This window comes from Ambystoma mexicanum, chromosome 9, assembly GCF_040938575.1.
Source record: "Ambystoma mexicanum isolate Mex_15411 chromosome 9, UKY_AmexF1_1, whole genome shotgun sequence".
In the NCBI taxonomy this organism is placed as follows: Eukaryota; Metazoa; Chordata; class Amphibia; order Caudata; family Ambystomatidae; genus Ambystoma; species Ambystoma mexicanum.
The window spans coordinates 1,156,896,381-1,157,040,559 of record NC_090931.1 but is presented as its reverse complement, the minus strand read 5'-3'; positions in this window follow the sequence as shown (position 1 = coordinate 1,157,040,559).

The window sequence follows — 144,179 nt, the reverse complement described above, 5'->3', positions numbered from 1 at the left end:
CATATTCATTCACTCGTTTTGACAATCATTTTTCCCATTGTGCAACTATTATTTTTTAACTTAAAGCATAGTTCTTCTTTTAACCACCCTACAGCTGTTAGAGCTATGCTGCAATTTATTTAACCAGCCAGGGATAGATGGAGGTGGCACACTAGCACAAACATGCAAATAATGATAATTTATAATGTACACACCACGGACGCAAGTATCCCTTATCTTGCTCTTTGCTCTTTCACTTACGGGCCATGCTTTTCTCTTCACGGAAAAGTGAAATGATAGTAAGTTATTAATATAGCTCCTTAATCCAAAGCGTTTTACAGAGCACATATCTACATACAATATCACCCAACCAAAATTGGTACTCATTTATCGACCTGGGAAGGATGAAAGGCTGAGTTGGCCTTGCCGGGATTCAAACCCGTGACCTGCAGATCATCCTCAGATCGCAGCAGCAAGCGTTCAACCCACTGAGCTATATTACCAGCTGAACTACATGATGTACTGAACTGTTTAGAGGGTGAAAGGGTTTGCCTTTGTCATTTTTATGTACTGTACAAGGAACCTGCCAGGACAATTTATTTTACTCTCTCCCTGGGGTATGGCAGTGGCCATGGGGTCTCCACGTACTACCCACTTTATGAACGAGAGGGTGGGAGATCCCAATGGTCTTGGGCAAGGGGACTTGTCTAGACATGAAACTTTACACTTGCAGAACAGCCCTTTAGTTTTACAATCTAACATCATCCAGGACATATGGGTGCTGCCTATTGCTGTCTCTTGTGCTTTCTGAAAGACTGAGAATAGTGCCCTTAGGGTTTAAGGCTAATAGAAGTTGTGCACCTTACTCAGCTCCTAGTATCCGTAAAACAATGACTACAAGACTGTGCGTCTTGAAAGTACAGTTGTAAAACACTGGGCGATGTGGTTTAGGCTGACATTACTTTCCATTCTGTTACGTGCTGAGTCCCATCAAGGTTGGTGAAAATAAAGCTATAATCATTTTATTTTTTTGCGTAAGATGATGTTTTGTATACTTGTCTGTTTGCTTTACATTACAATTTGTAAACTTCTAAATCAACTTTAGTAAATCGAGTATTATTTTAGCACCTTCAAACCATACATTGACACATTTACATTGGTGGCGATGAGACGATGCATGGCCAAGTGTCCAAAGGGCCGACTGGGATCTGATTTATCTTTCAGTGTGTGTGATGCCGGACTAATAATTACATTTCACAGTACCGTTTATTGCACAATTTGGATGCCAGTCTATGTTTTCCTGTCAGGGGACAGTGAGGCAGGGCATGGGATATGGGTTTGTGTTGTGGAGACACTGAGGAAGATGCCAGGTGTTGGGTTGCTGTTGTGGGGAGGGTGGAGGCAGGATGACTGGTGTGAGTTTTGTGTTTGTGGAGGGGGAGAGGCATACTGTGAAGTATGCACTTTTTGCTAGCTGGGCTCCACCCATGCAATCCTTAGCTCTGCCACTTCAGGTATATGCATATGATTCTGGGAATTTGGAGAGTACTACATTGTACATTGTACATTGCAGAATGGACCTGCAAAATATTCAGTTGAGTCGTGGCACAGAAAATTTAGGTATGAGACGGGAATAATGTGCTACTTGTAACAAAGGTCTCTTGAGAAAAAATGGTAAATAATGGAAGGAGGGACTGTTGGGGAAGGAGAAGGCAGGAGAAGGACACAGAATGAGGGCACAGAAGCAAACTTCCCAGAAAATTGTGGTTAAGTCTGCCAGTAGCCTGGCTGGGGTTAAAACGACAACTCACTTAGCTTCGATCCCCCACCCAGTGTATGCTGAATCAATTAGGAACCCTTGTAGCAGGATCATTGCCCATAGTAATTGTCTAAGTAAAGAAGCTGTTGCCAACCTTAGGTGCCTAATCAAATACAACAAAGGGAGCATGACCAGAGCATCGTAGACACCTAAACTGGTATCTGTGAGTAGGAGTTCACCCATCACATAGGTTCATTACAGAGGACGTATCCGCATGGTCTTGCTGTAATTGTAAAAGTCCTGGTGGAAATGCAAGCACGTTTTATTCAGGCTTCCTGCATCGCAGGAGGACATAGAATGTGACCAATGAAACCCTGCTTACAGCAAAGGAACACAACATGCAAAATACATGTTTAAATAGTTGTTGAATTCAGTGGTAGAAGCGTAACAAAGACGTTGTGGGAATATGACACTGAAGGAGGATGTGGTAGGCTTGAGTGTAGTGCAACACATTAATCAAAGGACTGTGGCTAGTGCAGGTTGAGAGCCAAGTGGTAGAACTAGAACAGGAGGAACCCTATATTGTTGGCTTTTCTCTCAGCTGAACATTTATATATCCCGTTTTGAAGCCAATAACCTCTTCTTGCGTACCTTCCATCTGCTGGAACTCACACCAAACACCTATCTGAAGACATGCTACTTCAATGGGGGCCAGAAACTGGAAATTGTGTCCTATCATGAACAGAGTTTGGTTATTTATTCCCAAGACTGGGTCCCAAGATGAGAATGTATCTTATCTGATCTGACAGAGTCCTAAGAAAGAATGGTCTGTGGTCCTTCATAGACTAAGCATACGTTTCTGTCATATGCCATGAGATGCTTGCTTAAGGTAAGTAAGAACAGCCCCATGGATGCTTTTGAAGATGATGCCGAAAATGTTAAACTGTCTCTATGCTTTTAGAAGGCACAGCATGGACAAGCTGCTCTCAGGAACCTGATCACTTTTCCTATGATCAGAAACAAATCAGGTTTGAGCTACCTGGAGTGTAATAAATACATTTCATTCAGTTTCCCCCTAGAGGGCATTACAATAGTCCTAGCGACTAATACCAAAGGATCCTATTACATGTGCACACTTTCCAGATGCATAAAGGGAAAAATCCCATATCGCCATCTGATATTTAAAAAACCATCCTGAAAGAACTGCTGGACCTTCTACCAACTATGACATAACATATGAGCTTTTGAGACGAGATAAATCCACCTTTTCATGAGAATCAAGGAAGATGGGTTGTGTATTGATCGTCCTTCTTTGTGCTAGTGGGCCACCTCCATCTATCCCTGGCTGGTTAAATACATTGCAGCACAGGGCTAACAGCTGTAGGGTGGTTAAAAGAAGGACTATGCTTTAAGTTAAAAAATACAGTTACACAAGGGGAAACATGCTTGTGAAAATGAGTGAATGAATATGTTAACAGTGAAAAATAAAACTAGTGGAACTCCCTTCCCAATAGCTCCCTGATACGTCAACTTCTGTGTTGAAATATTGCAACATGTTGCTCGACATGCACACTCATTGTAATGTAGTCTCCATTGCCTACCATAAATACTATTTTCTAACTCATGTAAAAGTGTTAATTTTGCTATCATTTTGAGTATGGTGATAATAGCGAAAAACAAGTAGTAATTGACATCTCTCTTATTTTTACAATAGTACACAATTAGGAGTTGGGTTCACGTGGAAGAAATACAGTATTGGTTGAGTAGAAAGTACTACATGAAAAGAATAACCCATACTTACCCCATTGCGTAATTTCTTTTTACCCATGTAATTTACTAAGAGTATTAGAGCCCTTCCTCAAGGGCTACATGGGAAAATATTTGATAGCCCTGGACCAAAAGCCTTTTGTCAATCTTTCAGTCAATTAAATGACCATATTTCTCAAGCATACGCTTACAATGCTTAATTACATTCCAGGTTATTCAGGGTAGTGTATGGGAGGAAAGGTCTACAAGACCCCCTCCCCTCCATTCTAACCCACATACAGGGTATGATTCTTCCACCAGCCGCCCATGCTCCTGAGGCCAGGGATGCGGGGTGGCTGTGGGACGACCCATATGGATGCGTACCTCTGCCAGAAGGCTGATCCCAGACCCCAATTTGTACCACAGACTCCATTTTGTACATGGTATCACAGGCCTCATGGGGAAAGGCTGCCTGCAGAGCCGCCGCTCTCGCCTTGAGATCACACACAGCGAGCTAGCCACCTCCCTCTCCCCTCTGCGTCCCTGCAGTAGGCCTGTTCCCATTGGAGACTAGGCGCGAACAATCTACAAGACAAACACTGTATCTTTCACCTTCTGCAGTTCATCACTGACCTGTGAATGATCGGGCAAAGGTTTGGGTTTGAGGAAATCAATTCATCTCCACAAACATGTCCCGTCCCCTCGCAGACCCCACATTTATGACATACGCTGTGGATAAACATCCAACCATGCTCTCCTTTCGAAGTAACAGATACATACCCCACGCCTGTGAGCCACTCTGTGTCACCCACACTGCTAATCCCTCTGTAAAGGTTATAAATCCCCTCCTGTAGATGTGTATTAAGGGTCTTATTCTATGAAATGAAACAAGAAGATCTTTATCTATTTTACTACGCATAAATCCATTGGTTATATGTCTAGGCCTCATACTGTTAGGCGAATCTTATTCTTTGCCAAACACTCACATTAACGTATGATATATTAATTTACTTGTACGATATGATGCAAGGTACACGATCCAGATGCTCACTGGTTTTCCAATATATGTATGTTCACAAACATGTTCAACTAGCATACGGTTCTAAATGTGTATAATGCAAAATGGTAAAGCTAATGATTTGTATGTAACCCCACAAAGTGGACAGGCAGCAGGCCACAGGGCCTTCTCTCCCCTCTCCTGCAGCACTGCACACTCAGCACCTACCATCCTCCCCCTCATCCTGGGCTGATGGCTAAAGGCCCTTGTTCTCACTGATGTTTATGATGCTACAAATGTAACCTGTCACCCTTCCGCTGAGCCTGCACCAAGTATCCACCCTCCCCTCAGCCCGATGACTCATGATGCCACTGTGAACTTGCTGCGCACCCCCAGACTCTAGTTAAAGAAATATGGGCAACAAAGCCCTCACCTCAATGCCTTTTGAAGTAACATTGCAGGCCCCCTCAGCCGTGTACCACCCCAGCTCACCCCAGAACCATGTCCCCTGTGTGGCAACATATTTCTCTCATGATAACAAACAATAAATAATTGTTTTAGGAGATGTAAAGGAATGGTTGAGGAGTGTGACAACATAATCTCATGAATAAGTTTGCCACCTGGACCCATGTAGTCTCACTTTTATTGTTCAGGTCAAACGGTTGGTAATATATCTCTCATGTGTTAAACTAGATAGATGACAGTCAACTGATGTATGGCCAAAAGGGCAAATGCTAAGTAGGGTAAATTGTAACAGCCTGGGCATCATCTGACCCTGCGCTCCACCCCGAAGAGCCCAGCTGATCCGTGCACCCCGCACTGGCACCATGTGGACTTCCACCAACCCTGGAGCAGCGTCCTTAAACATTGTATAGTGTCTAGTCTATGCCACCCAATCCCCAACGATGTATGTGCCCCTATAGCTTACCTCAGTGATGACGTTAGTGTGTAATAAATATGAATGTCTTTCTATTGCACCTACTGCATCAGCAGCCCCTACTCCAGTCTATTGTGTCCCACAAGGCTCCTGTGTGTCCCCAACACTCTACAATGTCTTCACCAAGCCCCTATTCGACATACTTGACTACCTGGGCGTTAAGTATACAAATTACGCGGAAGACACCCAGGTACTCATACCCATCTCTGGTGATTATGCTGTAGACAGCAAAAAATTGAATGACATATATAGCACTATACAAATATGGATGGCCAAGCATGGTTTATGTCTAAACGATGACAAGACTGAACTTCCCCAGCTTGGCTCCAGACAAAAACTGAACAAATTAGGACCAGCCTTCAAAGCATTCAACATTGACGGCAACATCATACAAATAACCAATGATGTGAAAACACTTGGTATCTACCTTGATGCTACACTGTCCATGACAAGACAAACAAATGCCCTGGCATCCACAACATCATATACATGTAAGCTTATCACAGCATGTCATCCCTACTTATCCTCCAACAATTGCATTACCATAGCAAGAGCTCTAGTACTATCAAAGCTAGACTACTGTAACACAATCTACTTAGGAACATCACAACTCAACATTAATAAAATGCAAGTCATGCCAAACAATGCTGTAAGATCAGCTTGCAACATCCCGAGGAAACAGTGCATCACATCAGCTAGACAGAACCTGAAATGGCTTAACGTCAAACAAAGGATAGACCTCAAAGCACTTTCCATAACACACAATTGCCTCCATAACAGGCACCTCTATACCTCTGTGAGACCATAACACGACACACTTCAACACAACCTAGTAGATCTGCACAGACCCATAGGGCCTCATTATGGCTTTGGCGGTAGCCATGCCGCTATTGGCGGCATGGCTGCCTCCAAAACCGGGTCTGGGTTCCCTGAATGGGGATTTACTGGGCCATTCATAGTTAGGAGGGCCCGGTAATTCCTCCCTCAGGGAACCCGGGCCCAGACCTTCCCCATTCCCATTCAAGCCCCCATAGGGCTCAATGGGAATGGGTGCAGGGAGCTAGCAACGGGCCGATTACGACCAGCCCGTTGTTAGCTACCTGGTCCCCTCGCGGTTTTACCAGGCATTCTTACCGGGTCCCGCCAGGGGACCTCGTAATCAGGCAGAATGGTAGTAATGGGTCCGCATACATTAGCAGACCCCGTTAACCCATTCCGCCTGACTTGTAATGAGGCCCCTAGTGTCACTATACCAAGATTTAACCAACAACGAGCAGGCAGGGTCAGCTTCCCTGTCTTGGCTGCAAAAAATGGAACACACTTCCTGTCGCCATAAGGGCTGAACCCTCCTTCACTGTGTTTCGTAACAAAGTCAAAACTTGTCTCTTAAAGCAGGATCACAACCTGCACATATCAAATTAAAATAGTTACCACTACCACTGTACTTATTCATGTAACTGGCCACTACCTGTATTAACGTAAGATGATTCTTTCCTTATTGTCACGTAATGCATACTTGTTTATTAGTTATGCTAGGACTACTCAATTTGTTCTACTGTTCTCCAGTTATAATCATTTGTTAAATTGTACAACCTTATTATATGTAAAGAACAGTGCTCAGTTGCCTCTGGGTCTTGACACACTGTACAAATAAAGAAATAAAAATACAAATACAAATATTGTCTGGCAGAGCGCTCTCGGAGTTTGCAGAGTTCTTTGCTTGCCCTATTTAGTTTTGGATAAACTTTACTTTTTATCTTCACCTGCACTTGGTCCTGGTCTCATTCCCTCCTAGGGTGTGTCCATTATTGTGTCTCATTGGGGAGTTATTACTGCATTGTTGGGGGACACTCACTTTCAGTAGCATTCCAGGTTTAGTACCATTATGGGTCATATGTATTATATTTGAGTTGAATTATTTATTAACAATCCGGTTTAGTGAGAAATTAGATCTTCAGCTCATATATATGGCCTTTAGTGATGCTGACAGATTTTAGGTTTCATATACATATATAACCTTACACACTGATGGAGGGGTTCTTATCGCAGGACAATTTACCTCATTGCATAAGTTGGGGAACCGTCATTATCCCAAGCGATAATTGCTCCTCCCAAGGTCTAAAAGGCACATTCTGGTAGTAGCAATACATGTTTTGAGAGTGTTTGTGGTGATGAAATTAAGAGTGAATAAAGTAAACAGGCAAACTGAGTTGGTACATTAAATGTGTTTGTTTTTGTAGTATTTAAATAACAGGGTTGTCTTTATAAGTTAGCATTTTAATGAGAACTCGGTTGAACTGTGAAAGGTTTAACATGAGAATGCATTAGGTGTCATGAAAAAGTGAACAGTTTATAAGAAAGTGAAAGAATTTTCCAGTGTTTTACCTTTCCCTTTCATGTGTTAAATAGCATGTTGCATCAAAAAATAGGTCTTGCATAAAGAAAGTCTATTGATGAGAAACACAATCTTGATTGGAAATTATATTGTTTCCCTGTCGTGTATGAAGAGAGAATGTTCAGAATGCAGACAATACCAGTAGTAATTAACTGCACTCTAAACATTCTGATTGGCTCAGTGGAGGTCAATAACGATTTCCATGTGCTAATATGGCCAACATGATGAGGAAACCAGACTGTACCAGGTAGGCCCGACCAAAGCAATGGCTTTTAACTCGTTCCCTGAGATGTTATCATGCGGTACAGCCCATGTTCCTTGTCATTATGTCCATTAGCACCCATGTAGTTTCCTACTCGCGTGCAAATGATGTTTCATTTTATTTATTTTTTTAAAGATACTGTCTGTTGAAAATGTACTTGAGTACCATGACTCTGTGCTGCACCACACTGAAAGGTAAGCTTCTTTGAAAAATAAAATTAAAGACACTGCACGCCCGCTTAGGAAACTAACTGGGTGCTAAGAGGATAGAGATGGGTGGGGAAGGATAAGTGGGTAAAGGAAGGGACTGCTGGCCCGCAGCACTCGAGGCACTACTGGAGAATCCAGCCCATGTTCTGAGCATCCTGATTGGCCAGCACCCCCTTCTAGGGTGCTAATGTGGATTAGTACATGCTAGTGCATGCTTTGGCAAGTTAATAGAAGACATCATTTTCCCCACTTTGATTACTTGGAATTATCACACTCTTTTAGATCTTTATTTATTACCTTTCAATCGGATAACCTAAGGAAGCTGAGGAATCCACATTTGGAAATAGTGAGCCAATCGTGTTCTAACTCTATTGAGCCTGCCTTTCTATATTGTCAGACATTGGATGTTGAATCAGTAGAGGTTTTTGCTGGGCCCAATCATTGGTCTGAACAATTTGTTGCTTTGTTACTGCTTCTTGTAGCATTATGTCCTTAAATCTGGAGCTTTATTCCCATCCGCAACATAAGAGGCAAAATGGGGTTTTTCTTTCCAGCTCAACCACAAAGGCTGCCTGATTCAACTGCACTGTTAGCGGATATCAGAAACTAAAGAAATGCTAAGCCTCTGCATATTAATAACAATGTGGCTTCCTGTCTATCAGTTAGATACCATTTTGGGGAAGGCCTTGCGTCATGGAACTATCAGTCAGAGAAAGGCTTGGCTCAAAACGACAAGGTCAACCATCCACACCTGTTCACACTGCCTGGTGATGGTAGAAGGGGAAGATCAGTGAGAAAATTGTCAACATCGGAGACCCACTGCTGCCAGTCAGAATGGAGGGGTAATGAGAGTTTAATTTACAACTGGAAGTATAAGAATGAGAGGGAGGCAACAGCTGTCTCTTAAAAAATGAAAAATCCAAGAGAGAGGAAAATAGACAGCTGGCAAACTATTTTTTCCAAAACATATTTTGTGTTCAATATAAAAAATAAAAAAAAAACAGAAAGTGTTTAATTTTACGCAATGTTGTTACTTTGCATTTAAATATTTTAAACTAGGAGGACATGTTCTGCAATCACTACCAAGGAGCATGCTAAATATAGTTTTGAGGTGATGAAGATACTTTTTGCCCAAAATATCATAGACTCCTTTACCTTTTACTTTTTAAAAAAAAGCCAGGCCCTTCTCTTACCTTCCATGCTGCTGTGAAAGTTTGAATTGTGTTCCTTATAAATGGTTAGAATTGAAAATAGAAGAATTTGCAATGCATCTGATTTTCTGTTTTAAACATTAGTGTGTATTACAGAAACGTTTGGAGCTATGTCTACAAAATATACAAGCACAGCAGCTGAAGAAATATCTATAGCACAAGTCCCTGGCACAGCAGGAGCCCCCACTGTTTAAAGGCCCCCAGAGCACTCACTGTCGAGGGCAGGCTATATCATATGAAAGTACTAACTCAGGTCCCTCAAGTGATTCTACTTGTCTTACGCATAATCACACTATACTAATGGTACTCAAACACCAACATGTATATGGAAGCGTAGGGCTAATCTTGCCCCGACCTGTAAGAACACTTGTTAAAATATGCCATAACACAATAAACCCAGTGGCGTACTGTATACATGACTCATATTTTGCATAACGTCCACGGTTAGGGTAAGAAATGTGACAAACGAAAATCAAGCCCAATGTGCATTGTGTGCTCAAAATAGTCAAATGCTTACATCATTAGCACAGACATGTTTGTTAAATACAACAACCTATGCAAAGCAGTCTGGGACTGTTGGTCCATTTAACCTTGGGAGGATAGCTCAGGAGCAACGTGCTTGCCTTAGCAGCAAGATGAGACGGAGCAACACAGGTTCGATCCCTGGGTCCACGCTTAGGAACCTCTGGGTATTAAGCGCGTTATAAATAACCTATCATCTCATAACCCCATACCTTTGGAAATGCAATTCAAATAGTCAGACTTATTGAAAACAAGACCAGATGAGATCCTGCTGAGTGACTCAAAATACTTGTTTGCAGTGTACTATTATAATTTTTGTATTATTATTATAATATTATTATTATATTTATTGGGCATGAACCTAGCTTTGGGAAACAATGGAGTGCTTTATAACTCATAGGTGGAAGTAGACGATGAGGGAAGGAGATTACAAAAGATATTGGAGCAGGAAGCTAACAGTCGAAGAGGGGGAGAGTTGACAAATTGGCACCAAGAGATCTACTTGTAACCAGGGGACATGTAGACCACCCAGCCTCATGCTACGTGCAGAGTGGAGGGTGTATGGACCTAGGTAATAGGGAGAAGCCATTTCTTGAAAAAAAGGGTCTTGAGCTCAATCCTGAAATGTAAAAGTGACAGGGTTCATCTGTTGTGGACTGTGAGGAGGTTCCAGAGTCTGAGGGCATAGACAGAGAAGGCCTGTCTACTGGTTACTTCCTTTCTGCAGCAATGCAATTCAAGTCTGCATATGTCCTTGCATCTTGCTTCTGATTTATTGTGAGTGGCGTTTGTTCGTGGGGTTGTGTGTGGGTGTGCACAATGCATCTATGTGTTTAGTGACTGGGGCTGCATCATGAAAGCCATTAATATTGACAATTGTAAGAGATTTAGGTGGTGCACATTTTCAGGTGGTGTAAATTTCAAATATGCCATGAATCACTGCTTATACTCTAGAATAAGAGATATGATAGTGTGTATGTGAGACACTGATGTGAAACAACATTGAGAATTCATACAACCCAAGGGAGGGGTAACTTGGGATTTACCCTGTCAGGGCAGTGCATTGTAGGTAGTGTAGGGTCTAATATCTAATTTCTAAAAATTAACTTACTAACTCCAAACTCGTAACATGTAACCCATTAATATAGTTTGTGTTTAGAATGGGACAGCTGATACCATAGCACTTAGTACAAATCATTGGTGCAAACTGGGGGTGGGGGCTGTAAATTGGCTGAACGCACAGTCTCTGCAATGCTGTTTAGAAAATAAATGAAGGAATAAAAACGGCTTTTGCGATGGAGACTTGTGAGTTAGAGAACGTGGAATTTACAAAATCATGTTGCTCAAAGCAGACCCATTGTCCGAGCAACTAGCGCAGGAAGCCAAAATAAAAATGGAACATTGTGTTCCCAGGCCCTTTGAACCAAAACTCTGCTCAAAGAAGATTGTGGAAAAGATAGGGACTTCTGGAAGTTTCCAGGAGGCTTAGCAATCCAGTAGGAGGTGTCTAATTGATGTATGCAATCACAGCCTGGGGCAGGGAAAACATTCTGAGGCATTGCTGCTTCTTTGCTGAGAGCTGCAGTGCCGATAGGTGCCAGAGAGTGGAGGGGTGAGAGGGAGGCTGCCTGTGAGAGGGAATGCTGCTGTGATTCTCTGGGAGTGAAAGAAAGAAGCTGCCAAAGTGAGAATAGCAACTTCCATGCAAGCTAACTTCCTTTAGTGGATGAGATGAGCATTACCTTTTGGTAAAGGTAATAATGTGCATAGCAATTTATTAGAAAGACTCCAGGCCTTGGGAAATGATAGAAGTGAAATAAACAGATAAAACAAACTTAGATACCTATTTTGATGTGCTTTCTTCCCTGTCAAAGAGGCCACTTTCACATGCAAACTGGAAGCTTACAACCCATCCAAAATAGCTGCTACTTTTCAAGGTTACAGATAGCAGTTTATTTCCAGTCAAACAGTAAAGTGCAAGTAAAGTTTGCAACGGAGGAAAGGACTTTATCACGGGGAGGGAATTGGCTATCAAGTGTTCTTGCATCCCTATTTCGGTCTGAAAAATAGAGAATGCTTTGGCCCTCATTACAACTCAGGCGTTAAGGGTTAACGCCACCGTTAACCCTTAACGCCTGATTCCCACCTTAACGCCTGCTTTTTGCAGGCGTTAAGTTCCATGGTGCTAAGGCACCTTGGTGCTAATTACGGCACCGTAATTTACGGTGCCGTAATTAGCGCCTTCCCCACTCCCATTATGCCCTATGGGGCAAAAATGGGAATGGGGAAGGGAAAATGGGAAATGGGGATTTACCGCCCCACTCACCTTGTAATGGGGCGGTAAATCCGCCATCCACCATGGTGTAAACGTAGTTTACACCATGGTGGTAAAGTTGGTGCACTTAGCACCTCAGTTGTAATGAGGGCCTTTCACTCCAGTGAAAAATGTTAGATCCCAATTTCCGTTTTCATTCTTGTATCATAGAATATGTCATGCCGAGTTCATTACATTGCACATGCTTTATTTTTTCATGAACTAAGCTGGGAATTGCAATTGAGCATAAAATACACACACAAATTAGCTCAGTGCTGGTCTGTTTTTTCTTGTCTGCTCTACTTATTCTTGGTAATGCATAGACGGATGCAAAGCTAAGAGATATTTAATACCACATGCAGTAAAAGTAAGGTGCACCACAACAATAGGCCTGGCGGTTAACTGAGTCAACTCACAGTAAGCAAATTCCCCATGTTATAAATACATGCTTGTGCAGGTGATCTGGTAAGTCAACTGTGGGCAATTACCTAGCAATCCAATATAACTATGGTAGAGAAATGTGCATATAGTGCAGCACTAGGTCCTGCTTTTTTTTGGCTAAGGATCCCAGTATAAGAATAACACCAGCTAGCCCTGTGCTTTTGGCAAGTAAGGAATCCTCACAAAAATATCCAACATAATGTTGGCCCTTAGTGTTTGTGCAACAACATTCAGTTTGCTATATTGAGAATGTTGAAGTAGATTGTGAAATCATTTTTAGTGGCCATACACACATAGATTGTGTTTGCAACTTCATAACATTTAATTACAGTGACATAATGGCATATATTGTGGCCTAAAAATCAAAGTGATTTACACTAGAAATGCTGTCATTTATTTTGGACTCTGCTTCATGAAATGATTTATATCATAGGTGCAGCTGCATAAAGATGGCTTAGAATGGCAATAATGACATATATTGTGAACTCGGACATCTTGAAAATGTTGTCAATGCTCCTGTGTACTGTTAATGACATGGCATCTTCTAGATTTTTTTATGCATTATCTGAGAGAACCAATTGTACATTCTAGGAATTTTAGCCATTTTCTTTTAAAATAAAATTTCATCCGGATAACGCAACAGAAAGAACCACGATCGCCACCTGGGAGAACACTCCAATCATTAGCGAAAGACCAAAGGAACTCCCAAGGAGCGAGTCTCACAAAGAAAAACCCAACCACAACGCTCAATAGCAATCCAAGAGAACGCAAAGCATAAACCAGAAACCAAAAATGGAGACATACACAAAGAAAACAACACTAAATTTAGGATCTTGTAACACACGTGGGTTCACCCACCTGACCGCACCGAGCAACGTGAACTTATCCTCATTTGATATCTTGTGTTTACAAGAAACGCTGCTGATCCACCCACCCTTACTAGATGGGTACGACACCAGAGCGACCCCAGCAATCAAAGGCGACAAGGGGCGCCCAGTGTCAGGTCTATTAACCGCAGTAAAAGCTGGCTCAGGGATCTCTATCCTAAAGGTGCTAGTCACTGAACTCTTTTTTTCTTGTCCTCCTAACAAGTTGGTCACAGCCTTCCACTTCTACCCAGGAACAAAACACAAACATCCTGATAATTATCAACTGCTACTGGAACCCTGACCAAATCTCCAACTCTGACTTCATCAAGAAAGCAACCTCAATAATTGATGCGGCTCAAATAAAATTTGATGTACCAGAATTCATCATTTGTGGTGACCTGAATGCGATCTGTGAACGGCGTAACTGGACTACCAATCAGACTGTCAAGAAGGATCGCCGAGAAACAAGAGGTACCCTTTGGTCATCAACAATGTCACCGGGAGACATTGTGTCTGTAGAATTGATTCACCCAAGAACAAGACCATCGTTCCCAAATTGGCAAAGAAGTGATCAAGCAGCCAATATAGACCACGTCTTCATCTCGAGTGACCTAGGGAAAAAGATTCTATCTCACGAAATCATCCAACCCAAAACAGCGATCATAACCTAACAACTATATCTTTTGCGAACGGAACTGAGAGTCGACCTCAACAAATTAAACTAGCAGTTGAATTGAACAACAGAGGGAATAGACTTAGATTAAAACCTCAGGAATTAACTCCCTATGGAATTATTACATCAATGCAACGAAAAGTGACCAAGGACCAAATATGGTTTTACAAGTTGATTTCCAACCACTCTTGGAAAAATTTATGATACAAAAACCGGGCTTAAAACCAGGTCACAAACCTCCAAAACACAGTTACGATGCAGCTCTTTTGGAGAAAAGAAGAGCTCTCCGACAGATCACAAGAATTGCATCAAAAAAGAACTCATCACGTCTGAAAGAACAAGCAAGAGTTGCCAAACAAGCACATAAATACTGGATAAGATACCATAGAAGACTCTTGCAGCAAAACGACGCAAAACAGATGCTAAAGGCACTAACTAATAATAACTCAAGAGACTTCTGGCAACTCATTAAACAAAGTGAGAACACTCCGCTCGACATCCTACAAAATCCAGTCTCAGTAGAAACATGGAAACAACATTTTCTGACTCTGTTCATAGGCCAAGAAAACATCATGCTGTGTCTTCCAAAGATACCTGAAGCAACCTGGGACTTCGAACAATTCCTAGAAGACATTGAGCTTAAAATTAAAAGGTTAAACCCCTCGAGGTCCCCTGGACCTGATGGGCTAACCAACGCAATGCTAAAGGAACACCCCCAGGAATTGGCTCACTTTATCAAAGATGTTTTGGACACGATCTGCAAAACTTGCAAACTTCCGCAATCCTGGAAGACAGTAACCATTCTGCCAATTTACAAACGGGGCCGAAGAGACAACCCCAAAAACTACCGACCTATTGCACTACTCAATGTCATAGGAAAAATCTTTGGTACTTTCCTACTGGCAAAATTCAACAAATGGACAACTACGCATGGCTGGTATGATTCGTTTCAAACAGGGTTCATCAAGAACATTGGCACATCGGCAAATATCGCATTGCTGAACATCCTCAAGGCCCAAAGCCATCAGTCAGGGACAAGGATCTACATTGCTTTCGTTGACCTTGTGCAGGCATTTGATAGAGTAGACTGCAACCGTCTGTGGAAAAAGTTAAGAGATCGAAATTGCCCAGATGGAATACTATAACCACTGATCCAACTACATTCAAACACCTCAGTAACTGTGCGCCTAAACAGAGAGGGTCTGCGGAGTCACCCAATCCCAACTTCGAGGGGAGTTAAACAGGGCTGTCCTTTGGCCCCTGCAATTTACAATTTCTTTATTGCTGACATCAAAGATCACTAACCTCTACTGCAAACATTCCCACCAACAATCGGGAATTCCAGGATTAATAGACTACTTTACGCAGATGACCTGGTTATGATTGATCAGGCACCTATTGTTCTACAAAGGCAACTTGACAGTTTACGATGCTACCTACATCAAAATGCTCTAGAACTGAACGAAGACAAAACCAAAATCATTTGTCTACAGAGAGCTAAAAAGAAGTTGAACTGTCCGAATTGGTACATAAATGGGAAAAAAAATTGAAGAAGTGGACTCTATCAAATACCTGGGTGTTCAGTTTAACAACAGCACAGTAGAAGCCCATGCTCAAGAGCTATTGACATCTAAAGCCAAGATCCTAGCAGCTCAAGGACTTCTGATGGACACCAAGTTTGGTCGGATCTCTATGGTTGCCATACAGAACTTTTACAGAAACAAGGTTATTCCCATCCTAACCTACGGTGCAGAAGGCACGTTTCACATGCAGACCAAACTAGGGCCTTCTTTAGAAGAATTATTTTGGAGAAAAATACTAAACCTTTCAAACGCTGCCAGCACCATAAGGATCAGAAATGAGCATGGCCTATCGTCCCTAGCCTCGATCGTGGAACGGAACGCTTTGAGTCTTTATAGGAAAACAACCCCGTCATTCAGTGCACCAATTTTCAAGATCCTCTACGATGAAATTCAAAGTAGCAAAAATGAGGTATTGAATACTTGGGTGCTAAACAGAAAGGCAACTCTGACAGAGATTGGCAGCTCCGAGGAAGAACTAGTAGCAAACCCTTTGAGAGTAAAAAGAAAACTCCTTGAGTTGGACTGCATCCGAACATCTGAAGAGGCCTTCAAAAGTACCATGGCAAAAGATCTACCTCTGATTGAACTAAAACTGAACCAACGTAGAGGGTACTTGAAGAGATTTCCGGACAGATCCTTTCGAGACACCTTCCTTCGAATGAGACTGAACTTGCTCAAAACAAACGAAGTAAATTGCATTCGAGGAACATCAAACTCAGGAGTTTGCCAATTCTGCCCACAGACCGATGAAATTGAGTCGATCAAACATCTTCTACTAACGTGCCCAAAATGGAACACTGTAAGAATTAAATACTTGGCACCTTTAGCAATTAACTTTCCAACTATGAGCAGAGATTCCTTCTGGAAGATCCTTATCTGTGGAGAAAAGACAAAAACTGTGATCGCAGTAGTTTCCATGATGAAATTAATCATTCAAGCGTTGGAGCAGGAAACGTGATTGACCTAGACAGAAACTTGAAAATAAATCAATCGGATGGAGGAGTAACTCCACAATCACACAATTTCCTAATACTACTATGGTTCAGCATCATCCAAATGGAATGGCCATAATGAATTTCAAAAGACACTGATGCTTCTTTTTTGTAAAAATTGATTGATTCAATTAAATCAAATAAAAAAAATAAAATAAAAATGAAATAAAAATGCTGTAAAATGCCCTATTTCAACAGATAATTAAAAAACAAAAAGTCTCGAGAGAAACACTTGATTTCACATACATTAATTAGGGCTCTCTTGCTATGTTTGCTCGCTTGTGATAATTTGTGGAAGATGTTAACACCCCTTGACAAAAGATATTCTCCTGCTGTCACTTACCTTGGATCATTTTCAATGCCAGTGGCCCCTCCGGAGCCACCCGACCCCTAGGCACCTAAAGCTGCCTTCGCTACTGCCATATGAATAATAGTTTTGCTGGTCGCACTGATGTGTGTGGCTAGAACATTTGAGTGTCAGGGGCCAGGTGCTCCACCTTGGTTGCTATGGTGGATATAAGATGTAAGATTTTATTCAACTAGAGCAGTATGCATCATGATCATCATAATCATTAGGCATGAGTGGTGGCCCAGGCTGGCCCTAGAGCTTTTAGTTATGAATATGGCTCTTTGAGGAGCTTAGGAGTCACCTCAGCAAGGCTTGCAGAGGGCCCCTCTCATTTTGTGTTACACAGCTGGCACAAGTGTGCAAAGAAACATTTAGTGTACTGGGTTTTGGAGTACTCTGGACGTGTGTGCTACTATTTCATTATGTGCATTTCTGTTCTGCAAACGGAATAACCCAACACATGCACCACAGCACATGTATGTGCAAAATGTGGAAGCAGTGATGTAAGACATTGCATCATGCTTTCCCAGGTTATGGAAACATTTCTTGCAAGAAAATTCATGCATTTAACAAAAAACAAAAAAAAAACAAACACATAAATGCAATTAATAGTATAACATTTTGCTTTCTGAATAGGAATATTTTCCCAAATCGTCCTGGCTGTAAATTCGACTTCTGTTGACATTGTATTCAGATGTCAATGTTCTCCATAGATGAATCGAGTATGAGGACCAACAAGACGTCTTCTTTTTTTTTTTTAAACCCCCACAAACATCCCTTAATAATTGTGGGTAAGAGTAATCCGTTCTGATGGATTCATTATACAGACCAATGCAAAGACAACAGTTTGAGGAAAGTATCTGTACTAGGTAAGGGACCACACCTTGGGAAATGCGCACTTCGACAACCTGTGACCCGCCTTGCTTGGATAGCTTCTCTTTCTTTCTTTTAATACATATGTCTGATTATGAATAATGTGACATAACAGGCCAAATAGGGGAATACTATGATGCATAGGAGGCCACTACAGTACATTATCAACCTTGCAAAAGCAATAACAATGGGAAAAACACTATTTCAATGCATTGTTCATCGGGATTAACGAGTATGAGCAGACACATATTGTCCCGATGCAAATATGCATTAACATTTGTTTTTTACACTATGCCAACTTTTACAAGAATGCTCATTGCACTTGCCTTCTTTCAATGCATTTTACCACGAGGGCAATTATTGCTCTGGTACTAGCACTAGTGTGCAGTTTGGCATGGTGCAAAAATGCATTCTAACATTGTTGCTTTTTTTTATTTTGTATAACTAGGGTCATGTTGCCCCATATCTAATGTCACTTGCTCCAATGCAAAGTATCTGCAATAAGGCCAGTAGCGTGAGGCCAAATCGGACCAGAAAAGGGCGCGCTTACAGTGGCGTTCTGCGTGCTTTCAGGCCCGGATGAAACGCTGTTGACGATGATCGCCAGCCAGCGAACTGTCTGAAATCTGCTCGCCTCATTCCGAGACCATTCACGCCATACCAAGAAGAGCTTTCAGCTACAGGATTATGAAGTGAACAAGATCGATGCGATCATGAGAGGTAATGCAGCTTTTTATGAACTTTTAATATTAGCCCTGAGGGCTAAGAGAAGCAACATCCCACTGTGCATAGCAATGGGAGAAGGCGCAGTTCGACAAAGGAGATTAATTATGACAGCAGTGTTAGGAAACGTGCAGGTTAGAACGAGCTCGCTTGGAGGAATTGAATCTACTTTTCAAGCCCTTGCTAGATTTCTATGGAGTAATGTTAGAGAATCACAGCAGAGCAGATCCTTGCAGTTTATTGTCCTTTTAAACCAAAGTATGCGTGCTGTCATTTAATAAGTGACGCCTTTTATTTCAGAGAAACAAGGAGGACAGATGCCCCCAATCGCTGTGAGGATGGTTTATACTGCAGAAAGAGATACACGCTGCAGAGCACAACATTTGCGACAGAATTTTCTGATTTAGGAAAAAGGATTTAACTGATATTCAAAACGAGTAAAACAATTTGCCTTGGTAGTTCCTGAACCTTTGGCTACACATTGCAATTACTGGATCGATTGGAATGGTTCTCATGACCGACTTAATAGACCAAAAGTTATTACAAATTAGGCCTGGTAGTTACTGAGGGCAAAAGTCCTAAACAGCACTTCTGGTCAGAGGTCGCTGGCTTTTAGGCATTTGCAACTTTGGATATTCTGACCCTTTGAATGACCTGTCCTTCTTTAAGGCCTGATCAGGGATGTGAATCCTGTTTGTTAACCCGAGGGAGCTAAGCCACTCATTTTCTGTTCAGGTGACGGTCTCTTCGTTTGGCTGATTGTGTGGGCTGCAGTGTGTTACACCCCACTTAGACTGCTGGGAAACCCTGTGTGACTGTAATGGTCCCACCTATGCCAGAGTTAAGGCTGCAGAGTTAGAGCCACGTATGCACAGGTGGTTGAATGGCAAAGGGAATCCAATCTCAATCCGCATTATACCTGGAGCGAAAGCCTGGAAAGATGTCTAGGATAGTTTACGGTGGTGGTACTCCATGATTGGACTGTGGCCAAGTGTGTGAATGGATGTAATGGATTGCAATTTGGAGATGAGTTGATACTGTGATCATGAGATTTCTATTGATCCCAACGGCCTGCACCCACAACTTCCACCGTGCTGCTGCTCACAACTCGATTGTCAGTTTTAAAGATCCCACTCACCAGTGCTTTTGTTCAGCAACTAGTACGGTGAATGGGCTTAAAGCTCTCAAAGCTTTGCATCGATTCTTTCATCCTCCTCATCCAGGTACTTAGGTGGTTATGGTAATTGAAATCCGTAGATGTTGTTTGAAGTATGATGTTTGGGGCATTTCATTTAATGATTTCACATGTTAAAATCAGTTCTTCTTGAAGGAAAATTAGAACAAAAAAAAGGTGTTATTGGAAATATTATATTTTGAGTCATTGGGCCTCATTACGAGTCCGCCGTGCTGGAATCCAGTGATTCCGTGATGACGGTGACTCTGCTTCTGCGACCGAAAGGTTTCGGAAAGAAGGGCCGATTACGGCACGTGGGTAGCGCGCAATACACCGAGGCGGAAACGGAGTAACCACCATCATGTAAACACACACACACAGACTTTACGCCACATAAAATGGTGCAAAACCCGTGTCCGCCCCCGCCGACATGGAAACACAGGAAGCGGAAATACCATGACCGTGGGAAAAAAAAAGGAAACAGAGAGGCGGCCATTATATAAAGCACAATCCACTGGCATCCTCAGACACCACAGGTCAGATCACCTCCCTGAGACTGACAAATCATCTAACACCATCATGGCATCCAGGATCCCAGCACGCAGACAGCAAAAGCAGCGCTTCATTGAGGCTGAGCTCACAGTTCTGGTGGAGCACATTGTTGAGCATGCGGAAATGCTTTTTAGTGCAAACTAGCAGCGCGCTACTCAGCAATGCCACAAGGAGGTGTGGGCGGAGGCAGCACGCAAGTGCACAGCGGTCGGTGTGAACACACGCTCTGTGAAGGATTACCATAAAAGGTGGGATGATCTCAGACTCCGGGTGCGTAACCTCATCACTGCACACCGCCAACATAGCACTGGCACTGGTGGAGGCCCTACATCCCCTCTCAAGTTGCAATCATGGGAGGAGCGCTGCAGCAGTGTCATGCACCTCGAAGGCATCCACGGCATAGGAGACGAAGAGGCAGGAGTGAGCCCACCTGCAGATGCTGATAAGTGCACAGCCATAAGTGTGAACGGGAGTGACCCAATGGACCCACTCACAATGCCCCCCCCAAACAGGGCAGGTGTGACCCAATGGACCCACTCACAATGCCCCCCAAACAGGGCAGGAGTGACCCAATGGACCCACTCACAATGCCCCCCCAAACAGGGCAGGAGTGACCCAATGGACCCACTGACTGGCCAGATGACAAGTACCACATCCCCAAAGCATGACCCCTGGAAATGCACACAGTGCGTGCCTGACTGGAAGCAGAGACACATTAGGGGGTTAGTTGTTTGGGGCCTGGTTGGGGGTGGGTACATTTGGGTGGTGGGTGGGCATGGGTGTACAGCTTCCCTACCCAATGCACTTTCTTTCCCGGTTTATTGATAATACAACACCTTTGAAAACTACCATAATGTGTGGACATCTATCATTTCATTTGCAGACAAAATACATTTATTCACCGGCATCGTCATATCCATGCTTTGCTGTCAAGGTGCAGTCTCTCAAAAGTAAATGGGAATGAGTGTATCCTGTGCTTGTTGTCCATCTTGCGCACCCCCGGGAGGGTGTGGAGCCACCCCATCTCCATCCCCATCTTCGTCCTCTGCGTCTGTGGGCAGCGGAATGTTCTTGCGCAAGCACAGATTGTGCAGCATGGCACACACAAGCACAATTTTACTCGTCTTCACTGGGTTGTAGAGCAGTGATCCTCCAGATCTGCTCAAGCAGCGTAACCTGGCCTTCAGTAGGCCAAATGTCCTCTCAATCTTGCCACGTGTGCGGACGTGTGCCCTGTTGTACGCCTCCTCATGCCTGTTCCTTGGCCTCCGTACAGTCGTCATCAGCCATGGCGTGAGTGCATATCCACCATCACCTACATGGGATGGAAATGTGTGGGACATGTCAGTGTTTGTGGTATCATCTCTTGATCTGATGCAGTGCAATCTTGAGTCATCATTCATTCATCCATATGGGCCAAGCAGTGGTCAGACGGGTGGGTGATTGCCATTCATGGGTAATTGTCGTAGATGGTGGCATTTGGACATTGCCCAATTACTTGAGGTGCATATGTAGTTGACCTTGTAGACAATAGTGGTTGGTAAGTATGGCACTGTGCAATGACATGCAGACATGGAGGAGTCAATCTATGGGCTGTGATGATTTGGCTGTTGCAGAATGTCTCATGTGCAGCCGTTCTGTGCATTGGGGAGGGCAGTGGTGCTAAGTGTGTGTGGCTGTATTGAGTGGATCAACTTGTATGGCTTTGTGGTAGCATTGGTTGTATGTCTCTTTTGGCAGGGTGTGTACTGTGTCAACCTGTCATGTGTAGCTTTGTGATGTGCGGGTTATGCTGACCGTGCATTACATGGGCCAGGGGGTGATGCACGTGCAGTTGTAGCAGCCCACTCACACAAGTCATTGGCCTGGGCACACAACACACGCCAACAGGGCCTGTACATTGGCAGTTGTACTCACCCAATAGCCATGTGCTTTGTCCAGTGTAGCGTTCCATGTAGCGTGGCAATGTGGAATTCCGCAGGACCATTGAGTCATGTGTTGACCCTGGAAAACGTGCACAGCAATGTGTAATCACCAGTCCGGCATCACATACCATCTGCACATTCAGTGAGTGGTACTGTTTCCTATTGCGGTACACCATCTCCATTGCACGTGGTACTATCAGCTCTATGTGGGTGCAGTCTACTGCACCTATGCAATTTGGCATGGCTGCAATGGCATGGAAGGCCAACTTGGTGGCAATGACCTCTGCAAGTGTACGGGGTAGAGCGAAGTGTTCCGACACATGGCGCAGCAGGGCATCCAGTACCTGTCCCAATATTTTTGAGAAACAGGGTTATGAGAGCCTGTGCAACTCACCAACTGTGTGCTGATAAGTTCCGGTGCCTAGAAAATGCAGTACTGACACCACCTTCAGGAGGGGGTGATTGCGGTCAAAATGGCAATGTGGATGCGTATGTCATCCTCAATCATGGCAGTGATGTACATGATTGTTGGACGGTCCAGCCGGTATAATGTGTGGATCTGTCCTGGGGTCAGGTTCCAGGGTGAGGCCCTGATGCGGGGTCGTGCCAGCTGCACAATTGGGTTTGGCATGGGTACAGGGATTGCTAACTGCTGCCTGCACCTCCTCCACCTCCACCTCATCCTCCTCTGCACCTTTACTGCCACTATGTGCACTGCTGCCTGTAGGTTCAATAGTCCCAGTCCCAATGCTGCTGCAGCTGCTGCCTGCATAGTTGTGTTTGGAGTTGGCCTGGGTGTGGGTGTGGCCCTTTTATGGCCTCCCAGTGACCTGCTGGGTCCAGCTGGGCTCATTTGGGGCACCTGTGGCCTGATTCAGCTCACCTGGTACTGTTTAACGTTATGTTCGCGGTGGCACCAATACCGCCTCAGTGACCACGGTTTTTCCACCATTTTTATGGCAGAGTTTCCATGTCTGTGGTACTCGTGATGCCCATGGTGTTTGTGTTGCCGGTAACTGGGGTGTTTCGCCGTCGACGCATTTTACGGATCCCTTAACTCCGCGGTGGCGGTTTGTGGTGGTGGTTCTTCCGGGATCATTGGTTGTGATTACACGGTCACGGAAACGGTGCCGGTATGGTTTTACCGGTGGCGTTAAGTCCGGGTCGGCGGACTCGTAATGAGGCCCACTGTTAGAACTTTTACTTCTTAGAAAAGAAAAGGGATATTGGTCTGGATAATGTTGGGAATAAGATGGTTTATGTTTCCAAAAAGGTGGAGCCAATGTATGGCATTGGGCTATTAGGCTTTTAGGCATCAAGGGGTCATCTACATGGGCAAAAGGGGAAACCATGTCTCATCCGATGAATTTATGACATCTCCGTAGTAGTTGTCTCCTCCCATGTGAGCCACCCTCATGTAGATGCCCCCAGGGTCAGGATCAGGTAGTGGCAGCCATCCTCTGGTCACATGGGAGGAGGTCACCGCCGGATAATCCATGATGTCTCAATTGGATTAATCACAGGAAGTATTCGAACCAGACTTGAGCAACTCCTCTCTATTTGGGCTCATGTCTCCTGAGAGAGATGTAAATGTTCAGGCTGTGTCCCACTACTGCGAGGCAGTAGAGACATAAAAGTTGAGTTAAGGGAGCACAATGAGTATCTGCCATATGCAGGAGGGACATGAGTCTGAGCCCTCACTTCTGAGAAAAGGGATAGATGTAAATATCCAGGCTGTAAGATTTTAGGTTGTTACCCTCCTTCCCCATTGCAAGTCATAAAAGACCTAAAAAGGGACTGTATGCTCTCACCCTACTGAGACAGGAGGGATGTAAACATTCATGTTGTGCACCCACCCCTCAGGAAAGGTGAGATATTATAACAGTGTGTGTGGCCCCACTCACGTGCCACAGAGAAATAAATATGTAAGTTGTTCCCACACGCCTGGAAAACAGAAAGGACAGAAACAGTGTGTGCTATGAGGGGTCAGAAATGTGACGAGGACAACTAAATACTGCCTCGCTACCCCCATGTTCAAACTCCAGAATTCTGGTGGGAGTAGTTTCCCCACTATTGTCAGCAAACTCTAGAACTCACTGCCTCTCCCACTCGGAGGCCAAGAATCCTTCTGGATTTTCTGCAGACTTCTCAAAACGCATTTCTTCACTCTCAGCCTGAGTAACTAACACACACAAACACCTCACAACACGCACATTAAAAAAATGCAACACGGTAAATATTGTAAATATTGTATATACTATGTCCTCCCAACAATATTAATACCATGCGTTGTGTCTGTCTTGTATATTCTTTCAGTGCAACATCTGTAACTGTAACTTTTCTGTTCTTAAGAAAGCGCCCAGATGCCTTTGGGTTCAGCGCGCTATATAAGCATCTAAATAAATAAATGTTTATAACAAATAGCTATTTTATTAAATAATAAGGACGTGAGAAATGCCTTGCTTTCCCTAACCTAAAGAGGATTTTCCTGCCTGTCAAACTAAGACTAAAGGAAAACACTCTAATAAAAGGAATCTTTCTCTAACATGTATACATACAACAAACTCACACAGCTAATGTATGGCAAATCGTGTTCAATCAAATTAGAGTTATATTTTCCAAATCAAAGTTTAACATAGGAAAGTTCATTTTAGTAGTCAAGCTCTGCTCTGAACCCAGCACAACGTTCTTCTTGCTCCAAAGGTCTTTCACTTGGCAGTTGAATTGTCTTATGATTGAACACAATTCATCACTCATCAAAATGATTGTCCAATGTTTCCACAAAACCAAAAGACTGTGTCTTCATAAGTTTAGTCAATATTTCAATACAACTTCTGTTCTTTGAAATACAAATGCCTCCACAATTCATCTTCCTCAACAACAATGCTTTTTCAGAATGGTTTTACCACGGTTCATCATAACACAGTAGCATTGCCACTTTCTTTCCACCACAATGCACTTCTTCAATGTATTCTTCCTGTTCCACCAACCTACCAAGACTATCACTAATAATCCCTTTCTTGGTATACACACCTGTCAGGACAAAATCTCCTAACACTACTACAAGTACTCTATGGTGAGGCTTGCTTCAATCTTTAGAAATGTCTTTGACTTGCAACAACATCAAAATTCATAGATTCTACTGTGAGAATATAATACCCATTGGTGCTGTTTGTTCCACTGATTATTTTGCCACATATAATGCAGGTTAAATTCCACTCTCCCTTGATACTCTCTACAAGGAAGGCTTCTCTCCTGCCACTTCTGATGTCCTACTTTGCTGGCAATGTCACTTTATTATAATTGTATTTCTTTGGCTTAGGTAATGTTGGTTGCTGTCTTGTTCAAACATTGCCTCTTCTTTTCTTTGGGAATGATTGTTACAATCTTTCTGCAAAATTGTCTTCTCTTCACTTTGGCAATGATGGTGCCAGTCCTGCTTAGATGTTGCCTGCTCTTTACTTTGGCAATGATGGTTACAGTCTTTCTTAAATATTGCCCCCTCTTTACTTTGACAATTAGGGTTTCTATCTTGGTTCAATATAGTCCCCTCTATGCTTTGGTAATGATAGTTGTAACCTTTCTTCTCTCGCTTTCTTTCAAAATAAGTATAACGCCAACATGGCTTTCCTTCATTACTTTGGTATTCAAAATGTTTGCAAGCAGTCAGCGGTCGACTATGGAGCGCCCTGGGTTACATAACAAAGGTCATCTCACCTGTCTCTCTCTACATGTCTGCTCGATCCTCTGCTGCTGCACATTCTCCTTCTTCTGTCAGTTCCTGAACTTCTGACAGCTTTGGTTGTATTTCCCACGGCCCACACTGCTCAGAAAGGAGACTGATTTGCTCCTTGTGTACTCTGGTTCTCGCCAGTAAGGAGAGCTTCTCTCTGCCACAGGACGCCCTAACACTGCTTCCCGCTGCATGACCTATGCACTTCAGGTTTCCAAATTCAAAGATCCCCTCAAGACCGTAACCCGCTTCAAACACAGTGGCGGTTATGCTGTCTTTGCTTCTCTGCTTCTGCTGCTCCCACTGTTGCTGGCCACTTCTACTTCTAATGGCCTGCACATGAAGGGGCTCTAAATAATGAAATGTCAGCTCAGGTGTGGGTCATTTGAACCACTAGACTGCATACTGCAGTTCTTTATCCGTGAGCCTCTCTTCCTCGTCCCAGTACTTGGAGCATTATGGGACTTATAATGGCAACACGGGCAAGTGCTGCAGGTCAAACAAACTTTTTGTGGTGAACCAACGCTGCAGCGGGGCATCATCCTTGCCAAGCTGGCATTTGTCTCTCAAATCCACCATCTGCGCATCTGTAGGCCTACTACCACTATATGCTGTTTTCTCAGGCTCAAACACATTAAAGATTGCAGAATATGGAAGTGAGTTCCAACAGTGTGTGTGTGAAATTTGCAGAGGTGATGGTGCTACCCGATAAAGGCTTACTGGCTGTTTTGTGTGTTTAGTTGTTTTTTTGATGATACCTGTACTTGAAGCCTCTGCTCTGCAAGCTAGTGATTTTGAAAATAACTCATAAGCACATTCTTGCACATTGAAACTATATATTCTATATATGTCATCCTACTGACCACATTTGGCAATGCAGCCAGTTGAACCTCAAATAGGTGGGACAACAAAAGAATCCAAAATATATTCAATGTTTTCTTTCATGTGTTTTATTTGGGAGTCATTCTAAAAGTATGCCAGCAGTTATCTGACCAACCACGCAATGTCTAACTTGCCCGTGTTATCATGTTCCTTTGCTCTTCTGGGCATGTTAATTTTGAGCAAATAGATCAATGGAAATACCTCACTCAGTAACACGCTGTGCGACTGTAGCAATAAGCAGAGTTTGTGTCTGAGCTGCCACTTACGTCCAATGTAGAGATGTTGCTGTAGCTGTAGTCACTCACTGCAAAGCTTTGAAAACAATGCATGTCAAGAATGTGCACTTTTGAATTGTGTGGGTTTGAAAAGGCATTTCTAGATGGTTGTGTGCAATTGCGTGCTACACCTGCATTAGACTCAAGATTTCTGGTGCTGTATGACTAGCGGTAATGGGAGAGCATATTGTGTGTGCCACAGCAAGCCTATCATGGATAATGGAGCAATCTGTGACAAAACATGTCCCTACTGGTTGGAGACCATATACATAGCATAGCATGTGCATCGGGTACCTCAGTGTTAGTACTGCAATGACATTGGAGCCATTGTCTTCAGTCACAAAGCCCAGTTCTGACTTCTGGGAAGTTAGCCACTTCATCACCTGCACCATTTCATCCCAGATTTCTGTGTTGATTTTTACCATCAAAACCAGGCCTAAACAAAAGGGCTTTTTGGTGGACAGAATGCAGCTGCTCGGATCACTTTCCTTGTTCAACACTAGAGATGGTGACTCAGTGAGCTGTGTCAGCCATGTAATGAGGGCTTTCCTCGCTTTTCCACATATCCATAAGGAAGCAGGATTTCCCATCTTCTGACCTGCAGCAGCCGCAAAAAATACTGCATCATACATTTTGCTCAGATTTTCCAGTGGGCACCAGCCCTTGCCATCAGCTCTCTGAAACCTTTGTTTTCAACAAAGTTTGATACATTATGTTAACCCAGCTTTATCGCCAATTCAGCATTGTGCAGCTGTATTTGTAAGTGTTGATGATTGCATTTCCGATGCACTTAAATGACTTACCGAGGCTGTGTGCAAAGAAAGGATTTTGCTACTAGCGCTTTTTCACTGGGTGCTGCAGGGTGGAACAAGCAGACACACTGCTTTGCTACACACTTCCCAGTTCTGAGATTGTGTGGGGCAATGCTGAACATTGGCTGACTCTGAGAGGAAGTAAGGGGGCTAGTGCGGCTATTATTCATGATATAATTTCATATGCCCCAGAAATTATGGTATTTCCAGATTGGCCCCTGCCTTCCCACAGATAAACAAAGGAAGGCAAACTCACTTAACATTATCCAAACAGGACCAAGAGTAAGTAAAACACAATCAAGGGAAGTCCCTCTAATAAGCAACAAATAACGAGCACAAATGTACAAAATCAATCAAATGTCCAAGTTTGTTATTAAGCAGTGTGTTAAACAACACAATTAGTTAAGGAGCAAAACATCAATTAAAAATAAATGCCCAGCCATACTTCCCACATGACAGGACGTTTCTGTACAGAGTACGGGAGATATTATGTTGTTCATGACAATGTACCAAGAAATTCCACACCATTTATGTGCACGGTTTAATTGGCTGACGAGCAGAGGCAGAAGAGGAGGGAACATGGTGCGCTGCAAGACGCTACGTTGCAAGAGATGGTATTGGTTACTATGAGAGTGTGACAAATTGTCTTCTTCCATGCAGGAGTACAAGGATGAGTAGGGGCTAAAAGGCCCACTCAGCCCGCACACTCCCACAAACCAAGATCAATCGCATTCATAAAGGTAACACAGCACAGTTAAGAGATGTACTTTCGTTGCCTTTTGTGGTGGGGTGAGGGAAGGCTGTACTCTCAAGAGTGATGTTAATGTGGTTCAGTGGCAACACAGTGAATGAAAAGAATCCAAAAGAAAGTAATGTCCACTCAAGTTTCTACAAAAATATATATTTTAATCATACATCATGTACACTAATAACTAGAAAACACTGTAAAAACCCACCCCTCTAGAAAGAACAAAGAATATGCAAGTACGGAATAGATACAGCTTCCTGTGTAACGAGACGGAGGAGGAGAGAAGGCAATTATATGACAACCATGTTCAAATACTCCTCCACCTACCTAATTTTCTTCACCTTTTATTCACATTGTGGTTTCTTTGGAATCCAAATCTTTGTCACCCCCCTCAGGTCACCTGCATTCTTTATGTGTTCATCCACTCTTCAGGTCATATGATAGCACTCCCCAGTCGATTGAGAGAACACCCAAAGTCCCACATAATTCTGATGGTCCTTGGTAAAACTTTGTTCCTGGGGGTGGCAGGGCACTTAATGTCAGCTGCTCATGGGTGGTGTGTTCAGTCTGTGTATGCTTGTTAGTCAGAGCGTTAACATCAATTACCATCTTCATCCCAATAGCTTTCTTTGCTGTCTTCTTGCTATGTCCTTTGATTATTCTTATAATACAGAATAACACAAAATACTAGCAACACCAACACTAGTATTGCTCCCAAAAGTTTGAAGGCTTTCCCCATCCATGTTGGAACCAACGAGAATAGAGAAGAAAACCTTCATCTTCGGTCTCATCTATTTCTTCGACAGCATAATTTTTCCTTCTTTCAGGGTTCCATTTTCTCCATCATGGGCAAGTTGTATGTTCAACAAGATGGCCCGATCGTGACATGCATGCACGCCTTTTTCCATTGCTGTAATTAAGTTAAGTCCACGATATAGCTGTTCTGAGGGGTCATGAGTCTGATGGCCTTCAATTCTTCTCTGACCGCATAAACATTCTTTTATTGTCATGTTAATTGTTTGTAACAATTCCCTGGTGATTTGTAACCACTTTGCATTCACTGCAGTTTTAATTCCTTGTATGAATATTTTTTATAAATATCAATGGCATTCTACTGAACAATTTGTGCTCATCTGGAATGCTGTGATAAGCTTCTATGGATTTTGCTGAAAAATAGTACTCTTTTGTCGGATGAGGTCGAGCGACCTCTTTTTCCTTTGATGTGCATTCATTTCCAGAAAGTTGTCAATATGGAGATCACTTTGAGGAATCACTAATCACTAATGCAGGAACATGAATTATCACTATGGAGCATATTCCTCCCCAATTTTAGGCAGCTTCATATAAGCCTTGGATCCACAGACCCAATAGTGATCCATCAGCAAAGCAGTTCCTCCATTCATTCCTCGTACATCTATTATTTGCTTGCTTCATTTGTTTTCTCCAACTTTAGTCAGACCACTGTTTCTGAAATACATTGTTGCATTCTTTATTGGCAGTATGGACACAGATCCTGCTTCATTTTCAAGCAATGTTAATAATTTTGAATACTTGTCCCATTCCTGGAGCCATTTATTATTATTATTATTATTATTATTATTATTATTATTATTATTATTATTATTATTATTATTAACCACATTTCTAAAGCACACATTCGCTGAAACATCTTGGCGCTAAAAGGAAGTGGTCCACTATTAAGAGACTGATTGACATAACTGTTAGAACCAATATGTTTTAAGTGTGCATCGGAAGGCAAAAAGATTGTGACGTGAAGAGTCAAAGGTATAGAATTTCACAATTTAGCGGCCGCTACTGAGAAGGGGCGGCCCCCTACCATCTCAAAGTAATACCAGGGGATTTGGAGAAGATATGTGTCATTAGAGAGTAGCACACGAGACTGTAAATAGGGCAAGAATTCTTCCTGCTTGTACTCCGCTCCCATGCCATAAAAGGCACTATGCACACTGTCAGTCTAGAAAAACTGGACACCCCTCGGACGGAAGGTAATACATGATAATTGGTTGGCCGAAGACCAACCGCCTCATTTAAAGTGTTATGAATATATGCTCATTAGTCATTACGTAGCTATTAGCTCAACTAGAGTGCGGCCATTTTAAGATGACCAGAATCGCCATTTTGTTTTCTCTCTGCTCTCTCTAACATTGCCACTTTGCCTCATGTAAAACTGCTTTGCTGTAGATATTATTTCGCTTCAATGGTCCTAGGTTACTAAAAACATGTTGAAACATTACGCTGGAGAGCCAGACAGACATGCCTGGTTCCCTCCCTCACATATCCTTGAAGGCAGGGAGCAAGGCGTTTTAATCAGTACACGGATGCCAGCGAGTCTCCTAAAAAGAATAACAATGTACAAAACTAATATTAAAAGGTTTGAATTATGTTCTTCTTTACGGCCTGTAGGGTATTTTGTGGAGATTTGGGGCCTGACGGTATTTTCTTACCGCCGAAAAATAACTTAGCAACAATCACTCCTTGTATTCAGATTGGGCCATGTACAACAATAATACAGTGGACATGCATTATTTCAGCACCCAGAAATGCGTATTTGGTATGCGTGGTTGGTATGCGTGGTTGGTGGTATTTTGGTGAGCATAATTCCCTTGTTTTATTTGTGGCCCCAATATCCAGAATCCCTTATTTTTGCTTAGATTTTTCGTGTAATCACTAGAGAGACCTCAGGCTTGCATTTCAGGAACACCACATTTTCATTTTTAGTGTGCCACCATGGGCAATTTCTCTCTGTCTTATCTACGGCAGCGAGCTATCATGTGGTATTTTCACTATCTTATATACGGTAGTGAACTATGTCCCGGGCCTCCCTTTTTGCCGACTCATAGACCTCCGACAAACTACAACACACACAGTTAGTTATAATTGCTCATACTGAATTACATTGTGCACACGGCTGCAACCAAATTTGATGTTTAGCTAGCTTGAAAATGACAATTGCACTCTCTAAACATCTCCCCACATCATCAGCACTGTTTTGGTAAATAAAAAACACACCACCCCTCTGTTTTCAAATATTTTTGTGTATTATAAAAGTTGCATTTAAACACGATCTCACTCTTTACAGAAATAAATAAAATAGCACAGTAACAGCATTGTCTGTGATACACTGAAAAGAGAGTGGCGGAGACAAGAACTCAATTTGCAACATTAACATGTGATTAAAGCACAGGAATCTCCTTTCCTACACTGACTGAATATTCTCGTACACACTCAGCCACCACACTTCTGTAATTACCTTATCTGTTCAGCCTGAGTTTTCTTCAGCTGTTCTCTTTCTGAATTTGGCTCTCTTGAAGATTAACCCCGGTGAAAACAAGCGTCTTTCGTTCTCAAACCGGGGTTATTGCCTGGAATTCTCAGCTTTTGCAGCAGGAATGCTCCAGCCAGGAAAACAGGTCCTTCTCCCAGCTCTGCCAAATCCCGACTGTCCTCCCCCGCTCTTCAAACTCCCCCAGCAAAACTCTCATCACTGCCTCTAGCATGATACTTGCTATGACGCTGCTCCAATCAGAAATTAATCATGCCATCTCCTCCCTCACTACACAATGGCTCCTTTTTACAGTAACCATTTGTAACCAACTGATTTCCTGTACCTTCGAGCCCTTGGCTTCCTGTAGTTATGTGGACAGAGCAGCAGAGAAAAAGAAAAAAAAAATGAATGTGCGTTTAAAAGTTCACTTTCAGAGTAGGCCTATTTCTGCAGTGGAGACACATTTTTATTAGTGGGTTATGTTAAATGCAGTTTTATTAGTCAGGTTAGTTATTAATAATGTTAGTTATTAATTTTCAAATGTGTCTCTTGCACCATAGGCATGTCAGGTGAAAAATAGTGTGCATTTTTGAATGTGCACATGTGCTTTTAACTGTAAAAATAGATTTGCATCTTATATGTTAAAATCGTTTTTGACTGAATAGCCTGTCTTTACTTATATGTCCATGTTAATCTGGTAACACATATAGCAATGCACCGCACCCATGTGGTGGTGCTGCATACAAAAAATTTGCTACCTGTGCAGTAGTGCTGTACTCTGTGCTGTAACACGCCAAATATCCTTACATACCCTCCTTTTGTTTTTAGAACTTGGTTACAATCCAAGCCAATTCCTAAAAACAACTTGTTCTTTTTTTTTCTTTTAAAATGCATGTGTATTGGGATATCTTTCTCTTTCTGACGTAGCTAGTAAAATCAGTAACATTTTCATTTTTACTGATAGCACAATCAACCATCCACCCATGATTAGCACCAGGACAGCCAAACCCACTATTGAGTGTTCCCCCCAGGTTCCCCAATTAAATCTTTCCACTTCTATTATCCCCAGATTACTAATTGTAATATTGTTTTTTCTCAAATCATTTTTATAACATGTCTTTCTTTGTGATTCAATAAATATTCCACATCCGGATCTATTGGAAAAGTATCCCTTTGAAAAAAATCGATATTTTCCACTTGGCTTTCCCAAACATCATTTGTTACATGAAACAATGTTAACCCCCCAATTGACACAATTGTATCCTTTGGAACCTGTAAATAAAAAACATTATATTTCACCTGTTTAACCACGTATGTTCCATGGTTTAAATGTACTACCGTCATGTTCTTTAAACAGGTGCTGATCAACCATTTACCTCAGACCATCTTAGCCTGTGCCATTTCTTCACTCCCCATATTGCTAATAATCACTTCACATCCCTCTGATATACTTGGGTCAGATTTCAAACCACAAATAGCATCTGTGGCATCAGGAACAAACGGTTTACCTGGACACATATAATTTTGTTCTTTAAATTTTACACATGTTTCCAGGTTTGGTATTAAATAAACTTCAGGTTCCCATGACTGAAATGCCACCCCTTCTGGAGTCTTAATCTTAATAAATTTGTCCTCTTGCCAAAATCCCACGTTGTGTACCCACTTCGTTTGATAAATAAGTTCAGGGGCTACATATGGGATGCATAGCAAAAATCCGATCTCTAGTCTTTCCAAGTCCACATATAACGGCATTGCATTACCCATTTCGAATGCAATTTTTACCTGTATTATATCAATTTCCCTCCTAGTCAATCTTTCTATCATTTGACGAATAATATCCTGCGAAACAAAATACAAGGGGATATGTCCTTGAATCAATTGTGAAACTGCAATTTGAACTTCTCTCATATAATTTGTTAATAGTCTATCAACAGGACTCATTATGTTCAATATTTCATTTAAAGTTCTGTCATGCTTAAGTATTATTTTAGTCGCCCGTTGCATTACATCCGCGTGTTCATTTAGAATGATTGCAGTTTCATTTATGAATCTTACTTGTTCATCCAGTCCCCCTCTAATTCCATCTAATGTTTTTTGTATTATTTCTAGGTCAATACTCAGTTGTTGCGCTTTAGTACTCAGTGTTCCTACCGAAATAGAATTGGCTGTTGATGTTGTGGTACCTATTATGGCTCCAACTATAGACATTACCAATGATATCGCGAGCATCACCGCACCTCTCTTTCCTCTCTTCTTCTTAATGTCTGCTGAATTCACAATGTTTTTCCCAATTGCATTAATATATCTCTTATTGACTGCTTAGTGTCCTCTTTTCTTATTTCCAGCCACTCTTTAGTCTGTTCAATCTTAATTCCGGTATTGTTCAAATGTTTTTCAATCAAAATCTCAGGATTCAATGGTATGTATATATTTTGGAAAATCATCCTTCTATCACTCATGATGATTCCTGGTGCCTCTTCCACCGCGATACCAGATGCTGGTCCAGGTTCAACGACAACCTGTGCTTCTGAATTCTTGAAGATCCCTCCAAATATCATCATCATTAACCATATCATCGGTATCATCTTCAATGCTGATCGCTTTGAAGCCTTGGTCTTCACCCCTCTTTGGGGCTTTCCCGGAATCCGTCCACGTGGGCTCCAGGACTCCATCGTCTCCCGTGGGCTCTGATCCCGGAACCTCTGACCAAATAATGTTAATTTTCTAAATCAAATAGAAAATAAACAAATTAAGTACATAGCACAATACTAACTTCACCCTTTTGCCAAAAATAAAACATGCTTGGTAAAAATATTTGGGTTTTTTTTTATTTTTTTTTCTGAAATTAAACACAAGTTAAAGGAAAACAAGCACATATAAAACAGCATTCAATATTTAATACATTTTCTCTCTGCACACCAACCATGAGCTTCCATTATATATATTCATTTATTTATTTATTTATGTTATATTATATATTTTTACATATATTACAGTGTTTATGTGCCATCATAACAATCAACTTTTTATCTTCTTTGTCACTGCCTCCTGATTGTACCCATTTATGTTCTCTTTTTGTGCTCAAGGGACTTTATCTGTTTCTACATGCTCAAGCTGCCTGATCTCATGTCTGGGATGGCATGGTTTGATTTGATTTACATGGACAAACTGCTCTATTGCCGTTTCACCTTCATTTTTCAAAATTTTATAAACTACAGGAGAGACCTTATCTATAATTCGAAATGGCCCCTGCCAGGCTGCTAGAAATTTAGAATTTTTCTGTTTACTTTTTCCAAAATGAAACTTGTACACCTGATCCCCTACACTGTATTCCTTTACTGATGTCTTTTTGTCATAATAAGACTTTGCACTGTCAGCAGCTCGTTCCAGATTTCTCTGCACAAAAGCAAATGCATGTTGCAAATGCCTCCTCAGTTCATCAATATATTCATGAACTGTGGATGCACTCACAAGTGTCTGCTCATGTGTTCTGTATAATAGGTGTTGTGGTAACACCATTTTCCTACCTGTCAAGACCTCATGGGGGCTAACACCTGTTGTTTTGGCAGGAGTTGATCTGATTGCCATCAAAACCAACGGTAAACGTAAATCCCAGCTGGAACCTGCTTCTGCCACAAATTTCTTTAAAATATTCACAACAGACCTATTGCTTCTTTCAACTGTACCTGAAGACGCTGCCCGATATGCGATATGTAGTTTCCTTTTCACACCTAGTATTTGCCATACCTTACTCATTAGAGTACTTGTGAAATGACTTCCTCTGTCTGACTCAATTCTTTGTGGCAACCCAAACCTTGAGAACACATGGTTCACCAGCAATGTGGCTGCTGTTTGCGCACTACAATCTGGTGCAGGAATGCATTCAATCCACTTCGACATCAAACATACCACACTCAAAATATAACGGTGTCCCCTGCTCAACCTTTTTAAAGGACCTACATAGTCTATTTGCAAATCTGACCATGGGAGAGTTAGGCCTCTTTTCATCAATGGTGCTCTATGCATTGGTGAAGCAGGTTTAAATTGGGCGCATACTAGACATCCTCTAGTATATAATTCCACATCCTGGGACATATGTGGCCAGTAAGCATAATCTTTTAGTATTTCTAATGTTTTTTGTGAACCTCTATGGCCTGCAGTTATGGCACCATGTGCATGGTGTAGCATTAGTCCTCTGAATGAAAGGGGTACTACCCACTGTATTTGTCCTGTTATGGACTCTCTAAACATGAGTCCATCCTGTAATCTAATTCGTGTTTTGTTCTTTAATAGCACCCTCAACTCTTCTTTTCCCATACAATCATTTTCTGTTAAAGAATTTTGTTCGGGATCTATCAAATGATTATAGTAGATTCCCAAAATTTGATCATTCTTTTGTGCCTCAATCAAATCTTGGTCTGGCGTGTCATGACTCCACTGCACCACCGGTTGATCTACCTCCTTTGGTGCTTTAGAACGTGTGACTGCATCAATTTGTATTTCACCCATTAAATAATCAATAGGTAGCAATTCTCCCATCACAGCCCCAATCTTAGCCAGGTGGTCTGCCTTATCATTTCCCTCCTTATCCTCTCCTGGTGTTTTTAAATGCCCACAAATTTTTCTCCAGTATATTGTTAACTTATTCTCTGACACCAATTTGTCTATGGCTTGTATCATTTTTCCATGCTTAAGTGGCTTTTTGTTGTATGTAACCATGCCTCTTGCTTTCCAACCAGGCAAATACTCCACAAAGCTATTCCGTGCATAGTCAGAATCAGTCACCAGGACAATTTCACTGAACTTTTTATCAACTGCAGTAGCAATTGCTTTATAAATGGCTGCCAATTCCGCCACCTGACTGCTCCTATCTCCAATCCTCATCCCTATACTGGGGACGCCTTCACATTTCAACCAGACATTTCCTATTCCTGCCACTAACTGTTTATTACTGTCATTTTCAATGTGAAAAGCACAACCATCCACATATACGGTTGGCAAATCCTTGCATGTTTTTTCATCAAAAGCTTTGTGTGGTGATTGTTCAAATTCCTGCATACTAGTTTCCACTTCCATTTCATTTGGTATTTGTTCAGCTGCACAGTCATGTAAGTCAGCTAACCCTTGAGCAATTGGGTTCTTTTTATTTTGTCCATATCTCACTTCTACGGGAAAACCTTGTAATGCCAGCGTCCATGAAGTGATTCTGGATTGCGCTAGATTACCTGATCTAATTCTTTTACTCTCTAAAAATTGCAAAGGTTGGTGATTTGTTTCAATAATCACCTTTTCTCCATGAACAATGTTGTAGCGCCCACACAGTGGTTAATAGGGCCTTTTCACATTCATTAAATTTCATTTCAACTTGGGAAAATGCCTTACTTGCATATGCAATGGTTTTGTAATTCAAATCGTGTTTTTGTGATAAAACTGCTGCCATACAATGTTCAGAAAAACCTATTTCTATAAAGAAATCCCTGTCCTTTATGGGGTATGCTAAACATGGTGCCTTTACAAGACATTCCTTTAATTTAGCCACTGCATCAGACTGCTCTTTTTCGCATTTCCAGGGAGTATTCAGTTTAAGCAGTTTAGTCAATGGTTGAGTGATTTCTGCATAATTTTCAATGAACTTTCTGTTATAGCCTGTCATCCCTAATAAACGTTTTACTCCTTTCACATTTTTAGGATCTTTTAATCTTTGTATGGCCTCTATTTTCTTCTTTTGTGGATTTAGCCCATGTTCAGTCACTTCATGCCCTAGAAAGTTCACTTTTTTCTTGCACCATTGTGCTTTTTGCAAAGATACTTTGGCGCCTGCTTTCTGCAATTGGCCAAGTACATGTCTTATTTCATCAAAATGGCTTTTCAGGCTTTTATTTTTTATCAGGACATCGTCCACATAAACTATTGTTCCTCTTTCCGCTGAATCCGGCATGGCCTTTCTCAAAAATATGCCAAATTCACTCCCACTATTGATGTGCCCGAACGGAGCTCTAAGCCAGGCATATTGAGTCCTGTCAAATGTAAAGGAAAATAAATGTTGTATCTCCTCTGCCAATGGCACGCACCAATATCCAGAGGTGAGATCTAATGTGGTAAATACATTTGAACCATGTACCTGAGCTAGGCCCTGATCAATGAATGGCAGTGGCCATCTAGATACTGGTACTCTTTTATTTAACTCTCTCAAGTCTGCACACAGCCGCCATTGACCATTTGGCTTTAACACACCTAAAATAGGTGTATTGGATGTGCTATGAATGGGCCTGATGATTCCCCGCGATTCCAAATTTTTAATAATCTCTGCCAATGATTCTAAACATGCCAGCGGTAGTCTATACTGGCGTACAAACACTGGATTTCTGCTACACCCTTCTGGTAGTGTGGCCACATGTAAATCAGTTAAACCACAATCATAAGCATCTTTTGCAAATACATCCTTAAACTCCATAAATATCTCCCTCAGATTGTCCCTATCTTCATTGCTTTCACACGCATTCGCTAAGGAGATCTGCTCTTCTACCATTTTGGAAAATTCTGGAAAATCTTCTGGTAAGGGAATCTCGGCGCTTTCCTCTAACTGTGTGGCTGTGTCTTTTTGTAAAGCTGCCACTTTTAAATATTTTGGCATATCAGCTTCCACTTCAATGGGCTGATTTTCTGTTTCATTTTCATTTAAATTAAATATTATGCAATCCTCTTGATGGCAGCACACTGTCTCATTTGAATCAGAAGGATACACAGAATGAATTTTAAATATTCCTTTGGGCTGAGAGTCCAGGTGTTCTGGCAACTCACCCTTAGCATCTACATACTTTTCAGGGATATTTCCAATCACCATGTTATTTAAATCTGCCGTATAATGTGATTTTTGTATGGCCATTCCTAATGGGGAGTTTTCCTCTAAATGAATATCCTGACAACCTTTATTATTTACCATAATTTTTACAGATCCTTCACCAATATCTACCAATGGAATGTATTCATAATCCAGGCCTTGCTGTTTTATGGATTCATTCAGGCATACAAATGCATCAGAGCCTTTCATCTGCTGTCCATTTTCGCATTTCAGTGTTATTGCAAACTGTTTTGTAAATGCAGGAATAATAGTATCTTTCCTCATTTGTAATTCGATTGCATAAGGAACCAGTTGTGCACAATGATAAGCCCTTCTTTTGTCTTCAAATTCAGGTGCCGGACCACCTAGGCGTGACCATATTTTTTGATTAAGGAAATCTAACACCATACACATTCTGTGCATGATGTCATTGCCCATGTAAAATTAATTTTGTGCTTCACTCACTATCCATACATTATGGTAAATTGTTTTCTGCCCAATGCTAATTTTAAGCATGCATCTGCCTGCAATTCGGTTTTCAAAGTCTGGACTGTCCAACCCAGAAACATATTGGTTTTTAATCCTAAATCTCGGGATTTCTTCCCTCTCCATTATTTTTTGCAACAATTTCTCATTAATGAAACTCCTTTCATGTTCAAGTGCTAAAGTGGCTTTTATGGTTTTAAAATGGTCATTTATACCAACATGAACCCATGGTTGCTCATCTTCCATGTGTATTTCTGCCAGAGTGGTAATGTGTTTTTCTGAATCTGTTTTAGGAGCAATATTCTGTTTGCATGTTTTCTCTTTTAAATAAAAACGTAATGTGTGCTCATCTATGGCAGTCTGCCAATTTTTCCTTGGGTCCAAGTATATTTGTACAGGTAGTTTTTCATTGTCGCTCTGCATTTTGTCTTGACACATTAATATAACAGTGACACTAGGTATGCAGCTATTATGGAGATATACCTCCACAGCATCATTTGTTTTGGCAACGGTGTGACATTCATTTATATTGCTGTTTTGTGATTTTAGTTTCTTAGGCCTCAATGGTTTTTTGGTTAAGGACCACAGCACTCCATTCACCCCATCTATTAGAGGAGACAATCTTTTCAGACAATCTGTCCCCATCAGAAATGGAATTTCACAAATAGATGTGATCAATACCTCTTGTTTCATTCTGTGCTTTCCTATTTTTATGTCAACTTCAGTTACACCTATGATGGGCACCTCCTCCCTATTAAAGTTATGCACTGGGCCTTGATTTTCCTTCACTGTGATCTGACTCCGTGGGGGTCTCCCTTCATTGATACTCTTTACCAGCTCCTTGGACATAATTGTGGCCTGTGCGCCAGTGTCAATCATAGCAAAGGTGTGGCATTTTTCTTCTACAGTGATGGGTGCATAATATCTGTCCTCAACTTCCTCTAATACACATAAGAAATGTGAATTCTTACTGATTTCAGGGCTCACCTTTCTCAGGTCTTTTTCACTTTTGGCTAAACACATTGGTAAATGGAAAGTCATTTTTCCCTCCTTTTTACCCATTTCTGCGCGAGAGACTTTATTCATTTCTCCATGATCAGAGGTTTTTTGGAGTGTGGCCACTGTTCGCCCATCCATCTGGGTAACATCAGAGACCACATTACAACCTTCCAACTAAACATGTGTAACAACATCATTCAGCAATTTGTCATTTTTTAATTCTGTGCATTTGTGATCATTTAGTGTGATACCAGCCCTTTTAGCCTCTTCAAACATATGTGGCTCAAAGAATTCTTCAGTTGATTGATTTGTACCCTCCTTGTGAGTATTTCCTTTTTCTGTCTGTGTTTGGTCATTGTTTTGCTTGCCCAGGGAAGGGGCTATAGCATCCCCACTTACTCCCTGTCCACTGGTATTCCCCATGCATGAGTCATTTTTCTTAAGTCTGTCCCTTTTTTCTTTTGGAATTCCTAATGTTTCTTTTTCATTTGTACAAATCTTTACTGTTTTATTTAGCTCTAGGTTAAACCGTACCTCTTTTTTAGAAGTATTTGCACTTTCTGTCACAAGTTCATTTACTGGCACTTTCACATTTAATCCATTAGGCTCCTCAGAGTCGTTATGCAAAATTATATCAGAGCAATCTGTCATTTTGGCACTGCAGTTATCATGAGTACTTAGTCACTTTTCGGAAGCCCCCCGGTCATTGCTATGGCCATCAGCCCCCTCTTTGGAAGGTTGTTTTTGCGCTGTACAGAGCTTTCCTATTTGCTCAGCTAACATTTTCACTTGGGCCTCAAGGCACTGGAACCTTTCCATCTCTCTAGGATCCTCTTTCTGTGGTCTAGGTCGATATTGGTTGTTTTCCCCCTCATTGGATCTATTCTGATACCTCTCAGGTGAATGATGTCGGTTGGGATGGTTTCTGAACTCTTGATTCATTTGTGGAGGTGAGCGGGTTGCACCCATCCTTTGATTATAGTCCCCTGGTGGGGAATCATTGTACTGGCGTGGATTGTAGTTCACGTTTTGCCTCATGTCCTGTCTCTCAGATTGTGGGTACTGGCCCCTAGGTTGATTTCCATTATCAGTAAATCGATCCACATATCGGGGCCTATCCTGATTACCATATATCATGGTGTTGGAATCAAATCTGCTCTGTGTCCCCAATGACTGGTAGGGACCATCATTTCTTTGATCTTGATTTTGTCTCTGGTTATTGTTCATACCTGCCATATCAGGCCGATATGCTACCCGGGGTCTGTCCTCTAAATACCTAGGGCTGATGTAGCTCTCTCTATTACTAGGATCATGTGATTGGAACATTGGCACAGGAAATGGCGATCTTTGTTGATTACCCCTTTGTTCAGGTGTCACATTATTTTTACCTTGGCTGTGAGCAGACTCAAGGGACATTTTGGCTGACCTGATTTCCATTACTGTGGCTGAGGGTTCTTTAGATTTAGGTCTAGTATCTTTCATTTTATCACTTTCTCTACCCTGACAATAAAGTACCTTATATAGTTTTGTGCTTTGATGTACAATCCATTCAAGGGACTTGTCACGGTCAAATTCACGGACCAATTGGGATATGATGTCTTTCTGTAGCCCATAGAAGTATGCAGTTTTAAACTCATTGGAATTTGAGTCAAAAGATACATCAAAGCGAGAAAATGCTCTTTTTAAGTCTTGTAAAAATTGGCGAGGGGATGTATTAGGTCCAGCAGTAATTGTGTAAGCGACTTTCTTTGCCTCCTGCAATGACTGAAAAGGAGAAAAATGACGCCTAATTTCTTTTTCAAACTCCAACCATGTCATATTCTGCTGTTCATTTAATCCCCTTATGATGCTGGCCGTCGGGGCATCTAAAGTTAAATGAAAATATTGTCTGTACTGTTCCTTAGGTATCTGGAGTGCTTTAAAAAATGTCCTGCACCGCTTCTAAATGATCCTCAATGCAGCATTCACCTCCCTTTTTAAATGGTTTGATCAGGGCTTTAATGGATTTCATTATTTTTATGGGGCTATTTGTTGCAATGCATGGAATTGCCCTATTTTGTGATTCAATCCTGTTTTCAGGTGTATGATATTGGTGGCTGCCCCCAATGGGAGTATCAAATCCCCCAAGGGCGCTGCAACCAAGTTCAGTCACCGGCCCAGTCACTGGAGCACTAGCTCTTTGGGCAGAGCTAGAATTCACCTCCACTCCATTGAATGTGGTACCCTGCCGCCTCTCCTGGGACCTGGGAATGCACATTTGCTGTTCTAAGTCCTTACACTTTTTAAGGAGTCTGTTGGCTTCATCTTGCAAATAGTTGTTTTCATCACTCATCTTATTAATCACCTCCTGCATGTCGCACATTTGCATTTGGCATTCATTGAACTCTTTATTTCTCTTGTCTCTTTCTTGAATCATTTTAATAATTTCTTGTTCTGCGCTCTGGAGATCACATTCTTTTTCACAATGTTCTTTTTGTAAAATCTGCATTTCTGAAACAACCTCATCTTTATCCTGTCTAATGTGATCCACTAAGGCTTTTAAGTGTACCGATTCTTGCTCACTATCCTCAAATTGTTTCTTGCTTTTGGATAACTGAGTATCAAAGTCTCTGCATTTTAATTGCCTGTCTTTTTGGCATACATCCAATTCTGCTCTCAACATTTCCTGATTTTTACTTGCCCCATCTAATTCAGTCTTTAACCTGTTAATTAGCTGAGTATCATTCTCTTGCATTCGCAGGGGCTTGTTTAAAATAAACCATATTTTGCCGCATAGCCGTATTAAACAGTCTTTCTCTGCACTTTTATCGGCTGCATTCAATAATCTTGTAAGGCAGACCTGAATTATGCTGCCTTCTGCAAAAATATTGTCTAGTTTTTCTTTCTGCACCTCACCCTGAATGCGTTCACGCCATTCTAACGTGCTATTCGACGACCAATTCCCATGTGCAAACAACTTTGCCTCTAAATATTGCACTAGATCTGAGAATGTGGTTTCCCTTTGTGACATTCTAAAATTCGTTTTTAGTGGCACACTGCTATTATAAAATGGGTTCCCTTTAATGTGCAAATGGCAGTGTGAGACACGCTTGCCACGCCCAGTAGGTACTCTATGATCACTTTCCCGGCCTGCAACGCACCATAAATATGTAGGGTATTTTGTGGAGATTTGGGGCCTGACGGTATTTTCTTACCGCCGAAAAATAACTTAGCAACAATCACTCCTTGTATTCAGATTGGGCCATGTACAACAATAATACAGTGGACATGCATTATTTCAGCACCCAGACATGCGTATTTGGTATGCGTGGTTGGTATGCGTGGTTGGTGGTATTTTGGTGAGCATAATTCCCTTGTTTTATTTGTGGCCCCAATATCCAGAATCCCTTATTTTTGCTTAGATTTTTCGTGTAATCACTAGAGAGACCTCAGGCTTGCATTTCAGGAACACCACATTTTCATTTTTAGTGTGCCACCATGGGCAATTTCTCTCTGTCTTATCTACGGCAGCGAGCTATCATGTGGTATTTTCACTATCTTATATACGGTAGTGAACTATGTCCCGGGCCTCCCTTTTTGCCGACTCATAGACCTCCGACAAACTACAACACATACAGTTAGTTATAATTGCTCATACTGAATTACATTGTGCACACGGCTGCAACCAAATTTGATGTTTAGCTAGCTTGAAAATGACAATTGCACTGTCTAAACATCTCCCCACATCATCAGCACTGTTTTGGTAAATATAAAACACACCACCCCTCTGCTTTCAAATATTTTTGTCCATTATAAAAGTTGCATTTAAACACGATCTCACTCTTTACAGAAATAAATAAAATAGCACAGTACAGCATTGTCTGTGATACACTGAAAAGAGAGTGGCGGAGACAAGAACTCAATTTGCAACATTAACATGTGATTAAAGCACAGGAATCTCCTTTCCTACACTGACTGAATATTCTCGTACACACTCAGCCCCCACACTTCTGTAATTACCTTGTCTGTTCAGCCTGAGTTTTCTTCAGCTGTTCTCTTTCTGAATTTGGCTCCCTTGAAGATTAACCCCGGTGAAAACAAGCGTCTTTCGTTCTCAAACCGGGGTTATTGCCTGGAATTCTCAGCTTTTGAAGCAGGAATGCTGCAGCCAGGAAAACAGGTCCTTCTCCTAGCTCTGCCAAATCCCGACTGTCCTCCCCCTCTCTTCAAACTCCCCCAGCAAAACTCTCATCACTGCCTCTAGCATGATACTTGCTATGACGCTGCTCCAATCAGAAATTAATCATGCCATCTCCTCCCTCACTACACAATGGCTCCTTTTTACAGTAACCATTTATAACCAACTGATTTCCTGTACCTTCGAGCCGTTGGCTTCCTGTAGTTATGTGGACAGAGCAGCAGAGAAAAAGAAAAATAAATGAATGTGCGTTTAAAAGTTCACTTTCAGAGTAGGCCTATTTCTGCAGTGGAGACACATTTTTATTAGTGGGTTATGTTAAATGCAGTTTTATTAGTCAGGTTAGTTATTAATAATGTTAGTTATTAATTTTCAAATGTGTCTCTTGCACCATAGGCATTTCAGGTGAAAAATAGTGTGCATTTTTGAATGTGCACGTGTGCTTTTAACTGTAAAAATAGATTTGCATCTTATATGTTAAAATAGTTTTTGGCTGAATAGCCTGTCTTTACTTATATGTCCATGTTAATCTGGTAACATATATAGCAATGCACCACACCCATGTAGTGGTGCTGCATAAAAACAAATTGCTACCTGTGCAGTAGTGCTGTACTCTGTGCTGTAACACGCCAAATATCCTTACATATGCCAGCGAGTCTCCTAAAAAGAATAGCAATGTACAAAACTAATATTAAAAGGTTTGAATTATGTTCTTCTTTACGGCCCCCCTCTCTGTGAGCACTGTGAGGCCCCAGAGAGCAAGCTGACCTCTAGAGCGTGAATCGAAACCAGGAGATAGTGAGGCCTGGAATGTGGCAGTCCCCTACGCACAGCTTGCCCATGAAAACAGAAGTGCTGTGTTCTCTCAAATAAAGAATGGTGTCTGTAAATTCGAGATTGCAAGCTGTTACTAAATAAGGTGGTCTAGTTGTCATATTCGTCACGATGGTCAATCATCGCATCCAATTCAAAGGGAATGAAATATTCATTTTGTATATATGTAACTGATGTACAATTTTCGCTCTCTTGCGTCCCCCGAGGTCTGTTAGACACATGTCGTGGGGCGTGGGACCATTTGGCCAACTGGGACGATTTGTTTTGCAATATACCCTAGATTTTGGGAAGACAACCTCGTGTCTGGCATATCCGTTTGTGTGTGGTGATTGTGCCTTGTTTCCAGATCTGAGGGTCCCTTAGGGGCCCCTTAAAGATGGCGCCCGAATAGGGACCCTCCCCCACTTGTTCCATCGTGTACGTTGCTAAATAAGGAAAGCGGTAAGAACAGCGAGGATGGGAGCGATCGAGCCAGGATCAAGAGGTGTTCGGGGCGCCCTGCGTAAGTGATGAGATTCCTTTCTGCAGATCTGCTCACAGCTGATCCCTGATCGATGTCCCCGGCCAGCGATCAAGGAGGCGAGGGTCCCGAAACGAGGCCGAGCCGAGATACGCAGACACAACGTCATTGGTTGCTTCAGTATACGGACGAATTGTGTCTTGAAAAGACAAATTGACTAATCAGGTGAGTCGTGCCCCGATTCGTAAGTGATCCTGATATTGGTTGAGAGTTGATTTTGCAAAATCAAACACCCAGAATAAGTTTGATTAGCCAAGGGTAAGCTTAAAACATGCCTAGGGTATTGGCCACCTTAGCAGGGTTTTTCCGCTGCGGCAAATAATCTTTGGAAACTGGCCAGGTTGCACCTCCGGGGGGAACACCGGTTTATGATATGTATGTAAAGTATGGTGTGGGAGCAATAATGTTTTGTGAAATTAGGCATAAGCAAACCAGAAAGCAGGAAGATCTTCAGTGGCCGAGAAATGGTAGCTTTGAGATGGATCGGATAGATAACCTGGAAAAGGTTTTGAGTAAGAAAGCACACCCTGCGGCACTTGATATCCTTAGGGACTGGAGGAGTGGAGTAATAGTTTGAGGAAGGCAAATAGACGCGACCAATTGAATATTGAAAAAATATATCCACAAAGAGAGTTACACTCATCAGACGAATTATAAAAACAAAATATTAACTGAAACAAAACAAGGCCCGAGGAGTGAGACTAAAAATACTACGTCAGTAGCTGCCGCTCAACCCCCTCCTGTTGCTCAGCCCCTCCCAACCCTAGCACAGCCACAGGCGGCATCAGTAACTGCACTGCCCACTAGCCAACCAGCCCAGAGTGTTTCGCAATTACCACATCCTCAACAGATATCTCCCACTCTCACTGCCCTCTCAGCACCACCCGACTGCCCCCCTCATGAGCGAATTTGAACAAAGTGAATGTATGAGAGTGACCCGCAGCGTGATGAGCAAGGAGAGAAAGCGTGAGCTGCAAGAACCGGCGGAAATGTATATAGACGGCGGAAATGTATATAGACGAGAATGATGGGGCATCCACGCTAGCGTCACTGTATGACTTCAGAAGGAACAATGAAAGACAGGTATTGTTGGAATGCATGGGGGAATATTTGTCGGCACAATGGAAAAAGTTAATTGGGAAGTTACCACTGCAACGATTATTTGATTTGAATGCATTAGCCCGTTATAGGGGGAGAGATGAAGAAATAAAAGAATATGTGAGCAGACTGTTTGAACTTAAGAATGAACTTGATGAGGAATATTCCGAAGTACTTGCTACACCTGGGTATAGGAGGAAGGATATTGAGAGAGGTAGGAAGAAAGCGGTGGGACCTTATATGCAGAAATCTTTGCCGCCACCAGGTCAGGTTAGTGGTGTACTAAAAGTATGCACACGTGAAGCGCTAAAGTGGATTTCAGATCCTAGCATTCCCGCAATCGAAATACATGGAATATTTGATGAATATTCTTTACCGATGAAAAGAAAAGCACTGCAGACGATGGTTGAATATCTAATAAACAGAGATATAAGCGAGGAGAAAGCCAGCCCCCCTGAGACAATGGCAGTATATAAAAGGGCAATGGAATGAGGGACGGGAGAAACAGCCTTATCCCTCGATCTGGGGAGCACAAATGTACAAAATCAATCAAATGTCCAAGAGTGTTATTAAGCAGTGTGTTAAACAACACAATTAGTTAAGGAGCAAAACATCAATTAAAAATAAATACCCAGCCATACTTCCCACATGACAGGACGTTTCTGTACAGAGTATGGGAGATATTATGTAGTTCATGACCATGTACCAAGAAATTCCACACCATTTATGTGCACGGTTTAATTGGCTGACGAGCAGAGGCAGAAGAGGAGGGAACATGGTGCTCTGCAAGACGCTACGTTGAAAGAGATGGTATTGGTTACTATGAGAGTGTGACAAATTGTCTTCTGCCATGCAGGAGTACAATGATGAGTAGGGGCTAAAGGGCCCACTCAGCCCTCACACTCCTACAAACCAAGATCAATTGCATTCATAAAGGTAACACAGCACAGTTAAGAGATGTACTTTCGTTGCCTTTTGTGGTGGGGTGAGGGAAAGCTGTACTCTCAAGAGTGATGTGAATGTGGTTCAGTGGCAACACAGTGAATGATAAGAATCCAAAATAAAGTAATGTCCACTCAAGTTTCTACAAAAATATATATTTTAATCATAGATCATGCACACTAATAACTAGAAAACACTGTAAAAACCCACCCCTCTAGAAAGAACAAAGAATATGCAAGTACGGAATAGATATAGCTTCCTGTGTAACGAGATGGAGGAGAGAAGGCAATTATATGACAACCATGTTCAAATAGTCCTCAACCACCTACCTAATTTTCTTCACCTTTTATTCACATTGTGGTTTCTTCGGAATCCAAATCTTTGTCACCCCCCCCCTCAGGTCACCTGCATTCTTTATGTGTTCATCCACTCTTCAGGTCATATGATAACACTCCCCAATCGATCGAGAGAACACCCAAAGTCCCACATAGTTCTTATGGTCCTTGGTAAAACTTTGTTCCTGGGGGTGGCAGGGCACTTAATGTCAGCTGCTCATGGGTGGTGTGTTCAGTCTGTGTATGCTTGTCAGTGAGAGCGTTAACATCAATTACTATCTTCATCCCGATAGCTTTCTTTGTTATCTTCTTGCTTTGTCCTTTGATTATTCTTATAACACAGAATAACAGCAACACCAACACAAGTATTGCTCCCAATAGTTTGAAGGCATTCGCCATCCAGGTTGGAACCAACGAGAATAGAGAAGAAAACCTTCATCTTCGGTCTCATCTATTTCTTCGACAGCATCATTTTTCCTTCTTTCAGGGTTCCATTTTCTCCATCATGGGCAAGTTGTATGTTCAGCAAGATGGACCGATAGTGACATGCATGCACGCCTCTTTCCATTGCTGTAATTAAGTTAAGTCCACGATATAGCTGTTCTGAGTGGTCATGAGTCTGATGGCCTTCAATTCTTCTCTGACCGCATAAACATTCTTTTATTGTCATGTTAATTTTTTGTAACAATTCCCTGGTAATTTGTAACCACTTTGCATTCACTGCAGTTTTAATTCCTTGCATGAATATTTTTATAAATATCAATGTCATTCTACTGAACAATTTGTGCTCATCTGGAATGCTGTGATAAGCTTCTAAGGATTTCGCTGAAAAATAGTACTCTTTTGTCGGATGAGGTCGAGCGACCTCTTTTTCCTTTGATGTGCATTCATTTCCAGAAATTTGTCAATATGGAGATCACTTTGAGGAATCACTAATCACTAATGCAGGATCATGAATTATCACTATGGAGCATATTCCTCCCCAATTTTAGTCAGCTTCATATAAGCCTTGGATCCACAGGCCCAATAGTGATCCATCAGCAAAGCAGTTCCTCCATTCATTCCTGGTACATCTATTATTTGCTTGCTTCATTTGTTTTCTCCAACTTTGGTCAGACCACTGTTTCTGAAATGCATTGTTTCATTCTTTATTGGCAGTATGGACATAGATCCTGCTTCATTTTCAAGCAATGTTAATAATTTTGAATACTTGTCCCATTCTTCAAACCATTTATTATTATTATTATTATTATTATTATTATTATTATTATTATTATTATTATTATTATTATTATTATTATTATTATTAACCAGATTTCTAAAGCACACATTCGCTGAAACATCTTGGCGCTAAAAGGAAGTGGTCCAGTATTAAGAGACTGATTGACATAACTGTTAGAACCAATAGGTTTTAAGTGTGCGTCGGAAGGCAAAAAGATTGTGACGTGAAGAGTCAAAGGTATAGAATTTCACAATTTAGCGGCCGCTACTGAGAAGGGGCGGCCCCCTACCGTCTCAAAGTAATACCAGGGGATTTGGAGAAGATATGTGTCATTAGAGAGTAGCACACGAGATGGTAAATAGGGCCAGAATTTTTCATGCAGATACTCTGCTCCCATGCCATAAAGGCACTATGCACACAGGCACAATCATTATAACCAGTGATTTAAACTGCACACACTGAACAACAGGAAACCAATGGAGTGAACAAAGAATTGGTGATATATGAGAGCCATAGGGAGTGCCTCTGCAAATCCGAGCCGCTTGGTTCTGAAAAAGCAGTAAATGGTGAAGTAGATACATGGGCTGGGTTAGGAAGATGGAATTGCAGTAATCTAAACAACTAAGAATCAAAGAGGCAGTTACCACGGGGCTAAACTGAACTGGGAGGCACTTCATCATTCCCTATTTGCAGTATCCATACTGGTGCTGTCATCAATAAGTCTGCATTGCATTCCAACATTCCTTCTTCCCATCCTGTACTGGTGGCCACTTGTTCATATACCAATAGCTGAGATCTCTCCCAGCAACCTGGCAAATCTGGTGTTTTCCATGTATCTGTAAAATCAAGTCTCTTTTGTTCATCTATCCTTATCTGTTCTCCAGTCATATCACAGAATGAGTACAGGAGCATTCTGCTCTTACAACTCAGTTCTGTTTCCATCTTCTTTGTTTTATATATACATCTTCATATGGGAATGTTCATTTCGACCTCCATCGTACGGTTGCCCATCTTCCTTCAAATTTTCCTCTTGTTATGCATGCTGTTAGGTGCCTGAGAAACTTCACATCAGGTTTAGGTATTTCTCTTGCTAAACATTTTCTGGCTGTGTTCATGGCATAAAGGACGGGAAAACACACATAGCAGCTCTCATCTGACATTCTTTTCCCCACTTACTTCATGTGCTGATACCACCTGTTATTCTTTAAATGTGCTGAATTATCACGCTTTGTATTTATATCCTCATTATCTTCTTCAGCATCCCTCTTAAGTCAGATAATTTACTTGGAAATATCAGGGGACAAGATCACTCATGCTTTGTTAGGGATAGAAATAAATGTCTTTTGCTAAACATTTCATCTGTATTGTAAAACATTGTTTGGCGAAAAGCTATAATAATAAGGAAATAAAGACAGCACATTGTACAAAACGTAGCCACAGGAAAGATTGCAAAAGATTTAATATGTATGCCTTTCTGCATTTTGTGTATTAATAGCTCTTCTTGGTAGCAATGTGTCTTTTACACAATGGACAATGGTCTTATATCAACATGTAGTTCCTGTTACTCTTTATAATACTCACACTCTTTTATAGCAGAAACTGTAATATAATTGCAATGATGATCCTTTGAATAATAGGGACTGTCTTAGCATTTCCTAAAACAGTTGCAATGTCAACATTCTGTTTCATCAGAACTGGATAAGGTAAGTTTATATGTGAAAATAGCATGCAAGAATGTGTGTAACGTTATGGGCAACATAAAGTGTTGTGTGCTTTTATGTCCTTTTAAAGTATTGTCTCTTTAACCAGGAATAGGTTTTATGAACCCTGCAAAGCTTGTTTCCTTTTAAACGGGAATATTCAGATGTTCAAATTGTTTTTACTTCACCTGTACTTTGTTTGGTCATGGTAGCCGATCTGGTCTGGATTCACATAAACTTCTTTTCTTGCTTCGATGTCAACAGGTGCCAGAGGGGTAAGGTTTAAAGTAATTCAGATGCAGCCAGGCCTGTCTTCCTAGGAGTTTTACAGCAGTGGGGGTGAGCCCATCTACTAGGTACAGTCCTTCAAATCAGGGCTTATTCCAAGTGTGAACAAAACTCTTTACAAGCACTTGGTCCCCTGTGTGCAAACTAGGTTGCTTTAACAATTTTACAGGATTGATCGATTGGCTGTCTTCTTCAATCTTCTTCAACCCTTCCCACCGACTTTTGATCTTTTGGGCAATAAAATAAACACTAGCGGTCATAGCTGTCACATAATTATGCATTTCAATCTCTAATGTTTTTGCTACTCTCTGGGCATCAGTTTCTACTCATGTGGGAGGAGCAATGGCCACCCTCATGTGGCAGGTAGTCACCAACTTGTTAGGAGTCAGATGAATATCTGAGCCAGGCTGGTTTTTCAAAGCATATAGAACAAGGGGTAGGCAAAGAACCCATCCCTTGTTCACAGTAATCTTGATTTGAGCTATTCATTCTTTAAGAAGTCCATTTAAATGCTTGCAAACACCAATCACTTGTGGATGGTAAGCAGATGAGAACATGTGCTTTAATAGAAGAGTAATATGTTCAAACATCTAATTTACAAAATGTGGTCAATTTTCAGACCGCAGGACTTTGCATTCACACCATCTAGTATGAAACTTGGCAGCACATGTGGCATAGGGGTGCGTGAATGTACCTGCCTCAATTCATCGGGAAAAAGGACACACTACTACTAGCATGTATGTCCAGCCATTACATGTTTGCAATCCATATGCAGATGCTGAAAAGGACCATTGGGGCACGGTATTGCTACTCTAACTGTTTGCAAGGTATGCCCTGCTGTGAATTTTTGTCAGACTATGCAATTCACAATAAACTGCGCCACATGTTCTAATCAATTTGTTAAAAAACAGTCTTCTGCGATCGTGGCAGCAAGCTACTCTCTGGTTATATGTGCAGGATAGTGAAGCTGATAAAACACAACTTTTGCTAAATGCTAGAGGCATAACTGGCCTTCAGGTACTATCTTATCTCCATATAGCCTCTATGGGATATACGAACACCCTTGTCTCTTCCATAAATCCTGTTCCTCCTGTGGAGCTCAACCTTGGAGCTCAATTAACTGTACAATGGATAAGATATTAAAGCTATCTTTCATCTTCATGCAACGTTCTGACATTTGCTTAACACGTTTTACTTCAAAAGTGGAAATATTTGGGAAATACACTGCTCTTTTCCCTTCAACATCTTCGGCTTTGTTACATCAAGAAATCATGTCTGCCCGAGTATGGGCTGCGCACTTCACCACAGCGATAGCCACTGTGAATTTTAGTGCCATAATATGTTTGTCCAATAGCGGCGCAAGTTGCACAGGAGTGTCTTGTGGGGGAGGAAGTCCCTCCTTTTCCAACGTGACAATCATGTGTGCACGGTTGATGTCACATAGGCGGATTCAGAGTACACTGTCACTTGGTCATATCTCTGAAATGCGTCAGTAAGCACCACTAATTCTGCAGCCTGTGCTGAACAATGTGAACGCAATCTTGCACTTGTCGCTTCATCAAATTCACCATTCTTTTTTAACTTCAGTAATGCCAATCCTGTATGCCTTTCTTCTGTTGTTTGGTCAATTACCCCCTTCCTAGAGCATTTTTGCATCTTGCAACTAAGTATATGGTGTACATAGTCCTCCTTTCCTACTGGTTGTGCTATGAATGTCGCTGGATTCACTACTCTACATCTAACATTTTTGATCTCTGGGTTTGAAATAAGGACCTCATAACCTGAAGCCCTTTGGATACTAAACATATGTTTAGGTTTCTTCAAAATGGCAAATAAGGAATGCTCTATGAATGTCATTGAGCACCTCATTGTAATACTTGCAGCTTGTTCAATTGCAAAAGCAGCAGCAGCTAATCATTGTTTGCAAGGGTATCCTACTGTAATAGGCCAATGGTTTATGTCCATGTCCTAATGTTTTCTATGTGAGAAATGCTGTCATTACTGCTCCATTTGAATGTGAGAATAAATAAAACTCGCTATAGTGTGGAATCCCTAACAAAGGGGATGTACAAATCCCCTTTTTTAAACTTGCAATCCTTCTGTCATTTTATCTGTATATATTATGTTGTCAAAAACCCAGGCAATGGAATAATCACATAGGCCTAAATAATTCTGCATTTCCCTCACTGTCTTAGGTTTGAGAGTTTTCACGATTGCTTATGCTCTCTCAAGGTGCCACTTTTCTCCCCTCTTAAGAGATTAGCTGTCCTATGTACAATACCTCTTCCTGGCAATACTTTCATTTCTCTTTGTCCACTTTGTATCCCTTTTCTGTCAATATTGTCATTAGCTGGACTGAATGTTCTCTGCACATTTCTTCTGTCTCGCTGCACACTAATATGTCATCAGGATACTGAAGTATTGTGTTTTCAAGCTGTACATTACCTAGGTACATCTGAAGAACCCTATTAAAGATTGATGGAGACTCACAGTACCCCTGTGGTAATCTTGTATGTTTCCACCACTGGTTTTTATATGAACACAAGCTAAAATCTTTGGAGTCCTCATGAAGGGGAATAGAAAAGAAAGCATTATTTAAATCTACTACTCTAAAGTATTTGGCTGTAGCTGGAATGTCACATAATATCGCTGGATTTGAGGCCAGAGGAAACTCTGCTTTGACAATATTGTTTAAGGGCTGTAGATCCTGAAAAAATCCCCACAACCCCCTGTTGATTTCTTAACTGGGTACACAGACGTGTTTCATGTGGAATCTGATGGCACCAGTAATTCTTGCTGTACTACATTGGAAATGGTTTCAAATATATCCTAATTGGCTTCTCTGGACATGCGGTACTGTTTTGCTTGTGGTAATATTGCTCCTGACTTAAGCTTCATTTTGACTGCTCCTGTACCACTAAAAAGACCCACGTCATATGGGCTATTGGTCCATAAGATGCTTGGCACCTTTTCTAAATACCTTTGGAGAATGATGGCTTCTTTTTTACCAATTACATTCTCTGTGGTATTTCTCAATGATCAACTGTTATCCAATAGGTAAGGCTCATAATAAATACTAGTTGATCATCTGAATGCTCATCTCTTAACAACTCTCAATCTATTAAGTATGTTAGTCTATACCCTTTGTCAAGAGCTATTACTGTTCTCCATGCTTTTGCTTCATTGTCTGTCCCATGAGCATCCACTCTTGCCTCTCTTACTATTGCTGCTTCTAGTTCTATGATGTAATATGATACATCATTTATAACGTACCTGTACACAAGTGTTTTGTGGGATGTTTTTACCCATGCATCCAAGCCCTGCTACAAATGGCAATGCTGATTGCCAAAAGCAACCCAGAGCTGTTGGGAATTCATTTTCTTAATGTCAATAATTTGCTAAAATCATGGGCACAAGACCACTCAAAGATGCAACCTTCTTGTGGGGGGTTCCACATCACCACTCTACTGTAAGGATGCCCATCAAAACAATAGCAACATTCTCCTGTTAAATTCACCACTCTACTGTAAGGATGCCCATCAAAACAATAGCAACATTCTCCTGTTAAATTCAAGACAACTCCCAAAAATGGGTGCAGTACCGACTTTGAACACAAGCCGGCGCTAGCGGTCTAAACACTGACAGGAGTGAAGCCTGCCTTAAAGAGAGTGAATTCTGCCCAGCAACAACCCCCGACAGGAGTTGAAACTTGATCAAACTGCATTCCCAGGCCTGGCTGCCTCCTGCTTCCCTACCAAAAGGAGATGACACCTCTCTGATTAGATTAGGGGAGGGGCACCTGCAGAGGGCAGAGACACAGAACAATGCACTGTCCTGGGCTCAGGCAAATATTATATTGGGGGGTCGTAAAATAGCTTCCTCTTGGGAGAAGTGGGAGGAGAAGTGCCTCTGGGAGCCACCTGAGCTGGAGGCGGGGACAGACAGAAGCTTTCCCCATGTGCGTTGTAACCTAAACCACACCCATCTGGGCCAGAGCATAATTAAAAAAAGATGGATAATTCATGGTACGGACTTGTCAGAATTATCTAAGTAATATCATTATTCTGGTGATTTTTCTGTGCACGTTTTAAGAGGTGTTAGGACCCTGTGGTGTATTCTGGGGGGTTGCTAGCGGAAAATAGGGTCTTACTCCAAATGTCTGCATGTTAAAAATCTGACACTTCATCAATTAATGTCCATACTCCTTGCGCACATTTGTGCAATTTTTAGTAAATGTCCGATATTGGTAAACCGACCAAAAAGCACAAAATGTTGTCATTTCTGAATCCTAGCTCGCAGGAACATGGGGCTTGAACAGAGACCTGTCTTAATTTATCTGTAATATGTACATGTAATGTCAACCACTTGTGTATCTGGGAAATACGTATTTGAATCAAATATAGATTTGTGGGCAAATTGACCAGGGGAGGATCCTCTGACCCATAAACAGACCTCATCATGATGACAATCCATTTCCTTCCCCCAATCATGGGAGAGGGGAGAATTGGGCCAATGACAAGTAGAGAGGGGCAGGCTCAGTTATGCCACGCACACACCCACTTTCTAAACACATAAAAGCATACAGTGCAGGACAGGTAGGGACATTCACTTTCCACTTTCTTGCGGGACGCTTTGCTGGGAGACTTCAGACTTCACATCCAGAGATCCAGACTTCAAATCCATCAATCTCCAGAGACCAGAAATTAACTCCAGAATTTGTATCAGAGAGGCCTGAATCCACAAGCTGAATCCTCTTCAGCAGGCCTCAAAACCAACCAAACTATTCAACACCCTGGCGAGCTGTTTGAATTCTTTGCCAAGAACTTTTGCAAGAACCTGTAGCAGTATCCAGAAAGCAGTGCTGTATCCGGAACCAGAGCAGAACCAGAGTTCCTGATCGCTGTGAACAGAACCAGTGCCTGATTGACCCGGCGAGCAGAGAGAACTGCCGCTGGACGTGTTGACCAGATCTGTGACGAGGCCAATTTCAAATTTATATTGTGAGTACCTAGCAGAACTGTGCAGAACCAATCTCTTAGTGTAAAATAATCTAATTAAAACTATTTTCACCTATTTCAAACTACCTCATAGGAATCGTGTGTGTCATTCTGTCCTTTTTAAAGCTGAAAACTGTCACCTGTCATTTTGAACTTTTAAATTTCAAATCCGAAAAACGACCTTCACAAAATCGTCAGTATCTCCGGAACCGTTTGTGCTAGGAGCGATATGGGTCAGATATGTGGAGAGATCAGGGTCCCTTACATGTGGCCCTGAGTGAACTATATATGGCTCCTAAAGCCAACGATGAACACAATAAGATTGCCAGGATAGCGGCATATTTGTATCTATGTATGGAGCCATGCAGGACAAATGTGCTGAAGGCCAAGATCTGGCAAATAGGCAACTGATGGCATTAGAGAAGGCCCAATCTGACCTGAGGCTGCACAGAAGCCAGGATTCAGAAAACGAGAGTAGACAATACATCATTAAAATGAAGGAGGATATGGATATGCTGCAACAGGAAAAGGCTGACCAGGATACCAGATTTCTGGCCTTGCAGAAGGAGTACCAGGAAGGTTTGGACTCCCTACTGCAGAGCCAGAAAAAGCTGGAGCAACAACTGGACTTCAACAGGGCATGCACAGAGCAGGTAGCCACCCTGCAAATTTGATTAGACAGAGAGAAAGAGGAAAGCAATAAATTGATTCTGAAAGACCTGGATACCCAGGCAGAGTTTGATCAGGAGCGCCAGGAAGCTGGTGCCTTCCAAAGGCAAAGGGATGACCTGGCGGCACAGATGCAGACTCTTAGTCAGGAAAGGGACACCTTAGGCCAGGAAGTCTGCCATTTAAAAAGGAAAAACTGCAGAAAATCACGTGGCCCTCCATGGGCTGGGTGACCTCCAAAAAGAGCATCAGAACTTGTTAGAGCACACCAGGAGGGTGGAAGAGGCTCTGGCAAGAAAGGAGCTGGCCGGTAGGGATGGGACTCAGGAGGTAACCCTCCTGCAGCAAAGACTGGCCCAGTACTCCAGGACCAATCAGGAGGCACAGACAGAGAATGAGGCTCTCTGCCAGCACAATGATAGGCTCCAGCAACAGGTAGCGATGCAGGAGAGACTGATAGAGTCTAGTAAGGCCTTAACTGAGGAACTGAAGGCGCAGGCTCTTGCATTGCAACAGGGATTAGGGGCTGACAGAGATGAAGTTCGCTGGGAAAGGGAAACGCCTGAGCATAACCTCAGGAGCCCTAGTACCGGAGGCCTTCATCTCTCTCAGTCCCTGGACTCTGCCACCCCCATGTCCCCTGGCGCACATGAGCACAGGGCCACAGGGATGTCAGATTACTATCCAGCCAAAAGTATGGGGCTCATAGGCCAGTACCACCCAGGAATGGAGGGGCGGGCATCGGGTATGGGCACCCAAGCACAGTGCAATTTAGTGGGGAACCCCAGGAGCATAGGCCCATTAAGGGCATCCTGAAAACCTCTGCCCAGTTAGGTCAGTGGGGGTATCCATCAAATCCTGGCAGCAAGGAGGGATCTGAAGACTCCTATGAGCGTTACAGGACACAGGAGACCAGGTCCCCACATTCTGCCAGCCATTCCCAGGCTCGCAGAATCCGGGAAAATCTGGAAGATCAGACGGGCACCTCTGGGAGCAGTGCTTCGGAGTCAGAGGATGAATGGACCAGGGTGACCCGAACCAAAAAGGCCAATAAGGCAAAAAAAGCCTTGCTTAACGACCCATTGAAACAAATAAAGGCAATAAGGAGTGTCATCACACCTTATCATAAGAACGCCAAGTATTCTGTTTGGGAACACTTGGAGCTCTATGAAGGACAGCAGTAGCTGCATCCAGTACGTCAAATGGACATTCTCCCCAGAATACTCCAGTTTCTTTGCAGGGCTGGAGGATCAAAACCATTCAAGATGGTCCGCATATAGGGCGGCCATCTTGAAACATTTTTCTGTTCATAGAAATCCTCAAAAGGCTTGCAAGGCAGCCTACAATTTACAATGTGGGGAGGATCAGGCCCCACAAGAATTTGTGCAAGAATTAAAGCGTGCTTTTGCGCAGACCACCAGAAGGGTGCGCACGGACAGCAGAGAATTTATCAATACGTTTTTCCATGCTCTCCCCAAATACATAATGACCCAGCTCGTGAGAGATTTGCACGAGAAAAGATCTTTACACTGGGTCATTGAGCAAGCCACCCGGATCTATGAGGTGCAGAAGCCCATAGAAAACAAAAGTAATGCGCAGAAAAGCCCCAAACCAACCAGTACCCCTGCTGCTGCCAAGGTGGCAGAGGTAAAGGTTGCCCCCATTTTAGATTTGGAGATGGGGGGGTCTAAAAACCTACCTGCACCAAATAATTCACAGCCCAGAAGGCCTTCAGGCTAGTCACAGACAGGGGGTCGAGGAGGTAGTCCCACAAATGGGGTCCCCCGCTCCCCTGACTATGTAAGTCCCCGCTACAAGGGAAACAGACCAATCCTGGGTTATGTGTGGACTCCACCAGCCCAAGGGGGGGGTCCAGCCAAGCACCTGACCCAGGGAACTTCCCTCCTAACTTCCCCCAGGAGGGCAGAAATTCACCAAATCCTGGGCAGAACTTTTTTCCCAGGTATCCACCCAATTCCCAGCCCCAAAATCATCCATCCTTCTTTCCCCAATTCTCTGAGCCCAGACAACCTAATCCGGGAGATGGGAGGCCAAGGGTGGAGGGGTTCCCAAATCTTCCCAATCCGGGGTATTACCAGAGAAGGGATAGCTACCCTTCCCGGGATCAGCCCAGGGGAGAAAACAGAACCCTGTATCAACCTGAGCGGGTTTCCCAAATTGAGCGCCAGGTCCAAAATATGGCACGGGATCTGGGTCACATACTGAGGGCTCAACAGAACCCTCAGATGAGCATGCCAGCGCAGAATGCCCCAAACTCTGGGCCTGGTGCTCCAGAACAATGACGGGGGCAGCACCCCGATAACCCACTGGTTCCCAGGGAGGAGGCACAAGGGGAAAGGGGGTGTAAAGCCTTGGAGGAAGCTTCCTTCCCAACTTGTAAACAGCCCCTGGAAAACCAGGACCGGAAAAAAAATCTCCTGCCTCTGAAAGCCTGCCTCCCAAGGAGCAGAGGGTGGGTAGGAGAAACAAAGGACCCAAATAGACCCACTTTGTGGAGGAGGTACAGGTCTTCCAATTTGAGGGAAAGGGATCCTCAGAGGATCCTGGGAAAAGGATCTTCTCCTTCAGAGATGGGGGAACTCCTCCCAAGGAAAAATTGGTCAAAAGAGATTCCAATCCAGACTGGGAAGATGTGGGGATTGAGCTGTCGCCGCCCATCATCCTATCCCAGAACCAACAAAACCAAACTTCCCTGGTTCAAACCCATCCTGGTGACTGCCTCCCAAAAGGCAGGGGCGGCCCAGAACCGGAACCAGGGGAACCTAAAACCGAATCAACAGACTGGGTAGATGTGGGGATTAAGCTGTTGCTGCCCATCATTCGATCCCAGAACCGACAATACCAAAATCCCATGGGTCAAACCTATCCTGATGACTGCCTCCAAAAAGGGGGGGGGCAGCCCAAAACCCGAAACCATTTCCAGTTGCCAACTTTTCCTTTCAGATTCCCCAGGCTCTCCACAGAATTCTGCCCAAATCTCTTCGCTAGCAATGTCCAAAACCAGAAAATTAGCCCACCAGTTGTCCAAATAATTTACATTATCTGTGCCCCCTTGAGGAGAAGGAGGGAAGATACTATGCCCCGGTACAAGTACAGGAGAAGGGTACAATCTTGGCGCTGGTGGACACTGGATCCCAAGCTACCCTTATGTCCAAAAGGGCCTTTGATGAACTAAATGCAGGAAGGGGGGAGAATTACCGTAATCCTCTCACCTCTCTTCCTGGACAACTGCAGAACTTTGATGGGAAGGAAATTCCTGTCGAGGGGACTGCAGATTTGGACATCAAATTTGGGTGACACAAGGTGAAACACCCGGTCATGGTAGTGACTCCAGGGGGCACCCCTTGTTTACTGGGGAATGACCTCCTGAGAAGGTTGTCACCCCTAATAGATTGTGCAAACAAGGTCCTCTGGACCCAGACTAGCCGACCAATAAAATTAAAACAGAGTGTCAGCCATGTTAGTTTAAACAGCACCTGCCACATGGTTGAACAAAAATCTGACCAAGTAGAATTTCACTTCCAGAACAACCAAATTCCAGACGTGACAGTAATAGCAGTAGGACAACAGACTGGTGGTGGGGGGTCCTCTCCATTTCTGAAAATCAACCTTCCTCCCAGTTTAAGGTGGTATTCCACACTGGAAGGAAACACTCTGAAATTCTTCACCAATCCACAATCAGAAACTCCAACTCCTATAGTCCAGAAAGATATGAAATCAGCTCAGAGCCTGGCTGACATTGAGCAAATTGGAGATCAGTTGTTCATCCCTGTTCAGTTAAATGATGGGAAAGACTCTGTTCTCGCCCGAGTGTGTGTGAAAAACGGTAAGTACTTCATCAGCGAAGCCATGTTTCGCCAACTCCCAAAAGATCCAGCCATTCCCATATTCAAACTGATAGACAAATGGAAAATGGACCTGGAAGCACCCAATTCAAAACCTCTCCTGCCAAGCAGGTGTATGCTCAAAATCTCCATTAGCAACAAGAGCATAGTCCATAATTGTTGGGTCGTGCGAGACATCATTGCCGCCTTTTACTTAGGCAGTGATATTCTCAATCGCTTTGCCATTAGTTTGGACCTAATAAACTTCAAAGCTTGGTCCCGATTAGCGGATAATCCCATGGGCTTTGATGATCTAGAAAAAGCATTTAGGTCAGCTCAATTGCTGCCTTATGCAGTTGAAATTCAGATTAAAGAGGAAGTCACCATCCCAGAAAGGACCCGACAATTCTCCCTCGAAGTGAAAGTTAAAAGAGGGCAACAATTGAAAAACCCTGATGCTTACATACATCTAAATGCTTCTCTCCAACAGCAAGGGTTGGTGGTAAACCCAACTCCATTAGTCAACATAGAACATGACACCATTCCAATAGAGGTGGATAACAGCGACTTAAAGAGTATTACTCTAGCCGCAGGCACCATTATTGGAATGGCGGTTGATGACCGACATTTTTCCATTGATCTAGGAAATGAACTGTTAGGACCAATCTAAAAGGACTGTTTTGACAGTGACAGTGATGACAACACAACACCAGACAGGATCTTTACCCGGCATGGGGGGAACTTCCTGGTGTAAACTTCCTGCCCTCATGGTAAGGAAGATGTGACTTGTGACTTCAGGAGGGATGAGGGCTGCCTTTCCCACCTGAAGCCTCCAGTCCAAATCAGCACTCTGACCAGGGACTTCTCCACCCGGCTGGAGGAGGCCGCTGAGATAGCCAAACCAGAAGTCTTTCCAGGCTACAGGCAGATGATTGAAGAGAGAGTCAACCTAGCTGATGCCTGTGTGACTCTGGAACAAAAGCAAAAGTTGAAACAAGTTTTCTTGGATTTCCAAGATCTCTTTGCAGTAGATTCATATGACTGTGGTCGCACCGTCATCCACACAACAGCAATTCCCACAGACCCTGGCATGACTCCAGTATTTGTGAAGCAATATCGTTTGCCTCTCGCATCCATGGAGTCCCTTACTGAAATAATTAAGAACCTTGAGTCCCGGGGAATAATCCGTCCAGTACACAGCACCTTCAATAATCCGGTGCTGGGAATATTGAAGCCAAACGGCCAGTGGAGACTCTGCGCCGACCTTAGGGAGCTCAACAAACGGGTCCATACTTCCCGATGACCTCTGCCCTACATTGACCAAGGGCTGGCCCAGATTCAGGGGTCACAGGTATTCACAGCAATAGACCTGACCAATGGATACTGGACCGTGCCTGTCAGTAGGGGGGACCAATACAAACTGGCTTTTACCTTTGGGGGCCAGCAGTACACATGGACCCGGACTCCCTTCGGATACCTGAACTCTGGCAATGAATTTAACATTTTCCTACATAAGGCCATGCCCGACCTGGGTGCGAGGGGTAACCTGGCTTATGTAGATGATGTCCTCATCAAATGTTCATCTGTGGAGGAACACATTGCAGAGATCGTTATGTTCTGACCCAGTTGAGGGCCGCCGGAGCAAAACTTTCCTTTCAGAAAGCACAGTGGTGTAGAACCCGTGTTAATTTCTTGGGGCATGAGATTACTCCTCAGAGTCTCTGTCCCCAGGAAAAGAAGGTGGAAGCCCTCTAAAAACTGAAAGACCCCACAACTCTGCGGGAACTAAGGAGCCTCCTTGGACTGACTAATTACAGCAGGAAGTTCATTGAGGGCTACACAGAGATCACCAGACCCCTGGTTCATCTTTTGAAGGGGGGGTCAAGAGGGAATGGGGTCCAGAACAATCCGAGGCAGTAAAACAGCTCAAAAGAAGCCTCTCTCAAGCGCCTTGCATAGCTTACCCTGTCAGAAACAAGGAGTTCTTTCTGGAGACAGGGTTCTCTAATACGTGCTTGACGGCAGTATTATACCAAAAGTATGACAAGGTCAATAAAGTAATCTCCTATGCGAGCAAAACTCTATCCTCTGTGGAGGAAAAATTCAACGATTGTGAGAAGGCACTCCTGGCAACGGTGTGGGCATTGAAGAATTACGGCCCGTTCATCCAGGGGGAACACATCATAGTGGAGACTCCACACCAGCCTCTGTAATATCTCAAAAGTGACAGAATCCGGGCCGGAAACGTGAGTAATTCCCGAATTACTTCCTGGATTCTGTCAATGCAAGGCTTTCCTGTGGAGGTCAGATATGGCCAAAACAAGAAGAGTCCCCTCGCGCAAGGTCTGGCTGACTTGCATGATTGTGCCAGAGAACACTGTCTTGAGGACGAAAGTCTAAAAATCAAGGACAACATGGAGGCATACCTTAATTCCCCAAACAAAGTATTTGAAGAGGACAAGTGTGAGGGAATGCCCACTGTCTATGTGGATGGATGCTCTTACCATGTTGAAAACAACGGGGAAAAAGAACTGGTGGCCGGCGTAGGGAATGCATGGGTGAAGGAGTTTCCAGAACCCTCCGCTGGGTACAAAATTGGTCCCCGAAGTAGTCAGGTGGCAGAGTTGACGGCTGTGCATCAAGCCATCCTCACTGCCGTCCAACATCAACTCCATGAACTGGTCATAATCACAGATTCGGATTATGTACGGAACAGGTTCGTGGAGCACCTGCTTAATTGGAAAACCAGAGGCATGTTATATGCTAATAACAAATCCTTAAAACATGGGAAGTTAATCCAAAACATTGATGATCTGGTCACCTCGAATGGGATGACCATCTCCTGGAAAAAGATCAAGGGTCGTTCCAAAGTAGAGGGACCAGACAAAACTGGAAATGACTTAGCTGTTCAGCTGGCCAAAACCGGGGCCATCCAAGGGGATCTAATAGAAACAGAGTCCCTGTTGGGGGAAATCCAGGTCACTGCTATCACTAGATCCCAGACAAATGCTCACAATGATCTTCCAACTGCGCAATGGAGTAAGGAGACCCCTGATGCTGATTTGATTACAGCTCAGAAGGGGGATCCAATAATTGGTGAGTTTTACCAACACATTGAGGACCCTGAGAACTTTCCCCTGATGGATACCGATTACATTGCGAAGGAGGACCTAAGAGTGTTGATGAAATGTCCAAAAAGGTTCCGAATCCAAGACGGTTTGTTGGTAAGGAAATCCCAAGCTGGCCATGATCAGTGGGTGGTCCCTACCTCATTCCGAAGCCTGATGTTAAGTCACGCCCATGATGCGGCCACCGCCGGTCATAGGGGGTTTCATACAACACTTGAAATCTTAAGAGAGGTTGCATACTGGCCACACATGGGCCAGGACCTCAACCAATACTTGAAGGGGTGTCTTGTGTGTGCACAGTTTCAGCCATCATCCCTCACACACAGTGCACCTCTCCAAAAGAGGGGGATGACACTGCCATGGTCAGATTTGCAAATCGACTTTGTAGGCCCTGTAATTTGCTCGTCTAGAGAAAACAAGTACATGTTGACCGTTACATGCTTGTTTACCAAGTGGGTGGAATGTCTCCCAGCCCCAAACTGCAAGGCAGAAACAGCAGCTGCCCTGATGATTAACCACATCTTTTCCCGTTTTGGTCTACCTCAAAGGATTGAGTAAGACAGAGGTAGCCACTTTACCAGTGAAGTAATGACAAATATGTGGGAGATACTGGGGGTTAAAAGGAAGCTACACATTGCTTACAGGCCAGCTTCTTCTGGAGCAGTAGAGAGATACAACCAAACCATTGTGAGCATATTAAAAAAGGTTGTGGCAGATTCTGGGCCAAGTTGGGATATCCGACTACCTCTGGTCCTAATGGTCATCAGATCTACCCCTTCATCTGAAACTAAAATGTCACCATTTGAGTTGATGACTGGATGCAAGATGGTGCTTCCCCAGCATTTGCTCTACAGAACCCAAGAGCAAAAGTTGATAAATGCCTCCACAACTCATGAGTATGTGGAGAATTTAAGGATACACCTCCAATATGCTTTTGCCTATGCTCAGCGGAATCTAGAAAGTTCAGCTGATAGCATGAAGACCCACTACGACCTGAAAACCACCAGGAAAGTATACGAGGTGGGGGACCGGGTCTATCTATACAATTTCCAAAGGAACCAGGCCAAACAGTGAAAATGTTTGCCTACATGGAAGGGACCGTTTGAAATTATAGACAAAATCTCCCCTGTTGCATACAAGATCCGCATCCCCAAAGGCAGTTTGGCAGAAGGGGAAGACAAGTGGGTCCATATTAATAAGCTAAAGTGTTGCCATCCCAGGCACACTCTGCAACAAATGGAGGAATCCTCTGGAATTCCAGAAGGAGCCACTCCAGAGTAATTCAGTTCCAACCCTAAAATATCCCACATATAGTTTCTGAGATATTATGACTCTTGTAAGCGACTGTCTCTGAATTATATCGTGTTTTTCAAAATAAGAATGCTATGTCTATTGAAGTATAAAATGTATATGTCGCCCCACTATATCAATAGTGGTGGAGAAATGTCTACAAATAGGTATTGCCGCTTTCCTTTGTCATCCTAGGAGAAAGAAAACATGGAGACTGGCCAAGGAGAACGACCCGGGGACCGGGAGCAAGGATCCGAAGGGATCCCCAATACTCCCATCAGGACCGGCGAGGAGAACCGATCGATCCACCCTGATGGAGGAGAAGATGCTGAACTGTGCCATCTACAAATCGGAAGAAGAAGAGGCGAACATCCCAGATCTTGCGAGTTCCATCAGTGAAAGTTCAGAATGGCCAACGCAAGAAGGGGGGCTTGTGGGATGTTTTTACCCATGCATCCAAGCCCTGCTACAAATGGCAATGCTGATTGCCAAAAGCAACCCAGAGCTGTTGGGAATTAATGTTCTTAATGTCAAGAATTTGCTAAAATCATGGGCACAAGACCACTCAAAGATTCAACCTTCTTGTGGGGGGTTTCACATCACCACTCTACTGTAAGGATTCCCATCAAAACAATAGCAAAATTCTCCTGTTAAATTCAAGACAACTCCCAAAAATGGGTGCAGTACTGGCTTTGGACACAAGCCGGCGCTAGCAGTCCTAACTCTGACAGGAGTGAAGCCTGGCTTAAAGAGAGTGAATTCTGCCCGGCAACAACCCCCGACAGGAGTTGAATCTTGATCAAACTACATTCCCAGGCCTGGCTGCCTCCTGCTTCCCCACCAAAAGGAGATGGCACCTCTCTGATTAGATTAGGGGAGGGGCACCTGCAGAGGGCAGAGACACAGAACAATGCACTTTCCTGGGCTCAGGCAAATGTTATATTGGGGGGTCATAAAATAGCTTCCTCTTGGGAGAAGTGGGAGGAGAAGTGCCTCTGGGAGCCACCTGAGCTGGAGGCGGGGACAGACAGAAGCTTCCCCCATGTGCTTTGGAACCTAAACCACACCCATCTGGGCCAGAGCATAATTAAAAAAAGATGGATAATTCATAGTACGGACTTGTCAGAATTATATAAGTAATATCATTATTCTGGTGATTTTTCCGTGCACGTTTTAAGAGGTGTTGTGTTGTATTCTGGGGGGTTGCTAGTGGAAAATAGGGTCTTACTCCAAATGTCTGCATGTTAAAAATCTGACACTTCATCAATTAATGTCCATACTCCTTGCGCACATTTGTGTAATTTTTGGTAAATGTCCGATATTGGTAAACCGACCAAAAAGCGCAAAATGTTGTCATTTCTGAATCCCAGCTCGCAGGAACATGGGGCTTGAACAGAGACCTGTCTTAATTTATCTGTAATAAGTACATGTAATGTCAACCACTTGTGTATCTGGGAAATATGTATTTGAATCAAATATAGATTTGTGGGCAAATTGACCAGGGGAGTATACTCTGACCCATAAACAGACCTCATCATGATGACAATCCATTTCCTTCCCCCAATCATGGGAGAGGGGAGAATTGGGCCAATGACAAGTAGAAAGGGGCAGGCTCAGTTATGCCATGCACATAAACACATAAAAGCAGACAGTGCAGGACAGGTAGGGACATTCACTTCCCACTTTCTTGCGGGACGCTTTGCCGGGAGACTTCAGACTTCACATCCAGAGATCCAGACTTCAAATCCATCAATCTCCAGAGACCAGAAATTAACTCCAGAATTTGTAGCAGAGAGGCCTGAATCCACAAGCTGAATCCTCTTCAGCAGGCCTCAAAACCAACCAAACTATTCAACAGCCGGGCGAGCTGTTTGAATTCTTTGCCAAGAACTTTTGCAAGAACCTGTAGCAGTATCCAGAAAGCAGTGCTGTATCTGGAACCAGAGCAGAACCAGAGATCCGGATCGCTGTGAGCAGAACCGGTGCCTGATTGACCCGCCGAGCAGAGAGAACAGCCGCTGGACGTGTTGACCAGATCCGTGACGAGGCCTATTTCAAATTTATATTGTGAGTACCTAGCAGAACTGTGCAGAACCAATCTCTTAGTGTAAAATAATCTAATTAAAACTATTTTAACCTATTTAGAACTACCTCATAGGAATCGTGTGTGTCATTCTGTCCTTTTTAAAGCTGAAAACTGTCACCTGTCATTTTGAACTTTTAAATTTCAAATCCGAAAAACTACCTTCACAAAATCGTCCGTATCTCCGGAACCGTTTGCTACTCCTTAGAGTGCCTCCGTAATTACGCTCGACGCACGCGATTACATTTGCCGTGATTTGACATTTTGCACAATTTCAGCCACGTGTAAAAATCAGCAGCTCCTTGCTTTCCTTTGCTAAAATGTGTTTTAACCTGCTAGTTTCTCATAGAGCATTGCTAAAGTGAGCCTGAGCTAATATAAACTAGATATCACCCACCCTGAACCTCTAGAGGGAATTAAAAGCATTTTTTAGCACATTTCTCACTTCATTGTCATCACATTCAAAGCATTTTGGGCCTGTGTTTTAAAATCATACCTGTTTTTCTCTAAGCTTGCTAGGGGGGAACTGAATTATATTGTTTGCATTCCTGAGAACTGTATGCTCTCCTTTTCATCTCCTTACATTGCATAGGGGGGAGTGAATTGTTCAAGAAAAAGTGATCATATTATCTTTTGGTTGAAATCATCTCAAGGTTATTTCTGTGTTGTATTCTGTCTCACCTTGCCTTTCCTTGAACCGTATCGAACATTCTCTGCCACCTTATTCTTCTTTTCCTATTCATAAGTAACCAAGAACTGTGCTACTATAGGTTTACCTATTGCTGATTACTGCTCATATTCACAAGTGTGCTATCAAACATTAATTTATTATAAAAATGTGATATATGTATATATATTGTTTAATTTTTCAAATAAACATTTTAAACTTGCAAAACAAACCTACTTCTTGGCTCAGCGGGGTCGGGGGGATTCTGATAGAGGGGTGTTATACAAGGGTTCATCATCCAGATTATAACTTGCCATAAAAATATATAAATAAGGGCTTCCCTTGGGTATCCCAGACAAGGCACTGACTTAGTGGGATTGCTTGATCGGAGTCACTTACAGTTTCTAAGTATGACAAGACAAGGGAGGCAAAACAGAGGGATTACAAAACAAACAATCTTACTAGGCCTTGTGTCATTCAGATCATGCAAGTGAGATAAAAAAGCAAACTGCAAGGGGAGGAGGGAGACGAGAAAGTGTCAAAAGAGGTAAAGGGGGAAGTGCCATCAGGGCATCATTGCCCAGTAAGTGCAGCCAGGGCAGCACAGCTCATGGTTATTTCAAGGATACAGGGGACTGTAGTGTTGCAGTTACAGCCCATAGTGTACGGTAATCCCGGAGACAGTGCTGGGGCGACTGGTCATGGAGGAGTCTGGCACTGAGTGAGACTTTGAGGGTAGCCAGGCCAACAGTCTGTGCAACAAACAGCTAGGTCAATAGGGTAGAGAGAGAGAGAGAGAGAGAGAGAGAGAGAGAGTGAGAGAGAGAGAGAGAGAGAGAGAGAGAGAGAGAGAGAGAGAGAGAGAGCGCAGAGGCAAAAAGGTGGGTCTTGAGCTGCTTCTGGAACTTCAGATTTTCCGGCCAAAGTTTGAGAGGGGCAGGGAGGCCACAGAGGCTATGGGAATAACCTGTCCTTCCCCATCCTCCATAGGTATTTGTGGTTTAAACAAAACTGTGTCAGGTACCTGCAACAAATTTCCTATTTTCCTATTCACTCCATGCAAAAATACTTCTGGGTCTAAAGGGACACCTCATAATGCTTGTTTGCCTTTTTATGCTAATATAAACTCTCTTACCTTAATATAATGTATCCCTAGAGTGGAACATATTATCCCTTTGTCAGTAAAGGATATCATCATTTTATGTTTTGTCATCAAGTCATGTCCTAATATGTTAACTGCTGTCTGTCAAGTATACAATAGTGAAATAGATACATCATGTTCTCCTATTGAAATTGGTAATTTGTCAGTAAAATTAACTAAGCTCATAGCTCCAGAGAATCCCTGTACATTTATTTCAATGCCAGCAATTGGGTACTTTCCCTCTAGAGCACAGGAACGAGTTGCACCTGTGTCTACAAGAAACAAAAATGTCTCCTATTGTTACCCTGGCTCCTCTTGGGGGTCTGGTGTCACTGATAGTACTGAACACTTCAGATCGCTCTGTGGGCTTTCCTATTGTGGATATAAATTCATCCCTATACCTGTGGAAGGATATCCTCCCACCACTGTCACACTCCATATCTTGGATATAGGTGTTTCTGGGGCGCCTTTATTTGCATTCCATTGTGGCATTGTTTCCGGTGTGTTGGAGTGTTCTTTGTGGGGTGCATTTAAAGGCCCCAAACAGAAGCCCCTTTCACCTGAACAGAAGTAGTTAAACCCTGCAACCAAAAACGGCCCTGCTTTGCTTTCCCTGTCACATGAATGGTAAGAAGTTAAACACTGCAACCAAAATCGGCCCTATTTTGCTTTCCCTTTTACATGAACAGCAGAATTTAAACACTGTAACCAAAAAGGACCTTGCTTTGCCTTCCCTTCCCTGTCACATGAGTGGCAAGAATTTCAACACTGCTACCAAAAATGGCCCTGCCTTGCTTTTATTTCACAAGAATGGCAAGAAATGATACACTACAACCAAAAACGGCTTTTGCTTTCCCTTTCACATTAACAGCATTCCTTTAAACACTGCACCCAAAAATGGCCTGGCTTTTTCTTTTTGTTCATGTCAAATTAAAGAATCATGTGGGAAGGGGCCTACCCATCATCATCGTCTATGTACAAGCAGCAATGTAAGGTCACCCAAGAAGGAGAAATCAAATCTTCCTCTGACCATCAAAACAGGATTTTTAAACATTAAAAGCAAAAACGGCCTGCATATGTAGTTGCAAATAAAAACGGCTTTAAAAGCGACAATGGAAAAGATATCACTGCTCTAACAGAAAATGTCAGGGAAGCAGAACAAGAGGTGACCAAATCAAATGTCATTCATCTTTCACCCACAAAACTCCAGTCACTTACTTCAGGAAAAACTGGTTCTGGCTGAGTCACGAATTTCACCCTGACAAGCCCCGCATCCTGGTGGATATCACACCTCCCGCATCCTGGTGGATAGCACACCTATCCTCTAACAATCCCACAATAAAATGTGCTACTGCTGACGGCGTCAACATTCCCTATTCTTCAGACATGATGGCATGAGCCCAGAGATTTCAAAGAAGGCAAAATGTGGCTGAAGAATGACAAGAAGGTGTGAGTCATTGTAGCACCCACTTCAAAGAGCAAACTGCCGATTTCAAAGGGACTCATAAAAAAAAACCTCTGGTCACAGGCTGATCCAGGGGAACAGATGGATCTGGGGGATGAAGCAGCCATCCCACATGTTGAACAAGATACTCCCAGTAATATTGAGACTATTTTGTTTTAGGCATTTTCCGCAGCCATCAGACTAAGGAATGATTTTCATTTTATGTCATTTTTCATGTGATTTCCAGGCGGTTTTAATAAAATTGCATTTACCTGGGACTTTGGTAACTGTAATGGCCAGTTAGATTATGTTTCCGGTGTATCTGAACATGTGACAAATGTGACAGTTTGTGAAAAGGTGGAAAATGAAATTGGGAACATGCTTGATCACTTAAAGATTCATAACTGTTGTACATTTTATGAAAATAACAAAAATGTGCCACATGGCCATGCTACATCGTACGTGTTTGGCAATCGGCTTATCTAATTCCCCATGACCAGCTAAAATCAAATATCTGTTTTACATGGCAGTGGCTAGTTTATTTATGAAGTTATGATACATAACTAGTTTTTGCCAACAAGTTAAATGAGAACAAAGGAGAGTAATAAATGCAAACAGACAGATGGTGCTCTCACTCCCCTGAACCAATACTGACAGGGGTCAGAGAGAGGGATGATAACTGTCAAATTTGAGCAGCATGGATAAATACAGGGTACTCCCCCTAGATTGTAAAATTTGTGATGTCATTTCTGCTATTTAAGGGGGACTGTACTAGGGAAGACACACAGAAATCGGGGAGACCGGAGAAGGATGACGGAGAGTAGGCTGCTGAAACATTACCATCTTTGAGAGTGGAGTGACCAGACTCTTTGACCTATCTGTCCACCGTGTTCTGAGATCCATCTGGCTTCACTGCTTCACTGAATCCTAAACCAAGGCTTGCTTTGTAAGTAGCATATAACCCATGCCCTAAATTGCATGAGCCCTTAATTGTTGAAGTAGTACATCCAATATTTCCAATTGAAACCCCCAAATTGCCAGTGTAATTCAGTCATCTGCCCATAGAAGAATCTCTTGTTTGCCTATATATGTTAGCATATCTCCTTTGAAAACCCTCTCAGTTGTCTGTGTAAATCCTTAGTATTTAGAAATTCACGGTTCAAAATTGCTGCAATTTGAATTCAACCATCTTGTTCCTGGTAATTATATTTATTTGTTATAGTCATTAAAGTGTTGACTCAAAAGAAGTATTCTCCTTGTAACTAAAAACCTAAGTTGTCCGTGTATTGTGAGCATTAGCAAACAAATTCCTACTAAACCCATACCGTTGTTCCCATTGTGAGCAATCCCTTTGCCTAGAAATCTACTTATGTGCCTCTGTCCTTTTCACTGAAAACTGATTTTCCTATTGTAAGCTAAACCTCTTCACTGATCTGCCTGTCATTGTAAGCCCAAGTATAAACATATTTCCATTTGCCACTGTATTTTCCCTTTGCATTTTCCAAAACCGATTTTAGTACTTTATTTCTTTTGACCTGGTGTGCTGATTCGTATTCTCTAAAGCTTTGCCTATCTCCCAAGAGTGTAAGCAATACAAATGTTCTTCTATTCTGTCCCCTAGCAGTTGTGAGCAGTTGTGAGAATAAATCAAAACCTCATTCTTCTAATTTGCTCCAAAAATGGGTTTTCCCTTTCTTTGCTGGCTTCCCATATTGTGGTGGTGGGCTTCACCCCAAATCCGATATCCCCCTTATATTCCCACTCCTTGACACTGTCTTCCATTAAAGGTATCAGGTCCAAATTGATGTTTGGGGGGTGTGTTGCAGGAGGGAGTGCTTAACTGTAGGTGCTCTCACTTTGTGTGGAATTGTTATTTTTTGGTTTTGTCATTAAAACAAAAGCGAGTGGAACAGTCCATTTCCACTTGGTCTCTCTAAATAGGATATTGCATTTGTGTTGGCACAATATTGGTGGTGGTTGTAATTTGATTATCCTCCATTTATTAGTAAATTAATTAAATATCGTATTAATACACACCAGCTTGGTTCCTAGTCCATTGTGACACAGGGTGTTTGTGGCGGTTGGGTGTGAGATGGGTTGGAGGCCTACTCAAAAGAATCCGCAGTACATTAAAAATAAAAAGTGTTTTATTGTGCGCACATTCAATGTAGGGGAAGGAGTTCCCGGGCTGGAGTGTGCCATGTTTGTACTTGTTGTGTTTGCATAGGTGCTTGCTGTGATTGCAGCGGAATCAGCAGTGTTTGCTGCATTTGCAGCACACGCGTCTGATACTGTGTGTGATCTTGGGCATAATATTCCAATATTCTGTTGGGTCTGAATTATACTGTGGAAAATAGCCCATCTATCCTCTTGGAGTTTGCCAGTTCTGATGCATGCCCCCTCTCCTTCTACATGTGTGGGCAATATGACCGATTCTCCCCCATTGCCAACATTGTTGCTATTGTTCTCCATTAAGTGCTCCTCCCCCTTCAGGGTTTTGAAATCTGTCTCTTCGTCCTCTAAGTCCATTACCACTACCCCGTGGCCAAAAATGGCACCTGCCCTGATCCATTGGGTACCCTCCATTGATTGGCTGGGTAGGCTGTAACCCTTGTGTAACCACCGCTTTACCACTCATCAGTACTGCTCCTTCTATGGAGAATTTCAACCATTTTTTCTGAACTTACTTTGCTTCCTGAAGCTTAATATTCTCTGCTTTTTTCGTATCCTTCTCGTGTAACAATCGACAATGATGTACGCTAGTCGACTGTATTGCTGGCCATGGCTTCACTTCCATCCCTACTTGTTTCTTCATCTGCCTTTGCACTGGCTCAGGCAGTCCCTGGCATAAAATATGATAAAATAAAGCTACAGTCTTGAGACGCCAACTTTCTTGAGTCTCCTGTATATAAGCGACACAATCTTTGTTCTCTCCCATTTTCCTTGTCATAATCTCACCCATGTTTGATGTATTAGGATGCTGTACCCTAAGTGCCCTCCATAGTCTGTTCTGCAATTATTTAATGACGCTGCTTTGTGTAACGAGTTTTGCGCTGTCATACTTGCATATCTGTCTCATATCCAAATGTCGTCAGCTTTTCCCATAGAATATCTACTAATAGGTCATGTATGTCATCCACTGCTAATGTCATTCATGCTCTCAATTATCTCTAGCTCATAAATCCATGTAACCCGCTCCTACTGGCAAACTAGGTAATTTGCAATTCAAATTGTCTTTATGCATCTGTGGCCAAGGTATATATTGTGGTCATCCTCCTCCTTTCTCTAATAATGGGAATTGTGTAAACCCTGTTCTACAATCGTATACACCTACCTCCTTGTCTTCCAGGTGGGGCCAGTTTTGCCCACTCGCCTTCATCCTGGCAATTACCTCAATTTACTTACATAAGGTGGGGACATTTCACCTGCACTATGCAAATCATCCTTGGGGTCTTTCGGGACATGATATAGATTCTGGTGGTTTTACTTCTGGTTCTTCTAAATCTGACCATTTTACCACTTTTCCTATGTCTGGATCTATCGAAGAGCCACACGCGCCCTCTCCTCATGCTGTCTGATCTTCTTCCCTTTCTTTGTCTGACATTATTACACCCCAACTGGTATGGCTGTTATCCCTTTCCTCGTCATCAAGATCTAGTCTGCTTTGGGACAACGTTCAATTCTTATCCATCTTTATATCATACTATCTATCTCTTGGTTCTCACTGTGGAGATCGATCCTGTGATACTCCCTCTGGTCTCATAACCCTCTTTTTCCCTCATCTGTCTATATAATTCCCCAATCCTTTTCCTTATGCCTTCTGCCTCATACTCATCAGCCCATGTAGTTGCTCTAGGTCTATGTATCGTGCAGATCCCTTTGGGGCTCTTGCAACCCTCTCTCTTCCTCCCATCGTTCTTGTTCTCCAACTGGTATTACACATCTGTTAATGATGTGATCTATTTTTTTTTCCCTTTGTCCTCTACTTATTCTTATTTCCTTTAGTTCTTACTCTTCCCGTCTTCTCATCTCCCTCTTTTCTTCGTCCTCTCGCCTTCTTTGCCACCTTTGTCCTTTCAATCTCTTTTTCTTCACATTACTTTTTCTCCCCATCTCTTCTCTATTTCTCTTTTATCTGCTCTTCATCTTATTCATTCTTCCTTTTGCTTCCTCTTTTTCCTTCTCATCTATATATGCCCTTTCTAATTATTTTTCCTTTCTTTTTCCGTTCCTCACCTTCTTCACTTTCTTTAACTTCGTCCATACCTTTTCCATCTAATTTGTGTAATATTTGTTCTCCCATCCACTCATTCTGTACAATTGTCACTTCACTCGCTTTGTCTTTCTCTCCTTTGTGTCTCTTAATCTCTTCTTCTATCTCTATCAATCTATCCCTTCTCTTGTTACACTCCTCACTTTTACTATGTCTGGATATGCATTTGCGCTGATAGAATCCCTGTTTCTCAGTGTCTGTCTCCCCAGAAGGAGAAAGAGGAGCTGAGTGTGCTTTGCCCTTCCCTTTATGCTGATTATGCATCCACTCCTTCTCAGGTGGGTCTTCTCTCTCTCTCTGACACATTTTCCACAGCTCTAAAATAGAGAACATTTTTTGTAGCTGATTCCCTCTGTAAACAGCATGTAAGTATATTGTCATGTGTTGTAATACTGTTCTTGATAGGGCAGCATCTTGAGGTCAAGACATGAAAATGTCAGCTGTGCCTCTTACCCATTCAGCACGATATTTCCTAATCTTAGGTCTGTACCTCGGTAGTGTTTTGTACAAATATAAAAGAGGAATGTCCTCCATGTTGACAAGTCATGTTTAACTGTCAATACTTACCGGACCTTTTATTCTGATATTGATTTAATTAATGATATCACAACAATCAATTCGAGCAAGCACCATCAATTGCCACCAATTACCCAAAAATAATTTTTCAACCCTACACAATAATTTATTCTTTGTACTTAGTTTATAGTTCTATCGATATTCACTGTTCTGCTGTTTTATTATTGAAAATCTAAGAATCTAATTTGGCTAATATTTGTTCTCAAATGTTGCCCTCCCTATGATTGACGTCAATCGCTTTATTTTAAGGGTCTGATAACCAGCTAGATTATTACTATCATTCTGTTTTTAGTTTAACAGATCAACTTTTAACACTGTCATATTCATAACCCTACACAAATGTGCACCACAATTTATGAGATTGTCTTCCTTTACTTTCTTTAGTAAATGTATTTCATTTCCCTTTTACCCCATCTTGGAGTGTGACACAAATTCTTCATGGGCCTTGCCTCAAGAATCCTCTCTAAAAAAGAACCCCTCTTGGAGTGTAATTTGTGCCTTTCTATCTGCTTGAGAATAGAAATCAGGGCAATCTCTCTCTTAAAGCAAACCCCCTTCCCATTTCCTTACTATGTAAATTTAAACCTATAATACAATCCTTTGCCTTTCATTTGCCACTTTTGATGTTCTACTTACATACATTGGTCAGTTTGAGCCCTTCGGTATCGACTCTTCCGCAATCGACCAGTTCACCTTCAGTCCGCGGGGCACCCGAGGGGACCGGACAGGAATTTCTTCAAAGAGGCACCTGCCGACCATATCGTATCACACGTGCGCTTTCTCCGCTCTCCACAGGAAACTCTGCTATCTTCTGGCTAATGGCGGAAGACGTCGGAAATCTGAGAGTCTGCATCTGAACCATCCACGCTGCTATCAAAATGTGCAATAGTACCTGGAGCGTTCCAGGTGCCGAATGGGATTACCAAGTAAATGATCTTAGGCCCAAATAACTGGACAGACTCAAAGAATATTGCAAAATACTACTTTATTATCAACTCAATAAAGTAGGGAAAACTGGCAATCAAACAGATTATAGCTCACACACTCATCACATTTCCATTACACAAAAGGCTTTCTACCTGTGACATCATCCTACATGGCAAACAGTAAACCTATCGGGTGGAAGGATTTGTTAAAGAAACATATATACCAATATTCGATACAAGTGTAGGTAACATCATTGGCTGCCTCATGGGCACGTTTTAAAAACCCTCTAACCACATAAAATACAGATAACAGCAGGATACCAGCAGCGGATAGGCTTCTCCAACAATGCATCGTACATCATTACTTAGACCCTCATGATTGGTTGGCACTCTCTTCCAACCTTGGACCTTCGGCTCGTTAGCAACACGTAAGCATTGAAACCTTGGTGCAGGGGAAAAACGTCAGACAACTGCCTTGCTTGGCTAATTAGCCTACCTTCTCTCATCAGTGAGGCCCTAAACTAAGACCTCTTGTTTGTAGTTGACATTGCTGGCTGTTTTCTTCTTCAAAACCTTCAAGGGAGTACATTACTATCTTCGTCTGAAGTATTATGAATAGGCCTTGTTTTCTGATTTTGCACCAAGTGTGAGGAGACCATGATTTTGTCCATTCTGTCCTTTTATTTAGTGCTATTTGATTCAATTATATTTGGTGCTATTACTCCTCTTGACCTTTGGAGACTTGGTTGCTCTGCCTTGCATGCACTTTCTGCATCTTTAATTGTCCAATACTTGGCACTCTTAATCATTCACTCCTTTACTTAATCTAAGAGAAATATGTTTTACTCACATGGCTTATCCTCTTCAACACCTTTCGTTCCTTGCAGTTGCTTCTTGCTGTGGCGTCTTTGATCCTGAGCCAAGCAAATACCAGTTATTCTCACACAAAGCTGTATTCCAGCACCTGCAGCCTTGGTCTCTCTCGTCAACATTTCTTGCTATTATACAATGGCAAAGTCCATTTTCTTAACATGGCTGCTTTACTCGCATTATATTTCCTACTTCAGCAAGTTTCTATGTGGTCTTATCAACCTTGCATTTCGGTGTAATACACATCTACTATATCTCTGATCACATACCATCTTTGTGTATATTTTTTTCGTCAAATTCACATATTTGTTTACTTTGTTGCTTCAGTTATAACTCTCATACTTTGGACATCCATTCATCAGATTCAGTGCATCTATGTATCTTCTCTATTTGTGACGATGATTCTCTTTTGTCCGATTTTACTTATAGTTCTTCTATGTCCAGTGGTGTCTGCAGATTCATGTCTACCATTTCAGTTTGAGGGTACCTTCAATATGGTTGTCTGAGTGCAGATCGCTTTTCATACCTTCAATGTGGCATTGGGATGATACCGGGTGTCATTACACAGTGCTCTCTTGCTGTTCTTCCAGTATGACAGGGGTTTGGGGGACGAGCTCTCTAGATAAAATGTACATCTGCCGCACTACAGATTGAAACAACCTATTCAGTCTCTAAGGCCCAAAACTGGACAAGGGTCATAGATACCAGTCAATAATATCTTTGCAAATGTCTTGTAGCTCGACAATGTCAAATCAGGCTTCTCAGCATAGATTGCAGGCTCTTTTTGAGGATGCAGCAGTGAAGGTTGTCCACCGACAAGCTTGTGTCGAGTCAGGGTAGAACGGAAGGTATCTGTAGTCTTGATGCATCTAATTGAACTGTGCAGATCAGGTGGCTTGGTGGTCAGTCGAGGTTCCATGATGGTCGAGTGAGTACCCGGGTGTGCAGAAAAGTCGATGTGATGCGGATGTTCGGAGGTCGCAGTACGGGGGACACTAGGGTCGAGTAGATTGGCTTACAGGAGTGGCGCTAAAGAAGTTGGTGTGACTTGAACAATGCAAGGTAGCAGTACTTTGTTGGTTCGTGTCAAGGTAATGACGTGCTTCAGCTGGTGCGGTGATGTGGCAAAGGAGCGGCGAATGATGAATGTTGAAGGCAGAAGGAAGTTCGCTCAGCTTCAAACATGCTTGAATCATGGTTTACAGTAGGTCAGCATGGAAAATGCAGTGATCTTTTATGTCCAGGCTTTCAGTGTGGGTCCCACTCCAGGAACTCAAGGGCATGGTCAGCCATTGTCTCTGGCTCCCAAACTAGGTGTGCGGGGTGGCTCGCACAAACCTTTTAGGGATCCTGTTCCACAAATCAACATCAACAATATCAACAATGCTATTTATGATGTCATCTATGATGTCATCTATGCCTTTGACACGGTCAACCATGCCATCCTGCTCAACCGTCTCTGTGATAACCTGGGGTTCACCGGTCAGGCCCTGGAATGGCTGACTTCTTTCCTCTCTGATCGACCCTCCCAGGTTCAACTTGGGTCCTTCCTCTCCTCTATCTCTATCTCCACCTGTGGTGTTCCCCAGGGGTCTAACCTCTCTCCCTGGCTGTTCAACCAATACCTGGCACTTCTTCCCCCTCGCATTGCTGTGCTGTGCCCCAACTTTCAGTGCTATGCGGACTTTCAGCTCATTTTCAGGGTACCCTCAGCCACCTCTTCTCCCTCTCTCATCTCTGACTGTCTGTCCACTATCCAGGAAGGTGCACCGCCAATGATATCTGCCTTAATGCCAGTAAGACTGAGATTCTCCTCATCGGCACATCCGCTCCCTCCTTTCCTGTCACTCTGTGCCCAGCCTCTCTTGGCCCTCTTCCTGCTCCCACCTGTAAGGCTAAAAACCTTGGGATCATCTTCGACTCCACTCTCTCCTTCTCTCCTCACATCTCTGACTTCTCTAATAAGTCACACTACTGGCTGCACCTCCTCCGAGGTAATGTTCCTTTCCTCTTCTTCCCCCAGAAACTCATTGTCTCCGAGCTCTTGTTCTCTCTAGGCTGGACTATTGCAACAGCCTCTTTCTAAATCTGCCCGCTTCTACTCTCTGCCCTCTGCAACTCATCCAGAGCAGGACTACGAGACTTGTCCTTGACCTCAAGTCTAGGGATCGTATGTCTCTAGGACTGAAATCTCCCAGTGGTTGTGAGGATTAAGTTCAAAACCATCTGCATTGTCCATTAGGCCTTCTGGGGCCTGGGTCCTCAACACCTTCAACTCTCTTTTCCTAAATATCTTCCTTCTCGAGATCTCCGCTCATCTGCCTGCAACTCCCTCAGGGTCATTCGCTTCTCCAAGCAATGAGTTGGTGGTAGATCTCTTTCTTCGGCTGGGGCTTCCCTCTGGAACAGCCTCCCTGCCTCTCTGAAACTTGAGGACAAACATCTCCAGTTCCGGAAGCACCTCAAAACCTTTCTCTTTACTTCTGCTTTTTTTCCTCCTCTCCTCTGCTGACCTCCTGGCTGATACTGAAACTGCACTGGTTACCTGGCCACCCTCTGATCTCGAGCCCTGGTCCCCTCCCCTGCTAGTCACACACACCTGCACTGTCTTCCTGGCAACCCCGCACACAGTGACTGTTTTTCTGAATCCTACTACCAGCATTTGACATCTGATGTCTGCACGTACCCTTGCACTTGCCACCTGCTAGCTGTACTTTTACTTCATTATTTATTGTATTACCCCATGTACTGCACTGTCCCCTCCCCTTTCCCCCCTCGCACTTTCCTCCTTTCCCTTCCCATGCACTTGCACAATCTGAATGACACCTGGCCTAGTAGGATCGTTGTCTGTCTTCCCTCTGTTCCCCCTCCTTGCCTCGTCGCAGCTTGAAACACTTGTGTATAGGCGCGTTATAAATGCCATATCATATCATATCATATGATGTCCTGGGTGTCAGTGTTAGCAGTGCATGGTGGTGAAGCAAGCTGGAAAATTGCTTAGGTTTTTCCATTTTATTTGTAACCAAAACGTCCCTTTAACAAAGTATTTTCATTGAATCGTATAGGTTTGTATATGTGCAACTTAACCACAACCTCCCTTTAACACTGAATATATTACCTGTAAAACCTGGAAGGCAGGCATTAAGACATGCAGGAAGTACACATAACAGCTGCATGGCAAGCTGAAGTTAACAAAATCCTTTCGAACATTTTTAAATTACGCAAAATACATCATCATGTGAATATGATTTCACAGTAACAAACTTTGTGTAAGAAAGGAGCAATACAAAGGTCGTTAGCACGTGTCTCTGATCATCTCTTGGTGATGAGAATTGATGTGGTACTGTGTGTGTGTCTGAAGAGTGATTGTTAATGTCTTTGCCGAGGAGTGAGTATGGAACAGTGGACATATTGCCGACCTTGGACCCTTCACCAAAAGGTGTGATCCTGGTAATATCAGTGTATCTCCATGTGCCACTGATGCTTTACACGCCTTCATTGTTTTCACGGGGAAAAGGGGAGGGGGCTCAGGAAAAGTAATACAGAATATAGCGATGCACGAACTTATGTGCAGGCCGGTTTCACAAAATGACAGAACCGAGAATCACCTATGAATTCACCACCCTACAAGTGTACACTATTAAATACAAATCGCACCACAAGCAAACTACATCTAGCAATAGAAGACACTTAGGGCTACAGACAGTGATTGCAGCCGACCCCTTGAGAAATAACACACTTGCAAGAGAATGATGGCCTGATGGCAGCTGCTGCAACCTCTCAATGTGCCAAGACTGTGCTCAACACTCAGGGAAAAGAAGTGTGTACGTGTTATATACCATCGGGTATGGGAGCATTAATATTGAATATTCTAAATAAATACGTAAACACAGAGAGGCAAATAATGCTAGGGTTTATGGACAGTGCAAGGAGCCAGGATTCATTATGTTGGCAAGTGTAAACTAACGTGGCCCTCACTGGGCGATGGCTGCACCTGCACTGATCAGCAATCCCGAAACCCTGAGCACAAGAGTCGCACATCACAAAAGCTCAGGTGCTGGGAGTTCTGCCAAGAAGAAATGATCCTACTTCCACTCGTCAAGTACTACACAAATGAAAGCAATTATTTGCTAGCAACAGCAGAGCTAAATTAGCAAGAGCAAGCATGAAACACGTACCTTCAGGTCAGCTTCATACGCACAGAGAAGCATTCTAGGTTTTCTGCCAACAGTGAATTCGCCTAACCTGATGGGGCGATTCTACGCAGAATTGACCGTTTCATTAACTTTAGTCATGTCACACACTCCACTGGTATAAACACTCACTTTTATTTGCATTCAACCAATTATGCTAAAGTATCATCCATTGCAAACACGGAGCAAAACAAGTACACATACGGGCAATATACCAAAGCATGTGTTAACCAACGTTTCATAGCAACATTGAAAAACGTACATAACAGAGTGCATGTTTTGCTATACATTACACAACTATGAACTCTTCGTTTTTGTAGCCACATGTTTGTGATAAATTGTTTAAATCGGACCACAAAAGCAAGGCAATGACAACTACACGCATGTAAGGCTTGAAACGGGATGGTGACTTCTAGGTACAGGTTCAGGCAGCTACTTTTGGTATGGGAATACATTCCAGTTAAAAGATAAGCTGTTATTTCTTGTCAACTGATACGACGTTTACCTGAAGCAAATGACATAGGGGCATCGGAAAATTAGAGCGCATTGGAAAACGCAAGGGTAATACTCTTTACACTTAACTTTACAATTCCATGCGATTGCCATTCTAGTTCGAGGAATTGGGGGGCATGGAACAGGATAGGCATTTCGAAATTGCCCCCAGCCTCGCCTTGAAATAGCACCATGGTTTTCGGCCCACGTATATGTTTAAGCACGTGCAGGACTCGGATGGAATCCGCAAGAACGCTGCGCCTGCTAACAGTAGGCGATTTCCGTTGGAATTCCTTTAGGGTCTTTTGATAAACCACCTAAATTGCACGGAAGGAGACCGTGTCAATTTGCACTTATGTGCACAGGTGGACATATAAAGAGTCAAACATACTTGACTCGTCACTTTTCCAATCCGTTTTGGGAAGCGGATGTAAATGCATTCTGTAAATAATGCTACGATGGCACTGTTTACAATGGGGGTCATGTTCTAACGGCATGGCTCATTAAAGTGAATTATAAAAGCAAGGCCTGCGCTCTTAATGCTCCCCTTTAACCAACCATGGGATTCTGATTCTATTTGAAGGTGGGATGGGGACACTAGTGCATGCTTTTCGGTGCTGGCCTCCCACTCAGCCTTGTAAAAAGGCCATGATGATCATACAGGATAATGCACCTGGCCTATACTGTTCACATTCCCACTCCATTTTTGGAAATGCACACATTGGCTTGGTGAACTGCAGTTTCATTGGGGCTGGAAAAGAGTGCACATGATGATTTGCCTAGCCTCATTGCATAGATGTGGGGAGTTCACGCCCTGCATTCATGTTTGACTCGCTCTAGGCACCCGTCAGTGTGAAATGTAAACAGCAAACAGAAGCCTCCCCATCACTGTTTGAGGTGTAGAAATGCAAATGGAACAGCAGTGGTCATACCGCTCTCATTCCACTTCCAGAACAATGCCTCTTCCAATCCTACCCAGGGAGATTTAAAGTGCACCGCATTGTGGGCGTTGGATACGCTTTACAATGCATAAACATTCATAAAACGTAATCAAACTTTAACAAATGGGCACACTGGGAAAAAGAAGGCATTTTAAAATGCCTTTTTTGCATATCGGAAAACGAGTGCTCATATTGTAATAGCAGCACCGACATGTGTCCATAATGAAGGTGAAACTACTTCAGCCTTTCTAAAACATTAGAACATGTCAACGGTTCTGATACCTCTGTACCGTGCAACCGTAACAAACAAGCATGTGGCAATGCCAACAGTTTGGGCTTGTGTGTAGGCATGGGAAAGGCACTTGCCAAACACATCCTTAATGGTATTAAGTGACCATTGATGGAAGCAGGTGCAAAATGGCGCAGTTGCAGGGGAATCTAATAGCAGTGTCTGGCAAAAGCATACGACGTATATGTCTTTGCCGAGTAGTCACATCTGTTGCCTTTGCCAGTGCTTGTTTTTAAATCGACTTCTGCTGACTGAAGGCAGACCTTGTAACACATTTTAATTACACAACTAGCATGTTTACAACTCCAATTATGTCAATAACTCTCAGAAGTCTGCTTTGAAAGAACACTGGCAGGCACCTGGAGTGCAAGGTTTGATGGTAAGGCTTGAATACATCGAGTTCAAGAGTTCCCATGAGAAGGTGTTTTGGGCGGGGAGAGGCAGGAATGAGTGGGAAAGGCACAAGGGATTAACATGGGCATGGGCAGTCAATGGGTGTGTACATAACCAAACACCACCTACAGACTGTCCCTTCTCATATGCCATTCCACCCTATTTATTATCTAATGCAATAGTTGTGGCTTACATGCGTCGCATGTGACACCTAATAGCCCAAACTAAACAGTGCATATGAAACGGCAATATACACCATATATGAACTACGTACTTCAGCTTTAGTTTTGGTCAGTGGCTGCCACACTTGTGCTACCAAAATTTGCATGAGTATGTGTTTGTAGCATCTATGTGGCTACTGTTGAAATATTCCCTGAACAAATGTCTCATACCTAGAACTAAGTTTTTTTCCAAGCCACAAAGGATAGTGCCTGCGAGGACTGCCAGTGCAAAAATGGAGATAAATATATTTTTAGCACCTTTTTTCTTATTGAATTGGTGTGATATGCACAACTGTCTTTAAGCATGACACCAACTATTTGCTATTTGTACACCAATCTCGGAATCCAACCCAAAGATGGAGAAAATGGATACTCATATTAGAATTTTTAAGAAAATGTTAGTATCCTATGTGAATTAAAATGCAAAATATCTAACATCAGATGACATTAAAAGTATTAAGTGAATTTTATTCAACTATTACTTCTTTTATGTAATTGATCCGTAGTGTTGAGTTCCTTTTTTTTCCTTCAGGGTTTCACACATTTTGGTGTGTTTTATGTGTTGTTTTCCAAATAAACATTCAGTTTTTTATTTGCGTTTTTTGGAATGCAACCAATTAAAATAGAGTGATTTGGTCTACTGTCTCTCGATGGAAGAGGAGATTATATGAATCGTAAGGCAGAGCTTGTGAATTCACTTCACAAAAAGATTAAAAAGCAAAAAACCTTTGTGTTTGGAGTATTAGACCTGGACCAAAGATAGTCTGAGACAACTGGTAGTCAAAGACAACTCCTATTTCTTTGGGTTCGGAGGTCTGTTCTTGGTATAAACTCCGTTCCTCGGTTTATTAAGTTCACAATCCCTTTTTGATATTGGGATCAAAATGCGGCCTGATATAGGGATCTCCCTGATCCGTGTTTGTCTACTCAGGTCGCAAAGAAGCCGACTGGTTTCAGTGGTATAGAGGTGGATGTCACCACTTTCTTCAGGGCTAGTGACATGCACCGATTTGTGTGCGGACTGATTTCTTCTTCTTGTGCGGACTGATTTCTTCTTCTTATGTGGCTGAATCTCCAGTATTCAGGAATAGGAGGTTGCCCTGTATAGTACAAGGAGCGGGGTATGGGAGGGAGCTAAAAAGGGGAGAGTGCCGTTGGGAACATATCCCACAGGTTACCTTGAAGAGATAGAAAGACATGATGTCTACATCTTACCCAACAGAACTGAAACAACTCCCATCTATCGGGGTCCTGGATTCGAGCAAGTACAATTTTTCACAGTGTCCCGAATCCACAGTGTTAGCAATTTCCATGCACAGCTACAGAGAAGATCTTCTGTAAGAATTCTGATGGAACTCAGGAAGGACTAGCATGTCACCATGAACAAAACAATTTAAGCAAAGCACATTAAAAACTAGCTCAGTTATTAAATAGGTCAGCTCAAAGTGAGTTTGACCTGAGGTACACATCGACCCAGCTGGGCGTCCCCATTCCATCCCCAAATGAGTCACTATTTATAAAGGAGAGAACCGCTATAATATCGGAGGTCTTCCCAGTGTGGTTCTTTTCATGAAAATTGATCAATTTGACACTCACAGAAATATTTACAATATTTGAGGATAATTACTTCACATGGGACATGTGGATGGTCCCAGGTATGGCCCCACATGTAGGGTCAGCCCAAAAATATAACCCGGGAACTGCGTATAAATAACCATTTACTGCTTAGATTTGCTTGGGCGGCTCAGAGTGGGCAAACATGCTCTAGATACGAAAAGCTACGAGAGTGCTCAAGGTCAAAGCAGATGGGAGAGGGCAGAGTGCTCCCTCCGCTGGGCCATCAGTGTGTTCGATTTGTGCTAATAATCAGAATCGAAGCTTGGATATTTCTGGAGCAAGTCCAATTTAGAAAGGATTGGTCGTACATATCTAACAAGTGTACAAGAGACTGGCTGGTACTCATTATAAGCACAGCAAAGACAGTCTCAGAAAAAATGATAAAGGATATCCAATAAAAACAAGACACATTAAAAACAGCTACTGCCATTGCTATTTACACAAAGAGTATTGAAGATCTCTATGCCACAATGAAAGATTTTAAGGACTTCACCTTAATAAAAAAGTTGGCAAACTAAGAAAAGACCTTGCAAGCTTCACACAAGAAAAGATATACCCATACATAACGGATGCCTATTACGAAGACCAGAGCCAAACACCTGCACAAACTGGTCAACAATACAATCAATACAACAGAAAGTGAATCCAACCACACCCAAGACCATTTAACTGGACCTTCTCAAGCGGTAGCTCGAGTGGGAGCAACCAACGCCTAGCATCATCAAGTTGCCCTCAAAACATACCTAACAGCAACGCTCCCACAGCACCCCAGTTTTTCATCGAGGTCAGGGAAAAACAAGGAACAGGGGGAAAGGACAATGGAATGCCCAATGGCAGAATCAGTCACCCCGCATTACACGCAGCAGGGGACGATGGTGGACAGTCGCCCCATCCTAAAAAACTCACAAAATTCAAATAAGAAAACGGTGACATGGCAGATGGATAATGATACGACTACACCACTCAACGGTAACACTATTGGAGAAAGACACGGACAAGCCCATCTGATACAACCATATATCATTCTGATCACCCCTCCTTGCGAGACCTCTCTGGTCATGAACCTTTCCAAAATAGCTCTAACACGGGAACAACACACACTGTTGGAAAAAGGATTATCCTTCGTACCTACCTGTCAACATGATCCGTTTCAAATCCAGATCGAGGCAGCCCAACTGATACGAAAGATAAGGCTCACACAGTATTTTGGTATGCTCTCGGAGATTGAACCCACTGAAAGGGCTGAGAAATGTGCCACAGATTTAAAAAACAAATCTACTTTTTATCCACCACTGAATGGGATATCTCCGGAATCTATCACCTTTGAGAAAGCGCTTTTCAAAAGTATTAAAAAACTTGAAAAAGAACAACATCAGGTCTTTCATAATTTTTCAAGAAGAGAAAAAGATGCCCTCAAAACACTGGCAGAAACCAGCAGACAAGGGGGGAGCAACTGTAATTCAGGATGTGGAGGACTACAACCAGATGGTTCAAACCTTATTGGAAGATCGAACCAGTTACAGACAGTTGGGCAAAGATCCTACAGAGGATATCCAGAATTTTATCCAACCCATCCTGGAGGAAACCATTGCTGGAGGCCATATTAGCCTCAAAGAATATGGGTTCTTATCCCCAAAAACACTGAGGAGGCCAGCATTCTATGTTTTACCAAAAATTCACAAAGGGAAAACACCTATCCCGGGAATACCTATAGTATCGGGCATATGATCAGTCCTGGAACCACTTTCAGAATTCGTAGATTTTTTCCTGAGACCGAGAGTCAACAAAATGTGCTCATATCTAAAGGACACAACTGCGGCATTACTCCTTCTGAAGAATCGAAATTTTGATCCCAAAATCCCTTTACTTGGCATCCTGGATATCGAATCATTATATACACGAATTTCCCAAATGGCTACTTTGCAAGTAGTCGACAACATCCTCAGAAACCTGGATCCATCTTTGGAAACTCCAGTAACTTTGATCATGCAGCTGGTGGAAATAGCACTCACTAAGAACTATTTTCTTTATGAACAAACATTTTTTGAACAAACATCGGGCACAGCTATGGGCGCAACCTTTGCGCCCAGCCTCCCTAACCTATACGTAGCAGCTTTTGAGGAGGACACCATCTACTCCGACACAAATCCCTTGAAAGCCCACATAGAACTCTGGTCACGTTACTTTGACGTAATTCGTATGATCTTCAGAGGCACTGAACCAGAACTTATAAGATTCATGTTTCGGCTCAACGAACAAAATAGATACTTGAAGTTCACTGAAACACATAGCGAATCTGAGATACACTTCTTAGACTTGCAACATGAAGTACGTAACAACACCATCTCCACACTGGTATTTCATAAACCCACTGACAGGAATTCCCTGTTAACATTCTCGAGTTTCCACCCAGCAAGCCTGAAGAACAATTTGCCATTCGGGCAATTCCTTAGATACAAAAGAAACTGTTCAAACATCATAGACATTGAGAGGCAATCAGAACAGCTGACAAATAAACTGAAGAGGAGAGGATATCCAAAAGAAAAATTTCAAACAGGCGAAAAAGAGAGCACGTAATATACCACGTGACATTACACTAGACCAAAATGCCAAAACGAGGAGCTCCGAGGATAAAATTACAGCATTCTTCACATTCTCACCCCTTACCAACAAACTGAAACAAGAAGTTCTAGACTCTGGCCTATTTTAAATTTGGGAGAATCCAACTTGGCTACCCCACATTTTGCCATGAAAAGGAATAAGAACTTGAGAGACTCCCTCATCAAAACATATAAAGAAAAAAAGCTTGCCACTCGAGACACTCTGGAATCATGAAAAACCAACAGAACATACCCCATGTGGGTCGTGTAGTGCCTGTCCCGGAACCACTAGAACGAAAACTATAGATATTGGCTGGCGCTACCCATGGACACAAAAAGAAATGTCAAACTGCAACACTAAAAATGTTATCTATCTGATCACATGCCCATGTGCATTGAGATACGTAGGAATGACCACCCGTCCAATCAGAATAAGGCTGGCTGAGCATTGTTCTTGTATACGAACAAAGAAGATCACAGCACCTATGGTAGAACACTATCTAGAGAAGAAACACAGCTCTACATACATCAAATGGACAATTCTTGAAAAGGTCAAGATCCCAACAAAAGAGGAGGGAACATTCAAAACTTGCTCTTCAGACATGAGCAAATGTGGATATACAGACTAAGAAAAGATGTGGAAGGCCTAAATGAGTCTATGTGTTGGCAAACACTTACAACCCTCTAATCTAACCATCAATTTTTTTCAGATTTTCTGTTTACAAACTGCCTTGATGGGTATTTTGAAAATTTTTGAAAATGCTTTACGTGTTATTCCAGTGTACTAAGGTTTAACCTATTGTAAGAATTGCATAAGGATGAATGTGAGGTTTCCCATTTACAAAAAAGAACATTTCAAAATGATGTATTTAACATTATGGTTGAAATGATATTATCTCTGTGTCCATCCATCATAACTTCTGCCTTTGCATATATTATTCACCCTTGCATGGTATGGAACAAGATCTACACATTTTAAGACCCAAGTAACATCAGTACCTCATCATATACACTGCACCAGCCCTTTTAGGACCTATGATGATGATGTTTTACCTCAAACTTTAGGTTGCCATTGATATTTATTACCTGTTTTTGCCTATACGATAATTTGTAACCTTTTGTCGAGTCATATATCTTAGCTAAGCAAGAACCAATTTATGCCCAAAATTTACAAAAATATGGGGCACCCCCTTTTGGCACTCCACACAGACTTTGTTGTCATTTGGGCTTCACTTTTCTTTCTTTCCATCGCCTGGGGGTATGGCCCTTCGACTCCTTTGAACCAGCCCCCCTCACTTTTTCCCACACCTTGACATTTACACACTATACTAAGATGGCCGCAAGGTGTTGGTTCTTTTTTGTGCCTATTTAGCCTTTTGCAATTACGGCCGGCATGCAACAGATCATGTGAACATGCGCCGTAGGTTACAATTATAGACCCGAGACTCCGCTTCGCTGCATCAATGCCGGCTATGGGATGACTTTTGCGCGTCTTCTGCTAACACCTCGGGAGGTAAGCACAAATCGAACACACTGATGGCCCAGCGGAGCGAGCACTCTACCCTCTCCCATCTGCTTTGCCTTGAGCACTCTCGTAGCTTTTCGTATCTAGAGCATGTTTGCACACTCTGAGCCGCCCAAGCAAATCTAAGCAGTAAATGGTTATTTATACGCTGGCAGCATTCCTGTCCCGGGTTATATTTTTGGGCTGACCCTACACCTGGGACCACCCACATGTCCCACGTGAAGTAATTATCCTCAAATATTATAAATATTTCTGTGAGTGTCACATTGATCCATTTTCATGAAAAGAATCACTCTGGGAAGACCTCCGATATTATAGTGGTTCTCTCCTTTATAAATAGCGACTCATTTGGGGATGGAATGGGGATGCCTAGCTGGGTCGATGTGTACCTCAGGTCAAACTCACTTTGAGCTGACCTGTTTAATAACTGGGCTAGTTTTTAATGTGCTTTGTTTAAATTGTTTTGTTCATGGTGACGTGCTAGTCCTTCCTGAGTTCTGCCGGAATTCTAACAGAAGATTTTCTCTGTAGGTTTGCAAGGAAATTGCTAACACTGTGGATTAGGGACACTGTGAAAGATTGTACCTGCTCGAATCTAGGACCCCGATAGATGGGAGTTGTTTCAGCTCTGTTGGGTAAGATGTAGACATCATGTCTTTTTATATCTTCGAAGTAACTTGTGGGATACTCTCCCCTTTTTATCTCCCTCCCATACCCCGCTCCTTCTATTATACAGGGCGACCTCCTATTCCTGAATACTCGAGATTCAGCCACATAAGAAGAAGAAATCAGACCGCACACAAATCGGGGCATGTCCCTAGCCCTGAAGAAAGTGGTGACAACCACCTCTATACCACTGAAACCGGTCGGCTTCTTTGCGACCTGAGTAGACAAACATGGATCAGGCAGATCCCTATATCAGGCCGCGTTTTGATCCCAATATCAAAAAGGGATTGTGAACTTAATAAACCGAGGAACGGAGTTCATACCAAGAACAGACCTCCGAACCCAAAGAAATAGGAGCTGTTTTTGACTACCAGTTGTCTCTGATTATCTTTTGTCCAGATCTAATACTCCAAACACAAAGGTTTTTTGCTTTTTAATCTTTTTGTGAAGTGAATTCACGAGCTCTGCCTCTCGATTCATATAATCTCCTCTTCCATCGAGGGAAAGTAGACCAAATAACTATATTTTAATTGGTTGCATTCCAAACAACGCAAACAAAAAAAATGAATGTTTACTTGGAAAACAACACATAAAACAAACAAGAATGTGTGGAACCCTGAAGGAAAAAACCAGGAACTCAACACTACAGATCAATTCCAAAAAAGAAGTAATAGTTGAATAAAATTTACTCGAATCAAAGTGTGATACGACGACAGGGAAGATTTGAGGTACTCATCCCCAATCCAGGTTCTAGTTTTGTTGGTACATTAAAAGTATTAAACCATCAGCATCTTGTTCACATTAGACAAACAATAAGGTTCTATGATGCAGTCAGAATCCTGGCCCCAAACCTAATAGATGGAGGAGACTATGTGGACTTGGAATTCAGGACTAGAAGTGCCTTTTTTGCAGAGCCAAATCTACTTGCTGGCAATCAAGGGTGGGGTCCACAGAGTGAGTGCCACTCTTTGTCTGTGCCCCCTCTTCAAATCAAGTCCAACAACCCTTATATATGGGTATATCGATATGCATGGATATAATAGTAGTGTTATCCATTCTCCATTAATCTAATATCTTAGTTTGTGTGACATCAGTGGAAGAGACCATGTTTCAAGGAAAGAGGAATCGGGAGCTATACCCTCAGCACACCTGTAGCCATGACACTCTGTACCATTATACTAACATGGGACATTCACACATACAATATCCAGTTTCACCATTCACAATGGAATGCCTATATGCCATCAGGGACCCTCGGAGAGCTGTAACCAAGTGAACACATATCTAGAAATGCTACCATGAAAGGCTACTTCTGCAATCCCTCACGAAAGGTCAAACAAGACTGCTGGAGCCAACAGGACCAAAGGAGAGAGTGTGCATTCCAGGGGAAATTCAGGTGAGCTCAATAAGGTAAGGACATGCATGAGCCTTTTAGCGCATGAGGGAAATAATATGGGTATAACCAGCCAATCCCAGAACATTAAAGACAAGGTGATTGGGGGAAAAGACCATAAAAGATTTGTAAAATGATGTATGTGTACAGGACCCATCCTGGCAGTCCTTGAGTTGCAACATCGAGTGGGTGATCAGGTCAAAAAGCACTCTGACTCCTCCAGAGGTAGTGAGTGAACCTTGGTCAAATACTCCAGATACCGGATTTGAACCTTGGTCAAATACTCCAAATGACTTACCTAAGAGTGCTGATGATATTGAGAGCACCTGCAGGATCCTGGTCATTTGAGTGTCAAGAGCCCATGTGACTTCTTTCAAGGGAGTTGACTGCCATATACCTCAAAGAATTGAGCTTGATACAATATCGCTGAAAGAAGTGAGCTGGACACTATATCCTGAAAGATTTGAGCCAGACACTATATACATCATTTTTTGAACTGGCCATTTTATCCCAGAGGAAACAAGGACAGCATAATATATCTAAAGAAGTGGGCATGTGCTTCATCTCTAGAACTGAAACGAATTATGACAAGCACTATATCTCTACAAGGGTTACAAATAGTGATCTGGATATATTTGTCCTAAGGCAATGTTTTAGCAGTTGACCATTGTGCTGAGCACTATATCCCTAGTAATTTCAAATTAATGTGCTGGCAAGACTGAATAGATTGAGTGGGGGTCCAGTATGTCGATTTGGTAGGAGACCTAAATGTACTATAGTTATTGCTGTTTTCTTACCTTTCACTTAGTCTAAAGGCATTTATCACAATCTCCATCCTAACAAGCAAATTCATGATATATGTACTTCAAGTTTTCACTTGTTCTCATGGTCTGGCCTGCAGATTCTTCTGGGTGTGATTGTGCTTCTGAGATGTTTCTAGTGCAGTAGGTTTTATTTAAGCTTTAGTCCAACATTCAATGTTGTGGATATAGGCCCTGTTTGACCCAGCCACCAAAAAAGCATTATTATTAAAGTGTAGAAATCCTTCAGTGACCTCAATAATAATGTGCTGAATTCGAAGAATTTGTCCCCTCTATCCAAGGGGGAGCTGCCTCCTTTTGGGACTAGGGAGGTGAGCCTGCTATGCCTAACACTGTTAGGAGACAGGGAATTAGGAATCCACTTCTGGTGACACCCACTTAAAGGACAATCCATCCCTTAGAAGGGATGTGTGCCACGCCCCCTTATCTCTGTTTAACGGTTTATTGAGAGGCCATCCTCAACACAGGGAGTTACTTCCCTCCCCAAGTTAGGTGTTACACAATAAACTGTTAATTGGTTTCTTTTATTCAGCCCTATCTCAACCTCATATCATGCCACTTGGATCCCTCCGCTTGAGCTACCAATGATCCAAGAACCAGGCTGATGTACAAGAATTATATTTTTATATATTTGGATGATAGGTAATAGAAAATTGCACTAACATGTCACACACCACTTTATCTGTGGCAGAAGACAATACACTTATTCTACATATATATCTCATGCAGTGTTGGTTGGGAAACTTAAATCACAATATTTTACTTTATACAAATTTCAAAATAAACAATCTTCACACTGGTCCCTGAATAACATCACTTTACATTTGTATGCTGTACAATTTTGGTTTTCCTGCATGCTTAAAAGGCTAGCAGTAAACAAACACAGGGTAATTTAGCAGTTTGTTTTTTAGAACCCCCTACTTTGATCTGTGTTGGGGAAGTCGCACAGAAAAATTGGAATGACTTTGGAATTTCAGATCTCAGAAACCTCTCCACTTGAAGGCCTGTGTTTGGGAAAGTGGATGTTAAAATTGGGATGATTTGAGGAATTTCGATTTCAGACACACTCCACTTAAAGGCCTTTGTTGGGTAAGCTGTACAGAAAGATTGGGCAATTAAATTACAGACTGTAGTTGTCACTGCACACCGGGAATGAGCTTTGTTAATTTCAAATTCTAACTTAAAGGGAATTAATTAAATTAATATTTTTTGATAAATAGGTTAAGGATCTCCACCATTTTGACCACCCCAACCTACTACAAAAGGGAAATGATTTAAGACCAGCAGATTACCCACCTTTGGGTTTCAAAGGGTTCAAGTTTACTTATATTGAAAACCTCTGTTTAAAGTCAGGAAAGCCAGGTGCATGTCAGGACCCTCTGGAAAGGCAGGGCAGGGGTCTAGTCACTCCACTCTCAAGCATGGCCTCCAGCTCTCCACCATAAGCCCCAGTCAGCTTTTTAGGCCTTTCCAGTAATGAACAGCTCCAACCAGATGCAATCTCCTTTGGTGTTACCTTGCAGCTGTCAGATGGTAATTTTTAGCATATTTCTCTCTTGCTCATAGTGCATCCACTTAATATAGCAGCAATGACAACATCAAGTTTACAATCTTGGGGCGTACCCTTCAAGAGTTCTCATGAATAGGATTGGACAGTTACCATTCTCTCTTCTACTAAATCATTCCCCTCTCTAAGGGTTGGCTTAGTAGTCTAGAGGAGACATATGGCAACTTTCATTCCCTATTTGTTCTCATGTCACATTTCTGCCCAAAACTAGTTATGTGGCAAAACTTCATAATGTTACTAGTAACTGCCATAATATACATATGTTCTGATTCAGCTAATCATGGTGAAATAAATAATACAACAGCCAGGTCTGCACCATTTAGCATGGCCATGTGGCAATTTTCGGCCTGTTTTACAAAAAACATAATTTTTAGGAAAATGCAAATTATTATCCATATTCCTAATTTCACCCTCCACCCGTTTGCCAACTCTCAAATTGGAAAATGTTCAGATCAGCCAGAAACCCATTTTATATGGCCATTACAGTTCCCTGAGTCCCAGGTGGGTGAATTTTATATCACCCAAATTGCCTGGAAATTACCTGAAAAAATGACAAATCTTGGGGACATGCAAATTGTAGCCCCCTGTCCCCAGCACCATGTACCTCTCTGGGCCAGCCTGTGACCAGAGTTTTTTTATTAGTCTCTTTGAAGTTGGTTGTTTGAATTCAGAGTTTAGTCTTGATTCCGGCCCCAGTTTTCACACCTCCTCCCTACATGCACCAGCCAAAGAATATGGCATGCTCAGAACTGCCCTTGGAGAAAGTAGGTCTAGGGAAAGTATGTTTTCAACACCTCTTAACGGCACACATTTTATTGCAGTTGTAAACAGTTGGGATGCCAGCCAGGCATTCAGTAGGAGAGTTTGTTGTGAATTTTGCCCAGAGCCCCACCATTTGTCCTGGGCTGAAAATGAATCAGATATTCCATGTTCAAACATCAGCCTTGATTCCATAACAGTACAAAAAAGAAGGTGGGTGAGGCGTGCACTCCCGGTCCTGGTCAATTGAACCTGTTGCAAAAAATAAGTAGCTGGGTCACATCCCAAAATGGACAAATATTCACAGGGTTAGATACCTTCTGCTGCAAATCAGGTACTCAGTATTAACAGGGTTAGATCCCTTGCTGCAAATCAGGTACTCAGTAATAACAGGGTTAGATCCCTCAGCTGCAGTTCTGTGGTCTGTAGTTGTTCTCCTCCTAGCGCTTTCTTATCTCAAATAATCATCAGGGAGGCTGTTGAGCAGGTGTGTCTAATTAGACTCAAAGGATTCTGGTAGCTGTAGTGAAAATGTTTTTTTTCTGTTCAGGTGACCAGCAACCGACACCCCTCCAAAGCACAAGTCCTTCCCAAATTTGGGGGAGGGGAGAGAACCATCTTTATGATTCTCCAAAGTGGGGCACAGTCACCCCGTGGCGCTGCCTCTGGAGCCCGGGACTCCCATAGCATTCAGTACAAAAAAGAAGGTGGGTGAGGCGCGCACTCCCGGTCCTGGTCAATTGAACCTGTTGCAAAAAATAAGTAGCTGGGTCACATCCCAAAATGGACAAATATTCACAGGGTTAGATCCCTTCTGCTGCAAATCAGGTACTCAGTATTAACAGGGTTAGATCCCTTGCTGCAAATCAGGTACTCAGTAATAACAGGGTTAGATCCCTCAGCTGCAGTTCTGTGGTCTGTAGTTGTTCTCCTCCTAGCGCTTTCTTATCTCAAATAATCATCAGGGAGGCTGTTGAGCAGGTGTGTCTAATTAGACTCAAAGGATTCTGGTAGCTGTAGTGAAAACGTTTTTTTCTGTTCAGGTGAACAGCAACCGACACCCCTCCAAAGCACAAGTCCTTCCCAAATTTGGGGGAGGGGAGAGAACCATCTTTATGATTCTCCAAAGTGGGGCACAGTCACCCCGTGGCGCTGCCTCTGGAGCCCGGGACTCCCATAGCATTCAGTACAAAAAAGAAGGTGGGTGAGGCGCGCACTCCCGGTCCTGGTCAATTGAACCTGTTGCAAAAAATAAGTAGCTGGGTCACATCCCAAAATGGACAAATATTCACAGGGTTAGATCCCTTCTGCTGCAAATCAGGTACTCAGTATTAACAGGGTTAGATCCCTTGCTGCAAATCAGGTACTCAGTAATAACAGGGTTAGATCCCTCAGCTGCAGTTCTGTGGTCTGTAGTTGTTCTCCTCCTAGCGCTTTCTTATCTCAAATAATCATCAGGGAGGCTGTTGAGCAGGTGTGTCTAATTAGACTCAAAGGATTCTGGTAGCTGTAGTGAAAACGTTTTTTTCTGTTCAGGTGACCAGCAACCGACACCCCTCCAAAGCACAAGTCCTTCCCAAATTTGGGGGAGGGGAGAGAACCATCTTTATGATTCTCCAAAGTGGGGCACAGTCACCCGTGTCGCTGCCTCTGGAGCCCGGGACTCCCATAGCATTCAGTACAAAAAAGAAGGTGGGTGAGGCGCGCACTCCCGGTCCTGGTCAATTGAACCTGTTGCAAAAATAAGTAGCTGGGTCACATCCCAAAATGGACAAATATTCACAGGGTTAGATCCCTTCTGCTGCAAATCAGGTACTCAGTATTAACAGGGTTAGATCCCTTGCTGAAAATCAGGTACTCAGTAATAACAGGGTTAGATCCCTCAGCTGCAGTTCTGTGGTCTGTAGTTGTTCTCCTCCTAGCGCTTTCTTATCTCAAATAATCATCAGGGAGGCAGTTGAGCAGGTGTGTCTAATTAGACTCAAAGGATTCTGGTAGCTGTAGTGAAAACGTTTTTTTCTGTTCAGGTGACCAGCAACCGACACCCCTCCAAAGCACAAGTCCTTCCCAAATTTGGGGGAGGGGAGAGAACCATCTTTATGATTCTCCAAAGTGGGGCACAGTCACCCCGTGGCGCTGCCTCTGGAGCCCGGGACTCCCATAGCATTCAGTACAAAAAAGAAGGTGGGTGAGGCGTGCACTCCCGGTCCTGGTCAATTGAACCTGTTGCAAAAAATAAGTAGCTGGGTCCCATCCCAAAATGGACAAATATTCACAGGGTTAGATCCCTTCTGCTGCAAATCAGGTACTCAGTATTAACAGGGTTAGATCCCTTGCTGCAAATCAGGTACTCAGTAATAACAGGGTTAGATCCCTCAGCTGCAGTTCTGTGGTCTGTAGTTGTTCTCCTCCTAGCGCTTTCTTATCTCAAATAATCATCAGGGAGGCTGTTGAGCAGGTGTGTCTAATTAGACTCAAAGGATTCTGGTAGCTGTAGTGAAAACGTTTTTTTCTGTTCAGGTGACCAGTAACCGACACCCCTCCAAAGCACAAGTCCTTCCCAAATTTGGGGGAGGGGAGAGAACCATCTTTATGATTCTCCAAAGTGGGGCACAGTCACCCCTTGGCGCTGCCTCTGGAGCCCGGGACTCCCATAGCATTCAGTACAAAAAAGAAGGTGGGTGAGGCGCGCACTCCCGGTCCTGGTCAATTGAACCTGTTGCAAAAAATAAGTAGCTGGGTCACATCCCAAAATGGACAAATATTCACAGGGTTAGATCCCTTCTGCTGCAAATCAGGTACTCAGTATTAACAGGGTTAGATCCCTTGCTGCAAATCAGGTACTCAGTAATAACAGGGTTAGATCCCTCAGCTGCAGTTCTGTGGTCTGTAGTTGTTCTCCTCCTAGCGCTTTCTTATCTCAAATAATCATCAGGGAGGCTGTTGAGCAGGTGTGTCTAATTAGACTCAAAGGATTCTGGTAGCTGTAGTGAAAACGTTTTTTTCTGTTCAGGTGACCAGCAACCGACACCCCTCCAAAGCACAAGTCCTTCCCAAATTTGGGGGAGGGGAGAGAACCATCTTTATGATTCTCCAAAGTGGGGCACAGTCACCCCGTGGCGCTGCCTCTGGAGCCCGGGACTCCCATAGCATTCAGTACAAAAAAGAAGGTGGGTGAGGCGCGCACTCCCGGTCCTGGTCAATTGAACCTGTTGCAAAAAATAAGTAGCTGGGTCACATCCCAAAATGGACAAATATTCACAGGGTTAGATCCCTTCTGCTGCAAATCAGGTACTCAGTATTAACAGGGTTAGATCCCTTGCTGCAAATCAGGTACTCAGTAATAACAGGGTTAGATCCCTCAGCTGCAGTTCTGTGGTCTGTAGTTGTTCTCCTCCTAGCGCTTTCTTATCTCAAATAATCATCAGGGAGGCTGTTGAGCAGGTGTGTCTAATTAGACTCAAAGGATTCTGGTAGCTGTAGTGAAAACGTTTTTTTCTGTTCAGGTGACCAGCAACCGACACCCCTCCAAAGCTCCAAAGCTGAGGGATCTAACCCTGTTATTACTGAGTACCTGATTTGCAGCAAGGGATCTAACCCTGTTAATACTGAGTACCTGATTTGCAGCAGAAGGGATCTAACCCTGTGAATATTTGTCCATATTGGGATGTGACCCAGCTACTTATTTTTTGCAACAGGTTCAATTGACCAGGACCGGGAGTGCGCGCCTCACCCACCTTGTTTTTTGTACTGAATGCTATGGGAGTCCCGGGCTCCAGAGGCAGCGCCACGGGGTGACTGTGCCCCACTTTGGAGAATCATAAAGATGGTTCTCTCCCCTCCCCCAAATTTGGGAAGGACTTGTGCTTTGGAGGGGTGTCGGTTGCTGGTCACCTGAACAGAAAAAAAACGTTTTCACTACAGCTACCAGAATCCTTTGAGTCTAATTAGACACACCTGCTCAACAGCCTCCCTGATGATTATTTGAGATAAGAAAGCGCTAGGAGGAGAACAACTACAGACCACAGAACTGCAGCTGAGGGATCTAACCCTGTTATTACTGAGTACCTGATTTGCAGCAAGGGATCTAACCCTGTAAATACTGAGTACCTGATTTGCAGCAGAAGGGATCTAACCCTGTGAATATTTGTCCATATTGGGATGTGACCCAGCTACTTATTTTTTGCAACAGGTTCAATTGACCAGGACTGGGAGTGCGCGCCTCACCCACCTTGTTTTTTGTACTGAATGCTATGGGAGTCCCGGGCTGTTATTACTGAGTACCTGATTTGCAGCAAGGGATCTAACCCTGTTAATACTGAGTACCTGATTTGCAGCAGAAGGGATCTAACCCTGTGAATATTTGTCCATATTGGGATGTGACCCAGCTACTTATTTTTTGCAACAGGTTCAATTGACCAGGACCGGGAGTGCGCGCCTCACCCACCTTGTTTTTTGTACTGAATGCTATGGGAGTCCCGGGCTCCAGAGGCAGCGCCACGGGGTGACTGTGCCCCACTTTGGAGAATCATAAAGATGGTTCTCTCCCCTCCCCCAAATTTGGGAAGGACTTGTGCTTTGGAGGGGTGTCGGTTGCTGGTCACCTGAACAGAAAAAAAACGTTTTCACTACAGCTACCAGAATCCTTTGAGTCTAATTAGACACACCTGCTCAACAGCCTCCCTGATGATTATTTGAGATAAGAAAGCGCTAGGAGGAGAACAACTACAGACCACAGAACTGCAGCTGAGGGATCTAACCCTGTTATTACTGAGTACCTGATTTGCAGCAAGGGATCTAACCCTGTAAATACTGAGTACCTGATTTGCAGCAGAAGGGATCTAACCCTGTGAATATTTGTCCATATTTGGATGTGACCCAGCTACTTATTTTTTGCAACAGGTTCAATTGACCAGGACTGGGAGTGCGCGCCTCACCCACCTTGTTTTTTGTACTGAATGCTATGGGAGTCCCGGGCTCCAGAGGCAGCGCCACGGGGTGACTGTGCCCCACTTTGGAGAATCATAAAGATGGTTCTCTCCCCTCCCCCAAATTTGGGAAGGACTTGTGCTTTGGAGGGGTGTCGGTTGCTGGTCACCTGAACAGAAAAAAAACGTTTTCACTACAGCTACCAGAATCCTTTGAGTCTAATTAGACACACCTGCTCAACAGCCTCCCTGATGATTATTTGAGATAAGAAAGCGCTAGGAGGAGAACAACTACAGACCACAGAACTGCAGCTGAGGGATCTAACCCTGTTATTACTGAGTACCTGATTTGCAGCAAGGGATCTAACCCTGTTAATACTGAGTACCTGATTTGCATCAGAAGGGATCTAACCCTGTGAATATTTGTCCATATTGGGATGTGACCCAGCTACTTATTTTTTGCAACAGGTTCAATTGACCAGGACCGGGAGTGCGCGCCTCACCCACCTTGTTTATTGATTCCATAACATACTGTGTGTTTTCAGGGTCCACTTTTCTTTTTCGCTGAAAGTACAGCGCTCTTTCTTTCAGTCATTAATAAAATGGACTCTTAATAATCCACTTTTCATTTTCCTGCTGAAAAGTGAGTCTGAGTTGTGACAGTGCAATACCTCTTGATGGGTGGCAGTTTCAGTGAAAATGCTGCATATTATTTCTCAGCCAGTTTAGTGATATACCTTTCCAATCTACACTTTGATTACATTTTTGTTTTAGCCTTCTCTGGATTTCCTTGCAGAAAGACATCTGTATGGTCTGCCTAAATAGGCCTGCAGGAACTTTACATGGCAACCAAGCAGGCTTTTATTTTCAAATGTTTTGCCAGTATTTTGCATGTGAAGCATAATTTACCTTACTTTTTGTCAACACACACACCATGTCTTTTCCCTGACATGTTTATGTTGGCTGGGGAATATTTTTTTCATGTTTTGCTTTAACTTGTAACACACATGCAAATCTGTTTTTGTATTAATGTTTAAGAATCCTGTATTTCATGAGAAAGGGACCTTTTTCTTTCTTCTTCCTTTTGTGAATTAAAATGCTGCTTTTCCTTTGGTAATTGCAGGTAAGCCTTATTCACATGGACCTTCAGTTCCATTGGTTTGGGACCTTTGATTACATCCCAAATCAGAAAGCCAATGTCTTCATTGGTTATTTGGGAGTTGTGCCAAATCAATGTTTTACCTAATCACAAAAAACTGCTTTTATCGTAAAGCTGGTATGTTTGGCGACACCTTTACATAGTTTCCTGTTTTCGACATAAGTTAAACATTAGGTTTATAAGGGTACATTTTTGTTGTTTGTCACATCTTGCTGGAGTGAGGAAGCAAAAGGCCAAAAAAGAATGCACACAAATATACAATGAATGAATAATCTTGGAGACCTGCACCAGTTAGTTTAGCATTCTCAAAATGTAATTCCATGTTTGGCGCAGGTCTCCGGGAGTATTCATTTAATGTTTTACCTAGTTAGGTTTCTGACCCTAGATTGTTGCCATCACAAAACCTATGGAGTGTTCCATTTACTTTCAGAGATGGGTATAAAGTCCCTGTGAGACCAACAATAAGGAAAGCAAGAGCGCTGCTAGAGGGCAGCATGCAAGCCTGCTGAGTCAAGATGGTGTGGAGTGCCTGTTCCCATTTGAGGCAAAGTCAGGAAGACAGCCCATGGAGATAACGTAGATCGCTCGGGAGTGAGGAAGCCCACAGAGCGCTGATCCCTGCAAACAGGACGAGAGCTGCAGAAGCTTGGTCCTGCCATTCTGAGAAGACATGCCCCTGCATGAACCATGGTTGACCGGTGCCTTTCGGAACTGATGACAAAGTCCTTTCTATAATCGAAAGGAAGCACTGAAGAGCATGCACAAATATTGAAGGCAACCAAGAAACAGGAGCCACACTGCCTGAGAAACATCACTGCTGCAATACAGATACGCAGTATGTTCAAGGAACCAGGAGGACGGTGGACTGACTTGTAAAGACCCCAGAGCTGGGGTGAGAAAGTGAAGATCCAAAAGGGACTGATACACCAGATAGCCCGAGATAGGGAGAGAATCTGCATACCCTATGTTGGGGTGTGAACACAAGTGGCCCAAAAGTGGCTGAGATATCAGACAATTCAAGAATGTGCGAGAACCGCTTTACTCCACCCTGCGTGAGAATGAAAATGGACTAGGAGGGGCTGATGCATCATATAGCCCGAGACGTGGTGAGAATATGAATACCCTACACCGGTGCGAGACAATAAACCACGTGAGGGACTAAGAACCCAGAGCGCCAAAGAGAGACGGAGAGAAAATACAGCCCACATAGGACTGAGAGAACAAAGACCCAACTAGCGGGTGAAGAACCCAAGATCCCAAGGAGCAGCAGGTACCAATGGGGTTCCAAACTAAATCAGGAGAGGTTGGGTCATCTAAGCACACTTGACAAGACTTTGTTTGATACAGAATTGAACAGCAGGCCCAGGAACCTTAAGAAAACACACGAGTTGGAATGTAAGATGGCCAGGAGCTCCCAAAGACATTGCCTGGTGACAAGCCAAAATTGTACAGAGTGGTCAGAAACCAGCCAATCAGAGTTTGTGTTTATTACTTTACAGTGGGTGGGTTAGGATCAGGCTGCTATGCCCTCTTCCACACTACTACTCCCACACAACTATTCCCTCCTACACACAACCACTCCCTCCTCCACATTACTATTCACACCTCTACACTATTACTTCTACATCCAAACCACTAACCCTTGCTCTTATTACTCCCCCTCCAAACTACTCAATCACAACCATTTTGCTCCATACCATCTGTTTCACAGCCAGTCCTTACATTAATATTTTAACACATGTCACAATACAAAAAGAGACCAAGGGCAATTTAACGACATAGGGGTTCCGCCCTACACAAGGTCTGAATAATCAAAAATACTCAGGAACCCATATGTCTCTTCCTCGCCTTCTCCTCATCAAAGGACCACTCAGCTCACCAAGCCCCTGTCGATGATCTGGACCATCTGGGTATCACCTAAACTAACTACGCAGATGATACACCAATCCTCCTTCCGCTTTCTGGGGATCACAGTAAGGACACGGAATTGGTGAATATGGTATACCTTATCATCCAGGCATGGATGGCCACTCATAGCCTCTGCCTGAACAATGATAAGACTGAGTTGATAATTCTGGGCACCCACACCAACATCAAAAAACTAGGCCAGGAATTTTCCTCCTTTAACATTGATGGGAATATCATCCAAGTCTCCAAGGAAGAAAAAACCCTTGGCTTCTACCTTGATTCTACCCTGTCACTTGACAAACAAGTAAAAACCCTGGCCTCCACCATGGCCTATACCTGCAAGCTGATAAGAGCTGGCAAGCCATTCCTCTCCAATGGCAGTTGCATGATCCTGGCCAGAGCCTTAATACTCTCCAAAATCGACTACTGCAATGCATTATACATTGGTGCTAATATAACAACCATCAAGAGACTTCCAACATTACAAAATAATGCCTTGAGAGCAGCACTTGGCATACATAAAATAACACGTTTCTCCTCCATCAGACGCCAACATAAATGGTTGTCTACTAATAATAAAATTCAGCTAAAAATGCTATCTCTGACCCATAAAGCCCTTAATAACTCGGCCCCTAGTTACTTGATAGACAAACTGCCCAGGAGAATTTCCCTCAGACCTACCAGAGCTGGCAACACTAACTGCCTGGCTATACCGAGATACAGGCTCACCATGATCAGTGGAAATAGCATCCTAGTAATGGCCACAAAAATCTGGAACCTACTGCCACAAGACCTGAGAGTAGACCAACCCTACCTACACTTCAGAAAAAATGCAAGTCAGTATCGCATATCTACTGACCCCTAGTCGACCCGAGTCGCGCACTACCTGTTGTAATTATTTAGCGTAATATTTGGTTAACTGCACTTTGTATATTGTATTTCTTGTATATATGTGAGATCTATATATGTCTCTGTATATTGTACACTGTGTTATTCTGCAACTATGTAACTATGTAAGCCTTGTATCTTCTTATACTGCGCCCTGCTACCTATGAGTCTATGGCAATCTTGATAGGATGATTACAATTTCTATATTTGTTTTCAAATAAATGGTGGGTGCAAACACAACTAGCAAAATTGTTTTTCTTTTATCATTCATTGTAGCAACATGCAAACTCCAGAAAACCAAGATTATTCAAATTTGTGCATGCATACTCCGGTCTGGAAATGCAGTATGATAATTTGGCATATAGCCTGAAGTTATGCATTTTTCTCATTATATGACTATTAAAAATGTAAACTGCACCCAATGCAAATGTGGTGTTAAAATGAAAAAGAGACTTAGTTTTGCAACACACACTTTGTTTTTTCTCTGAGTCATATGGCTACAGAATTATGAGCCTTATTAGTTTCTTAATGTAAACAGTAATATTTGAATCTTACCCTGCATTTGAACTCTGGGCTAAAGTCCTTTCAAAACTATCCAATGCAAGGTTTTCCAACTTCATGCCTGAATGAGTTTTCAGGATATCGCTCATTAAGATTCATGAAAGAAAATGCGCATACATTTACAAAATTGTATGCAAATTAATCTTAATCTCATGATTATTATTGAGGGATGGAGTTGGACATCCCTGATCTAACAGGTTCAGCCCATGATTGATTTGAAAAATGGATATCGGGTCCTTCTGTTCTCACTGCATTTGTCTACAAATGGTTTGTTAAAGTCTGCCAGAGTTCAAAAGTGTCACTTTTAATGTACATATGTGTCTTTAAAGCTGGGTTGTAAATCTGAAAATCTGTTTAATCCTGTTAATCTCCCTGAGGAACATACATTCTATTATGTCAGAGTATTTTTATGACATTCTCTCATGGAATACTCCCAAAGGTGGGAGGGCTATCTGGCTCCAAGTTGAAATGGTATATGGTAAAATTATCCCCACCAAAAATATTGCTGTATATATGGTCATCAAGAACGGCCATAGGTGATAACTTTAGTGGGGATAATATTAGGGTTTTTTGGAAGTGGGTGTTGAGGGGGTGACCCCCGCTCCTTTTAAAATAATACAGGGGTTGCAAGGGTGTCCCCCGCAGGTTCAGTGCCTTAATATCGCCGCAAAAATATGGCAACATCTTGGTATGGCATTATTTTTGCAGGGATATTAACACATGGAACTGTTGAAACCCAGGTCAACTTGAAGCCAGCACAATTTAGACTGAATTAAACTCAAATGTTATTTAAACCAACACTGAAGAATGACTGTGTTTCTACATATTATACTGTAGAATAATATTTAAGCCAAATATATTATTGTACGCTTTGTACAATAGTCTGACAGTTTTTGGGGCAATAAAACATGATATTAAAAGACTCTAAATGAATGTTGATTTTTGCCTCATTCAATGTACAATAGGACATTCATTGAGTTTGCCATTCAGAATACTTGACAACATGCTACAACTGGAATGTTTCATTTTAAGATTTCTGTAACAAAGTCCATGTTTGCTTAACTGGATTATATTTTTGGCAGATTTGGGCCTGTTTGCACTTTTGAAAATGAAGTTCCATTTAAGACCGTTACTTTGTGCATCTCCTGCTTTCACTTGACATTGGTAAAAACACAGTCTTTGGGAGGAATGTACTCAATGGCTGCTGGGACTGTTTTAATTTGGACGCTTTTCCAAAGTGTTGAGTGCTATCTATCAGGTTTGCAGGTGATTACTCACATCCCATATTTGCACCTATGTCATGCTAGTGAGTAAGATGAGGAAATATAACAAAAAAATATGCATTTTTCTGTGGCCTCTTAATGAGTGGAGCCTTTTTAAATTCATTCATTCTTTTGTGCTCTGTCGTTTGGAACTCTTTTCTTTGTATCCTACCTGTACTATGGAGTCTATCTGCCCCATAGCTTTTAATCTACATTTATTTAAATAAATGTAGATTATTTTTATTATTGCCCCATAATTTTCATCTACATTTTTCTACTGCAGCAAACAGCTTCTTACGGGAAGTTTTGCTGGGTACCCTTAGGGTCCTACTTTAAGATTCTGTTTCTATTTCCTCAAGTATCTACAGTTTTTAAGGATAGAGAAATATTTAGTATCTCTCCCAAAACTCTGAGAGATTGGCACACACCACCTTATGTGGAATACCATCGGGATACCTAGTTTTCCTCTTGTCTCTGCTCCTGTGAGTTTTAGTCACATAGATAATCTCCTAGAGAGCAGTGGACATGTACTATCAACCATTGTGTCATTTTTGTACCGCAGGCTATGCCCATATCCTCGGTAGTGCACAATAGGGGCCCCAAGTACCAACTTGGGGACTCCCTTCTTTTTTCACCATTATTAGCATGGCTGTTCTTTGTTAGCCCTTCTACCATTCTGAGAGGGGGAAGTCAGTGTGTGTGTTTTGCCAAGGTGGGATCACTTGAGTGTCCTCCCCTAGGCTCCAGAGTGTCTGGGCAGGCAGGAAGTGGGGGAGGAGTTATACACCTTTATGTCCTTTGTCTGCCAGAGTGCTAGAATAGGACCAGCTCCCACTGGGGTTCTGGAGTCATGATTGTAAAACCAAACACCCATTTCTGTAACATTCTGTGAGAAATTGCACAGGAGTGTGAGATGGAACTGTATACAAGATGAGGCTTCTGGAGTGAAAAGCAAATCAACCTCTGAAAGCTGAAGTAATCGAAGAAGAAGATGAACAGAAATGTCTACAGACCCTTAGCAACACCCTGAAGCGACCACTGCTGTTCTGAACCAATTTTGTTTGGACAGAGGAACTCTGAAGAGGACGGCTCCTTCCCTTTGGCTAGTTGGAACAACCAGTCCCAAGACAAACTTGAATTGAGCCATTACCCAAGGTACTAAGTTCCTAGAAGTTTCCAATGCTGCAGAACCCTAATACCAGTAGACCTGCTAGCAAGTCCTCCCTCAAGCTCCTGAAAGACCAAGTCGGTTTATAGTCATAATGTCGACAAAAAAATGTCGACAGACAAAAATGTCGAAAAAATAATGTCGAAAATAATAATGTCGACATTCTATACTTTTAATGTAAAAAGTCATAATGTCGAAAAAAAAATGTCGACATTTTTTTTTGTTGACATTATGACTATAAACCCTTAAAACTATCAACACCTCACCCAACACCCCCCTGCCACCCCCCCCCCCCCCACACCCCCCAACCACCCTTTCACCCCTCATACTCAACACATACCAATTATTTATTTATTTATTTATTTATTTATTTATTCAATAATTAAATAAATAAAAATTGTATTTACTATGGGGGGGTCCCCCCCCCACCCCCCCTCACCCAACACCCCCCTGCCACCCCCCCCCACACCCCCCAACCACCCTTTCACCCCTCATACTCAACACATACCAATTATTTATTTATTTATTTATTTATTTATTTATTTATTTATTCAATAATTAAATAAATAAAAATTGTATTTACTATGGGGGGGTCCCCCCCCAACCCCCCCTCACCCAACACCCCCCTGCCACCCCCCCCCACACCCCCCAACCACCCTTTCACCCCTCATACTCAACACATACCAATTATTTATTTATTTATTTATTTATTCAATAATTAAATAAATAAAAATTGTATTTACTATGGGGGGGTCCCCCCCCAACCCCCCCTCACCCAACACCCCCCTGCCACCCCCCCACACCCCCCCAACCACCCCTCATACTCAACACATCATATATTTATTTATTTATTTATTTATGCATACACTAAATTAATGTCGAAAAAATATCGAATAATGTCGACATTTTTGTTTGTCGACATTATTGTTTTTCGACATTAATTTGTCGACATTTTGACTGTCGACATTATTGATGTCGACATTATGACTGCACACCGACCAAGTCCAGTGTCCTACCTTTGGTCATCACACCAAAGAATCCAGCGGTTGGGTCCAGGGGTGCAACATCACAGAGAATCCAGCACGAACATGGCAACCAAACCCCAAGCTTCAAATAATATCTGGATATAACTATTCCTGGGTATGCGCGTGCACTCTATATCCAGCTGTGCATAAATATCCTTACAGTGGCTTGCTTTACGAGTAAATAGAAATAATCAAATATAGCGATGTACCCGACTTGTGGTGCTAGTGAAGAGACTGTTCTCCATTTTGTACTACTATGTGTGGGGTACCATGATCTTACATCTTGTTATTTATTTCCCCTGTTTAGGTTGAATAATATCAGAAATGTAGGGCCTGCTTTGGACCTCTGTAAAAAATACCAATGATTCAAATGCTGTGTATTTTATATCGACATTTATATTAAGGGCATGACTCAGATGGTCCAAGTGGGTCTGGCCACAAACAATGTTTTTCTTGTTTTAGGGCTTTTATTCTTACCTTTTTATAGCAATTGAATTGGGAACATGTTTTAAAGAACTGTGCCTGTTTAATGATGGTTTCTTATGCACCATTATTTTTAGTGCATTGTGACATCAGTGATTATTGCTCGATATTGGAACGTAACATTGATTTTAAAGTAAGTGGTGCTACTCCTGTTATATGTTGCACTTTGAATTTGTATGCTTTTATGGCAAATGTGCTCAATATAGTTATGTAAAACAAAAAGAAATAGAATGCAGTGCAGGCTGATGATAAATTTGGGCACACTGCATGCATTGTGCGTATCTAGCACTGACGCCACCCCTACTCTTCTCAGCACCCATAAACATGCCTGAACGCATGGGTTGCTTTTCTATCAGAGCCTGGCCAGCCCTGCTAAGCCTTTTTTGACCAAATTCACACATGCATCATAACCATACCCCAGGACCTCCCAAACTCTGGGCTTTGGTCCTCTCAGGGTATTCCCACTACCAGCACATTGAGAATATAATAATGGTACAATTGTCACTATAAAATGACAAGTACAATACAACACAACACCATACAATATATATAGATTTGTGGAGCCAGAAGGGATCTGAGCAGTTCCATATAAAATTGAAGATCATGGAGAGATGGTGGATCTTTGAGGTACTACACATGTGACGGTAGAGTTGATGATCTGAAAGAATCCATTTGGATGAACTGGTTGTCATTAGCAAGGAAGGATTTGAGCCAGCTGAGAACAATCTTGCTAATGCCCATGCAGTGATGTAGAATGTAAGTTTGTGTCTGGTGGTCTTCTTTGTGGAATGCTGCTGAGTGTGCAAGGAAAACCAGGAGGGCAGGGCAGGCTTGATCACCTTGATGGTAGCCATTTCTGTGCTGCATCCGGGACTGAAGCCAGATGGGTAGGACTGAAGGAGGTTGTTCAGTCTGATGTGTTGGAGGAATTGTGTGGCTACTGCTTACTCATGGATCTGGACTAGGAATGGAGGATGGGTGATGGGGTCGTAGTTGCTGAGGTCGTCAGAGTCCAGTGTGGGTTAATGAAGAAGGAGGATTTGTCCCTCTTTGGGTTCAAGGGGAAGGTGCCTTGGGTTAGGGCTGTTGATGACTATCAGGCAAGTGAGAAGAGCCTTGTTTGAAGGGTTTTTAGTATGAAGGATGGGAGGGTGTCATCTGCAAAAGATGTGGCCTGGAAGCTGCCATAGTGAGTGTCTTGAAAGTTTCCCTAGCAGTTGTGTGCCATAAAATAAAGCCTGTGAATGCCAGAACTAAAGAGGCCAGAGTGATTTGAAGGAAACTTGCCATGGTGGAGTCCCATTGAAGTATAAAGTCAGCACAGAAATGGTGATGTCAGACATGACGCCTATTGAACTAAAGAAAGGCCTAAATCTCAAATGAAGGAGACATATGCTGGGAAGTTCAAAAGAGATATGCCTATGCATTTCAGCAAGGAAAGAGAAAGACATGTGGCTGAAAATGCAGTTTTACTAAATCCATGGAAAGCTAAACTGTTCAGTTAAAGAGACCGATAGCAGCTTGCACATTATCTTTAATGTAATACCAGATTGTGATCCAGAAATCTCACGTGAAACCAAGCTTATTGCAATTATAAGAAATAAAAGAACTTCCTTTTTCCTCATCCCAATGACAGTACATAGAGAGAATTGCTCACTTGGTTTCAGAGTGAACATGGTGTTCTCATATAATGGCCGGTGTATGGACAATCCAGAAGTGATACTCATATCTTTGGCAACTGTGAGATTAAATGAAAGATATTACACATGGATATAAGGCCCAGATGCCTTATATAATGCTTCATTTAAAATATAGTGTGTGTGAGTTTAAAAGCCATTTCTTGCAGAATTGTACATGCAGCTTGGCATTGCTACTGAAATGACACATTAACCTCCAAGACCTTGCCTCTGCTTGTCCCGGAGAGGGAGGTCTCATTGACAACAATTAATTAGGTCCTATTGCTTAAAAATACAAAGAAATGCACTGCCATTGATGGAAACCACGGTAGAAATAGATAAAGCCCTGTCTGTTTTTTCAGCAGAAGTTATCTTCAGGTCGCAACTCCCATAAAATGTGCATTAATGATATAGCCAGAACCATTGGGAGACCAAGGAGGGATAGGCAGGCTAAGAAAAACATGAGCCAGCATCTGGCTGGTCACATGTTTAAGGATAAATGAAACTTAGAGGAACAAAGGTGTGGGCTAGCGTGAGTGAGGCCTGTGAAGCTGGGGTTTAATTAATAGAAAAAGACATTGGCTCTCATTCCGAGTTTGGAGGTAAGTTATGTTCATTACCGGCATGGTGCAAATAGCGTGTCCAAGCTGGCAATAGACCGCTAAAAGCGCCCTATTATGAGTTTGTGGGCACGAGCTTTGCGCCAGGCCGGTAATCAACCTAGCGCCATGCCGCAAAAACAGCTGAAAAACCCTCTACCGGCATGAATCGCACCATAGCAAACACTACCGCCTTAGAGTAATGCGGCATTAGCGGTGACTGTAAATAGCGGTCACAGTTGTTTACGGTCACCGTTAAATTGCAGAACCGGAAACAGTGTCATCGCACAGGAACTGGAAGCAGCACGGTGGCCATCTTTAAAAGCACAATCCATTGACATCCTCACCAGACAGGACCCCTGGCAAACTTTCAACACTGTGGAAACATCCCATCATCAAGGAGGAATGCTCAAACCACCAAAAAAGGGAGCTGCCCGCCTCAGGACGGAGCGCTTCAGCCCTGATGAGCTCAAAGTGAGGGTGGATACCCTCCACGAGCATGCCAACACTGTTTTCAGCAGCAACATGTGGAGGGTGGCGGTAATCAAGAAAAAATAGATCTGGGCTATGCTAGCACAGAAAGTGAACGCCGTGGGCAACACCCCCCGCACCACTAAGGACTGCAGAAAACGGTGGGACGACCTGCGGCTGAGGGTGCGGAGCATCCCCTCCGCTAACAGAAGCCAGGCCCTGGAGACAGGAGGAGGGCCAGGTTCGCCCATGAAATTAATGCCGTGGGAGGAGACGTGTGCGGCCATGATAAGCCCTGCAGCCATCAAAGGGGTTGGAGATATGGAGTGTGGGGCAACATCATCTGTTGATGGAGGTGAGTGTCCAAAGTCATTACTGCCAAAGCAAATGTTATGAAAGTCACTGCTAAGGGCTGGGCAAGGTGTCACGGCATGGTCGGCCACACCTCCCCTTTAAATCATGCCGAAACAAGTGAGACCCAGGCTAGTGCGAGGCCCTAACCTATATGACACATACCACACAAAGAGGCCCATTCCATGAGGCCCACAGGGCAGTTGATGTAAACAGTGTACATGTGAGCCAGCACAGTACCCGGCCAACATGAGTGACACAGACATATGCATGCATTTACCACCCAAGCATAGATTAATGTGCCGTTCACCACCCAAATGATGATAACCCACTAGAATCTGATTGTGATATTGTAGGTATGTCCAAATGCTGGCTCTCAAATCATCACTCATGCCGTCCCTCTCTTCCACCCCCACAGGCGGCGAGCATGACAGCGAGGACCAGGCAAGCAACCGGCCCAGCACCTCCAGGGGCCAAGTCAGAGCCCGCCGCCTACCTGCGAGCACGAAAACACCTGGAGGCACACCACTGGCTCCAGCAAGGACCGATGACCTGCGCCACGCTCTGAGGAGTCTTGTGTGGCTGGGGAGATTGCAGCCACGGGCCCCCTCGATGTTGCCGACAGCCCCTCATCCATATGCAGAACAACTGAAGAGGACACATTTGAGATTGTCCACACACCTGATGGCCAAACCAACCCCCAGGTCTCATATAGTGACTCTGGTGAGAGTGATACACCTGGGTTTACGGGGCAAGGAGCAACACAGGAACATGCCAGTCATGTGGCCAGTTCCCTTAGTGAAGCGCCGGAAAGACATGTGAGCCCGATTCCCAGCGGGCCAACAACATCAGCCATTGATGCAGAGCGGGCTCAGCAGCTCACAGGGCTCGTAAATGACTTAATGCAAGACAATCAGCAGGACCAGGGAGGAGTGGCGGAATGAACTGAGGGCACTGGGCGAGGTCATTACAGAAAGCACAAACAGGCTCTGCGAGGTCCTTGGCCAGATAGCAGATGTTCTGGAGGCTGCACCTCCTGCACAACAGCCCCAGCAGGAGGACACACCTTCTCAATGCTCCTCCACCCAGACCAGCCCGCTCCGTCGGTCCCAACGTACATTGTGCCGCCAGGACATGCCTCCCCCTGGCTCTGGGAGAGCACAGTGACAATGCTGACATCCACATGTGGCCTATGTGGCCCTTATGGGACTAGTGTGGGGTTGTTGTGGTGGGAGGGGGAGGGGGGTGAGGGTGTGTTTGGGAGTTGTGGTGGGAAGGGGAAGCGGGTGAGGGTGTGTTTGGGAGTTGTGGTGGGAGGGGGAGGGGGTGAGGGTGTGTTTGGGAGTTGTGGTGGGAGGGGGAGGGGGTGAGGGTGTGTTTGGGAGTTGTGGTGGGAGGGGGGAGGGTGGTGGAGGGTTTGTTTTTCACGTTTGAACCTTCAATTTCAATACACCGGTTGTTCATCTAAGAAAACCAGAGTGGACATTCGTCATTGTGCATGTGTCATTCAATATTGCGCAGTGCATTGTGTACATGTATCCCCACAACCAGTGCCCGATGTCTTCACATCCTCGCACCCTCTGCTGACTTGTGTGTCAGAAATATTGTTCAATCAATGCTTGCCGCACAGCACGTCCCTCCTGTGCATCGGCACCATGATGCTGTCCTGCCCCTTCTTCCTCCTCCTCCCCTTCATCATCATCAGGTGGTAGCAGTTGCAGGGGCATGTTCTGATGGATGCACATATTGTGCAGCATTACACATACCATGGGGATCTTGGACACATTCTCATGGCTGTAGATGAGTGCCCCACCCGACCGGCTGAGGCAACGAGATTGTGCCTTCAACAGGCCAAAGGTCTGCTTAATCACCACACGTGCATGGGCATGGGAATGATTGTAGTCCTCCACGTACCTGTTCTGTGGGTTTCAGACAGGGGCCACAAGCCACAGCGTCAAGGTATAGCCACCATCACCTGCATGAGAGGGGAATGAAGGTAAGTGTTTGTACATTCATGGTGGACATCTGAACTAGTCTTACATGGCAGCAGGTGATTTCTGCCCATACGCATATGTTCCTGGATGCTTGACCCCATTCTGGCCCCGCTATGTGTCCTGTGCGATGGAATGATGGAGGGGGTAGCATCTTCAAGATGGTTTATGGTGTGCACTCACATCTTGTAGCAGGTGCATCGTATATGCATGCAGCAGTCTTGGGGTAAAATCATTGATGTGCTGTGTTCTGTAAGATTTGGTAGTAGGGAGTGTTTGCTGTAGTCAGTAGCATATTCGTCATTCTGCACTGATCAGTACCATGGTGACTTGCAGCACTCATATGGGTGAGCGGAACCAGTGACACGCTGTGGTATCCCTGTTGGGCTCACCTCAATGCACTCCCGGGGATGACTGTCCTGTGTGGTGATATGCTGGAGGCAGCAACATAGTGCATATGCAGTGCATAGTGCTGGAAGCCCTTACGATGTGTGAGGGCTGCCGATGAGTGGTGCATGTGTTGTTGAATGCGGCCAGGTTACCTGTTTGTCATGTAGTGTTAGGTGTCGGCCTTACTTCATCACTGTGGGATTTGGTAGTCATGTGCCGTTTCACTTGCTTTGGGGCACAGTGTTCGGTGAGGTACACATTGTGCTCTGGCTTCAACGTTTCCACCAAGGTGGAGTATGCATCTCCCCCCCCTTCCCACCCAGGTGCAGTATGCTTCCCCCCCTTCCCACGCAGGTGGAGTATGCAGCCACCCACCTCACAACCCTGATGCACTGCCATGGCCCGGTCAGGCAACTCACCAAGCAGCCAGGCACGTCGTCCAGCATATAGCCCCATATAGCGTGTTAGCATGGAGTCCCGCAATACCAAAGAGTCATGAGTTGATCCTGGATATCGGGCACAGCAATGTGTGATGATCTTGCTGGCGTTACATGCCATCTGCACGTTGATGGAGTGGTATTGCTTGCGGTTGCGATCCGCCACCTCCATGGCATGCGGAACCACCAACTCCACATGGGTGCAGTCGAGTGCACCTACACAATTTGGCATGCATGCCAGTGCATGGAAGGCTACTTTTGTATCGAATATCTCCTGGGGAGTCTGTGGTAGGGATATGTAGTGCCTTGTGTGCTTGAGGAGGGCATCCAGCGCTTGGACCAGTATCCGGGAAAATCAGAGTTGTGATATGCCATGCATGTGCCCCGCTGTGTGCTGGTAGGTGCCTATGGCAAGGAAGTTCAGGACAGGCACTACCTTCAGTAGAGGGGGAATGGCAGTGCATATTTCTATGAGGCTCACTATGTCGTTGTGTATCAGGTCCACTACGGTGGTGATGGTGTCACGGTCAAGCCGGTACAGGGTGTGGATCTGCTCAGGTGTTTGGTTGAAGGAGGTGGCTCTGATGCGAAGGATTGGGGGCTGCCGTCGTGGTAACGGTGGCTGCACTGGTAGGGCATGCTGGGCCTGTCTCACCCTCCTTCTTCTCCTCTGTATCCTCTGTGGTGGGGCCTATTGTTGTTGTTGTTGTAGTTGAGGCCTTGCAAGCAGGGCCTCCTGCTCCAGTGATGCTACCACTATTGGTGTCAACTTGGTGTGGGAGGTGGTGTGGTGTGTGGGTGTCCTCCTTTTGTACTGGCCCTGACTCCATTGCCTCCACCTGTGCTGATTGTGTGCACCTGTGGCACTTTAAAACACTGCTCAGGGTTCTTAACACCTTCTCGGAGATGCCGGTATTTTCTTCATGCCGGTAAGGTCTTTTTCGGCCTTCAGGAGGCCGTTATTTGCATGTCCGCATAACTTGGGATCAGCTCTGGGTTACGGCATGCCGCTAATGTCGGCTTGGTCTGTCGCGCGTGCGCGCCCTGACAGCTATTTACAGCATCGTACTTTACGGTGCAGTAAGTAGCGGTCTGGTTGGTCAGAATGGCCTGTAGCGGTAAGGGATGCCGGTAATCCTTTACCGGCATTGTTTTTCCCTTACCTCCAACCTCAGAATGACCCCCATTGTATTGCATACAAAGGGCAGCATATATGCCACAACGCTCATTCCAGAGTTTTATTAAAGGTCTTGAATGGGGGGAAAGGATCTACTTGAGTTGAGCGTGACCACGTAATAAACCACAACAGCTGTAGTTTTGTGAGATGGGATACCACTTTTGATTTGGAAATACCTGTTTTTTTGTCAGGTAGCCAGTGGGCTGGCAATGTCAACATGATTATGTAAAGCATTTTGTCATGGCAATCCAGCACCCTGTTACAAAACACAGTTGAAATAAGTTATTTCAAGTACGTACTCTTCAGGGAAGTGTATTGCTTTTGTTTGTTTTCATCCCCTTCTGAGACTTTGCCTCTTATATCAGGGTTTATGCACACTCTTTTGTCAACATTTAAAGCATTCACTAGTCAATTGTGTTTGTAGCTCCACACTCGTATTCTGCCCCATGCAATTCTACAATATCTCCAGGGTTTAGTAAGCCATTTTGTGTCGAAGAAAGATTATGAATCTGCCTTTTCCATTAACAGTATTACAACGGGGGCCACGTTACAGAAATGCTGCTCTAGTGCAAATGCAATTCTGCACAGTATTAGCACCACGGCAAGCAAATCCGCAATGCAAAAAATGTATTCTTGTAATGCATGTTTTCAGCAGAGCAAAGGCTGCCCGTGGGTTAATATGGAACCGTATAAGCACTGGGACATGTTGACCAGGTGCAAAATGATGTTGAAAGCATTTTTTTTTGTGCTAAGATAATTTTTGCCTTGGTGAAAATACGGTGCAAAATTGCACTTTCACCAACACAAAACATATGTAATATCCCATATGTCCTTAATCCTGTAAATAGCCACATACACAATCTCTATGGGTTCATGCCTTTCATCGTTGAGCAGTCAGAGTGTACAGCCACTGTCACCTGTATGGATTTGCAATGGCCACCCCAGCCAGCAGCTGGAGTAGGTTCCACTCACTTTGCTTGCATGACATAGTTCAAACAACAACTTCCTGGGCTCGGAAAAAGTCGGCAGTGATCCTACTTGGAATAAATATCCTTTTCCGCAGTTTAGGTTAAATCATTTCAAATAGACCTGAGCCCCCTTTCATCTCACTGCACCTTATTTCAAACACTCTTACACTGAGTTTCGTGGCGTGCATTTAGTAAGGTAGAAAGAATAATTGTTAAAAATAAAGAATACTTATAATGTGAGGCTTACATTGTGTATTAAGTGAAAACATGTGTCATAGCAGACATAATCATTATCAAATTATTTCATTGCATTCGAATCAAACACAAGAAAATGAATACTCGTATTAGATGAGAAACGTAAGACCTTCTGTACAAGACTTTGGAATAACATATGAGTGCAAACACTCATCTGTTGGTTACCACATTGATGCAGCTGCCCACAAGAGGAGGAGCTAATGATACTTAAGCACGGCATGTGGAGTGTTTGCTGACCAATTACAAGCAGCCATTAGAGTGGGGTAGCAGCAAATGCAACTCCCATGTGACATGTGGAAATAATGGCATTTGCTGACAGAGGTTTGGGTGACCTCAGTGAATGCTGTCATGGCGAACTTGAGCTGCCTCTCAACTTCAAGGGACATGTTTGGCTAAGTTAGAGCAGTGCCCATCTGATGCTTAGATCATTGCAAGTTATGATATGTTATGTTAAAGGGTCTTATAACACACACTGTTGCCACCTGCATGGTTTTGTGGCGCTCTATTGGATCTGTAAAGCTAGCGGGAGGGAGGTAAGCTAGTAGGACTCAGCAGGATGAAAGAGCAATTGAGCTGTGATGTGATGCTGGCAGCTTCAGTTTGGTTGACACCGTTCACTGAGCGTTGGTGTGTATTTCGGTTAGTAGCTGCCATGTGCTGTTGGGCAAGGCTATGTGTGGTTTGTTTCATTGTTGTGGTATAGTGAAGTGCATGCAGGTTGTTGTGCTGTAGAAGCATGGGCTGTGTTTAGTTCAGAGTTTAAGAGGTGTATGCAGAAGGGTGAGTTTTTAGTAGGGGTGGTTAGTGGCAGAGTACAGCTGTAATTCGAGAGAGAGAACGGAACAAAAATACAGTACTGGTGGGGGAGCACCTAGAACTGGAACACACTGATAGAGAGTATAGCAGAACCTAGCACATATTCTGAGAAATCCATAGCCACATTCTGCCCCAACCCATGAATATTGTGTTGTTAGTCCATCTACTTCTCAGCTAAATATGGTGACTAGTGCATTGAGTGTATAGTGACAGTTTCACCTGTCTCTGTGCTCGTGTGACTTTTGCTTGTGTGCTGTAATGGTGATAGGTCTTACAAAGTTCTTTCTAATACATTTTTTTTCCAGCCCATAGGTTACGATATACTTGGGGTGGTGATGTCATGTGGATATTGGCAATGTGTTTATGGTGGTGTGCATTGTTTGACCACATTCTATATGATCTTGCATCCCAAGTCATCCAATAGCCAATTAGGACCATGCCTGTAAAAAGATAGATGAACTTTTCACACGCTGACCTTACGTTGGAGGATATTCTGTGTCCCACGAGTGTGAAGAAAGTAAGACATGTGAATGTCAATGCCTTTACAGTTAAACTTGCTTTGCTTAAATTAGGATATTGGTTCCAAAATATGTACATTGCTGCAAATTGAAGGCACTTCATGGACTAAACATATGACCACACTAAAATCGTGGGCAGAAGTATTAATGGCCTACTGCACGAGAAACAATATTACAGCATAATTTATGGCGGCAGTCTCTGTGGTGCGTCCAAACGCCTTGCTAAGTACTGCAGCTCACCGCTGAATGTTTATCCAGTCTTATAAAATGAAAGGTAAATCAATTACTTAGAACCGTTAATAGAGCGCGCGGAACCCCTAACTAGCAAGGCGCACCTCGCCCACTACACAGCTAAGCTCCAATATAAGTCCACCGAAAGTTGCTCGTTTAACTTTTAGTTAGACATTTCGTTATACATGTCCGTGCTATTGAATCCCTCGGGCGCTTTCTACTGAAAGATGTTGTGTTTATTTAAAAAGAAAAAAAAAAGCACAGAACTTTGGCTTGAGAAAATACAGTCTGCGAGGGTTTCACTAATGATACTTTCCCGCTCCTCATCAGAGGTTCTCCGTATTAAACCCGAGATTCATAATCTCGCATCTTTACTGCTGTATCTTTCTGTATACTGGACCCTGTCTGCCTGTTTCCTCTATTGCACGCTTTTGTTTGTACTACTGTAATCATTTCGCTGGCCCAGATCTGTGTGGGTGTGCTGGCAGCCTTACAGCGAAGTTACATGGGAACAGAGTTAAGGGCGAATATTTATTAGAAGAAGCCATCTGGCGTCAGCCAGTCTGGACAAGGGGCTCATTTCTTTCAAAGTCTCTCCTTCGCCTCCCCGGCTTTTCCTTCCTTTCTTTCCTTGTGTTTTATTCTTTCCGCCAATACTTAGATATGGCAGACGCAAGGTAAATATTGTATGTGTCTTATCCTTTGACAAGATTCATTCCTTTTGTTTAAGTACGCGGTTTTCTATTTATTAAACAAGCTTGCATTTCGGTGCTCCTTAAGCGGTTCCAGGCTGCTCTTGGGCGAGTCGGTTGGCATCCGGCATATTTTCTCTCGGTGCCGCAAATTCTAAGTCAGGTTACCTTTCACGAGGGAAATGTACCTGGTTGCAGATAACTTACTTTCCAAATGCATCCTGGCACTTGCATACAAGAAACATCTGGGCTTTGCTCGCTCCATGGGAAACCGCTCCAAAGAGCACTCGGCTCTCAGGACGTGTTTACACACATTGGCATTCACTGCGAAGACTGTGCAACCCACCCACGACTGCGGTTTAGCCACGCATGTTGCTGCTTGCCATTACCTGTTCGGGGAAGAGCGTTCCTTTTCCCCTGCTGCTTCATTTCTTATCCATGCCATTACATCTTAACTCCAGTACTTCCCAAAAGAAGCAGCACAGCCACCCGTGTACTTGCAGGCCACAGCGAAACAAGCCACTTCCCCAACATGACAAACTGATCTCTTTTCCAGCGTTACTGCTTGATAACCTCGCATGTAATTGTGTGAACAAACCGTGTATCTGCGCCACGTTTGTTAGCATCCCTCGTCCATTGTCTCTGGCTCTTATCTCCATCCCTGCATCTATTACAGCTTGAATCCCGCATAGCATCTTTGTACCACGTGGTGTTCCTCCCTGAACTGCTCGATATGGTCCTATACCCGAGGGCCACCAAGCTGAGTCTTTGTGACGCAACGGAGTTACAGGCCATGCTTTTTTTCTTCAAAGGAAAACAGAATCACGTGTTGAAGTCAATGGGAGTTACTGACTGCATGGTTTCCATTATATTCGTTTCATAACAAACTCTGTTTTTCACATGCAAAGCATTGTGACAATTCTACATCGTCATGGACCACAAATATGCGAATGCTGAACAAGGGCAAACCGCCGCAGTACTCTCCCATGGCAGAGGCACCAGGGGGGACATGAGGCTTCCAAGGAAGAGCGTGTGTCATTTCTCGGGAATACAATCAACCACCATGGCCCAGTGCGGGTGATCAAGGGCTTAATAGCCTGCGTTTCGCGTGTCTGGAGCCTGTGAAGTAGGATCTAAGGCGTGATTCCATTTCTAGACTTCCAAGTCCTGTTCAGTTTATTGGGAAGAGTGGAGAGGAAGAAAGGTTGAGATTAAATGCAGGTGTTACGCACACCTTATGCAATATTTTCCTGGCCCTCAGAGAGAGTTGCAAGACAATTAGGCAAGGGCATGTGGACACATTCCGTTAGTTTCTCAGTGACTCGAGGTACGTCTCTTCATCATTTCAAAAAGATGTCCATGTCGTTTTTAATCTGAGCCAGTGTGCCCAGGCCTGTATGCACTTATCAGGCACGTAAAGCATGTTCTCTGACCACTTTGATCACTTTTCTATGATCTGTTAAATATCTATGGGTGGTCAGGAAATAGCTTGCACATGTATAAATAACCTGGCAAGACAAAGTTGAGGAGGGACTGGGAAATGAAATTGGTAAATCAGGAAGATGTGGTGAATGGGGCAGGTGCACCATGTCCACGGTGCACAGGATAGTTTGCACCCACACTGTCCTCCATTCTAATCCCTACTTCATAGCAGCTCTCCGACAGAACCCACTCCGTGCATTAACTGTAGAGGCACACCCATCTTGGTCTCTCCAACTCTATATTTCTCCTATACACAGGAGGTCACAAAAACGTACGTGCATGGTTGAAACGCATAAGCAGGCTAATTGTGGCACGTTACTGAACAATGGAAAACGTTTTGGGTAACATATAACCTGTCATAAATCCCCAAAGAACTCTGTGAACGACTGAAGCGAAGCAATTGGATCAGCAGACGGTAGGGTAATGATGGAGGACATTGGGTGAGCCTGTGTCCCTTCCGTACAGGTAGATCAATTCAGCCTGATGGGTTTTCAATGTAGTGTGGGGGGGGGGATTTATTGCAGAAAAAGCATGCTGATGAGCTGTGCCATCTCATGCTCCAGCTTCAAAAAGTTTAGCTTCTTCCTAGAATTTGTGTTTCACAAACAAATGCCATCTAGCAAGTGGGGGGGGGGATGCACTGTCTACATGATTCCTTATACCTGTTGATGGGTGCATGAAATTGACAGACAGGCTAATGTCCCAGTACCAACATACAGTACAGGGTGACCAACAAAAAGGCTCAGTCTATCTCTACTCCTTGAAATTTCAGACTCTGGAGAATGAAGCCTTCTAAGAGAAAAGGTGGAAGAATAGCAAAGGGCACTGGGAGACCCCTTCAAATAGAAAACGTCATGGTGGGGGCCGTTCTGTCATTGGTAAGGATAATTTGTTACATAGTTCTCGTAATACCTTCAGGAAAGGCACTGGCATGAAAACTGTGACTAGCAACAACAGGAGTAGAATAACACTAAAAACACCTTATCTCTCTCAGTGCAGGAATATTTGAGTATTATGCAGTGTCTTGAGTACTTCAATACTGCAATAATATAGAGAGAGCCTAGAGAAAGAAACAAAGTGGTACATCTTCAAACTGATACTATGTTGTACGAGATATTGTGTAGAACTTAACTGCCATTGACACTGTCTTGAATTGTTTTAGGTTAGTTGATAGTTCCACAGAGCATTGTGTGAATATACATGGGGAACAGTACAGTATATGAGATGGACATTTCAAGATTAATTTTTCTATTGCATGCAAATGCCTTTATCTGACATAAATCAGCTATGAATAATTATATAGGACAAGCCATTTCTGGTTTGGGTTTGATATCACTTCAAATCACTCAAAATAACTCACTCAGAGCAGCCGTAAGCATTCCTAAATAAGACCACATCTCCTTAGCAAGACAGTCCGTTCACTGGCTCCCAGTCAAAGAGCGCATTGCATTTAAGATTTTCACTACCACACACAAATGTATCCACCGCACAGCTCCTCCGTATCTCTCAGAATACGATTCATAGATCCCTCTCGACTAGGCCCACTAGATATTGCTACACCTACCAACTCACTGTACCTCGCATTAACAAGGCCAAAGCAGGAGGGATAGGATTCCCATTTTTAGCCCTTAAACTCTGGAATGTGCTCCCCACTGCTCTAAGAGCAGAAAATTCACTCTCTGCCTTTAGATAAAACCTTAAAACTACTCTCTTTATCTAAATCGCTCGCTACTACATGTCTCTACAAACTGTCCTGCAACTGTACAATAATCATGCCTGTAAATGAACTTCATATGTAACTAATGTGTCCTGCAACTGTACAATAATCATGCCTGTAAATGTCCTTCATGTGTAACTAAGTCTTTTGAAACATCTTGCAACAAGCGCCATGATGCCTCTGGGCTGCTGTGCGCTTAACAAATATGAACAAATAAATAAATACATAAATATGTTGTCAGAATTGCCATGTCAGTGAATATTGGATAGCTGTATGGACCAGATTTGGTGTTTGAGTCATCCATGGAATATGTGGATGCTGCAGTCAAAGCTGATATTGAAGGCAAGTCCCTGTTACTGCACACTCCAGAGTGAATACAACCCTCTAGGGAAATAAGCCAGGAGATAGCTTGTAAGGATAACAAAGTTTAATTGTACAAAATACAACATATCCGCAAAGAACTCTGCTGCTAGAGAACTTTCTGGTTAATCATAAGACAAGCAGGAGCTTAAAAAGGCGAGTGGAGTCATCAAATATAGTACAATCTAGCTCCACCGATTGGCGAGTCCATATACATAGGCCTGCTCGATAGGGGATGTCTGGCTACAAATGGTTAGTTCCTTTGCCATTGGTCAGGCTCCACGTGGGTCCGCTGGGCTCATCTTGTTATCTGGTGAAGGTCGGGTTGCTCATAAAATACAGTGTTACTTCTAAACTAGCACACTAAGCTTGCTACGACATCACCTTGGCATTCACCTGGGCGGCTCAGAGACTGGTGCCGGGGGAAGGGAGGATGAAATACAGTCTCACTGGCCCACACATTCTGGGCTTCATTGATACCGCTCTTCTTGCATCCAAGGAATCCACACTGTACCTCGTGTTACAAAAGATTTGTTTTATGTTGGGGGGGTGAAACAGACACACATACTTAGATCTTTTATGGTCATTTGATTTGTGCTAGGAAAGGGAGGTCGCTAACTTATCAGGGAATGCAGAGGTGTGGGGGTCAGGTCAGTGGTGTGAGGCTGGTTTTGGGCTGGCTTAGTGGGGGTCAGAGGCCTACTGGCAGCTTAATGGTGATGAATGTGCACTGTGCGGAGGCTGGTGTTGTCTCACACTCTTGCAGGGTGTATTTCTCTGACAGATACACCATTTTTGCAACTGTGAAGTGCAAGGGGGGAAGTGAACTTCTGTGAGAACTGGCAGTGTGAATTCATTCTGCCTTAATGATGATGTGGCCTAATGAAATCTTTCTGTGGAGCTTGACTGGTGCAGTGCGGGCATACAAGCCTGTGTTTTCATTATAACTACAAAAATGTGCTTCTTTCTATGTGTCTCCTAATGCCATGCACCTGTTGTTCGCACTATATTACTTTCACACAGAGTTTCATAGTGCGGTACTATTTCCCGCTTATACACTACATGATCTCATTGGGGATTTCCCTTACTAGAAAGCACTTGGCGGGGTGGGATAAACTAATTTCCATCCCAACATTCCCCCTTTTGTTACTTCCTCAGTAACAAATTCACCCCAATATTTACTATCATTTGCTTGCCTTTCCGCTTCTTCTCATGGAGGGGTTCCCTTTATCGGGCATCCAGGGCCTGAACACATTTCATAAGGTCTCCCCTGCTTGCGTGTATTGCTCAGGTGTACATGTCATGTAAATGCAACCTCCCTCCAGCCAATTCTACCTACACTTCCTTGTAATTTTCAGTGTCACATGGAGGAGCAATGGTTGTGTGGTAATAGTTATCTACTACTTCTGAATGGGGTGGTCAGTTTGTATTTCTATTTCCTTTGTCTCACGAGGTACTTTAGTATTACCAATAGAAACTATTATCATTGCGCTATTAGGTACTGCTTTGGCACAACACCGGAGACCCAATTGGCAAGTGCAAAAAATCACCAAGACAAACACGATGATGGGCACCAGCATTTTCACCAATTTTTCAAGCCATGATGGGCTCAGCTGAAAGCCATGGTGAACCTGTCTTCTTCTTTAACGCCAGCTTCTTTTTTCATCTTCACATCTAGTTCGTGCATTGCTGCAATGACGTGTGACTATGTGCCATTTTCAGCATCCTCAGAAGCTACGAATGGGCAACATGAACTCCCAATCTTTTTGCAAACACCTCCTTCCATTGCAGTCAGGAGATCCAAGATGTACCTATTTTGCATTGTAATCAGTCTAAGCGCCCTCAGCTCTCCTCTTAGGCTTAGGACATGAAGGCGAGCGTGCCCTGATAGCACGATCCTCCCCACAATGAGAGACAATAATGGACTCTCCCAGGATGGGAATAAGGCCAGGACAAAGTGCGGGTGAGTTTAAATGGGAGTTTTTCAATCAGAATAGGGCATGCAAAGAACTCTGCAAACTCTGAGAGCGCTCTGTCTGACAATAGCAAAGACAGGCGTATATATTTACAAAAAACATCATAAGAACCTACATGCTATAGGGGGTACACGTTCGTGGGGATTGGGTGGCGACGACTAACTATAGGTGCTGCTGCGATGTGGTTTGCCGTGGTTGGTGGACGTCACTGGTTACCCTCGTGGGTTGGGCTGGGCCTGGCAGGTCAGCTGGGCTCATCCGGACGGTGTTGTTGTGCCAGCCATGGCCAGTGTCAGTGATGAATGTCTTTCCTGGCTTTCTGCCCTAGGGCCACGCACACCGCAGTCATTCAACATTGCAATATTATCTTCCCTGGTAAATCTTCCAATAGGTTATTCTACAGGTTAATGCAACACAGGAGGAATGCACCTAGAGTGGGGTCTTTTGGCGATACGTCAATACATGGTTACCATCGTCCTGTTGACTGGGTATCATAGGTCGCGGGGTTGGGTCTCAGGGCATGGGACAGGCGGTCCGCATTATCATGTCTCGTTAAAAGTCATTATGGATGTGTTCCTGTAGTGTTGCCATAATATTGGGTGTCCTAATTTTACAGGGGCCATTAACCTAAGGTGAGCCGGTGGGTCGTGGAGCCTAAGAAAGGGCGCCTTGGATCTGTGTTTTAAGGCCGGGGTTTACTGCTGGGTTGTAAATAATTCAGGTGGCAGGCCGTGGCCTTGGGTGCTGCGGGGGAATGTGAATGTTTGAAGCAGCTCCAGCCGAATTGGGGGAGGTGGAGCAGAGCGCACAGGCCTCTGCTTTTTCGCCTGGCAGGCTTCACTGGGAGGAAGGGGGAATGGCCTTGCATGTGCTCACAAAGGTATTTTCCTCGTGTGTTGCAGATTTAGTTGGAAGAGACATAAACATTCACATACTATACAATACTCATTGAGTCTTTTCAAAGCGTATGTTTTGACATTATTAGTGCCTTTCACATGGCCATTTAACACATGTGTAAGAAGATTCAATTCAACACTACAGCTAAGTCAATGCCTAGTCTGGGATACTGAATGGAAACCCTTATTGATATATCTTTATGTCCAGTTCATGAGTTCTGGATGACTACCCCTATATAACACCCCTCTCTTAGAATCCCCCTGACCCCACTGAGCCAAGAAGTAGTTCTGTTTTGCAAGTTTAAAAGGTTTATTTGAGAAATAAGACAAAATATAGATACCACGCTTTTATAATAAATTAATAATCAATATCGCCCTTATAAATATAATGTTAATCAACAATGGGTAATCTGACACTAGCACACTTCTTTATAATCAATGAGGAGTTAGTATAGGATGGATCAAGTAGCAAAAATACTTTTATGATTTCAAGGGAAAAGCAATGAGGAATAAAATGCAGTACAGAAATACTTGAGATGATTTTAGCAAAAGATAATATAATCACTTTTTCTCTGGCAATTCACCTCCCTCCCCTATGCAATGTAAGACATGGAAGTAGATGGAAAGAGGAGCACACAGTTCTCAGGAATGCAATCAAATACAATACGAAATTCAGTTCCCCCCCAGCAAGCTTAGAGAAAACCGGTATGAATTCCAAAATACAGTCCCAAGTGTTTTGAATGTGGTGGCAATGAAGTGAGAAATATGCTGAAAATGCTTTTAATTCCCTTTAGGAGGTTCAGGGCGAGTGAGAGATACTTGGGATGAGTTCCGGCTCACTTTAGCAATGATTCAGAGATGGTGATTAAGAGGCAAACAAATTTTTAGCAAGGAAAGAAATGACTGCTGATGGTTACACGTGGCTGGATTTTTAACCAAATCGCAAATTGCGGTACAATTCGCGAGTGCGTGAATCGTGATTACGGCAAAAGTATAAGGAGTAGCAAGTCGGTTCTAGGTTCATTGGAAAGCTAAGCTTCCAGAGGAAAGTTAAATTTCGTTCCTAGCCCAAACGGTTCCAGAGACATGGACGATTAAATAAAGGTAGTTTTTCGGATTTAAAGTAAACTCAAAATGACAGGTGACAGCTTGCAGCTTCAGAATTGACAGGTGACAGTTGTGCAGCTTTACAAATGACAGATGACACGATTTCTAGGAGGCTGTTCTACTTAGGTTAAAATAGTTTGGATTAGATTATTTTAACTAAGAGATTGGTTCTGCACAGTTCTGCTAGGTACTCACAATATAAATTTGAAATAGGCCTCGCCACGGATCTGGTCAGGTTTTGGACTGGACTCCGGTTCTGGTCTCGGCACTTCACAGTGATCTGGGTCAGCTCTCTGGTTCTGCTCACAGCGGTCTGGGTCACTCTGGATCTCTGGTCTGGTCTGTCCGGATACAGCGGTCTCTGCATGGCTCCTGGATCTCTGCACTGGTCCTGCCAAAAGTTCTTGGCAAGGGATTCAAGCAGCTCGCCCGGCTGTGAGTAGCTTGCAATGATTTGAGGCCTGCTGCAGAGAACTCAGCTTGTGGTTTTAGGCCTCTGATTTAGGTTCTAAAGTATAAGTTCTAGGTTCTGGAGTATGTAGCTGGAGTCAGTCTGGAACTGGTATCTTCTCGATGTTGTGTGGTCCGGCAAAACGCTCCGCAGCAACTGGATTTGAATCTCTCTACCTGTCCCAGCAGTCTCTTTTTATGTGTTTTGAAAATGGGTGTGTGCCTGGGCCTAGCTAAGCCTGCCCCTCTCTACTTGTCATTGGCCCAATTCTCCCCTCTCCCATGATTGGGGGAAGGAAATGTGAGTCAGAGTGATGCTGTAGGTGTTATGGGTCAGAGGATCCTCCCCATGTCATTTTGCCCACAAATCCATATTTGATTCAAAAACATCCTTCCCAGATATACAATTTGTTGAAATTACATGTGCACATTATATATTCCTTATGGTCCATGCTTGTCCGCCTCTGATCTTCCTGGGGGCTTGCATTCAAAAATGACAACATTTTGCGCTTTTTAACTGGTTTTGCAATATCGGACATTTACCCAAATTTACACACATGTGCGCAAGGAGTATGGACATTAATTGATGAAGTGTCAGATTTTTAACATGCAGACATTTGGAGTGAGACCCTATTTTCCGCTAGCAATCCCCCAGAATACACCACAGGGTCTTAACGCATCTCAAAATGTTCACAGAAAAATCACAAAAATAATGATATTACTTATATAATTCTGACAAGTCCGCACTTTGAGTTATTTATCTTTTTAAAATTATGCCCTGGTCAAAAAGGGGTGTGGCTTCCCACATCACAGGGCGAAATAACTGGTTTATCCACTTCCCCCAAGCTCAGCTGCTAGCAGAGGCACTGCCCCTCCCAGTTTCCCCTAAGAGGAAGCCACTTTACGGCCCCCCAATATAACATTTGCCTGAGTCCAGGACATGCCTTTGTTCAACTCCCTGTAGTCCCCAGCTGCTCCACCCCTAATCTAATCAACGGGGCCATGTGACCTCAGGATGCAGCCAGGCCTGGCAGCCAGGCCTGGGAACACAGCTGTTGATCCAGTATCAACTCCTGTCGGGGGTAGTTGTCAGGCAGAATTCAGTTTCATTAAGCCAGGTTTCAGCTAAATGTCACTTTTTGTTCCCAGTTTTCTACATTCAAATCAAACTGACAATTTCTACATATACATTAAATAATTACTTCCTTCAAGTCATTTCAGAATATAGTTTTACATTGTATCCACCTCTTCGCAAGTCTTTCCTTGGTCTGGTTTTGTTTCATTTGTTCAGTTTTACACAAAAGTCTGGTGGTTTTAAAACGCCGGCTTTCTGATAGTGGTGAGTACTGGTAATGCAACCATTTTTGGGATTAAGAAAATGAATTCCCCACAAGAAGGTTGTATCTTTGGAGTGGTCTCGTGCCAACTGCGCAGTTCTCCTATTCTGGCGTGAATGTGGGCGGCGATAGCTCATCCCCACATCCACCTAGTCTATTGATTTAGTTTGTTCTGGGATAGAATAATGGGCGGCGACAGCTCATCCCCACATCTACCCAGTTGTCAATAGTGGGGCTCACCTGTGATTCGGTGTCTGATTCGCAGGAAGATATTTCAGCCTCAGGAGATGGCGTAGTCCGGTCCGGAGTCTTTTTTTTAGAGAAGAGATACAGTCTGTTCCGGGAACTCGCCACAGTGGTTGTGTAAGAAGGCAGACAGCAACCAAGGCGGAGGATTCCCTGCACAGCCTGTTGAGGGGAAAAAGCCAGTGGCAGAAAAAAACCCTGAATTATTTGAATGTGCACAGGGCTGGATGGACGTCCAAAGATCTTTCAGTTCTGGGAAGAAAACAGTCACTGAGGCGCGCTAGAGTAAGCGCCACAAGGAAATAAGGACAAGAGGGTCCGCAGCAGGGGATCCGGTAAGTCCCAGGTAACAGATCCAGCTTCAGTATCCAACAGAAGAAGGCCGGGAAACCAAGTTCTTTCATCCATCCAATAAAGGATCGGCTGCAGGTAGGGTGTAATGGAAAACTGGAGAAAGACCAAAGAAACTAAAAAACAGAAGCCGTGAAACTAGACGTGATGCAGCAAAGACAAGAATGAATAGCACCAGAGAAGAGGACCATAAGTATAGAAAAAAGGAAAGGCAGAATCCAGATGAACTCACCCAAATGTTTACGAGGAGAGAAAGTAAGTAGAATCAAAAAGAAACTCGGAGAGGAACGCAAGTGGAAAAGCCAGAGGCTCGAAGGAGCTGTAAAAATGGCAGGGTGAAAATAACAAAGCCCCGGAGGAAAAGCAGTCCGAAAATGCAGAAAAAAGGAGGCGGAGTCACCTGAAAGTGAAAAGCCGAGCGGAGGCAGAGAAACGGAGGAAATAAACAGAAAGAAAGAAAAGATGCCGAGAGTAGTACCGCTAAAGGCGGAAAAATAAGGCTCAGGAACAAGGACGCTATGGAAGAGAGAATTCCAGTCGGGAGGTAAATACACAGAGGGCACGGGAACCAAAGGCACCAGTGTAGCGAAGAACCGGAAACAATTGCAACGCAAGGAGGGGGCGTGGCTAACCTCAATATGAAGAGCACAGAACGTAACAGCTAGAACACTGCACAGGGCGCCGTGAAGGGTGTATTAATGGCGCTTCCACCGTGTCCAACACTTCCATCGTCCTGTCCTCATGACACCAGTCTATTGATTCAACATGGGTCAAAACCCATGACACATGTTATCTATACGCTAAGTATTTAACACCCACAACATTCTGTTACATTTCTATACATGTGCGGTAAGTGAGGTAGTGGTAAGGTTGGTGGAGCACGCAGGAACAAAACCGTCAACAAGGCTGACGGCAGTGACACATAGTGAGCTTGGTGCCTTTTCATGCACCCCTTACATGAGCTCTAAATATGGTTGGATTTGTCTTCCTTTCCACTGTAGCAGCATTAGTTCAGTTATGGCGCGGGACCGTGGGGTGCAGTCTTCTTGATGAAATACATAACACGAAAAACCCTCGGGACACTTTTACTATTTGCGCATAGCTACAGGGATGTGGGTGCTTCATCCCTAATGTCATATAAGCACACATTCTGCCATTTTTATGGAGATTACAGGTTTTTAGTCAGAGGGGTCGTGGAGAGGAAAGTTTCACCACAGGTGGTTTGCTCATTAGCATTTGGGGACTCTGCTTTTGCCAGGGGACCATTTTACAGTTCTTTTCCACCCAGGCCCTGCTGGCCGGGTCATGCTGGAAACAGCGATACACTGCAGAAGGTGAAATGTTACAGTGTTGGTATCTAACACTAGCTCATGTCCGTCTGTTCGTGGGAACGGGCTCTCAGCGGATCTGCCAGAGAGCTGCGGCCACAGGGATAATTGAAACTCTCCAAGGGTGGGGGCCACGCTGCGGTGCACAGGGCTCAAACCATCTTTATTTCACAAAATGGTTTCCAGGGCCTAGCTAAATTCAGCAGGTTTGGTCAATGGCTTCAGCCAGTGGCCCACCCACCACCTGGGCCCTGGCGGCAGGGGGGACCCCTGACGAGTCATGGACTTCACCGGGGGAGAGGATGCAGGGGAGGGGGGTCTCTTGGACCAATCCTCCCATACATTTCCCCCCTTTTGTTACTTAAGTAATGAATACTTTAAATCCTCCAATCTCCTGCACTCTTCCTCGTCAATTATAGCGTCATCCTATGCAGGGGTGCCTTTTATGGGCATCCATGCCATGCACACCCCTCACAGGCTCTCTCCTCTCCTAGCATATTCATCTGGGGTGCAGGTCAGGTATATTCAACCGCTCTCCCCTTCTAAGTCCACCCACACCTCCTCGTACCATTCAAGTATACGGGGCTCTTTAATTGTAGTGTGCCATAATTTATCTACTATATCCTTGTCGTGGTACCTCGGCACCATCTGGAATCTTGGCGTGTCATCTGTTCCTGTTTGTACCTGTACTTCCTGCATAGTGTGTATTGTACCGCGGGCGTTGCCCATTGTCACCATCATCATCGCACCATTCGGCACTGCATTAGCGCAACATCGAAGACCCACCTGGCACAGGCAAAAAATGAAAAGGAGGAACACTACAGCCGGCATCAAAAATTTAACAGTCATTCCCAGCCACGATGGGACCCAGGAGAAGATGTTGTCGAACCATGCACTTTCTTCTGCTCCACCTTCCATTTTCATTCTTTCTCCTAGGTTATGTACTGCTTCGATCACATGGGACAGGGAACCGTTATCTGCGTCTTCGGAAGGTACGAAAGTGCAGCAGGCACTTCCAATTTTTCAGCAAACACCTCCGTCCATTGCTGTCAACAGATCCAAGACATACCTATTATGCATGGTCATTAGCCGTAGTGCTCGCAGTTCCACTTTTGTTACGTTGAACCCTTCTTCAGTGTCATTTGCCAGCTGGATCAGCTCCCAGCGTGTGATTTGGAGCCACTTTGCATTTGCTCACGCCTGGATGCTTGGGATGAGTGAGGCAAAGAAAGTTTCTGCAGAGCTGAATAATCGATATCTATCCGGGATCTGTGCCAGCAGTTCTGATGATACTTTTGATATGTAGTTTGATGATCGTTTGTTTCGGGACAGCACCTCCTCCTTGTTCCCTGAAGACAGGACATATACTTGTGACTCTGCAGTTGGCTGGGCCTCATTCCGTTGTGGGTTTTCTCGCATTTTCTTGCTCCCATCAATGTGGCTTTCCGGGATCACCATTAATGCGGAGTGTAGGGTGGCCTATGAGCAGCTGCCACCCCAGGATTGTGGGAGGTGTAGGTATGCCTGGTTGCCACATACCCAATAAGTGTCCATTAGGGCCGCTGTCCCTTTTCTCATATCTGGGATGGTGAGGGTCTTGTTACAGTTTTTGTTTACCACCATGATCGTTCTCCCGTCTCCCTTGAAACACAGTTCATAGTTTATTTCTTTCTGCAGCTTGAAGGGTTTTTCAATGGCCGTTACCCAAATCAATTGGTGTGCACGTCTCTTCTATCCATTGCAGTTTCTCTGGTGCCACACCTCGCAGTGCTTCAGCTTTGCACATTATCTCTTCGTCTTTCCACTTATTTTCTGAAAAAAGTGTCCCTTGTATTATAAAAAATGGCTCCTCCAAACATACCACTCCTACCACCTTCAGATAACAGGTCTTCTCATTCTGCAGCATTTTAAAAGTCACTTCATGTGCCTGGAAGGTGTTCTTAATCCTGCACAGCGTGAGATGAAGGAGACATTGGGCTTCGACAATAGGCAAGTCTTTGGGTAACAATACTTTGGGTGTACCTGAAGCATGGGGAATGAGGGAGCAGACATAACAGCTCTCATTTGTGGTTTGCTTAGCCGTTGCACTCATGTCTGCATACCATTTATTTGTCTGGTGGGGGTGTCGTGGGTCTTCCATTTTGTCTAATCCCAACCCATAATATTCATCATATTTCCTCCTCCCCGCCTCCCTTTTCCGTCTGTTATTTCTTTTTCTAAGGTATTTCCCAGCTTCATGGGCGATGGACAGTGTGGGCCCCCCTTTCTCCCTCTCGCCCCCCTTTGCCCAGTCATCATATAACGCTTCATATTCCACTGTCATTTTTTCATTCTCTTTCTTCCTACTATCTAGCAGTGTGTTTTCTGTTGTGGGGGTGGGCGCGCCGGTGGGGGTGTTGTATAACCATGATATAACAGAGGGGTTACGATCATTTAGGCTACGGGCATTGTAATTAGATACTTTTGGCGGGGACGGTGTGCTGCTTCGCATTTTGTCCTGCAAGCTTTCATTTGGCGAGATAGCAACATTAGGTGGTGTCGTGTAATATCCCCATACCAGCTTAGATCCGTCCCATACCAGAAAATCACCTTCTTTAGTATTTACAATTGCTGTTTCATTTGTCACATTAATCCCGTTAATCCCTCCCCCCTCGTTCATCTCGATAGAGATGAACGCTATAAACCAATACGTAACCAGGCCAAACAAAATTGTAAAAAATAATGTAATGCATACAGACAATCCACACTCATACGAATATCTACATCTCTCATCTAAAAATTCTCTATATCTAATAAATCTATTCATTGCAGGCTGCCCGTTAGTTGCCATGGTAGTTCCTGTTTGAGATATAAAAGTGCATTAAGTGCATGTATGTAAACATTTCTGTTGGCACTACCAGTGCCAAGTGGTCATTATCGATAACCTGTAATAACATTTCTCGTTAACAGTTTTATCTGTCAGTTACACTCCACCATTCACATATTCATGTTCACTCATCATTTTCATTTGTATTGTTTGCTGTTGTCTGTGCCTCCTCATCTACCTCTTCCTGCACGCTATTATACGCCTTTCGCACATCCGTCAAATGTATCCAGTATTTGAGCCCCTTAACTTTTACAGCTGTAGGGGTACAAAATACCACTTCATATTGTCCGTGGAACCGTGGGGCATTCCACCGGCACACAAAGCTCCTGACATAAATGAACTCTCCTGGCATTAATTGTCCCTGTACTTCATGTCCTACATTGGATCCTGTTGTGTTTCCTTCTTCCCTTGTGAATGGTGGAGAGAGCTGCTTTGATATTGCGCGCGCTGCCCTAGTTAGCTTCTTCAGGTATTCTGTGAACTCATCTCCCAATATCGTGGCGCTTCTGTGTGCCTCTGATTGTTGGCGAAGTGGGGAATGTGCAGTGTGCATCCGTCTCCCTGTCACGATTTCGTGCGGGGACAAATGGTGGTCCTTGCTTGGCTGATTCCTCAGCTCAAACAGCGCAAGGGGCAAACAGTAGATCCAGTTTTTCTTGAATGAAAAACACAATTTGGACAATCTCCCTTTTAACAGTCCGTTCATCTTTTCTACCACGCCATTACTTTGAGGATGATAAATCGAGTACAATTTATGTTTTATTCCCAATAATGTCGTCACTTCTTTGAAGAGCTCGTTCACAAAGTGAGTGCCGTTGTCTGAGCGAATTACATCGCAAATTCCCCAACGCGAGAACACTTCCCTTCCTAGGAACTTTGCAGCGCTTTTAGCATCAGGTCGTGCACATGGGCCTGCTTCCACCCACCTCGAGAATGGGCATACAACCACTATCATGTGGCGTGCCCCATTACACCTTTCCACCATATCCGCATAGTCAATGTGCAGTTCTCTGAAGGGCCCTATCGGTTTTGGAATTGTTCCCCTGAGTGTACGTAGCGTCATTCCAGAGTTATATATCTGGCACGTGGTGCACTCCATTGTCAATTTTGATATGTGCTCCTGGAGACAGGGCACGAACCAGTCTTCTTGTATCTCTGCTGCAATGTGTTGTTTGGTGTTGTGTGCTGGAAAGTGTAATTGCTGAAATGCTTTTTCTAATAGTTTCACCGGCATTACTACTTTCCCTGAGTTATTTTGTTGTCATAGTAAGTCTGTTGCCGATTGGCTGCACCCTCGTTTTTCCCACACCATCTTTTCATCACCACTTGCTCCTTCCCGCAGCTCTAGTATTTGTGATATGGGCATGGCATTGTCTCCTTCTGGGAGCTCTTCGCTTGTCTTGTGCTGTAACATGTACTCACCTGTTTCATGTTTTTCAAAGTACGAGGCTTCCTTGGCAGCAGCGTCCGCTGCCGCGTTCCCCAAAGACACAACGTCTGTGTTGGACGTATGTGCTTGGCACTTCACTATTGCTACCACTGTTGGATCTTTTAGGGCCTCAATCAACTCCTTTAGTAGTTCTGCATGTTGCACTGGGGTCCCATCTGCTCTTCGAAACCCTCTCCGCCCCCATCTTGCTAGACCTCCATGTACTGTTCATGTATGCTGAATCTGTGTATATTGTTACTGCACAACCTTTAGCTGCATGTAATGCTTCTATTAGGGCAATAAGTTCTGCTGCTTGTGCTGAGAAATGTGATGGAAGGCGATACTGCACTAGTGTCTCATACTCACCTTCTTCTAACCTCACCACTGCCAACCCCACATGTTTCTCTCCCGTGTCCATGTCAATCGATGTTGACCCATCCACAAAGTACACCTCCCCCTCACTCAGGGCATTCTCGCACACCACCGTGTCTTCCCCTGTTTCCCCTGTGTAAGTCGCACAATTGTGTTCCTGCATGTCCTCCAGTGTGCATGCTTCTGTGATGAATGTTGCCGGATTTACTGTCCTGAATCGTACCACGTGGATATTAGCGCTGGACTATATGATTTCATAGGCAGTTGCTCGCTGTGTGGTCAGTGTACTTTTTGACCTTTCAAGTATCGCAAACAATGAGTGTTCTACAAACAACGTGACAGGGCATCCCATTACAATTGTGGCACTTTTCTCAATGGCGAACGCGGCGGCGGCGAGAGATTGCTCGCACGCGAAATGTCCTTGCATCACCGCATCCAGGGTGCCACTATAGTAAGCCAATGGTTTGTGTCCTAGGGAAGTCTTTTGTGTCAGTACAGCTGTCATAAGGTTTCCCTTACAGTGTGAGAACAGGTAAAATTTGCGTTCATAATCAGGATTGGCGAGTACTGGAGCACTCGAAATCAACTCTTTTAGTGACTTAAATGAGTCGGCCATCTCTTCTGACCATTCTATTTTCCTGTTCTCCCGTTGGGCCTCCTTGAGTGCTTGCAGTAATGGTCTGGTGTAGGCTGCATAGTCTAATGTCCATGCTCTACAGTAGTTACACATTCCCAAGAATTTCTGTATCTCCTTCACTGTTGCGGGTTCTCTCATTGACCTTATTGCTTCTACTCTGTCAGGGATTATTCTTTTTCCGTCTCTCGATATCAGCTGCCCCAGGTACAGTACCTCTTTCTGACAGTATTGTAGCTTTTCCTTGTCCACTTTGTACCCTTTATTTGCCAGCAGCATCAGGAGTGTTACTGAGTCTTTTCTGCACGTTTCTTCATTCTGCGTGCAGACGAGCAAATCGTCTACGTACTGAATGATTGTGCTTTCAACTGATAAATTACCCAGGTCTTTGTGTAGTATGCGGTTGAATATGCTTGGGCTTTCACAGTATCCCTGTGGTAATCTGCAATGTTCGTATCTCTTTCCCCCTAATGTGAATGCTGTTAGGTACCTGCTTTCTTCTGCCAAGGGGATGGAGAAAAATGCGTTTTTCAAATCGACCACTGTGAAATGTGATGCCGGTTTTGGGATGCTGCATAATATTGAAGCAGGGTTCGGGACCAAAGGGAACTCTTTTTGTATGACATCATTTAGGGGGTGTAAATCCTGGATCATCCTCCATGCCCCTCCCTTTGCTTTTTTGATCGGGTAGATACACGTGTTACATGGGGCGTTTGAAGGCACTATTATCCCCTGTGTTAATAATGCATTTATTGTCTCTTTTATCCCTTCCTCAGCTTCACGGGACAATGGATATTGCTTCACTCGGGGCAGAATTGCCCCTTGTTTGAGCATTATTACCACTGGTGTCACTCCATGCAACAACCCCACATCATGGGGGCCTGTTGTCCACAAATTGTTTGGCACCAGTCGCATGTCATCGTCAATAAACGACGGTGGTGTTCCCACCACTGCCATCAACTGGACGGGAATTTGTCTAGCCTGAATCAAAATGTCACAGGGCATAGCTTTTCCATTATTATTTCGCCATCATTTTCTGCATCAGAAAAGAGATCCTCATCAGATAAATCCCGTAGGGCAATATTAGCATTGATGCACAGTACAGTGCGCCATTCACACCCATCTATGTCCATTCCAATTACTGCAATCCTTTTTGCTGATACCTGTACAGCATGCAAGTCTAAGGATACCGCTGACCCTGGTGCTATGTCTGGGCTCACTATTGGGCGGAAGACGAATTCTGCGGGTATTCTCCACTCCAGCTTTTTTAGCTCAGGAACCACTTGGGCCAGTGTCTTTAACCCTTCAATGAACATTCTTTCGTCCACTGGCAGGCCACGTATTTCCGGAGCAGTAGTTTGAGCCTGTACTACCAGCATTACACGTAATGGGCATATTCCTAGTGTCAAACACACTATTCCTCTTTCTGTGAATGATATTGTCATGTTAAGCTTGCTGAGAAGATCCCTTCCGAGCAAGTTTATTGGCGAGTGTTCATAATACAGTAAGGGTGTTTTTACCGTTTTACCCCCCACTGTCACATCCAAAGCTTCTGTGTAAGGAACTTCAATTACAGCCCCAGAGAACCCCTGCGTCTCTAACTTCCGGTTAGATAACGGAAACTGGCCCTCCCTAATGCATGATTTCTCCACTCCCGAATCCACCATGAATATGAACTGCTTGTCTCCTATCTGCACCCCTAACAATGGTTCCTCTGCTGCATCGTAGGTTGTAGATAGAACAGGACACGCAAGTGTTCTCTGTGGGCTGTCCTGTGCGGGGTGTCTCATTGCCCCCCCCTGGTTGAACACACTCCCTGAAACTACTGACACACCACTATAGGGGGCTGGTGCTGGGGCTCCATTTGCTGTCGTTGCAAAAGGGTTGCCAGGGGTGTAGTGCATAGTGTCATTGTTCTGTGGGTGATTCTGTGTTCTGTAGTGGTGTCCCTGCCTTTGCTCAGGGTATCCCTGCCCTGGGTCCCTTTGTTGTCCCAGTTGTTGTCCCATTGGGAGACCATATGGGCTCCCCGGGTGAGGATGGCCATAGTGTTCTACCTCTGGAAACCCGTTGTTTGTTCTACTCCTGCACTCTCTGGAAAAGTGCCCCCACCTCCCGCAGTTCCAATAACTTCCTTGCGCACCTCTGGGACCTTGCCATCCGCTTCCTCCCTTCGACCCCTGTACCCACTTCGTCCCCCTCGAGGGGCCCACTCTTGCCACTGCGGACCTCCACTCTGCTCGTTCCACTGCCGTTGCCCTGCTCCTGCCCAACTCGTTGCCATCCTCCCTTGTATTGCTACCAGCCCCTCCTCCTCCTCGTCTCCCTCCCTGCTGTGTGGGAGCGCGGCTACTGCTGCAGCGACCTTCACCAGCTTTGTTTGTACTAGTTTTGCCTCGTCTGCCAATCTTCTCTGCGCTATCTCCTTTTCCCTCTTTTTTATTCGTTTACAGTGGTGAACTATTATGCTCTGTATTTCGGGCCATCCTTTTGCTTCAATACCTGCTATTTTGTCAAGTGTTTTTTGCACCTCTTTTGGGAGCCCCCTCTTTATTATGAAGTAGAATAATGATGTTGATTGATACCAGGGCGTGCCCGTTTCTGCTCTCCACATCTCTTGGACCCGAAAAATGTAATCCATGGCATCTTCCCCGTCATTCATTGTACATTGCATTACTGACTGCAAATCTGGGGTATCTGGAAACGTTTCCCGTAAGGCGTCCCACACCCTGGCACATACTGTGTTAAACGAGGCACCATCATGGCGGTGACAGTCTAACGTTACTCCCGGGAAGCCAGCTTTTACCCATACTCTGTCAGCTTGATCCCCGACTGCTGATACTAGCAAACTCTTCACATCGCCTATTGCTAGAGGTACCCCGGCTGTGTGTTTCTCGAAGGCATATATCCACTTACTTGCCCCTCCTGATAGCGGGGGCAATAACTTTAACAAATTGGCCCTATCCATCTGAGCCCAGGGTATGTAATTTGGCCTCCCTCCTCCCCTGTGTATTAGTGGGAGTTGTAACCTCCCCTTTGTCGTTGTATCTGCACTCACCTTCATTCCTGTTTTTCCTAATGGTGCCATTTTCCCCAACCTGTTCCTTAGTCGTCCTGTCCACTCTTCGTCCATGGTTCTCCCTGAACATGCACCATCCAACCCCTCGCTTCCCCCTCCCATTGCCATACTTAGCCTTTCACTTTCTTCTAAATCTTCTCCTATATCACACAGTAGCTCCTCTCTGCTTCCTGTAGTCCTTATCTCATCATCAGTGCACCCCTCTCTTCCCTCTAGTTCAACTATTCGGGTCGGTTCTTCTTGTATCCTAAACAATATCTCTCCTTTTTTCCACCCTTCTTCAATTGTTTTATTCTCACTATGCGCTCTTGATGCAGGCTCCGACCTAGCCGTATTGATTGCAGTCCGTTCACATATGCTTCTTATTCGAGAGAGCTCGTCTTTGGCTATAGAGAGCCTGGACTTAATTTCTCTATGTTCACCATTGGTGTACTTACCTGGTCTCACTCTCTATGACTTTCATATGGTGGGGGTGCTGTTGGCCCTTGAGTGGTAGTGGTCGTTGTTGGGGGTACATATGTTGGGTCACTGTATCCTTCTGCAGGCACTGGCTTATTTAGTATTGGGTACAACCTAGTGACCTCTACCAGTGGCTCCCCTTCTGGCAACCCCTTGTCATCTTTTGGTATCAGTAATTGATTGTCAGTGGTCGTGGGCAGATCAGTATCTAATTCCCTTTTCTTCAGCGGGGGTATTTCTTCAAACAATCTCCATAGATCTAATATTTCTCTCCTATTATGTAGCTGCTTCCCCTTGTATTTCAAACAAATGCATGTGGCTACCATATCTAGGACACTCTTGTCAAACGATCCCCCTTCGGGCCATATCTGAGGTAATCCTTCTCCCTTCAACTCTGTGATCCACTGGTCATGATATTTCTTAATCCGTTCTGCGTACCCAGGTAGACTCTTACAAATATGTGATAAGGGTGTTTCTGCCCCCATACTTCGTAGTTGCTCGATACTGATGTATCTCTATATATGTCTATATCTTAATATAGATGTATCACCATATGAGTTCACGTGTTTATGTCTTACTGAGCGTGGGGACCTGCGTGTTTTCCCGCCACCTGTACAGTATGAGAATGGCTGCGCACAGCCTCTATTCTATACACTTTAGGGGGCACATACAAGAGCAAACCATCAATAACTTCAACTATTTTACCCAACAAATATAGGAAATAAACACTCACTTTACCACATTACACTCTTCTTTGTGATATTTCTTCTGGTCACACTTACCATAATCATGCCATAATTATGCATTTCTGACCACCTTTACACACTCATTATAACAAATATGTTCCGACACATACGATGCTTGCACACCCATAGGCAGCACTCTATTCACAGCCCAGTTTGTCCTCCCTTTCCTCCCTTGCCAGCTGTCCCTTTCCGTTTTACTCTGATATGTATTTGTCTTCTAGTTTTGATATAAACTTGTTTTTCAACTTAGATTATCTCTTTGTTTGTACTAACTCTGTTTTTTCCCCCTACCCAGAGAGAAGAATAGAAAAAAATAGCAGTCAGTAATGTATTTTCCGTGTCTTCCTTTACCAGACACTTTTATCTCATTTTCCACTTCTTCATATATTCCCAGTACTAGTCAAGATAGCAATATGCGGCGCCGCCTTCTACCCCTTCGCAGAGATAAGTTCCCATCTCTTTATCTCTTTTCACCTCTTAATCCTAATGGCCAAATGCAAAGAAAAAGCAAAGAAAGTTTAGAGTGGTCCTTAGTAGACCCAAAGTGTCCCCTTTCAACCTGCCTCGTTCCCTGTCCTATATTTCCTCCCCTTTTCCCTTTATGGTCGCTCGCACTCAATACTCACGTGCCCGTCTTGAGCCGAGAGTCTCCAAAACTGGGTCCGTCCAGGCAGTGTTGCCGTACGCTCAACGGTCAGCCCCGGCTCCGGCGAGCGGTACTCAAAGGGGATTTTTCAACCGGGATCCCGTACCCTCTCTCTGTTGAGTGCGCACTTCTGAGCGTACCGGTCGCCGTTGGCGGGCAGCCTTCCGGAGCCGGCGCACCGTGCGTATCCCTTTTCGACCGGAGATTTTCGTGCCAAAGGGGACGGTGGGGATATATATATGTTAGCAGAAAAATAATAATCACGCTTTCGGGGTCACCACTGAAGGTGAGCGTCCCCTGATAGCACGATCCTCCCCACAATGAGAGACAATAATGGACTCTCCCAGGATGGGAATAAGGCCAGGACAAAGTGCGGGTGAGCTTAAATGGGAGTTTATCAATCAGAATAGGGCATGCAAAGAACTCTGCAAACTCCGAGAGCGCTCTGTCTGACAATAGCAAAGACAGGCATATATATTTACAAAAAACGTCATAAGAACCTACATGCTATAGGGGGTACAAGTTTGTGGGGATTGGGTGGCGACGACTCACTATAGGTGCTGCTGCGATGTGGTTTGCCGTGGTTGGTGGACGTCACTGGTTACCCTCATGGGTTGGGTTGGGCCTGGCAGGTCAGCTGGGCTCATCCGGACGGTGTTGTTGTGCCAGCCGTGGCCAGTGTCAGTGATGAATGTCTTTCCTGGCTTTCTGCCCTAGGGCCACGCACACCGCAGTCATTCAACATTGCAATATTATCTTCCCTGGTAAATCTTCCAATAGGTTATTCTACAGGTTAATGCAACACAGGAGGAATGCACCTAGAGAGGGGTCTTTTGGCGATACGTCAATACATGGTTACCATCGTCCTGTTGAATGGGTATCATAGGTCGCGGGGTTGGGTCTCAGGGCATGGGACAGGTGGTCCGCGTTATCATGTCTCGTTAGAAGTTATTATGGATGTGTTCCTGTAGTGTTGCCATAATATTGGGTGTCCTAATTTTACAGGGGCCATTATCCTAAGGTGACCCGGTGGGTCGTGGAGCCTAAGAAAGGGCGCCTTGGATCTGTGTTTTAAGGCCGGGGTTTACTGCTGGGTTGTAAATAATTCAGGTGGCAGGCCGTGGCCTTGGGTGCTGCGGGGGAATGTGAATGTTTGAAGCGGCTCCAGCCGAATTGGGGGAGGTGGAGCAGAGCAGCACAGGCCTCTGCTTTTTCGTCTGGCAGGAAGGAAGGGGGAATGGCCTTGCATGTGCTCACAAAGGTATTTTCCTCGTGTGTTGCAGATTTAGTTGGAAGAGAAATAAACATTCACATACTATACAATACTCATTTAGTCTTTTCAAAGCTTACGTTTTGACATTATTAGTGCCTTTCACATGGCCATTTAACACATGTTATCTATACGCTAAGTATTTAACACCCACAACATTCTGTTACATTTCTATACATGTGCGGTAAGTGAGGTAGTAGTAAGGTTGGTGGAGCACGCAGGAACAAAACCTTAACAAGGCTGACGGCAGTGACACATAGTGAGCTTGGACCTAGGCCCTGAGGGCAAGGCCAACAACTGTCCAGAGACTGTCCTGAGCTGGCCAGAGCCCAGGGCCACATCCCCTGTTTGTTTTGAGGCTGTGAGTTATATTTGCCTTACGCCATACTACCTGTCCCCTTGCACCCTATCCTATTAAACAGCTCTCCTCAGTGCTCTGCTAGCACCTGCCTTGCGCTGTAGTCACTGTACTGGACGCAAAGGGCACTTAAACTTCCACAACAGTGCGCCACCCTAGTCAGCCCTATGTTTTCCACACATTGTTGAGCATCCCTACTATGCTTACTATGCCCTCTCACCCTTTGGCAAAACTACATTGCTGTGTTTTCTGTTCATACATTTTGCGCTTGTGTTCCTTTACATTTTAAATTAGTGCCTTTTTGGCTCCTCCTGCTAATTTCGAATCTAGGTACCCCTGATTCATGCATTTATTGATGTCCCATTGCATTTTAAGTTAGTGCCTTTCTGGCTCCTCCTGCTAATTTCGAATCTAGGTACCCCTGATTCATGCGTTTATTGATGTCCCATTGCATTTTAAGTTAGTGCCTTTCTGGCTCCTCCTGCTAATTTCGAATCTAGGTACCCCTGATTCATGCGTTTATTGATGTCCCATTGCATTTGTGCCTTATGGTCACCTACAGACCCCACTAATTGCTGTGTTGTGCCTTATGGTTGCCTACAGACCACATTGATTATTGTGTTGTGCCTTAGGGTCGCCTACAGACCACATTGATTATTGTGTTGTGCCTTATGGTCGCCCACAGGCCCCACTAATTGCTGTGTTGTGCCTTATGGTCGCCTACAGACCACATTGATTATTGTGTTGTGCCTTAGGGTCGCCTACAGACCACATTGATTATTGTGTTGTGCCTTAGGGTCGCCTACAGACCACATTGATTCTTGTGCTGTGCCTTATGGTCGCCCACAGACCCCATTAATTGCTGTGTTGTGCCTTATGGTCGCCCACAGACCCCACTAATTGCTGTGTTGTGCCTTATGGTCGCCTACAGACCACATTGATTCTTGGTCGCCTATAGACCACACTGATTACTGTGTTGTGCCTTATGGTCGCCTACAGACCCCATTAATTGTTATGTTGTGCCTCATGGTTACCCTTTGACCACATTGAATTGATCAGTGTTGTGCTTCCGGTCGCTAACAGACCGCACCTGCTACCTTGTGTACTAGCGACGCTACCCACATCATGTATTGGTACCTATCGACTCTCATCCACCTACTGCATACCTACAGTAGACACTGGTCTAGTCAACCCAACCCACACTTTAATCAAGACACATCCACTAGTTCATCGTTGTCCAGCACCATGACACCCGCAAATCCGTACCTGGATGATCCAGCACTCTGGATACGCCACTTTGCTACTAGACCAACACCTAACCATCCTTGCTCGATTGCCATCAGAAAAATTCTAGAACTAGACTACCTACTTATCCATGCTCTCACCACCCTAGCCTTTCGAATAGAAATGCTAGATTGAATTCTAGAACCGGCCCACCCACCTCTCCTTACTCTCACCACCCTAGCATCTTATCCAGAAACTCTAGACTAAGAGCATGAAACACTTGCGTACTGACCATAACCTTGGCAATTCCTCCATTGACTTAGTCAATCTAGCTCACAGCCTTCGGCATAGTCGACCGATACCATCTGAAAAATCTCCCTAAAAGACATATAAATTAAAGCAGCTTTGGTGAATGCTAGGTCTCTTCCTGCCCATGCTCTCGACATCGCTGACTTTAAAACTTATGAAAATCTTGATCTCCTCGCAGTCACAGAAACTTGGCTCAATGCTGCATCCGGCCCATCTCTGGCCCTCGCCATACCTAAGGATTATGCTATCATTAGATCCGATAGAAACACCACTCAAACGAAGGGAGGCGGACTCGCCCTCGTATTCAGAAATACCTTCGACATTAAAGTCATCCAAGACGCCCAAATCCGTTCTGCTGAATCCCTATCAATTAAACTACCTCTTTCACTCAACCACACGGCAACTGAGCACCTTATTTACCGTCCTCCAGGACCCATCTCCTCTTTTATAGAGGATATTGCATCACTTATAACCATAAATACCAAACCTAATTCCCAAACCATCTTACTTGGGGACTTTAATCTAGGTTTCAAC